We start from the raw sequence: 132,437 nt of genomic DNA on the forward strand, positions 1-132,437 counted from the left end.
ATTGGACCTTAAAATGCACCAGATTTATCACTGATTGGTAAATCTGTCAAATTTTTATACTGTCTAGTCTACATTTAAACCTATTAGTTGGCTTAGCTTATGCCAAAATTTTTTGCCAATCTTTTGGGGAAATTCACAACAATTTGGTGTAATTTTTGGTGCAATTAAAGCCACATCCCTGTTCCAACAAGACGGATGAACTGTTCAAAGTGTCTTAAAACACATGATAAGTCTGGCACAAACATATAGAACAGTTTTCTGGTGCAGTTTTTGCAGAAACTGTTGTATTTTGAATAGTAAATAAGTCCCATTATTTTTTCCTTCAAACCATCTAAAGGCAACATATTATTGGCAACTTATGCCCCATTTACACGGGTTGAGCTGTCAGGCAAGCAATGCCCATCAGCTTGTCCCACTGATGTTCACTCCTGAGCTGTCCTAAGGCTCCTGGGCCAGGGTGCAACCGCATCCTCTGCATCCCCTATAGTTATGCCAATGCTTATGAGTATTTCAAAACTATTCTAGTGTGTGCTGTCCGAACTATGTGCTTTTGTTTTGGAAGAGTCCTAGGAGACAGGAAGACCATGAGGAGCAGCACATGGCAATACTTTTTAAATAGTTCTGCATGCCTAAATCTTATTTTCTAGATCAAGAGGGTAAGAGAGAAAGTCTAATTGTAGCTCACAAAAATAAATTGAAGTGACTCTTGAAATAGTAGGAAAGGAAATGCTATTTTTCTTACCAATTACGATACCTATAAAACAAGTACATAATAAAATGCCCAGAAAACAATGGAATCATTTAGAAAAGAAGCATTTCTGCTCCCCAATGGTATCACATAATCTGCAGTGCAGCATGAGAGATAATAGCAACATTGTGCCCAAGGCAACATGTGTTTTGAATTATATTTTTTAAGACAGTTAAATTCCCTGCTGGAGTTTTCATTGTCCTTTCGCCCAATGTATATTAGATTATATATGAAACTCAATTCAAACAAGAATCCATGGCATTTACATCCTTCACCTCTAAAATATGCATGCAGTGAACTGGAAATGTAGGTTTTGAAATTGAATGAGGCAAAAAGAGCTCCATTCATATAAAAGTTGACATCATCTACCCTTCCCTTTCTCTCCTTTGGTCCACACTATGCTGATTATGTCGCTAGCATTGCACTATAATATATAGATACTCTGCGCAAGACATGCTCAGTATCATCCAGTTGAGATACTTTAGGTACTGCTGTTTATTTGAGTATTTTAGATACTTTCCAACAGATATAGCATTGAGATAAGCCTCCAAAGTATAGCAAGTAACCTGTGTAATAAAATATGCAGCAAATAAGATATTCAGTGGCCTAAATGTGCCCAGTAAAGAGGCAAAATACAACTAAGTAAATATTTGAAATTCATTAGAGACAAGACTGGCTGGAAAACATTGTATTACCTGGCGCCTTGCTTTGTTCCCTTACAGCTACTCATCTGCTATAGCCCTGCTCCACTGATTCAAGATAGCTTCTTAGATCATAGTACACGCACTGACATTAGTAGTGCATCGGCTCTCAAATAGACTACATGCGTTGTGTCAGTTTGACTTTGCTGGTTGTTAGGGATTTCTTTTCATTCGTCTCCTCTAACACTGGTGGGAGTTGTGATAGGTGTGTTTTGCTGTTGGAGTACATCTGAGGGCAATTAAGAAGGGTTTTTATTTCAACATTGCCTTGGTTCTGTGCTAATCAATTCATGCATTCTCCTTCTGTAGGTGTAGGAAAACATTGCTGTGCTCTGCTGCTCATCCAGCAACTGAGATTCTCCCAGCAACTCTTTAAAATAAGTACAGTGGTTTGTTTTGTGGTAGAGTTTATTTATTTCTGCAGTGGTTATCTTTAGTTAAAGGTTGCAAGGATAGTCAGTACCCCAGGAACATGGGTGAGTGCGTCCTTATCAGGACGGGTAGGGACTGCCACCTGCTGGATCCCCATAGGGAAAGTTTTCCTTGTTTTAGGTTACTACTTATAGCTTTTTTCCTGGTACTTTGATTTGAACAGTGCCAGAGTGATTATTTTTGGCTTACAGTTATATCTCATTTTAAGCGGACGTGACAACATGCTTTCCAAAGATTAGTCCAATGCAAAGATTATTGCTGACACTGCTTCAATCTCAGCCTCTTCTCTGGAGTCCAAGGTCTGTACCATCAGTACAGATCCATAAACATCCAGTATGTAAAAAAAAGAAATGTTTGCAGCACTCACTGGAATGATAAAAACATGCAGTTTCTTTATTCCATATAAAAGATATTAGAATAGAGACAGACTAATGCAAACAGATTACAGAGATTTTGCGTGGGTTCCCATTTAGTAATAGTGCTCCCTATATGGTCCTAAGTAGTAATAGCTCTCTCTTTGTGGCCCTAATTATTAATAGTGCCTCCTTTGTGGTCCCATTTAGTTAGTTAGTGTCCCCTATATGACCCTAATCAGTTATAGTTCTCCCTGTATGGCTCTAATTATTAATAGTGCCCCCTCTCTGGCCCTATTTAGTATACGATTTCACAATGTGGCCCCAATCAATCTTGGTGCCCTCTCCATCATTTTAAATAATAACACACTCTCTGTGGCCCAATATAGTAATAGTGCCCCTAATTAGTAATACTTTCCCCCCTAGAGCCCTTATTATTAATAATGCCCCCTCTGTAGCCCCAATCAATAATAGTGCCCGTTGCTCACTTTAAGTAATAGTGCTCTTATGTAGTGTGTGTCTGCTACCTGGCTGGATATTAAGGGACAGGAGGCAAACATTTGACAAGTATCATCCTCCATCACACTCACTGTCCTGCTTAATGTTCTAACTGTTGTATGCACCCCTTTTTCACCCCACTTACATTAATGGTGTCCCCTTATGTGTCCTCACACATACTAAGAGTGCCTCTTTGTATCCCCACATTTAGTAGTAAAGCTTCCCTGTGCTCTCATGTTCAGTAATAGTGCCCCCTCTTTGCTTCAGCAATAGATCAGAATTCTACTTTCCTGGTCCATTCGGTGAGCAGAAAAGGGGAATACCTGTGGCTGAACCGTTCAGTCTCTGGACGGAACTGACTAGCGCCAGGTGGACCCCACTGACTATAATGAAGACAGTCCACTTTCTGCCCAGCTGGCAGACTATTTGGATGGAAGAAAAAGCACTACATGTGACAGACGTTCTGAGACAGATGGGAATTTATTTCTTATACTCACTCAACTTCACTAATATCCATGAACTAAAATTTTATAGCTTGCTAAAATCAATTTCCTGAGTAAATTAGATTTACATATTATGGTGCATCTTCATCAAGAATCTTTTAAATTAGGTCCCTGATAATTACCCTTTAAAGTTTTGACAAAATTAATGCAAACATGACATTTGTATTTTAGAAAAAAATAATAATTCTCATAAATGAACATATAAACACCTCAATAGTTCATTGGGAATGAGAAAGTTAAGGTAGAGCTACAGTATGATGACAGAGCAGATATATTCCTTAAACCCATCAGATATATATAATGTGCAACATTTTTAGACAGGTCTAAAAAATGCTGCAAAGTAAGAACATAACAGAATGTAAAGTGAATAAACAAAATAGAAATCTAAATCAAATCAATAATTAGTGTGACTGCCTTTTGCCTTCAAAAAAGCATCACTTGTAGATACACTCACACTAAGTCAGGGTTTGTAGCAGTTCAGGCACTAGGGAGGAGCCTCAGGTGTAGCAGCCGCAGGTCTGGAGAATAGTCAGATGGAAAGACGAGAGTCAGCAACTGGAAGTCTGGTATGCAGTACAATGGATGAGGCGGGTAATGTAGTCAGGAGGAAGCCAAAAGTCAGTAACAGGAAGTCTTGGTATGCAGTACTATGGATGAGCCAGGTAACTTAGTCAGGAGGGAAGCCAGAAGTCAGTAACAGGTAATCAAGAGTTGCAGGAGAGGAGCAGGTTTAGAAGATGACACTTGAGTAAGGCAATAGAGCACAATAAGGATGTAGGGATCAGGCCCAGCTTTATATAGCAAGTGCAATCAAGAACAGAGGCGGAGTCAGGACCAGGAGGCAGGGATTAGATAACTGGGATCAGGGAACAAGGCTGAGTGTAATGCAAGGGAAACTGTCCAAAGGCTGGATAGCTCAACAGGGAGAGCTGCCGGCTAGAGTATGGGAGGTCCCAGGTTTGATTCCTGATAGGAATTTTGTAGGATTATAGTCAGGTGTGTAATTAACTAATTATACCAAAGGTGATAATTAGAGATGAGTGAGCACACTCGTCCGAGCTTGATGCTCGTTCCAGTATTAGGGTACTCGAGATGCTCGTTACTCGAGACAAACACCACGCGGTACTCGAGTCAATTGCATTTCCTTCCCCACATGTTCAGCGCCATTTTTTAGCCAATAAACATGCAGGGAAGGCGTTACCACTTCCTGCTGTGACGTGCCAGCTCTCTCCCCCCCACAGTAGTGAGTGGCTGGGCTGATGAGGTGACCGCCGAGTACTTAAACTGGTCCCGCCCGTGGCTTGCCTCAGACGCATGCTGGCAGAGGTTAGGGAAAGTGCTGCTGCTTATGCAGGGATAGTGTTAGCATAGGATCCTGTCTTCAAGAACCCCAGCGGTCCTTCTTAGGGCTACTCCTCATCGTGTGCCTTACTGTTGTGGCTAGCTGGGAGCAGTAGTGCACCATTTATTTTTTTTAAGCATCTCGGGCTGTGCAGGCCATTTCAGCTATAGCGTTCTCAGTCTGCAGTGTATTACGCAGAGATTAGGGACAGAGCTGCCTATATAGGGAAAGTTTTACAGGACTCTTGATCCTCTGTGCAAGAACTCAAACGGTCCTTCTTAGGGCTACATCTGACCATGTGCTTTACAGTTGTGGCTGGCTGGGAACAGTAGTGCACCAACTTTTGTATTACGCATCTAGGCCTGTTCCCAGCCTTGCAGTTATAGCGTTCTCAGGTTGCAGTGCCATACAACGAGCTCTCACCATGAAACTGCACTTTAAAACTTCCTAGCCTACTGCAAAGTAGTTCAGTTATATCGTTCTGTGTGTCCAGTGCATTAGAAAGAGGTCTCACCGCGAAACAGTACTGTAATATTTCCTGGGCCACTGCAAAGTATTTTAGCTCTGCACTATGCAGAGCGTCTCACAATACCCTTTCCTTGGTGGGGTTGAGATAGCCACAGTTACCAGCACTATCCACTGGCTTTAGAGTCTTCTCCCACTCCATACAGCCTCTCTTATCTACAAGTCTCTGTGAGCGGTATATTACCCCTAGGTATCAGCGCAAGACAACGTGTTAATTTTTTCAAGTCACAGCATAGAGCCTCCGCTATCTATAAGTCTCTGTGTGCGGTGAATTAGCCACTATTGTCAGCGCTGTACAGTGGAGTAATTTAATTGGGCCCTGCTCTATTCTTAATTCGCCATGATGAGGAGTAGGGGTAAGGGTCGAGGACGTGGAAGCGGGCGTCTAAGTGAGGGTGTGGGCACAGGCCAAGTTCCCGGGCGTGGTGAATCACAGCCGGCTGCTGCGGGATTAGGAGAGAGCCAAGTTTCTGGGCTCCCCAGATTCATATCACAATTTGCGGGTCCCTGTGGTAGACCTTTATTACAAACAGAGCAGTGCGAGCAGGTCCTGTCGTGGATGGCAGAAAACGCATCCAGCAATTTATCAACCACCCAGTCTTCTACGCAGTCCACTACTCCCGGCCTAGGGACTGCAACTCTGAATTCTCTGGCTGCTCCTCCTTCCTCCCAGCCTCCTCACTCTATGAAAATGACATATTCTGAGCAGGCAGACTCCCAGGAACTGCTCTTGGGTCCCTGCCATCAGTGGGTTCCTCTCTCACCTGAGGAGTTTGTCGTGACCGATGCCCAACCTTTGGAAAGTTCCCGGAGTCTGGGTGATGAGGCTGGAGACTTCTGGCAACTGTCTCAAGAGCTTTTTGTGGATGAGGATGATGAAACACAGTTGTCTGTCAGTGAGGTAGTAGTAAGGGCAGTAAGTCTGAGGGAGGAGTGCACAGAGGATTCGGAGGAAGAGCTGCTGGAGCATGAGGGGACTGACCCCACCTGGTTTGCTAAGCCTACTGAGGACAGGGCTTTAGAGGGGGAGGCAAGTGCAGCAGCAGGACAGGTTGGAGGAGGCAGTGGAGTGGCCAGGGGTAGAGTCAGGGCCAGAGCGAAGAATCCCCCAACTGTTTCCCAAGGCACCCCCTCGCGGCAAGCCTCCGTGCAGAGGGCTAGGTGTTCAAAGGTGTGGATGTTTTTTAGTGAGAGTGCGGACGACCGACGAACAGTGGTGTGCAACCTGTATCGCACCAAGATCAGCCGTGGAGCCACCACTACCAGCCTCACCACCACCAGCATGCGCAGGCATATGATGGCCAAGCACCCCACAAGGTGGGACAAAGGACATTCACCGCCTCCGGGTCAAACCGCTGCCTCTTCCCCTGTGCCCCAACCTGCCACACAGATCCAATCCCCCTCCCAGGATGCAGGCACAAGCGCCTCCCGGCCTGCACCCACACCCTCACCTCCACGGTCCTCCACTCCATCCAGCAATGTCTCTCAGCGCAGTGTTCAGCTGTCGCTAACACAAGCGTTGGAGCAAAAGCGTTGGAGAAATACGCCAACACCCACCCGCATGCACAAGTTTTAAATGTGCACATTGCCAAATTAATCAGCCTGCAGATGCTGCCGTACAGGCTTGTGGAAACGGAGGCTTTCAAAAACATGATGGTGGCAGTTGTCCCGCGCTACTCGGTCCCCAGTCGCCACTATTTTTCCCGGTGTGCTGTCCCTGCCCTACACCAGCACGTCTCCCGCAACATAAATTGTGCCCTCACCAACGCAGTTACTGGGAAGGTCCACTTAACCACAGACACGTGGACAAGTACTGGTGGGCAGGGCCACTATATCTCCCTGACGGCACATTGGGTGAACTTGGTGGAGGCTGGGACCGAGTCAGAGCCTGGGACTGCTCACGTCCTTCCCACACCCACAATAGCGGTTCCTACATCGGTGCTGGTATATGCAGCGTTTTATGCCACCTCCTCCAAACCCTCCCCCTCCTCCTCCTCCTCCGCCACGTCTACCTCTCAATAAAGAAGTGTGAGCACATTGCCAGCAGTCAGTAGCGCGTGGCACGGCAGCACGACGGTGGGCAAGCGTATGCTTAGGTGACAAGAGGCACACGGCCCCGAGCTGTGCAGGGTCTGACAAAGCAGACCGACCTCTGGCTTTCGCCGCTGAGCCTCCAACCAGGCATGGTCGTGTGTGACAATGACCGTAACCTGGTGGCGGCACTGCAGTTCGGCAGCCTCACACATGTGCCATGCCTGGCCCACATCTTCAATCTACTGGTTCAGCGGTTTCTGAAAAACTATCCCCACTTGTCTGACCTGCTTGGCAAGGTGCGCCGCATCTGCGCACATTTCTGAAAGTCCACCACGGACGCTGCCACCCTCAGGACACTGCAACATCGGTTTCAGCTGCCAGAGTACCGATTGCTGTGCGACGTGCCCACACGCTGGAATTCTACACTGCACATGTTGGCCAGGCTGTACAAGCAGCTTAGAGCAATAGTGGAATACCAGCTGCAACATGGGTGGCGGAGCGGTAATCAGCCTCCCCAATTCTTTACTGAGGAGTGGGCATGGATGGCAGATATCTGCCAGGTCCTCGGAAACTCTGAGGTGTCAACCCAGAGGGTGAGCAGCGATCATTAGCGTTACCATCCCGCTGCTTTGCCTGCTCAGAAGTTCGCTGCTAAGCATAAAGGCCGACGCTCTGCGGTTGGAACAGGAGATGAGGGATGACAGTATGTCGCTTGATAGCCTGACCACCCTCATGTCTATATCTCAGTGCGTTTTGGAGGAGGAGAAGGGGGGGGGGGGAGGGGGAAGAGACAGCTTGCCACACTGCAGAGGGCACCCATGCTGCTTGCCTCTCATCTGTTCAGCGTGTATGGGTTGAAGAGGAGGAGGAGGAGGATCCTGAAAGTCATTTTCCTAGTGAGGACAGCGATGTGTTGTGTACTGGCACCCTAGCACACATGGCTGACTTCATGTTAGGCTGCCTTTCCCGTGACCCTCATGTTAGACGCATTCTGGCCAACACGGATTACTGGGTGTAAACCCTTCTAGACCCACGGTATAAGGAGAACCTTTCCACTCTCATTCCCAAAGAGGAAAGATGTACGAGAGTGATGCAATACCACAGGGCCCTGGTGGAAAAAGTGATGCTAAAGTTCCCATCTGACAGCGCTAGTGGCAGAAGACACAGTTCAGAGGGCCAACTAGCAGGGGAGGCTCGGGGATCAGGCAGCTTGTCCAGCGCAGGCAGGGGAACACTCTCCAAGGCCTTTGGCAGCTTTATGGCTCCCCAGCAAGACTGTGTCACCACTCCCCAGTCAAGGCTAAGTGAAAGGAAGCAATGTAAAAAGATAGTGAGGGAGTACGTAGCCGATCGTACCACCATCCTCCGTGATGCCTCTGCTCCATACAACTATTTGGGCGTCATAGCTGGACACGTGGCACAAACTTGAGCTGTACGCCCTAGAGGTGCTGGCCTGCGCTACCGCTAGCGTCTTGTCAGAGAGGGTGTTTAGTGCAGCTGGGGGAATCATCACGGATAAGCGTACCCGCCTGTCAACTGACAGCGCCGACATGCTTACCCTCATAAAGATGAACAAAGGCTGGATTTCCCCAGACTTCTCTTCTCCACTGGTGGAAAGCAGCGGATCCTAAAGAATCTTTTCGCTGCAACAGGAGAAAAATGCACCCTCTATCACCCCAAAAAAGGGGAGAATTTGCTTTCTGTATCCCTCTTGTATATCATTACTCCTCCTCCTAAAACAGCATTTCATCACGCTAAACTGCCAATTTCTCTGCGGCCCAAAATGCCCGGTTTAAAACTTTTAAAAGTTTTATCAGTTTTTAAAGTTGTAAAAGTTAAACTTAAACCAATTTTTGTGGAGGACTGCCTCCAGGCTCTGTTACAAATTAACCAATAAAGAGCTGTATCTTCAAAAAATGTTAGTGGGTTTCACCTGCTCTCGTCGTTGAGCAATTTTTCAGGGGTACACTTTTACTCCTGGTACACCAATTTTTCAGGCCATTACCAATACTGTTAGCAAACTAATTTTTCCAGGCTTCGCGTATACTCATGGTATGCAAATTTTTTACAGATGTTCGCCTATACTATTGGTACACCAATGTTACTGGGGTTCGCCTATACTATTGCTACAGAAATGTTACTGGAGTTCGCCTATACTTTTGCTACAGAAATGTTACAGGGGTCAGCCTATACTCTTGCACCAGAAATGTTAGAGGTTTTCACCTATACTTTGGCTACAGAAATGTTACTGGGATCTGCCTATACCTTTTCTACTGAATGGTTTGAGGGGTTCGCCTATACTATTGCTACAGAAATGTTACTGGGATTCATCTATACTTTTGCTACAGAAATGTTATAGGGGTTCGCCTATACATTTGCTACAGAAATGTTACTGGGGTCCGCCTATACTCTTGCTACAGAAATGTTATAGGGGTTCGCGTATACTTTTGCTACAGAAATGTTACTGGGGTCCGCCTATACTTTGGCTGCAGAAATGATACAGGGATCTTCCTATACCTTTTCTACTAAATGGTTTGAGGGGTTCGCCTATACTCTTGCTACAGAAATGTTACAGGGGTTCCCCTATACTTTTGCTAAAGAAATGCTGCTGGGGGTATGCCTTTACAGTTTCTACTGAATGGTTTGAGGGGTTCGCCTATACTTTTGCTACAGAAATGTTACTGGGGTCCACCTATACTCTTGCTACAGAAATGTTACTGGGGTCTGCCTATACAGTTTCTACTGAATAGTTTGAGGGGTTCGCCTATACTCTTGCTACAGAAATGTTACAGGGGTTCGCCTATACGTTTGCTACAGAAATGTTACTGGGGTCTGCCTATACCTTTTCTACTGAATGGTTTGAGGGGTTCGCCTATACTCTTGCTACAGAAATGTTACAGGGGTTCACCTATACTTTTGCTACAGAAATGTTACAGAGGTCCGCCTATACTCTTGCTACAGAAATGTTAGAGGTGTTCGCCTATACTCTTGCTACAGAAATGTTACTGGGGTCTGCCTATACTTTGGCTGCAGAAACGTTACTGGGGTCTGCCTATACCTTTTCTACTAAATGGTTTGAGGGGTTCACCTATACTCTTGATACAGAAATGTTACAGGGGTTCGCCTTTACTTTTGCTACAGAAATGTTACAGGGGTTTGCCTATACTTTTGCTACAGAAATGTTACAGGGATCTGCCTATACAGTTTCTACTGATTGCTTTGAGGGGTTCGTCTATACTCTTGATACAGAACTGTTACAGGTGTTCGCCTATACTCTTGCTGCAGAAATGCTACAGGGGTCCATCTATACTCTTGCTACAGAAATGTTACTGGGGTTTACCTACACTCTTGCTATAGAAATGTTACTGGGGTCCGCCTATACTATTGCTACAGAAATGTTATATAGGGTTCACCTATATTTTTGCTACAGAAATGTTACAGGGGTCTGCCAATACTTTGGCTACAGAAACGTTACTGGGGTCTGCCTATACCTTTTCTACTAAATGGTTTGAGGGGTTCACCTATACTCTTTCTAAAGAAATGTTACAGGGGTTCGCCTATACTTTTGCTACAGAAACGTTACTGGGGTCTGCCTATACAGTTTCTACTAAATGGTTTTAGGAGTTCGCCTATACTCTTGCTACAGAAATGTTACAGGGGTTCGCCTATACTTTTCCTACAAAAATGTTACTGGGGTCTGCCTATACTTTGGCTACAGAAATGCGACTGGGGTCTGCCTATACCTTTTCTACTGAATAGTTTGATGGGTTCGCCTATATTCTTGCTACAGAAATGTTACAGGGGTTCGCCTATACTTTTGCTATAGAAATGTTACTGGGGTCTACCTATACTTTGGCTACAGAAATGTTACTGGGGTCTGCCTATACTTTGGCTACAGAAATGTTACTGGGGTCTGCCTATACCTTTTCTACTGAATGGTTGAGAGGTTCGCCTATACTCTTGCTACAGAAATGTTACAGGGGTTCGCCTATACTTTTGCTACAGAAAGGTTACTAGGGTCTGCCTATACTTTGGCTACAGAAATGTTACTGGGGTTCGCCTATACAGTTTCTGCTGAATGGTTTGAGGGGTTCGCCTATACTTTTGCTACAGAAATGTTACTGGGCTCCGCCTATACTCTTGCTACAGAAGAGTTATTGGGGTCTGGCTATACAGTTTCTACTGAATGGTTTGAGGGGTTCGCCTACACTTTTGCTACAGAAATGTTACAGGGGTTCGTCTATACTTTTGCTAAAGAACTGTTACTGGGGTCTGCCATACCTTTTCTACTGAATGGTTTGAGGGGTTTGCCTATACTCTTGCTACAGAAATGTTACTGGGGTCTGCCTATACTTTTTCTTCTGAATGGTTTGAGGGGTTCGCCTATACTTTTGCTGCAGAAATGTTTCAGGGGTCTAACTGTACCTTTTTTACTGAATGGTTTGAGCGGTTCGCCTATACTCTTGCTATAGAAATGTCACAGGGGTTCGCCTATACTTTTGCTAAAGAACTGTTACTGGGGTCTGTCTATACCTTTTCTACTGAATGGTTTGAGGGGTTCGCCTATACTCTTGCTACAAAAATGTTACAGGGGTTCGCCTATACTTTTGCTACAGAAATGTTACTGGTCTCCGCCTATACTCTTGCTACAGAAGAGTTATTGGGGTCTGGCTATACAGTTTCTACTGAATGGTTTGAGGGGTTCGCCTACACTTTTGCTACAGAAATGTTACAGGGGTTCGCCTATACTTTAGCTACAGAAATGTTACTGGGGTCTGCCTATACTTTTTCTTCTGAATGGTTTGAGGGGTTCACCTATACCTTTGCTGCAGAAATGTTTCAGGGGTCTACCTATACCTTTTTTACTGAATGGTTTGAGCAGTTCGCCTATACTCTTGCTATAGAAATGTTACAGGGGTTCACCTATACTTTTGCCAAAGAACTGTTACTGGGGTCTGTCTATACCTTTTCTACTGAATGGTTTGAGGGGTTTGCCTATACTCTTGCTACAAAAATGTTACAGGTGTTCGCCTATACTTTTGCTACAGAAATGTTACTGGGGTCTGCCTATACTTTGGATACAGAAATGTTACTGCGGTCCACCTATACAGTTTCTACTGAATGGTTTGAGAGGTTTGCCTATACTTTTGTACAGAAATGTTACAGGGGTCTGCCTATACACTTTCTACTGAATGGTATGATGGGTTCACCTATACTCTTGCTACAGAAATGTTGCAGGGGTCCGCCTATACTCTTGCTATAGAAATGTTACTGGGGTCCGCCTATACAGTTGCTACTAAATGGTTTGAGGGGTTCGCCTATACTCTTGCTACAGAAATGTTACAGGGGTTCACCTATACTTTTGCTACAGAAATGTTACAGGGGTTTGCCTATACTTTTGCTACAGAAATGTAACAAGGGTTCGCCTATGCTGTGGGTGCACAAAGACTTCCCATTGCAGTGTTTTAGCTATCTGGCAAAAATACACTGACTGACTTGGGCAGAAATGTGGGCCAAGGCCGAGGTCCTTGGCGGGGTGAAACTTTGCCATGCTTGGGCACTCTGATTTCTTCCTGTGTAATACCATCTTTGTGTACCGACAGCATAAGCAAGCCCAAGGAACTCAAAGACTTCCCATTGTGGTGTTGAGTTATCTGACACCTACACAGAATGAATTGTGTGGGGACACATGGATTTCCCATTGCTATGTAACTTGTGGCACATTGGGTTACACAAGGTGGAGGCTAGGACCGAGCCTGACCCTGGGCCCGCTCACGTACTTCCCACACAGAGTACTGCGGGTCCTTTCTTGGTCATGGTTTCTCAGCCTTATTATGCCACCTCCTCCTCCTGCTTGGGGTCTGGGGATCAGTGGTGGGCAGCATGTATTTTCTCTCGTGTTACCACAGTTATCTGAGACACTGGTTTGGGCCAAAGAAAAGGAGCATTACTGCATTAATGAGACATTCACAGTTGCACTAGCATCCGAGTCCGCTTTATGCCCATGATTACTGAGGGTGTGAGCCGAGGTTAAGGTCCTTGGCAGGGTGAAACTGCCTTGTTTGGGTGCTCTGTTTTCTTTATGTGTAATACTTTCCTTGGGTTCCAGGGGCTCGCCAATGCTGTGGGTGCACAAAGACTTCCCATTGCATTGTTTTACCTCTCTAGCACAAATACACTGACTGACTAGGGCAGAAATGTGGGCCGAGGCCAAGGCTCTTGGCAGGGTGAAACTCTGCCATGTTTGGGCACTCTGATTTCCTCATGTGTAATACCATGTTTGAGTTCCTTGGGCTCGCCTATGTTGTAGGTGCACAAAGACTTCCCATTGTGTTGTTTTACCTGTCTGGCACTAATACACTGACTGACTAGGGCAGAAATGTAGGCCAAGCCCCTTAGCAGGGTGAAACTCTGCCATGTTTGGGCACTCTGATTTCCTCATGTGTAATACCATGTTTGAGTTCCTTGGGCTCGCCTATGTTGTAGGTGCACAAAGACTTCCCATTGTGTTGTTTTACCTGTCTGGCACTAATACACTGACTTACTAGGGCAGAAATGTTAGCCAAGGCCCTTAGCAGGGTGAAACTCTGCCATGTTTGGGAACTCTGATTTCCTCATGTGTGATACTATGTTTGAGTTCCTTGGGCTCGCTTATGCTGTGGGTGCACAAAGACTTCCCATCGCAGTGTTTTACCTCTCTGGCACAAATACACTGACTGACTTGGGCAGAAATTTGGCCCGAGGCCGAGTTCCTTGGTGGAGTGAAACTCTGCCATGTTTCGGCACTCTGATTTCTTCCTGTGTAATCCCATCTTTGTGAACCGACAGCATAGCCGAGCCCAAGGAACTCAAAGACTTTCCATTGCAATGTTGAGCTATCTGCCACCTACACAGATTGGATTGTGTGGGGACACATGGATTTCCCATTGCTATGTAACTCGCGACGCCTTGGGTCACACAAGGTGGAGGCTGGGACCGAGCCTGACCCAGGGCCCGCTCACGTGCTTCCCACACAGAGTATTGCTGCATTGTGGAGATGTGTAGAAGTGCTGGCACCTGAGTTCCCTTTATGCCCACATTTGCGGCTCCTGACAATTTTGTGACGGAGGTGGCACGGGATTGGATTGATGATCGTACTTCAATTTATCATCAATTCTCAACAGCATTGTAGGCTATTGCCCACACTTTCAAAGAGGATCGCTGCCTAGCCCTGCCAACCCTCTGCAGTGTTTGCCTACAGTTCCTCCTCATCCATTATGCACCTATAAATAGACATGAGGGTGGTGTGGCTATGAAGCGAGTGTGTGGCATGAAGCCAGCTGAACGCTCTGCAGGGAAAATTTTGTGTGCGCTGTGGATGCAGGGTCATGCGAGGAGGAGGGGGGGGTGTTGGACAGCAGTGCCAGCATGTAACCCAGGAGAAGAGGCAGCGGTGTCAACCGCAGGCAGTGATTGTCCTTGGTTGCAGGTAGTGTGGTGCTTAGCTAAGATGTGCCAGCGCGTGTGCCTTGCTTATGAGGGTTTGTCGCAAGTAAATTGTTAGGGGGGGTGATGCCAGACTCTTGCCCCTATTTTGGCTTAATACTGGGACCTGGGAGCCTCGGATGCAGCCATGCATGCTGCCCCAGCCCTTCCCTATCTGTTTCTGTGGTGTATCCATGACTTTCTGATGTTTTCTAGTGTTTGACAAGTCATCACCTATGCGGAGCATCGGTCCCATACAAAAATGCTCGAGTCGCCCATTGACTTCAATGGGCTTCGTTACTCGAAACGAGCTCTCGAGCATTATGAAAGGTTCGACTCGAGCAACGAGCACCCGAGCATTTTGGTGCTCGCTCATCTCTAGTGATAATCATTTTCATAAGTAAGTTGAAACATAGTCATTAACTGAAACAGTTATGTAGGAGGCTTAAAACAGGTTGCCAAAGTCTGCAACAAAGTTGAGGTTGTAGAAGAGAGTTTCATATCACAGGTCACACCACAATGGCAAGAGTGAGCACAGCAGCAAGACACAAGGTAGTTATACTGTATCAGAAAAGTCTCTCCCAGGCAAAGATTTCAAAGCAGACTGCAGTTTCAATGTTAAAGGAGATGTCCCGAGGCAGCAAGTGGGTCTATACACTTCTGTATGGCCATAATAATGCACTTTGTAATGTACATTGTGCATTAATTATGAGCCATACAGAAGTTATAAAAAGTTTTATACTTACCTGCTCCGTTGCTGGCGTCCTCGTCTCCATGGTGCCGACTAATTTTCGCCCTCCGATGGCCAAATTAGCCGCGCTTGCGCAGTCCGGGTCTTCTCCTCTTCTCTATGGGGCTCCGTGTAGCTCCGTGTAGCTCCGCCCCGTCACGTGCCGATTCCAGCCAATCAGGAGGCTGGAATCGGCAATGGACCGCACAGAAGCCCTGCGGTCCATGAAGACAGAGGATCCCGGCGGCCATCTTCAGCAGGTGAGTATGAAGACGCCGGACCGCCGGCATTCAGGTAAGCGCTGTGCGGGTGGTTTTTTTAACCCCTGCATCGGGGTTGTCTCGCGCCGAACAGGGGGGGGGGTTTAAAAAAAAAAAAACCCGTTTCGGCGCGGGACATCTCCTTTAAGTTCAAGCTCTTTTGAAGCAGCACAAAGAAACTGGCAACATTGAGGACCGTAGACTTAGTGGTCAGCTAAGGAAACTTAGTGCAGCAGATGAAAGACATCATTTTTACTTTTTTTTAAAATCAGAAGGTGTTCAGCAGAGCCATCAGTTCAGACCTGCCAGAAACCAGTGGGACCCAGGTTTACCCATCTACTGTTCAAAGACATCTGGCCAGAAGTGGTCTTAATGGAAGAAATGCAGCCAAAAAGCCAAGAAACTAGGCTAAGTGACTCAGCTATGCACATAAACACGGAAACTGGGGAGCAGAAAAATAGCATTGGTGCCCTGGATAGATGAGTCTAGATTTGAAATATTTGGCTGTAACTAGAGATGCGCGAACGTACTCGTCCGAGCTTGATACTCGTTCGAGTATTAGCGTGTTCGAGATGCTCGTTACTAGAGGCGAGCACCACGCGATGTTCGAGTTACTTTCACTTTCATCTCTGAGACGTTAGCGCGCTTTTCTGGCCAATAGAAAGACAGGGAAGGCATTACAACTTCCCCCTGCGACATTCAAGCCCAATACCACCCCCCTGCAGTGAGTGGCTGGTGAGATCAGGTGTCACCCGAGTATATAAATCGGCCCCTCCCGCGGCTCGCCACAGATGCATTCTGACAGAGATCAGGGAAAGTGCTGCTGATTGATTTTAGGCTTCAAGAACCCCAATGGTCCTTCTTAGGGCCACATCTGACCGTGTGCAGTACTGTTGAGGCTGCTTTTTGCAGTGTTGCACTTTTTTTTTTTTTTTTTTGTATATCGTGCCGTGCAGAGCATTGCGTCCTGCAGTAATTTTACATAGTCCACGGCCAGTAGTGGTGGTGAGGCAGGCACAGTGAAAGACATATCCAGTCTATATAGGCAGTGGGCTTTTCCAAAAAAATTTGGGAAAAAAAATTTATTTGGGCTGCCTGTGACCGTCCTGACTGTACTGCGTCTCTGCTGGGGGTAGTTGTCCTAATTCATACACAGCCAGCAAAGTGTTACAGCAGGCTTGCACAAAATTCTTTCCTGCCTCTGCATTGCCTCTTACATCACTGCTGTCATCCTGTCCAGAGTGAAACAGTCTGCAGTAATTTTTCATAGTCCACGGCCAGTAGTGGGGGTGAGGCAGGGACAGTTAAAGACATATCCAGTCTATATAGGCAGTGGGCTTTTCCAAAAAAATTTGGGGAAAAAAATCCATTTGGGCTGCCTGTGACCGTCCTGACTGTACTGCGTATCTGCTGGGGGTAGTTGTCCTAATTCATATGCAGCCAGCTAACTGTTACAGCAGGCTTGCGCAAAATTCTTTCCTGCCTCTGCTGTGCGTTCCGTAAGCGAAGTCAGCCTCCAACCACAGGCCAATAAGCGGCACATTTAATTACAGTGTTCTGTTTCTGCACTACTGGTAATACAGCATGCTGAGGGTTAGGGGTAGGCCTAGAGGACGTGGACGCGGGCGAGGATGCGGAGGCCCAAGTCAGGGTGTGGGCACAGGCCGAGCTCCTGATCCAGGTGTATTGCAGCCGACTGCTGCGGGATTAGGAGAGAGGCACGTTTCTGGCGTCCCCACATTCATCTCACAATTAATGGGTCCACGCGGTAGACCTTTATTAGAAAATGAGCAATGTGAGCAGGTCTTGTCGTGGATGGCAGAAAGTGCATCCAGCAATCTATCGACCACCCAGAATTCTGCGCCGTCAACTGCTGCAACTCTGAATCCTCTGGCTGCTGCTCCTCCTTCCTCCCAGCCTCCTCACTCCATTACAATGACACATTCTGAGGAGTAGGCAGACTCCCAGGAACTGTTCTCGGGCCCCTGCCCAGAATGGGCAGCAATGGTTCCGATTCCTCTCCCACTGGAGGAGTTTGTCGTGACCGATGCCCAACCTTTGTAAAGTTCCCGGGGTCCGGGGGATGAGGCTGGGGACTTCCGGCAACTGTCTCAAGAGCTTTCAGTGGGTGAGGAGGACAATGACGATGAGACACAGTTGTCTATCACTCAGGTAGTAGTAATTGCAGTAAGTCCGAGGGAGGAGCGCACAGAGGATTCGGAGGAAGAGCAGCAGGACGATGAGGTGACTGACCCCACCTGGTTTGCTACGCCTACTGAGGACAGGTCTTCAGAGGGGAAGGCAAGTGCAGCAGCAGGGCAAGTTGAAAGAGGCAGTGCGGTGGCCAGGGGTAGAGGCAGGGCCAGACTGAATAATCCACCAACTGTTTCCCAAAGCGCCCCCTCGCGCCATGCCACCCTGCAGAGGCTGAGGTGCTCAAAGGTCTGCCAGTTTTTCACTGAGAGTGCAGACGACCGACGAACAGTGGTGTGCAACCTTTGTCGCGCCAAGATCAGCCGGGGAGCCACCACCACCAGCCTCACCACCACCAGCATGCGCAGACATATGATGGCCAAGCACCCCACAAGGTGGGACAAAGGCCGTTCACCGCCTCCGGTTTGCACCGCTGCCTCTCCCCCTGTGCCCCAACCTGCCACTGAGATCCAACCCCCCTCTCAGGACACAGGCACTACCGTCTCCTGGCCTGCACCCACACTCTCAACTCCGCTGACCTCGGCCCCATTCACCAATGTCTCTCAGCGCACCGTCCAGCCGTCGCTAGTGCAAGTTTATCAGCCTGAAGATGCTGCCGTATAGGGTTGTGGAAACGGAGGCTTTCAAAGGTATGATGGCGGCGGCGGCCCCGCGCTACTCAGTTCCCAGTCGCCACTACTTTTCCCGATGTGCCGTCCCAGCCCTGCACGACCACGTCTCCCGCAACATTGTACGCGCCCTCACCAACGCGGTTACTGCCAAGGTCCACTTAACAACGGACACGTGGACAAGCACAGGCGGGCAGGGCCACTATATCTCCCTGACGGCACATTGGGTGGAGGCTGGGACAGAGTCAGAGCCTGGGACCGCTCACGTCCTACCCACCCCCAGAATTGCGGGCCCCAGCTTGGTGCTGGTATCTGCGGCGGTGTATGCTTCCTCCACTAAACCACCCTCCTCCTCCTCAACCTCTGTCTCGCAATCAAGATGTGTCAGCAGCAGCACATCGCCAGCAGTCGGTGTCGCGCGGCAGGCAGCACAGCGGTGGGCAAGCGTCAGCAGGCCGTGCTGAAACTACTCAGCTTAGGAGAGAAGAGGCACACGGCCCACGAACTGCTGCAGGGTCTGACAGAGCAGACCGACCGCTGGCTTGCGCCGCTGAGCCTCCAACCGGGCATGGTTGTGTGTGACAACGGCCGTAACCTGGTGGCGGCTCTGCAGCTCGGCAGCCTCACGCATGTGCCATGCCTGGCCCACGTCTTTAATTTGGTGGTTCAGCGCTTTCTGAAAAGCTACCCACGCTTGTCAGACCTGCTCGGAAAGGTGCGCCGGCTCTGCACACATTTCCGCAAGTCCCACACGGACGCTGCCACCCTGCGCACCCTGCAACATCGGTTTCATCTGCCAGTGCACCGACTGCTGTGCGACGTGCCCACATGGTGGAACTCTACACTCCACATGTTGGCCAGGCTCTATGAGCAGCATAGAGCTATAGTGGAATACCAACTCCAACATGGGCGGCGCAGTGGGAGTCAGCCTCCTCAATTCTTTACAGAAGAGTGGGCCTGGTTGGCAGCCATCTGCCAGGTCCTTGGAAACTTTGAGGAGTCTACCCAGATGGTGAGCGGCGATTAATAGGTTTCACCTGCCCTCTTGGTTGGGCATGGGCAATTTTTCTAAGGTACATTAGTACTGTTGGTACATCAATTTTTTGGGGCCCTCGCCTACAGTGTAATCCAATAAATTTTTTGCCCACCTGCATTAAAGCTGACGTTACATCAGCTGTGCTGGGCACTGCAATGGGATATATTTATGTACCGCCGGTGGCTTCCTGGCACCCACCCATGCTGTCGGTCCACACGGAGTTGTAACTGCATGTGTCCACTTCTAAAGAACCCCAGTCTGACTGGGGCATGCAGTGTGGGCCGAAGCCCACCTGCATTAAACATGACATTACCTCAGCTGTGATGGGCAATGCAATGGGATATATTTATGTACCGCCGGTGGGTTCCAGGGAGCAACCAATGCTGTCGGTCCACACGGAGTTGTAACTGCATGTGTCCACTTCTAAAGAACCCCAGTCTGACTGGGGCATGCAGTGTGGGCCGAAGCCCACCTGCATTAAACATGATATTACCTCAGCTGTACTGGGCACTACAATGGGATATATTTATGTACCGTCGGTGGGTTCCAGGGAGCCACCCATGCTGTGGGTGCACACGGAATTCCCATTGCGGAGTTGTACCTGCCTGTGACTATTTATAAAAAACCGCGGTCTGACTGGGGCATGCAGACACCTTGACAGAATGAATAGTGTGTGGCACATAGGTTCCCCATTGCTATGCCCACGTGTGCAGCTCCTGATGGTGGTGGCACAGGATTATATTTCTCATTGCTTCTGTACAGCATTGTGGGTTATCACCCCGCCCCTTTTAAAGAGGGTCGCTGCCTAGCCGTGCCAACCCTCTGCAGTGTGTGCCTGCAGTTCCTCCTCATGGCAGACGCACTTATAAATAGACATGAGGGTGGTGTGGCATGAGGGCAGCTGAAGGCTGCGCAGGGACAGTTTGGTGTGCGCTGTGGACACTGGGTCGTGCGGGGGGATGGGGGGTTGGGCAGCATGTAACCCAGGAGAAGTGGCAGCAGAGTGTCATGCAGGCAGTGATTGTGCTTTGTTGGAGGTAGTGTGGTGCTTAGCTAAGGTATGCATTGCTAATGAGGGCTTTTCAGAAGTAAAAGTTGTTGGGAGGGGGGGGCCCACTCTTGCCGCTATTGTGGCTTAATAGTGGGACCTGGGAACTTGAGATGCAGCCCAACATGTAGCCCCTCGCCTGCCCTATCCGTTGCTGTGTCGTTCCCATCACTTTCTTGAATTGCCAAGATTTTCACAAATGGAAACCTTAGCGAGCATCGGCGATATACAAAAATGCTCGGGTCGCCCATTGACTTCAATGGGGTTCGTTACTCGAAACGAACCCTCGAGCATCGCGAAAATTTCGGCCCGAGTAACGAGCACCCGAGCATTTTGGTGCTCGCTCATCTCTAGCTGTAACAGAAGGTAGTTTGCTTGCCAAAGGGCTTGAGAGCAGTACATAAATGAGTGTCTGCAACAGTGAAGCATGGTGGAAACATCCTTGCAAGTTTGAGACTGCATTTCAGCAAAAGGAGTTGGGGAAGTGGTCAGGACTAATCGTACCCTCAATGCTGAGAAATACAAGCAGGTATTTATCCATCATGCAATACCATCAAGGAGGTGTCTGATGGACTCCAAATTTATTTTACTGTAGGACAATGACACCAAACATCCTGCCAATGTCATTAAGAACTATCTTCAGTGTAAAGAAGAACAAGGAGTCCTGGAAGTGATGATATTGCCCCCACAGAGCCCTGATCTCAACATCATAGAGTTTGTCTGCAATTACATGGAGAGACAGAAGAATTTGAGCAAACCCACATCCACAGAAGATCTGTGGTTATTTGTCCAAGATGTTTGGAACAACCTGCTGATTCCTTCAAGAACTGTGTACAAGTATACTTAGAATTGATACTGTTTTGAAGGCAAAGGACAGTCACATCAAATATTAATTTGATTTAGATTTCGCTGTTTTCATTTAATTAGCATTTTGTTAATTGCCAAAAATTAACTACACTTCTATCTTTGAAAGCATTCTTACTTTGCAGAATTTTTTCCACACCTGCCTAAATTTTTTGCACAATACTGATATCTATATATATATAAAGCTGAAAAAATTAGCGTCCAAATTTTACGTGCGGAATGTAATTTTCTCACTTTCCGGTGTCATAGAAACGTGAAATTTGGCACGAGCATTGATTATGTCATAAATAGGAAAAGCTAATGGGTCCCAACTCAATTATTAAATTCTATGCGCAAAAGAATTGGCGTTAAAATTTTACGTGCGGAATGTAATTTTTTCACTTTCCGGTGTCATAGAAACAGGAAATTTGGCACGACCATTGATTATGTCATAAATAGGAAAAGCTAATGGGTCCCAACTCCATTATTCAATTCTATGCGCAAAAGAATTGGCGTCCAAATTTTACGTACGGAATGTAATTTTTTCACTTTACGGTGTCATAGAAACGTGAAATTTGGCACAAGCATTGATTATGTCATAAATAGGAAACGCTAATGGGTCCCAACTCGATTATTCAATTCTAGCGCAAAAGAATTGGCGTCGAAATTTTACGTGTGGAATGTAATTTTTTCACTTCCCGGTGTCATAGAAACGGGAAATTTGGCACGACCATTGATTATGTCATAAATAGGAAAAGCTAATGGGTCCCAACTCGATTATTCAATTCTAAGCGCAAAAGAATTAGTGTCCAAATTTTACGTATGGAATCTAATTCTCTCACTTCCTGATGTCATTTTATATAAAGGAAACGTCGCATGGTTACCTCCACGTGGTGTTTCCTGGGTAACGCAGAGAACTATGCAAAATGGTGAACATATTTTTTTTCCTCAGTATCTCTAAAGTAACCACGACTTCATAAGCTTTTCCGTGTGAACACCAAATAAACACCAGTACCAAATTAACTCGGGCGAAGCCGGGTATATCAGCTAGTTATATTATATATATTAGGAGCTATGTTTACTAAGGGGCTGAATAATAAACCACAAGTATCTTAAGCGTAAAGCTCATCTGTGCATACAGTAAATGTTTTCTTACATTTCTACATTTCTTGTTAATGCACCTATTTATACACTCATTGCCAACAAAATTAAGCACCTAGAAAGAGTTGCCAGAATCGAATGAAACGTTATATTTGTGATTGTAACATTAATATAAGTAAGTGATTACAATATCAGAGCAAAAGGATCATTTATTGCATTGAACTGAACCCTTGAAGGGAGGCTCTATTACCATGTTGGGCTGTCTCTAGCTTGGATATAAGATGTGATACAGGCGGGCATGGAGGCATACGGATTCTATATGGTATCCTGCAGCATATCAGTCCACATTTGTTGCAACTGAGCCTCATGCAATCCCGTAGGCTGTCAAAGTTGGTGTCCCAGATGGTCCCATACATGTTCTATTGCTAATAAATCTGGTGACCGGACAGACACTGAAGAGTAGCAATGTTGCGTAGGCATTCCTGTGACACTCTTGCTGTGTGCAGCCAAGTATTCTCCTGCTGGAAAATGCATATTTGAAGCTGGGCCATGAAAGAAACACATGTGGCTACTGGATGTCTTGAACATTATTGCTGAGCTGTTTTTGTCCTTCATACCACTACTAGCAGTGACTGTCGTATGCGATGGCGCCTCCAAACCATCACATCAGCAGTGAAGACAGTGTGCCACTCCACAGCAAAAGCAGGATTGAAGCCCTCAACCCTAGGTCTCCAGACGCAAGCACAGCCATCGTCATTAACCTGAACTTAATCTGGATTCTTCACTGTAGACAACCAGGTTCCACTCTGCTGCAGTCCAATTTTATCATTCATTACACCATTGCAAACGGAGGTAATGGTGGGTGGGTGCCAAAGGCAGTGCATGTGATGAGCACTATAAGACTAAATGTCCTTTAGGCAAGCACCTGGAAATGATTCCAACAGACACAGGGCCAGTAACGATGGTGCCACCTGGCTCTAGATTGTGGACAATGAAACAGTTGGAGCTGCTTGCGCTTGTGGTTGATCAGACGATCCTTTCTGATGCTCGTCTATTGAGGTTGCCCTCACACATACACTGGCTCGTCCACCTCCTAACAGTCTAGTCAGAATGCCTAAGGAATGTGGCCAGTTCATCGATACCACCAACCAGCTTCTTGCATTCCAATAATGCGGCCCCTTCAAATTTTGTTAACTGGACGAAGTCTCTACAATTTAATTATAGAGGCATTTAATGGTCAACAAGCTCTACACAAGTGGAAAAAGAGGTCCGCTACACAAAAGTAGCCTCTGAGAACCTTTTTAAAAGCCAAGAAGGGAACCACTTTTAGGCCTTCAAGGCCTTGATCTAATCACACCACAACTCTAATCATTTCCATATATGCTTGTGATGTAACTGCATGCTGAGTTTTGCAGCAAAACAGCAACTCCTTCTAGGTGCTTGATTTTTTTTTTCTACAAAGAGTGTACATACGCAATTTTCTTGGCACTCAAGATCTCCTGTGTAATAGCTAAGATATGGAAGAATCCTTTCATCTCTGTTAAACTCTTTTTATACTTTGCATTGATTTTTTTTATATCCACACTGGTCTAAATTATGCAGAATAACCACTCTATATCCCCCAGAAGTCTCCATCTGTTGGTCTTCTGTAAACCATTGGAATAAACTAATATTCTTCTTGCTAAAGGGAATGTATCATTAGAAAATGTACATATTAAATTGCATATTATTTAACCCCTTCCCACTACGGGCCTTTTTCATTTTCTTGTTTTCATTTTTTCCTCTCCACTTTCACAAAATCATAGCTCTTTTATTTTCTGATGACATAGCTACATGAGGGCTTGTTTTTGAAAGACAAGTTGTATTTTTCTATGGTAACATTTGAATATCTTTAAATGGTGAGGAATGTAAAAAAATGTGAGTGTACAATTTTTTGGGAGGATGGATTGCTCTTACGACCGTCACAATGCATTAACAATTCTATTATTTTATTCTGCGGCTCAGTACAGTGTTCAAATAAGGTGCTCAGGGCCCACCAGTAAAATTCATCCTGGCTGTCCACTGTACAGCTACATACAAATACTACCTGATTACTTGATACTAGAGATGAGCGAGCACCAAAATGCTCGAGTGCTCGTTACTCGAGTCGAACTTTCAGTGATGCTCGAGGGTTCGTTTCGAGTAACGAACCCCATTGAAGTCAATGGGCGACTCGAGCATTTCTGTATACGACTGGTGCTCCACTAAGGTTTTCATTTGTGAAAACCTTAGCAAATCACCAAAGTCATGTAAAAAACACAGAAATGGATAGGGCAGGCGAGGAGCAACATGCAGGGCTGCATTTCGGACGCTGAGGTCTCACTATTAAGCCACAATAGTGGCAAGAGTGAGACCCCCCCCCCCCCCACTGTCAGCATAACGATCGTTCTCCTCTGTCACAGCTGTAACAGCTGTGGCAGAGAAGAACGATGTTAGCCCATTGAATTCAATGGAGCCGGCAATACAGCCGGCTCCATTGAAAGCAATGGGCTGCCGGCGAGCGCCGGATGAATTTTCGGGAAGGGCTTAAAAATATAAGCCTTTACCTGAAAAAGAAAGATTTTAGTGTAAAAAAGAATAAAAATGCAGGCATTCTCTTCAATTGAGCCGCTGCTGCTGCCGGCGACTCTATTGAAGACAATGGTCCACTGGCACATCTGAATTCTTTTTCAGGGAAGGACTTTACATATAAGCCATTCCCTGGAAATGAATTAAAAGTGATTTAAAAAACAAAAAAAATAGATACTCACCTCCCTTCAGCTGCCGGGGCACACCCGCGTGTTCTCCTGCTGTCCCCTGCACTGTGGTGCTGAACTGCTGTAATTCCGCTGAGAGCTGCGCTGAGCCAATCAGAGGCAACACTCACTCACCCATTCATGAATTCATGAATGGGTGTGAGTGAGATCTGCCTCTGATTGGCTCAGCTGAGCCAATCAGGAGCATGTCTGACTCACACCCCCTTCACACCCACTGCAGGCCAGCCGCGCTGAACTCCGTCTGCCGGGAAAAGGTGAGTATATATATATTTTTTATTTTTACACATTTCTGGATGAATTGCAGGGAAGGGCTTATATATTTAAGCCCTTCCCGACAATTCATCCCGCGATCGCCGGCAGCCCATTGCTTTCAATGGAGCCGGCTGTATTGCCGGCTCCATTGAATTCAATGGGCTAACATCGTTCTGCCGGGACAAGGTGAGTATTTTTAAATTTTTTTTACACATTTCTGGATGAATTGCAGGGAAGGGCTTATATATTTAAGCCCTTCCCGACAATTCATCCTGCGATCGCCCGCAGCCCATTGCTTTCAATGGAGCCGGCTGTATTGCCGGCTCCATTGAATTCAATGGTCAGTGCTCGTTTAATCGAGACGAGTACCGCGTGGTGCTCGTCTCGAGTAACGAGCATCTCGAGCACCCTAATACTCGAACGAGCATCAAGCTCGGACGAGTATGCTCGCTCATCTCTACTTGATACCCATTTACAAATTCCTTGCTGCGGCATTTTCCATATGCTTCAATAGGAAGGGGGCTTAATTTGCATGTAGCCCTGTTTTCATTGAAGTTTACTGAGAATTTAGTGGCTAGGAATTGATAAACTCCCATTTACACAGTATGTGCAGGTTCTGTGTGCAGCTGGTGAGCGGCTGGAAGCCCACCCTGGCTCAGGACCCACCGGCGAATTCACCTGTTACCATGTGGGCCCACCCAAGCCTGAGTCACTAGGATTACAGCAATAACTAATTTGCATAGTTGTTTTTTAATGTAGTACTACTTTAAAAATTAAAATACCTTTAAAAAAAAAAAAGTATTACTTTCTGCCACCATCTTTTGACCCGCATAATTTTCTTATTTTTCCATCAATGGGGTTGTGTGAGGGCTTGTTTTTGCGAGGTAACCTGTAATTTTTGTTAATACCATTTTGGCGTACATATAACTTTTTGATCATTAGTTATTCAAATTTTTCTTGCAGTCGAATTAACCTAAGAAGCGCATTTCAAGCATTGCGTACAGTGTTTTTTTCTGACGGTGTTTGCCATTATGAATTAATAATGTGATGTTTTAATGGATTGGAATTTTACGGACAAAGAGATACCAATTTTTTAATGAAATGACTGGGAAAAGGAGGGTTTAAACTTTTAATATATTTTATTTTTTAACAGTAATTTAAAAAAAACGTTCTATTTAGCCTCTATAGGGGACTTGAACTTGTGATCATCTGATCACTTATGCAGTATAATTCTGGTGTTTGGGTTTGTACTGTATCACTTCATTGAGACTATCACATTGTCAACTTACTCATTCAGTTACCATGCTGCCTGTACAGACAATACAGGAAGGGTGTACCTTCAATATGGCTGCTACCTAGGGAAGATTCTAGAAAAAAATAGCTACAACATTTAGATTAAAATATTTCTCTTATAGTCTTACATCTAATAAACATAAAAAATTACATACATGAGAAAGAACTTATAAGAAAGATCTAAAAAGATCAACATGCCTTAGCCAAGAGTTCTACAGTGTGATAACACTCTTTAAATATTAATTGCATCTAATGTTAAATTGTTGAATGTAATCTTGGGATGGGATGTTTATGTACACATGCGCACATTGAAAAATGATGATAGATAGACAGTAAGAGTGCAGTTATTGAAGTGGCCACTAGAGAACCAAATTATAGAGGGTTGCAAGAAGTTGAGTCTAAAAACCGAGGAAAAAAAAGGTGTTGGCTTGTCTAATGAGCTTAAGTATGAGACACCTGAGAAGGCTCAATAAAAAGAAGCTGTGCCTCTCAGAAAGGGCTCCCAGTTATGAGTCCAGACAGAGAGACAGGTAATATAAGAAGGCCTGTGGAACCATGTGGTACTAACTATAAGGCATAACAGGGTAGGAGATGCACCCTGTGCTGGTATCTGGTGCATTTCTATAAAGCTTTGGGTGCTAGGCCGGAGAGAAATGTAAAAGCTGAAAAAAGAGAATGATGGATCAACCCTGTGGTGGTGTTTTCGGTTGGCTGGGGACAACTGTCTATCATTAATTTGTGGTGGACGTGCATGTGCGGAGGTGCTGCCAGGCAGTCTAAATCTGTGAATAACAGGTCATGCAACATATAGGAAATAAAGGGAAGTATTAATAAAAGTTTGAATGATATTCTTAATTACATAAAATTTAAGAACCAGCAGAAAAATGCGTTTCGAGACACAGCCTCTTTTTCAGTTAAAGGGGTTGTCCCGCGGCAGCAAGTGGGGTTGTACACTTCTGTATGGCCATATTAATGCACTTTGTAATATACATCGTGCATTAAATATGAGCCATACAGAAGTTATTCACTTACCTGCTCCGTTGCTAGCGTCCCCGTCGCCATGGTGCCGTCTAATTTCAGCGTCTAATCTCCCGATTAGACGCACTTGCGCAGAAGGGTCTTCTCCCTTCTCTTCGGTCTCCGCACGAGCGGCGTTCTGGCTCCGCCCCTTCTACGCGTCATCGCGTAGCTCCGCCCTGTCACGTGTGCCGATTTCAGCCAATCAGGAGGCTGGAATCGGCAATGGACCGCACAGAGCCCACGGTGCACCATGGGAGAAGATCCCGGCGGCCATCTTGGCTGCAAAGAAGAAAGAAGCTGCAGAGACGGGATTCGGGTAAGTAAAATTATTTTTTTTTTTTTTATCACGTCCCTTGGGTTTGTCCCGCGATGAAAAAAAAAACGTTTCGGCGCGGGACAACCCCTTTAAGCTGGGGGTAAGACACTATAATGGACGATGTAGTGAAAAAGAGGCGGGATACAAAGCAAAAAAAAATAAAGGAAACAAAGAATAAAATATAATGGAAGAGCAAGAGTTAAAATAAAAGTATGGTATACATTATGAATATAAGCATAAAGCACAAAATGCGGCAGTAGGAAGCAAAACGATAAATATGTGTTACATGAGAGTAAAATAAATTACATTGATCTATATAATTTCAAAGCATAAGAGAACCCAAAATTCTAATAATGGGGTGGAGGACCATGTAGACAGGTTATATCAGAGGAAGAAATAATATGTCACCATCAGAGGTTAGACATGGAGAGACACTTGGAAGGGCAATATAAGGGAATTTAAACTAAGGTATATGCAATATGCAGATATGTACGTATTGACCCCTATTGGTGTATTCATACATATGTCCGTTATGTATGGCTGTATATTGGGTAATGTGGATGGATTGTATATATGGAATGTATGGATCAGTGGGCATGAGGGGGGAATATCAATGACTAGAATAAAGCAGGGTTGATATAAGGTAGTACTGGTGAGAGATAAAAACGATAGGCCACCAAGAGTTTAAAACTGGACAACCCCTTTAATGTCTAGTGAAGCCCAGATGGCAGGGATTTGTTTTATGCACTATGTTGGTATAAAGTGCTCTTTGAAGTATTTTTGTGTGAAGAAACAATAAAGCAGGCAGAAGTTAGATTAAAGAGAAAATGTCAGTGTTGTAGTGAGTTTCTCTGTGTGTTGCAACTGTCTTTACAGAAAGATGGAGGTCCCAAGACGTGACTAACCCCCAAGATCATCACTAAATCTATCAATTAACATTTGCAGAGTTTTGGCTTATCTACAGCTAATATTAACAATGTAGCTGCTGTCTCCTGAGCCGGTTCTCCACTAGATACTCTACTAGACATCAAAGGTGCAACAACTTTATCATGGCGCCCTAGAAAAACTATACAGGCGCCACTTCCTATATGCTTGCACAGATTATTAGGGTGAAAGACTACATGAAGTAGCATCTTTAGACAAAATATAATATTGAAACTAATAATTATTAGAGATGAGCGAGCACCAAAATGCTCGAGTGCTCGTTACTCGAGTCGAACTTTCAGTGATGCTCGAGAGTTCGTTTCGAGTAACGAACCCCATTGAAGTCAATGGGCGACTCGAGCATTTTTGTATATGACTGGTGCTCCGCTAAGGTTTTCATTTGTGAAAATCTTAGCAAATCACCAAAGTCATGTAAAAAACACAGAAATGGATAGGGCAGGCGAGGAGCAACATGCAGGGCTGCATTTCGGGCTCCGAGGTCTCACTATTAAGCCACAATAGTGGCAAGAGTGAGACCCCCCCCCCCCCCGCACTGTCAGCATAAAGATCGTTCTCCTCTGCCACAGCTGTAACAGCTGTGGCAGAGAAGAACGATGTTAGGCCACTGAATTCAATGGAGCCGGCAATACAGCCGGCTCAATTGAAAGCAATGGACTGCCGGCGAGCGCGGGAGGAATTTTCGGAAAGGGCTTAAAAATATATATCCCTGCCTGCTGAATGAGCTGCCTCTGATTGGTCACAGCCTCACCAATCAGAGTCAGCTCTTACTCACCCATTCATGAATTCATGAATGGATGAGTGAGTGCTGCCTCTGATTGGCTCAGCGCAGGGACCAATCAGGGGCAACTCTCAGCTGTCATTCAGTTCAGGAGAACTGCCGGCCGGCCGTGGCTGAACTCCGTCTGCCGGGACAAGGTGAGTATATATTTTTTTTTTTTAATTTTTACACAGTTTTGGATGATTTTCCCGAAAATTCATCCTGAGATCGCCGGCAGCCCATTGCTTTCAATGGAGCCGGCTGAATTGCCGGCTCCATTGAATTCAATGGTCAGTGCTCGTTTAATCGAGACGAGTACCGCGTGGTGCTCGTCTTGAGTAACAAGCATCTCGAGAACCCTAATACTCGAACGAGCATCAAGCTCGGACGAGTATGCTCGCTCATCTCTAATAATTATGTCAAAATGTTCACATTCTGATCTCTTCAAGCCTATGGGAGCTTCATCACCATTTAGTGGACAGTGGGGTTAAGCATGCCCACCCGGTCTTTGTTTAATGCGGAAAAGTATGAATTTAGATTTCAGCAGTATATTTTCCGCGTTTTTGGAGAACTTCAGGCTGTGAAAGCAGATGAGGTAAACAGTTGTCAGACAGTCCCTTGAGATGTGGAGAAAATAACTGCCTGACTCATAAGGATATAAGAACTTATTTTACTGATTACATCCCGCATTGTGCCTGTGTTTGTTGTATATATGTGTGGGAAGCATCAAGCGGATTATGCTGGGAGTGAAATGAGGGAGAAATGAAGTGCTCTTTATTTCCACTTATATGTCCTGCTGTTTCTGAAAAAAAAGGGAAATACTTGCAGCATTCTGTAGCTCCTCACTACTGCTTGTCGCTGGAGCTGGATGCCAAAGCACATTAATATACTTCATGAATGCAAGTGTGAAGATGGCCCTGGTCATTTGTTATTGTCCTTATGTTTATTGTTTATGCTTTAACTACACTAATGTTTCCATTTACACGCATCATATTTAATGGGGTGATAAAACAGAATTCCCCACTGATTAGCAAAGGGTTACACTTTATACTGCAGAGCTGAGGTGTAGAAGAAAGCAGATAGCTCTAGTGGCTGTGTGCTTACCACCTTACGACATGTCTGCCTACAATGACTCTGAGTGGCGTGGTAACACGTTGCTTAGTTCCCGCGCCTTGCAACACTTGGCACAATTGGTAAATCCCAAATATTATTATTTTCTAGTTTTCTGTGTTCTTTGCAAATTTATGTGGATTTCCCAAATTCGCAGCGGCTTTTTAGCTCTAAACAGTCTAACTAATGTATAAAGTATAAGGCCTGGTACCTATAACACAGTTCCAAAGCACAAGATTTATTCTAGCACTCGTATATAATGAAAACCTGACTTTTATTATACTTTATTTAAAAGCATCTTTACGGGAGCAGAAAGATAAAAAAACAAGGAACACTTTCTTGTTCCTTGTTTTTCATCTTTCTGCTTCTGTAAAGATGCTTTTAAAGAAGGTATAATAAAAGTCAAGTTTTAATTATATATGAGTGCTGGAAGAAATTTTGTGTTTTGGAACTGGATCCACCTGTAACTGAAGTGTTTTCTTATTTCTTGTACAATGCTGTTCAGACTTCGAGATTATGTCCGTTTAAGGTAAGTTGGTTCTATTTTTCTTTTGGATGTATAATATAGTATTTTCAGTAGATGCCTAAGGATTAATGGGCCATTCCAGCCAAAACGCCTTTTTCTATCACTACACCACTCACCTAATTGCTTGTCACACTTCAGAGGTCTCCTCAGTGCATTGCACTAATTTCCATGCAGTGCAGCCTCCTGTCTGATGCTTATCAGGTATTATTTTGATTTCTAGATTTCTTCCCCCTCCATTAACACAGCATCACATAACCAACCAGAGCCAGTACCATCTCTGCCTGCTAAGAGGACTATGTGATTATCATTACCATTGATATTCTCCTAAATAAAGACCATAAGTATTCAGTCAGGGAGGATAAATTGACATCTTCTTTATTATAAAGCCAGTTTCACATGAGCGTATTACGGCCACATTTATATGTCCGTAACATGGATGAAAATCCCATGCTGACATAGAATATCCTAACCTAAACTTCAAGCATCATAGGAAGCTGTGATGCTTGACGTTCAGCTCAGCATACCTGCCATTAGGATGGGATACTTGTCGATAATACAGATGCATAAATGCAGCCATAATATGCTTATGTGAAACCAGCTTTAATGTGTGTAGGAGTCTCTAATCACTTTTGGTAACTGTGATAGGGATTTCTGACACCCTCTGTGAAGAGCCTGTGTAATATGGTCCATGCAGCTTTATCATACAGGAAGTTCCAGTGACTGAGACAGTGACTTCTGGAGAGAACAAAGAGACAAGTAATATTCAAGTTGTCACAATGGGATCATACAACACACTTGAAGAGAAGGGTTCCAGGAATTTTCAGATAGAAAGGAGTAATGCAACTATCTGACATATCTACTGGTTCCTTTAAAGTCCCTTTGTCTAATGTTACATGCCCTTTACAAAATAAACATTGAAGGGTATAGATCTGTCACCTGTCTTGAGCTGGCAGCATGTAATAGAGAACAAGTTATCCCTTTTTAAAAAGAAAACCTACTCAGAAGTATGTTACTCACTCTTTGGTATTAGGCTTATGAGTTCGGTTTTCCTTGCTTTATTCATGCTCATTTGGGAAGGTTGTCTCACTCAATGACTGAGAGAATTTTCTGGATGACATTTATACATAGAAGGCTATCAATCACAAGCTGAAGTAGGGGTAAGTGAGACCTCCACTCTCATCTCGCAGCAGAAACAAGCATATAAAATACTTTTTACACACTATTCTTTTGAATCACTTTGTGAAATGGGATATTTCATTCCTCTTCAGAGCTCTATCATATATTATCCTCAGGTAGTTCAGCAGGCATTGAATGGCACAGTGGATTCACTTTAATGAGAACCTGTCACTATGACAGACTTATTGAAATAACACATCAGTATGATACCCTACCTAATACATCTACCATATACTACTGGGTACAGCAATACCCCACTAAACAGGTATATAAAGTGACAGAAAGGGGGCTGCAAAGAAAGAACTTGTTGGTTCTGTCAACTTATATTTCTCCAACAAATGAACCTTCCCATTTAGTGCATCACATTTTCAGAACTGTATGAGAAAAAGAAAAAAGCAACACAATATGCAAAAATTGCGCACCCAAAATAAGAAAACAAATGTATACTTTATTAACCTCTTAGTGACTACCCATACGTGTTTTCCCATCATGGGTGTCTGGGCTTTATTCTACAGGGCCATGAAGACACGTTGACCTTGTAGAATAAAGCTAGTTAGGGAGTGTGACAGTTGCCTCCTATCAGTTTATTTATTGTGTCATGGATGGGAAAGAGGAGACTCCAACTGATCCCGCCTCTATCACTGATTTGTCACAGATTGACTGTTATGAGCGCCTCGCCACTATGACTAAGTGTTACGGCAGAGTCTTGATCAATCACTCTAGCGAGATTGCGATTATAGAGTTGCAAGACTACAGGTGGATTTGTAACCAGCTTTCACAGGGTCCTATCACATGCAGACCAAAAGCACAAATCACCCCCTAATCCGGCCTAACGCACTTTAGCACACAACAACACCGCTCGAAGCTGTGCAGGGAAGCTGGGACCCAGACTATAAATTCTGAACACAATCTTAAGAGTTTATGATTCGTTTTAAAACAGACAAGGCTTAACTAATAAATTGCATATTTATTCTAAAAAAAAAAGCAGTGCAGATATATTTAAATATATATTTGTATATACACAAAGGATATATAAAAATGTTGTTACATGGGAATATAAGGGTATATAATTATACACAATACAGTATTTTAAAATAAAACAGAAAAATAAACAAAAGATACCAGATTTGGGATTCTGATCTGTGCAAAGCCACTGAAGCAATGGGAAGGTCTGACAACAGGGCTTTGTGGAGCCCTAATTATAAGGATCCCTCAGGATTATTAAGGATCCCTCAGAACACTCCTTCCCCCACCCCCTCCGATGTCATTCAGGAGGGTTGGGCCCATGCATTCCTTATGGAAAAATCATAATTCCCCCTTTTCCCCATATCTCAGCAGGAGGCCTTTTGATCGGGAATATAGGCCCGGCATATTCCCAGTCATTATTTTATCTATTCAGCAACATCGAGCATGACACGTAAATTATAAATAGGTACGCAAATACGTGGTTTGGGGGGAATACTAAGCTAATATCACAACATGGGTAGGTGCGTTTTATTCAGCTGGCCTGCCCGATTCCAAAAATATAACTCATATTAGGATAGGACCTTTGCATAACTAATAACCCTTATTAAAAGATTCTCACATTAATCTGGCTTTCGGTGACCGTGAGTCTGCAGGAACTATCCAAGGTGTTAAGCCTCATTGGCAGGGGGGGTCAATTAGCATTTACCCATCACTGGCTATTTTTATTGCCATCATGATCAAAAGACTTCCTGTGGAAGAACGCACATCAGGATTGTGAGGGGAGGAAGGAGAGATTAAAACATTGAATTCATCTTAACCCGGATCCTAAGCGGCAAGTTGGATAGTTGGGAGATAATTTATTAATATCTCTATACCGCATAACAGATAACAGCGATCATGTGAAAGTCAAAAAACAAAGTTTAAATAGTTAAAGATTTGTCTGCCCTCACAGACTCGATCTAAATTTGCATGTAAATCAACAGAAAAAAACTATGGCAGAAAGCTGCAGTTTTTAGAGGCAGAATTCGCACATATGATAATTTCGCTGTATGAACATTCCCTTAGGTTTCACATAATTAATTCTCACCTGAGACAAAGAGGCAGACAACACTGAACTAATGTCTTCTAAATTAATGCAGTTGAGGTGGCTGATCTGGCTCGTCTGCTAACTGCTGTCTGCACTGGACTGCCCGCTCATTAACTCAGACTCACAGTAATGCTGCCTGCCATTGGGTAGCTGACCTAGCTACAGCCTGAGAGAGAGGCTCAGATTAGAGAGAGGGTAGAATGAGGTGGAGTTAATGACAGCACCAGGTGGCTCACCTCTGCTCCACTGAGCACATCCTGACGCCTCCAGGACCGCAGTATGTCACTGGAACAACGCGGCCTAGGGGCAGGCCTACTAAATGCTGGACCACTGAGGGGGCTCGCTAGTTTAGACTCAGCCAGCACAGTTTCCTATTGGCTCTCCTCTCCACAGTGACTCTCCTACAACCCCTTTAAAGTTGATGACCAATAACTTCACATAAAGTACCTGTTTTATTCAAAAAAGTATTAGACCCTTAAGAAATGAATAATTTTCTAAATCCATGTAATTAAAAAGTGTCAAATACATCTGTATAACACATTTATCCGGCATGCAAATGATCGGACTCCATAAATGATGCATACATGCTGCAGTGTAGGGTTGGAAGCCACTGAGCAATCACCAAATCAGGGAGTTCAGATGGGACTCCTATAGGGAGTCAAGTCATTTTCATGATGGACCCACATGATATACAGATTTATTTTAATTTTTTATTTAACCCCTGGGCTTGTATGGACCGGGCTCAAGAGCCAAACCTGCTCCATCTGCAGCAGGTATCGTCTGTCTTTGATAACTGACAGTCACAATGGCCAAGCTCGGAGATAATGCTGATCCTGGTCATTTACCCTTTAGTGCTGACTGCAGCATTTAAATGGCATCACAGAGGGACCTTCCTCTGTTGTCCAAAAGGTCCCCCTGGTGACAAGATCATGATGTGCCATTTACTTGCCATGGCGACAAAAAAATAATTCTGTTAACATTTCCTACAAATAGATTAAATAGACCAGTATAAATCATGGCTGCAACAATACAATAATAGCAAAAATATGTGTCTTGGCACTCACGCAGATTTAGCCTATTAGAGGCCACAATACGCCTTTTTATTGACCTCACTAATAAGCTTTAAACTTGAACATACATCCTTTAAAGGCAGCTGCGTAACTGACGACTGACAGCCAGGGTCCTGCTCTAACAGTCAGTAGCAGAGGAACCTCAGCTCCTGGTAGTTTAACTCCTTATATGCCACAATCAATAGTTTTTGCAGCATGTAAACAGATGACAGAGGGAGGAGCTCCTCCTGTTTCCCATCAGTATCCAGCAAAGTTCATCATAAAGTTCCAATAAGTTCCCACAACTGCCAGAAGCCTGACAAATGCCTCCATGTCTACCATATAACTCAGCCTATTAGGCTCCGCCTACTGAGTCTAATAGCTGCTGTCATAGGCTTAGTAGAATGCACTACATAAGTAATGCAGTGTACTATCCTAGCAATTGAACAATCGGATCTTCAAGTCTCCTTCAGGGAAAGAAAATAGTGTCAAAAATTCAATAAAATATAATTTAAAGAAAAAAAATATACATTATCCCCACAAAAAACATATTAAATGGATAAACACTAGAGATGAGCGAACGTACTCGTCCGAGCTTGATATTCGTGCGAATATTAGGGTGTTCGGGATGCTCGTTACTCTTAACGAGCACCACGCGGTGTTCCGGTTACTTTCAGTTTAATCTCTGAGACGTTAGCGCGCTTTTCTGGCCAATTGAAAGACAGGGAAGGCATTACAACTTCCCCCTGTGACGTTCAAGCCCTATACCACCCCCCTGCTGTGAGTGGCTGGGAAGATCAGGTGTCACCCGAGTATAAAAATCGGCCCCTCCCGCAGCTCGCCACACATGCCTTGTGAGTTAGCTGAGGGAAAGTACTATCGTGCTGGTGCTGCTGTAGGGAGAGCGTTAGGAGTCAGTGTAGGCTTCAAGAACCCCAAAGGTCCTTCTTAGGGCCACATCTACCTGTGTGCAGGCTGCTGCTAGCAGTGTTTTTTGTTTTTTTTTCTCAAAATCGGCAGTGCAGAGCATTGCACCCGGTATTAGGGACAGAAGTGGTGCTTAGGCAGGGAGAGTGTTAGGAGTGAGTGTAGCCTTCAAGAACCTCAACGGTCCTTTCTAGGGCCAAATTTAAGCGTGTGCAGTACTGTGCTGGCTGCTGTTAGCAGTGTTGCATTTTTTTTTCTTTCTAAAAATCGTCTGTGCAGAGCATTGCACCCTCCATTGATACTACAGGGACAGAATTGTGTAGGCAGGGCCACAACACAGTTATTGTTCATTGAATATACGCAGTGGGTCCTTCCCTTTGCAAAAAAGGAAGAGAAATTATATTTGGCCTGCCTGTGTCAGTCCTAAGGTCTCCGTGTACGTGTGTGCTGCGTGGACAACGTACAAAAATCAGACGCAACCAGCTACGGTTTACTGCAGGCTTGCGCCATTGTCTTTTCTGACTGGCAAATACCTGCTCTGCCAGAGTTAATAACTCTGCTACACTAAAGTTGTGTGACACTTTTTCAGGGCCACACCACAGTTATTAAACGTATTGTTCATTGAATATCCGCAGTGGGGCCCTCCCTTTGCAAAAAAGCGAATTCAATTAATTATATTTGGCCTGCCTGTGTCAGTCCTAAGGTCTCCGTGTACGTGTGTGCTGCGTGGAGAACGTACAAAAATCAGACGCAACCAGCTACGGTTTACTGCAGGCTTGCGCCATTGTCTTTCCTGACTGGCAAATACCTGCTCTGCTAGAGTTAATAACTCTGCTACACTATAGTTGTGTGACACTTTTTGAGGGCCACACCACAGATATTAAACTTCTTGTTCATTGAATATACGCAGTGGGGTCTTCCCTTTGCTAAAAAGGACAAAAAATTATATTTGGCCTGCCTGTGTCAGTCCTAAGGTCTCCGTGTACGTGTGTGCTGCGTGGACAACGTACAAAAATCAGACGCAACCAGCTACGGTTTACTGCAGGCTTGCGCCATTGTCTTTCCTGACTGGCAAATACCTGCTCTGCTAGAGTTAATAACTCTGCTACACTATAGTTGTGTGACACTTTTTGAGGGCCACACCACAGATATTAAACTTCTTGTTCATTGAATATACGCAGTGGGGTCTTCCCTTTGCTAAAAAGGACAAAAAATTATATTTGGCCTGCCTGTGTCAGTCCTAAGGTCTCCGTGTACGTGTGTGCTGCGTGGAGAACGTACAAAAATCAGATGCAACCAGCTACGGTTTACTGCAGGCTTGCGCCATTGTCTTTTCTGACTGGCAAATACCTGCTCTGCTAGAGTTAATAACTCTGCTACACTATAGTTGTGTGACACTTTTTGAGGGCCACACCACAGATATTAAACTTCTTGTTCATTGAATATACGCAGTGGGGTCTTCCCTTTGCTAAAAAGGACAAAAAATTATATTTGGCCTGCCTGTGTCAGTCCTAAGGTCTCCGTGTACGTGTGTGCTGCGTGGAGAACGTACAAAAATCAGACGCAACCAGCTACGGTTTACTGCAGGCTTGCGCCATTGTCTTTCCTGACTGGCAAATACCTGCTCTGCTAGAGTTAATAACTCTGCTACACTATAGTTGTGTGACACTTTTTGAGGGCCACACCACAGATATTAAACTTCTTGTTCATTAAATATACGCAGTGGGGTCTTCCCTTTGCTAAAAAGGACAAAAAATTATATTTGGCCTGCCTGTGTCAGTCCTAAGGTCTCCGTGTACGTGTGTGCTGCGTGGACAACGTACAAAAATCAGACGCAACCAGCTACGGTTTACTGCAGGCTTGCGCCATTGTCTTTCCTGACTGGCAAATACCTGCTCTGCTAGAGTTAATAACTCTGCTACACTATAGTTGTGTGACACTTTTTGAGGGCCACACCACAGATATTAAACTTCTTGTTCATTGAATATACGCAGTGGGTCCTTCCCTTTGCAAAAAAGCGAAAACATTATATTTGGCCTGCAGGCTTGCGCCAATTTATTTCCTGCCTGGGAAATCAAATCACTGGTAATGCAGCATGCTGAGGGGTAGGGGTAAGCCTAGAGGACGTGGACGTGGCCGAGGACGCGTAGGCCCAAGTGAGGGTGTGGGCACAGGCCGAGCTCCTGATCCAGGTGTGTCGCAGCCGACTGCTGCGCGATTAGGAGAGAGGCACGTTTCTGGCGCCCCCACATTCATCGCCCAATTAATGGGTCCATGCGGGAGACCTTTATTAGAAAATGAGCAGTGTGAGCAGGTCCTGTCCTGGATGGCAGAAAGTGCTTCGAGCAACCTATCGTCCAGCCACAGTTCTGCGCCGTCCACTGCTGCAAATCCGAATCCTCTGTCTGCTGCTCCTCCTTCCTCCCAGCCTCCTCACTCCACTACAATGACACCTGCTCAGGAGCGGGAACACTCCCAGGAACTGTTCTCGGGCCCCTGCTTAGATTGGGCAGCAGTGGTTCCTCTCCCACCAGTTTATCGTCACTGATGCCCAACCATTCGAAAGTTCCCGGGGTCCAGGGGAAGAGGCTGGGGACTTCCGCCAACTGTCTCAAGAAGTTTCTGTGGGTGAGGAGGACGATGACGATGAGACACAGTTGTCTTGCAGTGAGGTAGTAGTAAGGGCAGTAAGTCCAAGGGAGCAGCACACAGAGGATTCGGAGGAAGAGCAGCAGGACGATGAGGTGACTGACCCCACCTGGTGTGCAACGCCTACTCAGGACAGGTCTTCAGAGGGGGAGGCAAGGGCAGCAGCAGGGCAGGTTGGAAGAGGCAGTGCAGTGGCCAGGGGTAGAGGCAGGGCCAGACAGAATAATCCACCAACTGTTTCCCAAAGCGCCCCCTCGCGCCATGCCACCCTGCAGAGGCCAAGGTGCTCTAAGGTCTGGCAGTTTTTCACAGAGACGCCTGACGACCGACGAACAGTGGTGTGCAACCTTTGTCGCGCCAAGATCAGCCGGGGAGCCACCACCAACAGCCTCACCACCACCAGCATGCGCAGACATATGATGGCCAAGCACCCCACAAGGTGGGACGAAGGCCGTTCACCGCCTCCGGTTTGCACCGCTGCCTCTCCCCCTGTGCCCCAACCTGCCACTGAGATCCAACCTCCCTCTCAGGACACAGGCACAACCGTCTCATGGCCTGCACCCACACCCTCACCTCCGCTGTCCTCGGCCCCATCCAGCAATGTCTCGCACCGCACAGTCCAGCCGTCGCTAGCGCAAGTGTTGGAGCGCAAGCGCAAGTACGCCACCACGCACCCGCACGCTCAATCGTTAACCGTCCACATAGCCAAATTTATCAGCCTTGAGATGCTGCCGTATAGGGTTGTGGAAACGGAGTCCTTCAAAGCTATGATGGCGGCGGCGGCCCCGCGCTACTCAGTTCCCAGTCGCCACTACTTTTCCCGATGTGCCGTCCCAGCCCTGCACGACCACGTCTCCCGCAACATTGTACGCGCCCTCACCAATGCGGTTAGTGGCAAGGTCCACTTAACTACGGACACGTGGACAAGCACAGGCGGGCAGGGCCACTACATCTCCCTGACGGCACATTGGGTGAATTTAGTGGAGGCTGGGACAGAGTCAGAGCCTGGGACGGCTCACGTCCTACCCACCCCCAGAATTGCGGGCCCCAGCTCGGTGGTGGTATCTGCGGCGGTGTATGCTTCTTCCACTAAAGCACCCTCCTCCTCCTCCTCCTCAACCTCTGTCTCGCAATCTAGATGTGTCAGCAGCAGCAGGACGTCGCCAGCAGTCGGTGTCGCGCGGCGTGGCAGCACAGCGGTGGGCAAGCGTCAGCAGGCCGTGCTGAAACTACTCAGCTTAGGAGATAGGAGGCACACGGCCCACGAACTGCTGCAGGGTCTGACAGAGCAGACCGACCGTTGGCTTGCGCCGCTGAGCCTCCAACCGGGCATGGTCGTGTGTGACAACGGCCGTAACCTGGTGGCGGCTCTGCAGCTCGGCAGCCTCACGCACGTGCCATGCCTGGCCCACGTCTTTAATTTGGTGGTTCAGCGCTTTCTGAAAAGCTACCCACGCTTGTCAGACCTGCTCGTAAAGGTGCGCCGGCTCTGCGCACATTTCCGCAAGTCCCACACGGACGCTGCCACCCTGCGCACCCTGCAACATCGCTTTAATCTGCCAGTGCACCGACTGCTGTGTGACGTGCCCACACGGTGGAACTCTACGCTCCACATGTTGGCCAGGCTCTATGAGCAGCGTAGAGCTATAGTGGAATACCAACTCCAACATGGGCGGCGTAGTGGGAGTCAGCCTCCTCAATTTTTTACAGAAGAGTGGGCCTGGTTGGCAGACATCTGCCAGGTCCTTGGAAACTTTGAGGAGTCTACCCAGATGGTGAGCGGCGATGCTGCAATCATTAGCGTCACCATTCCTCTGCTATGCCTCTTGAGAAGTTCCCTGCAAAGCATAAAGGCAGACGCTTTGCGCTCGGAAACGGAGGCGGGGGAAGACAGTATGGCGCTGGATAGTCAGAGCACCCTCCTGTCTATATCTCAGCACGTTGAGGAGGAGGAGGAGGTGGAGGAGCATGAGAAGGAGGGGGAAGAGACAGCTTGGCCCACTGCTGAGGGTACCCATGCTGCTTGCCTGTCATCCTTTCAGCGTGTATGGCCTGAGGAGGAGGAGGATCCTGAAAGTGATCTTCCTAGTGTTGCGTACAGGTACCCTGGCACACATGGCTGACTTCATGTTAGGATGCCTTTCTCATGACCCTCGCGTTACACGTATTCTGGCCACTACGGATTACTGGGTGTACACACTGCTCGACCCACGGTATAAGGAGAACCTTTCCACTCTCATACCCGAAGAGGAAAGGGGTTCGAGAGTGATGCTATACCACAGGACCCTGGCGGACAAACTGATTTTGGTAAAATTCCCATCCGACAGCGCTAGTGCCAGAAGACGCAGTTCCGAGGGCCAGGTAGCAGGGGAGGCGCGGAGATCAGGCAGCATGTACAGCACAGGCAGGGGAACACTGTCCAAGGCCTTTGACAGCTTTATGGCTCCCCAGCAAGACTGTGTCACCGCTCCCCAGTCAAGGCTGAGTCGGCGGGAGCACTGTAAAAGGATGGTGAGGGAGTACGTAGCCGATCGCACGACCGTCCTCCGTGACGCCTCTGCCCCCTACAACTACTGGGTGTCGAAGCTGGACACGTGGCCTGAACTCGCGCTGTATGCCCTGGAGGTGCTTGCTTGTCCTGCGGCTAGCGTCTTGTCAGAGAGGGTGTTTAGTGCGGCTGGGGGAATCATCACAGATAAGCGTACCCGCCTGTCAACCGACAGTGCCGACAGGCTTACAATCATAAAGATGAACAAAGCCTAGATTTCCCCAGACTTCTCTTCTCCACCAGCGGACAGCAGCGGTACCTAAACAATACGTAGGCTGCACCCGCGGATGGAAGCGTCATTCTCTATCACCATAAAAAACGGGGGCCTTTTAGCTTAATCAATCTGTGTATTATATTCATCCTCCTCCTCCTGCTCCTCCTCCTGAAACCTCACGTAATCACGCCGAACGGGCAATTTTTCTGAGGCCCACAAGGCTCAGTCATATTACTTTATTAAATAATGTTTATACATTTCAATTCTCATTAAAGCGTTGAAACTTGCACCTGAACCAATTTTTATTTTAACTGGGCTGCCTACAGGCCTAGTTACAAATTAAGCCACAGTAAGCTAAGCGATTAATGGGTTTCACCTGCCCTCTTGGTTGGGCATGGGCAATTTTTCTGAGGTACATTAGTACTGTTGGTACACCAATGTTTTTGGGCCCTCGCCTACAGTGTAATCCTAGTAATTTTTATGGGCTTCACCTGCACTCATGGTACAGCAAGGTGTGTGGGGTTGGCCTACACTTTTGCTACATAAATGTAACTGGGGCCTTGTCTATACTGCAACTACTGAAATGTGCAAGAGACTGTTATCTCCCTAAACTGCTGCAACAGGAATGTTACTGTGGCCTGTCTTGACTGCTACTACTACTGAAATGGAACTAATACTGTGCTCCCCCTATACTGCTTCTTCAGAATTGTTACTGGGGCCTGTCTTGACTGCTACTATTACTGAAATGGAACTAAGACTGTGCTCCCCCTATACTGCTGCTTCGGAATTGTTACTGGGGCCTGTCTTGAGTGCTACTACTACTGAAATGGAACTTATACTGTGCTCCCCCTATACTGCTGCTAGTGATATGTTACTGTGGCCTGTCTTGACTGCTACTACTACTGAAATGGAGCTAAGACTGTGCTCCTCCTATACTGCTGCTTCGGAATTGTTACTGGGCCTGTCTGGACTGCTGCTACTACTGAAATGTAACTAATACTGTGCTCCCCCTATAATGCTGCTAGTGATATGTTACTGGGGCCTGTCCCTAATGCTACCACTGAAATGTTACTAATTCTGGGCTCTACCTATACCGCTGCTAATGCTATGTCACTGGGGTGTGGAAATGGAGGCTTCCCAAAGACATGATGGTGGCGAGGCCATTTCCCACCAACGCGGTTACTGTTAAGGTGCATATAACCACGGACACGTGGAGAAGACAAGTAGTGCCTCAAAAACATCCCCCTCCTCCTCCAACAATGAAAACATTCTTGGCAAATACCTTTGCATAGGTCCGTCTGGTGGCAGTCCAAGAATTTCACCTTTACCGACACAAGAGAGCCCCCCCCAACCATCCCCCCGCCATGGCCCACTTAATCCTGGCCAGATTCCGAAAACCAAATAAATAAAACCGTGCTACTAGGTCTGCAGTCGCTACCACATTCCCACCAATGCGGTTACTGTTAAGGTACATATTACCACTCTGACTGGGGCATGCACTGTGGGCCGAAGCACACCTGTATTGTATGTGACGTTAGCTCTGCTGAGCAGGGCACTGCAATGGGATACATTAATGTACCGCCGAAGCCCACCTGCATTTAATCTGACGTTAGCTTTGCTGTCCAGGGCACTGCAATAGGATATATTTATGTACCGCCGGTGGCTTCCTGGGACCCACCCATGCTGTCGGTCCACACGGACTTCACAATAGGGAGTTGTACCTGCCTGTGTCTACTTATAAAAAACCCCAGTCTGACTGGGGCATGCAGTGTGGGCCGAAGCCCACCTGCATTAAACATGACGTTACCTCAGCTGTGCTGGGCACTGCAATGGGATTTATTTATGTACCGCCGATGGCTTCCTGGAATCCACCCATGCTGTCGGTCCACACGGAGTTGTAACTGCATGTGTCCACTTCTAAAGAACCCCAGTCTGACTGGGGCATGCAGTGTGGGCCGAAGCCCACCTGCATTAAACCTGACGTTACCTCAGCTGTGATGGGCAATGCATTGGGATATATTTATATACCGCCGGTGGGTTCCAGGGAACCACCCATGCCGTGGGTCCACAGGGACTTCACATTAGGGAGTTGTACCTGCCAGTGTCTATGTATGAAAAACCCCGGTCAGACTGGGGCATGCAGTGTGGGCCGAAGACCACCTGCATTAAACCTGACGTTACCTCAGCTGTGATGGGCAATGCAATGGGATATATTTATGTACCGCCGGTGGGTTCCAGGGAGCCACCCATACTGTGGGTGCACACGGAATTCCCATTGCGGACTTGTACCTGCCTGTGACTATTTATAAAAAACCCCGGTCTGACTGGGGCATGCAGACACCTTGACAGAATGAATAGTGTGTGGCACATGGGTTCCCCATTGCTATGCCCACGTGTGCAGCTCCTGATGGAGATAGCACAGGATTGAATTTCTCATTGCTTCTGTACAGCATTGTGGGCTATCGCCCCGCCCCTTTAAAAGAGGGTTGCTGCCTGGCCGTGCCAACCCTCTGCAGTGTGTGCCTGCAGTTCCTCCTCATGGCAGACGCACTTATAAATAGACATGAGGATGGTGTGGCTATGAGGCCAGCGTGTGGCATGAGTGCAGCTGAAGGCTGCGCAGGGACACTTTGGTGTGCGCTGTGGACACTGGGTCGTGCGGGGGGGTTGGCCAGCATGTTACCCAGGAGAAGTGGCAGCGGAGTGTCATGCAGTCAGTGATTGTGCTTTGTTGGAGGTAGTGGGGTGCTTAGCTAAGGTATGCCTTGCTAATGAGGGTTTTTCAGAAGTAAAAATTGTTGGGAGGGGGGGGCCCACTCTTGCCGCTATTGTGGCTTAATAGTGGGACCTGGGAACTTGAGATGCAGCCCAACATGTAGCCCCTCGCCTGCCCTATCCGTTTCTGTGTCGTTCCCATCACTTTCTTGAATTGCCCAGATTTTCACAAATTAAAACCTTAGCGAGCATCGGCGATATACAAAAATGCTCGGGTCGCCCATTGACTTCAATGGGGTTCGTTACTCGAAACGAACCCTCGAGCATCGCGAAAAGTTCGTCTAGAGTAACAAGCACCCGAGCATTTTGGTGCTCCCTCATCTCTAAATATTAAGCATTATTCGCCTAAAAGCAGAAACCCTTTTAGCATATAGAAATGGAATTAACATTGATTATAAGGAACTTTAAAGGGAATGTATTGCCTGTTTTATTTTTACTAATTAAAACCAGATATTGAAACATTTTTCCATTTTCTGTTCTGTTTTTATTTTATGATTCTAGCCTTTTATTCCTTTTTTGTACATAAATATGGGACTGCCATCCTGCCTAAAAGCCCTTTTACACGCAACAAGTATCGCTCAAAATTCGTTCAAACGGCTGAAATTGAGTGATGATCGTTACATGTAAACACAGGCAGTGTAGCCTTTACAGTCGTGCACTTTTCATTTGAACTATGGATTTCAGTCCGCACAAAATCCATCGCTTAAGCCACTGAAAGATTGAGCACATTCCATTTCAATGAATTTCGCTCATCTTTCAAAAGACTACATGATACACAGTGTACTGATTGTGTTTGCTTTGCATATATAGTGAGTACACTGTGTACTCTGCCAAGAGAACAATGGAATCTGCGGACAGATGTTTACACAGCTGGGCATGTGTTTAACACAAGCCCAGCTGAGCAAACAACTGGTGGAGAAAAAAGAAGGTGATTAAAGGTCCTTTTACATGCAAAAGAAGATGATTAAAGCCATTAACACTTTAGGAAAATACATAGCTAAATCTTTCAATCTTTTGGCCATTTGAAAGATTATCTTTTCATGTAAAAAGATATTTAGTTAAGTTGCAGATAACAGCATTTAGATACATGCTTTATAGCAGAACTCATTGCCATTTAGACAATGGACAAGGGCTGACCCATACAGCCATTCTATGGAAGAGTACTTTAAGGTTGGGTTTCCATGGTACAGAAATCCCATGGAAATCTAGCGGTTTGGCTGCACTGAAAAACCACAAGACTTCTGTGGGATAAGCGCAGCTTCAAAATACGCGGCAATTTGCCGTGGGTTTTGGAGCAGTTTGGCCCCCGGCATTCCGCTGCGGCTTTCTCTCCCCATATAGAGGAGAGAGACCGCAGCGAAAAAAAAAAATTACATGCTGCACTGCATCGCCGGTTCCACCCCAGCTTTGTTGCGACGGATTGGCCACCCTGTGTGGATAAGATTTTTGCAAAATCTCATCCACATGGCTGGCTAATCCCAGGATTAGGAGCCGTGGGTGGATTTGCCGCACAGAAATTCTGCACAGAATTTCCGCGGCAAATCCATCCCGTGTGAACCCAGCCTAAGCATTCTCCGTGACATTTACAGATGTCATTGTGCAGGGTAAGGAGTGCAGCTATGATCATCACCTACTGTAAGTGGTGGATCTTGTGTTATCTGTATACAGTTGGTATTTTAATTTGTAATTCGGCCTGTGATGATAATAAGATGACTGCTGAAAAGTTTTCTCCACAGAACAGGAAATATCAAATTATTAACAGGGCTATTGGTCAGTGTGTAAACTGCAGGATATTGGAATTTTTTTTTAAGTATAAAATTGTGACATTGAAAATAAAAAAAAAAATCAACAAAAGTTATTTTAATGTAAAAACTTGATTTATACAATATGCCATTTTCTGGTGACACACTCCCTTTGAAGGACTTTCCTAATACTTAACACTAAAAGAAAAAGTTCCTTAACATTTGGCTCATTTGTTTTTGTAAAGACAACATCGAAAATTGATGGAACAATATGGAATTTATGGAGCAGGGTCCCAGAAAGGAGAGTTGGGCTGTTGCCATTCTTCCCCCATAATCCATTTAAGGTTAAATTCTTTGAAATATTCCAGAAGATGACTGTAGAAGTAAACACACTGATTAGCAAATATGTGAATAGAAACATAGAATAATAATTGTGAAAGCCTAACTGCACTTGTGAAGCCCCTTTTCTACAGATCCCCTTTTGCATATGTTCTCATATCTTCTTCTCTCAAGCATTTAACCCCTTCAGTGGCAGGTTTATTATTACCATGTCATGCCTCACAGGGAAGGTTTTTTAAATCAGTCAACAAGGCAATTAAAACCCCAGGAAATTTCAGATGACAGCTCAGTGCTCTGCCCATTTCAGCACTAGAGCTGTCCACGGAAATCTTTCGGGGTTTAACTGCATGGTCAGTGCAGCAAGCCCCGGAGATTTTCCGGGCGTGCCACTAAAGGGGTTAATGGATTCCTCTAACAGTGATCACACAATTTCTGCATATAATCAACTTTATAATTCTAGTTACTTATAATTATAATAATAATAATAATAATCTTTATTTGTATAGCGCCAACTTATTCCACAGCGCTTTCAGGCATGGATAAATGCAAAACAATACAACAATTACAATATAAGGTACATTGGGTTAGACACAAATGGGTTGAGGGTGGTACAGGAGGTGCAGGGGATGGGGAACACAGGCAATAGGAAATTTTATGTACAGATCATTTATCAGAAGGCAAAATAATTATACATCATGGTGGGAAGTGGAAGGGCAGTTACCGAAGATAAGGCAAAGAGTCAAATGCACAAAACAAGGCTTCATACACATGATCACAATAAGACATCTATACAAGTGTGTGGGGCATTTATCGTACCTCTGTACAGTATGCCTGTGATTTAGGTTTAAAATTTAAAAGATGAAAGTTTCCTAACTTTATTTTGAACAGGCTTTATATCCAGTGTAGTAAATCAGAATCTAAAGCAATATCCAGAGATTTTGACATATCAGACCTTCAGTTTTGTTTTGTTTTTTGCTATGGAGGTCATTTTTGCAAAAGTAAAAACCCAAAGTTCAGCCATATCAATTGCCACTTTTGAAGGATTTTCTCAGCAAGCACTGGTACAGTTTCAATTTGTTAATGATTTAACATGCTGAGAAAATGACAAGTAATCATCAGTTTCCATAGTATTTTATAAAAGCTCTTTGCTGTGCATTAAAGATGCAAAGACTTACTACTTCATTCTTTTGTACAGGTATAATTGAGAGAAGTTGCAGGCCTATTGCCTACTGCTTCTGGGCTCCATTTTCCTAATTACCTCATCAATGTGCAGTTACTACTGGCTTAAATACTGTTAGTTAGTAGGACTGATATTAATTTAATGTTTCTATGTAAAGTTAAAAAATAAGCAACTTTCTAATTTATGTCCTTTTTATTGCATTTTTCAGCAAAGAAAAGAATGATTGCTGCTACACAATGCAAGTAGGTTCCCTCAAAAATAACCTAATCACAAAGTCTACAACTACCCTGAGCAGTTAGGTGTATTATGTCGGAGGCAATTTGAAGCAATTGTTCAATTCCCTTGTAGCACTATTATAGATGAAAATAAGCATTATATAGTGTCCACTAAAGTGAGGGACACTCATCGGAGATACCATCATCCCCAGCCAATAAATAGACTCCCCTCTACAGGGTGATTCAACAAGAACGGTACAAAAGTAAAGCTGATTTATTCATACATGAATTAACATACAAGAACAAGAAGCACATAACTAGATAGAGCTCTGTAAGTTTTTAATGCACTTTACCTTATGTTCGATGTGGGCGCCGTTGGTGGCATGGCAAATGTCAAGTCAATAGTCTAGTTCTGCCGAGACGTATCCCAGCATATCCTTTGTTATCATTGCATTGCTTTAACCTCTTAGTGACCGCTGATACGCCTTTTGACAGCCTCACTAAGTGGGTCTTATTCCACACGGCCATGAAAAGATGGCTGCCCTGTGGAGTAAGGCCCCCGGTTCTATGCGGGTGATAGCTCCCTGCTTTCGGAGATAGCCGAAAGCCTATTGCTGCCATCGGGAGTTGCAGGAGCAAAACCTGATCATGTGATCACCGTTACCCGCCAGATAACGGCGGTCACATAAAAGTGTAGAAAAAGTTTTAAAAAGTTAAAGTTTCAGCTCCCCTCATGGATGCGCTTCATGAGGGGAGCTGAATGTACTCACTTCCATCCTTCGCAATGTCTCGCGACGTTCTGGTTCTTCCAGGGCCTGACACCACCTTCTGTGCATGTACGCCAGACAGAAAACGTCAGGCCAATGCACAGAAGGCCGGGAGGACGGGGAAATTTAAAATCTCCCTGCTCTCGGCTAGTATGAGTAGCCGAGAGCAGGCAGCTATCACCGGAGACCGTTGTTTGTGGTTCCTGGTCACATGATCACTGTTATCCAATGGATAATGGTGATCATGTAAACTAAAAAAAAGTGTAAAGAAAAGTTTAAAAAGTTTATTTTTCATCTCCACTTATAGATCATATCTGTGAGGAGAAATGAAATTACGTACCTGAGGCCTCCGCATTTATCTGCAGACCTTACTCTGGTTTCTGCACACGCACCTGTCCCCAAAATGGCGAACGTATGTGCAAAAGCCACGGATTGCCAGGATCATTTAAAATCTCTCTGCTCCAGGCTACCAAATGTAACTAAGCGCCTGGAGATTTCACAGGGGGCTACGGTAAGTGCTCCCTGGTCATGTGATCACTGTTATCCATTGGATGTGCAGTTTGCAAAGCCTCAGAGAGCGCCACTTTTTACACCCCATCCCTGCCACTGAGGTCAAGAAATACCCACAAAAAAAGTGTTGGGTTTGCAGCAAGCATGGGAGGAGAGGGGATACCCGGTTTTATTGCCACATGTGCCAATCCCAACCAGTCCTCAGTAATTACCCCTGTTTTCAGACATAGTTTACATTATTACTTTTATTTAAGATTTAGGGAACGTCAAAAAGGAAGGGGGGTTTATTTTAAGGGAGCCACATTTTTCTCTGCACAAGTGAGCAATGGGGCGTGGAATTCAGTTGTGCCCTGAACTCCAATGGGTGTTCCCTCCATTACAGGACTAGCCATGTGTCCAGTAAGCAGATCGGGGCTACAATGGGTATGTTTCTGAACATTTTGGGGTGCAAGTCTTCATTTATACATGTGCTGTACAAAAAAACAGTTTTTAAAATGACACAATTACCCAAAAAATGAAAATTGTATTTTTTTTCCTTCTGCTTTGCTTAAATTGTCAGCTCACTGGTTGGACCGACAGACTAATAGTACTAAAATTTAACTTTTATTAAATAATTTTTTTTCATGCTGTCAGCCCACCATCAGGACTGACATGCTATCTGTATGTTATTTTGATCTATACATTTAAACCTTCTCTACCATAGGGCACTATCATAGCAATTATGTTTGAGGCATCATCAGCATAGCTACCCTTTGGTAGTATTAATATAGGCTAGAGCTAGTACTACCTGTTAGACAGGGCTATTTGTACAAGTCCTGGTCTACTTTAGGTTACATTAGCAATTAAGTTGAAAGCATCCCTAGCATAGCTATCCTTTGGTAGCAAAATCACAGCTTGGTAGACTAGAGTTAGCATTATCTGGTTGACAGAGCTATTCACATAGTCCCGGCCTACTCTAGTTTACATTTACACTCTTTGAGACATCAGTTCAGAAGGCAAGCCCAATTATTTGACCATCTTGTCTTACTGACTAAAGGTCATTTTGTTACATAGAACAATCACGAACGTTTGTTTTTACTACACGTAAAGAGAAAGACTAGATTATCAATGCTCTAACTATGAGATAGACGAGTCATCTAATATTCTTTAGTCACCTGTAGATTATTCAATACAGTTCAAATACAAGCATTTCAGCCACCCTCCAGTGCACTTTATATATGCATTTATCCTGCAGAGCATTTTGGCCCCTGATGAGCCCACTCCAGGGCAAAACGCGTTGGGAAATTGTTTTGGAAGCTCAAGGGCTCTACAAGTGTGCAATGGGGCCTAAAACACCTTCAAGCAAAATGTCAGTTCTGAAAGCCACCAGCTGCTCTTTTCGGTTTGGGCCTCATTGTGCTTACAGACTCAGGGCCGGAAGAAAGAACACGTGGCCGGTCATGTGTTCTTTCTTCGGCTCTTCGGGGAGTTGTCCGTCCTGAAGTGCGTCCGACTTCTTATGTGCCTGTGTGACTAAGCCCATAAGGTTAGGGCCACAATGCATATGTTTCTGAGCACAGGACAAACAGGGGTATCCATTTTTGGGTACAAATCCTCATTTTCATATGCACTATAGAAAAACAAACTGCCTTTAAAATGACATATTTGCAAAAATATGAAATTTTATTTTTTTTCCTCTAAATTGCATTAACTCCTTAAAAGAAACTGTGGGGTCGAAATACTAATGATAGCACTCAGTGAATACATTAAGATGTGTAATTTTTAAAATAGAGTCATTTATGGCAGTATCTATCATTCCCATACTAACGAGCCTTTGCAATCTTAGCTTAGTGTAGAAAACAAAATGTTCCTCAAAACATTAATAATTAATGTAAAATTTGTACATCTCCTAAATGGTTTTTAAAAAACTAAAGTTTTTCAAATGTGCTTCCAGAAAAAAGTAAACAGATGGAAATATATATCTCATCAAAAATTTGTACAGTATGTTATGTTTGCACATATTTAGCATATTGCAGTTGCAAATGTGAAAAAAATGACAATTTTTCCAAAATTTTCCCAATTTTTGCGCTTTTAATAAATATACACAAATTCTATTAGTCTATTTTTACCACCTAAATGAAGTACAATATGTGGCAAAAAAAAACAATGTCAGAATCACTTGGATATGTAAAACCTTTATGGAGTTATTCTATGTCAAAGTGACACGTTGGATTTCCAAAATTTGGCCTGGTTATTAAGGGACAAACAAGCTTCGTCACTAAGGGGTTAAGGCCCATGTAAATGAAATGATTATCGTTCAGAGTTGTTCAAATACCCGTGCTCCCGCGGGTAATTGAGCGATAGTCGGGCTATGTAAAGGCATGCAGGGACTAAATTACTGGAGGAGAGTCATTCAGTTGTTCAGATTCTTCACTCAGAAATCTGAATAATAAGCCTTTCAGTGTAAACAGCAGTGATTCAATTCTGAACGACTGTCTGCTTACAGTGAATTGAGGCAGGTGGGGAGAGAACTCTCCCCTCAGCTGCCCCGCCTCTATGTAACAGCACAGGAGCAGGCTTCATTGGGACGTGCTGTCGGAAATCATTTGCCCTACATTTCGTCCAATGTAGATGGGCCTTTAGGTTGTCTATTGTCACCAATGGCGCCCACATTGAAAATCTGTAAAGTGCATTAAAAACTTGGAAGAGTCCTATCTTTTTATATTATTCTGGCTATTGTATGTCAATTCGTGTATGAATAAATCAGCTTTACTTTTGCCCCATTGTTTTTTAATCATTCTGAATTAACGATGAATCCTCTAAAAGGCTATTTGAAAATTAATTTCCTAAATCATGTCTCTTTTATACTCATGTTATAACATTCAGTAATCTACTGTTCTGTTGATTCTTCATCTGTATTTGCACAGTAGCCATCTGGATTGCTAGTTTACATAGTTTTATGTGGCCTTCATACACACAGCAAGAACTTCTATTTTTGTATGTATTTAATATTTAGTGCTTTATTATGTTCACATTATTTTTTTGTCATTGTATAGAATGGAGTGCATAAGGAGAAACTAAACAATAAGAAGAAAATAGAAAAGAGGATGATAGTGTTTCATAAGTAGAAGACAAATGAAAAGGAGATCAACCAGGTAAAGACATGCTGCACCACAATGTTCTGCTTTATTTTGCAACAGCAGACAAACATTTTAAAGCCATACATATCTATTCTCCTTAGAGCTCCTAGATGGTGAGTGAGGAGACTCAGAAGTTGTTCATGCTCCTCTGGGTAATATGCAAATAAGGGAGATAGAATAATACCTCCACAGTGCCTCCTATTGGAAGGCAGCATTCCTTCAAGCCAAAGTTAGACACTTTATACAAGCTTTGTAACAACGACTGGGAATTAAAAGTATATTACCCAGAAGAGCATGTATGGTCTTTTGAGTCTCCTCACTCACCGTCTAGGTGCTCTCCCTAAGGAGAAAAGATAGCATTTCTGACCACCGTCCCAGGCCTCTCGCTAGCAAAGCCAGACTCCTGCTGCACACTGATGAAAGGCAAATACCCTGAAACAAATGTCTGCATGGAGTCTGGCTTTACTTTTAAATCCTAGTCATTGTTACAAGGCTTGTATAAAGAGTCTAACTTTGGTTTGAAGGAATGCTGCCTTCCAATGGGTGGCACTGTGGAGGTATTATTCCATCTCCCTTACTTGCATATTACCCAGAGGAGCATGTATGGTCTTGTGAGTCACCTCACTCACCATCTAGGTGCTCTCCCTAATGAGAAAATATAGCGTTTCGGACCCCCGTCCCAGGCCTCTCGCTAGCAAAGCCAGACTCCTTCTGCACACTGATGAAGGGTAAATACCCTGAAACAGCTGTCTGTGCATGGAGTCTGGTTTTGCTTTTAATTGCCAGTCATTGTTACAAGGCTTGTATAAACAGTCTAAGGGCTCAGTCACACGGGCGTTTATTGCCGCGATTTGCGCATGCGCATGCGTCCGGCGATTTTTTAAAACCATTGCTTTGCAATGGTATCGGACACATGAGCGCTTTTTATGCGCTCGTCCGATAAATTAGAGAACAGAAATCGCAGATCGCACCTATCTGCGATCTGCGATTCCTGTTCTCTTCTCTATATGCGCTCAATGGGGCCGGCGGCAGCAGCGCCGACCCCAATGAGAACATATAGAAGATAAATCATTCTTCTCTGCCACAGCTGGAACAGCTGTGGCAGAGAAGAACGATGTTTGCCCATTGAATTCAATGGAGCGGCAATACAGCCGCTCCATTGAAAGCAATGGGCTGCCGACGTGCGCGGGGTTAATTGTCGGGAAGGGGTTAAATATATAACCCCTTTCCTGCAATGCATCCTGAAAAGTGAAAAAATAAAAAAAAAGGATGTACTCACCTGCTCCCGGCAGCCTGAGATCCCCGCGGCGGTCCTGCAGTGGGTGTGAAGGGGGTGTGACTCAGGCTTGCCCCTGATTGGCTCAGCCTGAGCCAATCAGAGGCTGATCTCAGTCACACCCATTCATGAATTCATGAATGGGTGTGACTGAGACTTGCTTCTGATTGGCTCAGCGCTGAGCCAATCAGGGGCAAGCCTGAGTCACACCCCCTTCACACCCACTGCAGGCCGGCCGCCGGGATCTCCAGCTGCCGGGAGCAGGTAAGTACATACATTTTTTTTATTTTTTCACTTTTCAGGATGCATTGCAGGAAAGGGGTTATATATTTAACCCCTTCCCGACAATTCATCCCACTCTCGCCCGCAGCGCTTGCATTCAATGGAGCCGCTGTATTGCCGTCTCCATTGAATGCAATGCGCTGGACAGCTCCGGCCCGTTTCTAATGAAACGCGGCTAGGAGCAGATTTTCGGGCGATTTTTGGGCCGATTTTTCGGCGTCGGTCACACGATTTGCGCATGCGCATCCGTCATGCGATGCGCAAATCGCGTGAAAAAACGCCCGTGTGACTAAGGCCTAACTTTGGCTTGAAACAATGCTGCCTTCCAATAGGTGGCGCTGTGGAGGTATTATTCCACCTCCCTTATTTGCATAAAGCCATGACACAAAATAATTAAAATATGACCTTTATTCTATCTTTAGCTTCTTTATCAAGATAGAATAAAGTTCATGTTTTAATTCACTTGAGAGTGCTAGTCGATTTCGTGGTTGTGATTCTCAGTGCCAGGTGTTGGACCAGTTTTCAGCTGCCCTACACTTCCCTTACTCAGATGCTGACTAATTGGATCTGGTGGTGGTGATCTAGTTATTGGCTCTTTGACCTAACAATTTTGGCCTATAATTTCCTGAGATTTCAATCCAGAACTGCTTGTGTATATTGTCAATCTTCTTTGAAATAACCACTCCTACAGAGGAATATCTTTAGCTGCAATTTTGGGTGTTCATCTCCAAGATGTTTCACTATATGTGGATAAGTTTGTTAAGGAAAGCAGTAGTACCTCATAAAGTGTGCATACGCCAAAAAGCTATTGTTGTAGATATCTACTTTCTCTGCATACAAATTAAATGTTACTCAGTATTCAATACTAAATGCCATCTATTACAGTTCACTCTGAAATTATAATGAAGAGAGACATAATTAGACTTACAAATTGGGGCCTTGTCCTTCAGTAATGTCCTGTGGAGGAACTGGATATAACGACTCATAAACTCTGCCAATCCCAGAGCCATGAATAGCATAGGAATTCATCATGTTAACACCAGGAGGAAAATAGGACCAGGGGATCAGAGCAGTGCCATGCCATTTGCCCCATTCTGATGTGGTGTCTGCGGCAAATTCCAGTGGTAGCTCAGTCTAATAAATATTAGAATACAACAGTTAAGGTAATGATTATGCCTGAAAAAATATCATACCTATGTACTGGTGACTTTATTCTAGAGGTCATTTACTTGAGAAGATGTTTCCTAATGCATATTTATTATACTAATTACAATATGTACTCTGATAAGATGCCCTAACAATGGGGGGGGGGGTTGTTTCTGTAATGGATAGTAGAAGCAGATTAATGTGGCGAACACAAGATAGCTAGCAACTGGTTTAAAGGTTAACAAAATGTGCCATAAAACATTTGGGAACGGTAATTAGGGGCAGTGTTTAGGGATAAAGAAATGTCTGGAAATAAACGAAAGGGACTCACCGGGGACCTATGGCTATACATGGTAGTTGCAAGCCACAAGTTAAAGGAAACATCCCCAAGGTGCCATCAATATGATGGAATCTTATGTTTCAAGTATATCCACAAAGTGGAGAGTCGACAGGAATCAACTCCAGATTACAGTGGCAATCCAGGAAAGAAACAGCATATATCAGGAAAAAAAAAGATTCTGAGTAGAGATGAGCGAGCACGCTCGGTAAGGTCAGTTACTCGAGCAAGCCTCGCTCATCTCAAGTAACTGCCTTTTTTTCTGAGCGTGTTCGGGGGGCGGCGGGGCTGAGCGGTGGGGAGAGTGATCTCTCTCACTCTCCCACCCACTCCCCTCCGCTCTCCCCTGCCACCCCCTGCTGCCCCCCTGAGCATGCTTGGAGGAGAAGGCAGTTACTCGAGATGAGTGAGGCTCGCTCGAGTAACTGACCTTACCGAGCGTGCTCGCTCATCTCTAGTACTGAGCTCATAGGAATCTATAGCATATATAATTGTTGAAAGAGACTTACTTCCAGCTGAGGTCCCAGTCCTTGAGGCCTCCCTGAAACGTCAGGTGGCAGAAGAGAAATAGAAGATTCCACAAGTCTTCCAAAAAAGGGATTTATTTTCTCCAAAAAATGACACAAATTTCCAATCTGCAAGCAATACAAATAAGATACCAGAGTCCAAGTAGTACAGATACTGCAACGCGTTTCGGGGCAACAAACAGGGCCTCTTTATCAAGCTTGTCACTCACCAAAGTCATAAAAGTTTTATAGTGATGGTTCATTTTTGCATATTTGACATTTCTATCATTTTTTGGAGAAAATAAATCCCTTTGTTGGAAGACCTGGGGAATCTCCTATTTCTCTCATGACGCCTGACGTTTCAGGGAGGTTTCAAGGACTGGGACATTCCCTGGAAGTAAGTCTATTTCAACAATTTTATATGCTATAGATTCCTATGAGCGCAGGATCTATCTTTTTCCTGATATAGGCTATAAAACATTTGGGGTCATGCATGAGCTGTAGCAGACAATTAATGTGGATATCTTACTTTGTAATTTATTGGGAATATCATTGGTGCATCACCGACATGTAAACTAAATAGACTTAACATCCAACAAAGAGATAAGCCATTCTGTTTATTAAAGGAGATGTCTCGAGGAAGCAGTTAATTTTTTTTTTTGCCCAGTCCCCCCCATTAAACACACATTACTAAGCCCCCCTGTAAATGACATTTCTAGCTGGTTCGTACTTACCGTTCCAGCGTTTCAGCAAGTTATAAAAGTTTCCTCAAGATGGCCGCCGGCTCTTTCCCCGTCGCTCGCTGCAGCCCGACGTGCGCGCTCCCGAGACGCCGCCAGCTGTGTCTCCATGGCAACCGGACGCATCGCAGCCGCCGACCAGACGCCCCGCAGCCGCCGACCAGACAGCAGGTAACCGGCGCTAGCCCCCGGCTCCCCAGCGCTAGCTCCCCCGGCGCAGCGACAGCCCCCCCCCATCGCAGCGACAGCCCCCCCGGCCTAGCGCTAGCTCCCCCGGCGCAGCGACAGCCCCCCCGGCCTAGCGCTAGCCCCCCCGGCCTAGCGCTAGCTCCCCCGGCCTAGCGCTAGCTCCCCCGGCGCAGCGACAGCCCCCCCGGCCTAGCGCTAGCTCCCCCGGCCTAGCGCTAGCTCCCCCGGCGCAGCGACAGCCCCCCCGGCGCAGCGACAGCCCCCCCGGCCTAGCGACAGCCCCCCCATCGCAGCGACAGCCCCCCCGGCCTAGCGACAGCCCCCCCCGGCCTAGCGCTAGCTCCCCCGGCCTAGCGCTAGCTCCCCCGGCGCAGCGACAGCCCCCCCGGCCTAGCGCTAGCTCCCCCGGCCTAGCGACAGCTCCCCCGGCCTAGCGACAGCCCCCCCGGCCTAGCGCTAGCTCCCCCGGCGCAGCGACAGCCCCCCCGGCCTAGCGACAGCCCCCCCCATCGCAGCGACAGCCCCCCCGGCCTAGCGACAGCCCCCCCGGCCTAGCGCTAGCTCCCCCGGCGCAGCGGCAGCCCCCCCGGCCTAGCGACAGCCCCCCCGGCCTAGCGCTAGCTCCCCCGGCGCAGCGGCAGCCCCCCCCCCCCCCCCCCGGCGCAGCCCGGCGCAGCGGCAGCCCCCCCCGACCCATCACTTACCTGGGAGGCTTCTCGGGGCTGCTGGGCTGGGCTGGTCTTCTCCGCTGGGCAGCTCCAGTTTCTGCACCTTCCTCTAACAGAGGATGGTGCAGAATGGCCGCTTCAGCGCGCTCCCAAGCAGTGACAGCTCGTCTGCGCATGCGCAGAAGAGCTGTAGCGGGGAGCACACTGAAGCGGCTCGTGCTGAATGGAGAAGACCGGACTGCGCAAGCGCGTCTAAAAAAGCAAGCTGCCAGCGAATTTAGACGGAACCATGGAGACGAGGACGCTAGCAACGGAGCAGGTAAGTGGAATAACTTCTGTATGGCTCATATTTAATGCACAATGTACATTACAAAGTGCATTAATATGGCCATACGGAAGTGTATAACCCCACTTGGTTTCGCGAGACCACCCCTTTAATGAATGAATGTATAGAATTTTTATGGAATGGTGGTTATAAATTGCTGTGATTTCCATAGATATGACTCAAAGCTAATAACACACATTAGGCTGCAACTTCTAATGTATTGAATTAACATATCTATCTATTTGAACTATAAGCGGGTTATCCACCTGCAGCTGATCCAATAATAAACATGCATGGCTGAAGACGAACCAGTCCTCCACCACTGCTCTGAAGTTACCATCAACAAAATAGGTGCTCGTTATTACACCCTGTATTCCTGTACACTCTGAAAAGACCACCCATACTGCCTGTATTTAGTGTAAGATGTTCTGTCCTAATTGGAAAGGGACCCATTGCAATTATAGTTACAAGAAAAGTAACTGAACTCTTTGGAATTTCCCTGATTGCTGCATTGCTTGCTAATAAAAGGTGATCTGAAACACTAACTAAACTAATAACAGACTAGCCGTTGTACTATTCATGCCTTTTATTGAGCACACTGTGTAAACATCTACAGTGCAGGGAGAATGAGTAAGGCTGAGACCCTGCGGAAATCTCGCGGTTTGGCCGCACCGAAAAACCGCAAGATTTCCGCGGGATAAGTGCTGTTTTTAAACCTGTTGCAGTTTGCCACAGGTTTTGGAGTGGTTCAGCCGCCATAATTCCGTTGCGGCTTTCTCTCCCCATAGAGAGGAGAGAGGCCACACCAAAAAAAAAGAACTGATATGCTGCGGCTGTCAATTCCGTGCCACAGCTCGGCTTTGCCACAACAGATTGGCCAGTCTGTGTGGACGTGATTTCTGCAAAATCTCTTCCACATGGCTAACTAATCCTGGGATTAGGAGCAGCACGGAATTTCCGCAACAAATCCGCCCTGTGTGAACCCAGCCTAAGTGAACCCATTAGTATTATAACATGTAGATAGCCCTTTGGCAGCAAACACTCCCACCAAATTTTTCTTGTAGCTGCAAATTTGCATAACATAGAGGAGGAATTTTAGACCATTCCTCCCTACAAATGTTTTTCAGCTCATCAATATTTCTGGGATGTCTTTGTAACATTAATTTCTTTTATTGAGCACATTGAATTAATATCCACAGTGCAGAGATAAAGAGTAAGCACATGTCTGTGTTTATGACTTTTTAAAAAAGGAGATGAGTTGTTTCACATGTGCATAAAATAAAGGCATACAATGCCTGATTACTGCCAACTATTCTTTTCAATAAACATTATACAGTGCGACCCATACCTTAATGCAAACAACTTTCAAAAGACTTCAAAGAATTTGTTATAAAGACACAAAGCTAGAAAAATCTAGAAAAGCATTCATAAAAACTTTGGTTGAACTCATTAGACAACGATAAGACAAATTAATTAAACATGGAGAAAACTCAGAACTGTTGTCTCTCAGTTTATCCTAAAAAAGAGGTGATGGAGAACCCAAGAATAACAGCATCTACCTACAGAAGACTCTGCAAATGGCAAAAACCTTTGTTCATGTATCCTCTATTAGATTGACTAATTAGATCCACTATTGACATTGGTACCATGTCTGATGAAAAGACTTCAGTAGTCTCGAAAGTTTGTGCTTTTAACATCATTTCTTTTTGTTAGCCATTAAATGGTGTCATACCCACAAGATTATTTTGTTCCACTAGCTAATCTGAAAGTATTAAGATGATCTCCGTCTTACTCTTGCTATTCAGGGGTTAATATAGATTAGTCTGAAGCTCATCAAGCAATGTAAGCTGGACTGAAATGTCATTTATGCTCGAAAAAGGAGGGGGTTTGAGTGTTACCTTGAGTCATTGTATCGACATTCACTCTTATCAGTGCAAGATAATGTAAGCACATGTCACATTATTTGTCAGCACTAAGACTCTGTAATGATTTGTTACTTCTAGGGAGTTGTCCACCGTGATTAGACACTATATCTTTCTTTGTTCTAGTGTGTACTATTAATAAAGCTAACACTGAGCTGATCCTCTCAGATACAGTACAGTGGTGACTTCCCACAGTTGATGTCTCTTGTTCTTTCTCTGATGATCATCGTAAAGTAATTTGGACACATGGGAGAGCTCAGATCCCAGTAGCCTTATTTTTGAGCCTAAATTTAAATACTCTAGTACTCTAACACTATCATGGCGCCAAACATTTTCCACTATTAGAAAAACATTCTGGAAGTATATTGTATTTAGGAGGATATGGCAAAAGAATATGCTGCTCTCTCAAAAAATATTGTGGGTCAACTCAAGTTTGCTCAAGATTACCCAGATATTTCACAATGCTTTTGGATATATGATGCAAAATTTGAACTTTTCAGCACAACTGCACAATACCATGTTTGGATGTAAAAGAACACTGCATTCCAACACCAAAACCTCGTCTCAACTATGAAGCATAGTGAAGGATGCATCACACTTTAGAGCTGCCTTGGGGCTGGATACTATGAAATCATTGAGCAAACCATGAATTCTAAAGTGTATTATATTTAACAGGAGAATATAAAGCAGCAGTCTATGATCTCAAGGTAAAGATATGATGAATGATGGAACAAGACAATGACCCTTAAAAGAGCTGTACCAAGATACAAAGTTGTTCTCTATCCACATGAACTTGCAGCTCTATATACTAGAGAATTACTCATAAGACAATTCTATAATTTAGTCATTAAAGTGCCTCAGAATTACAGTCATCACACAGAAACCTACCAGTTAACCAATAATTATCCTAATATACCTTCAGTATGAGGGTCACACTTAAAGTAATGGAAAAGAGGTCAGAATTTGTGTAATTCGGGAATATAACTATTGTAGTGAATTCCAGATTGGTGTGGCCCAGTCATACTGTTACATTAAGACTCCGACAGAAAAGTATTGACTCACTCAGCCATTGCATTATATCTTTCTTCATACCTGTCACTCGTAGTAAGTACATAAAGTTCTATAGAAAACTTTGCAAGCACAGATGATAATTTTCATCATAGCAGCCGAAATAATATAATACGCCTAGGTCTGTATTCAAAGTCCAATCATCAATACAAGATACAGCGCGGGTCAAAAAGTGACTGCAGCTCCAGTTTTGCATTAAGAACGAAAGATTTCAATTGGGCTTTCAGAATGCGCCTCTTCGGGAGTTGATGACAGTCGTACTACTAAGCTCATAATAAAAGATACAGTGGTCGGACATTATTTCTCAAAATGCAGATCACTTTAAAATTATATCAGCAGTCAGATCCTCAAAGGAATGTTGAAATCTGCTCAAGAACACAAAAATGATAATGTATTTTGGCCCCAGATGATAAGAACTTATAAAAGTGATTGGATTTTTAAGAAACCGAAGGAAAAGCTCTGCTCTTGAAAACTTGTATTTAAAATATATTCTATTAGCAGGGAAATTTATCATCTGCTATTGAAGTGCATGCCTTCATTGTTTCATCCAGGTTATTGGTCTGAAATGTCTACACTAACAGATCGTATTTTGTGACACTTCCATTTTCCTTGCATTATGCTCGGAACATATTATTTTTATTATTAATACCTTTCTGCTATCTACATGGGAATATTTTCTGTCTAACTTTTTTTGCACCTAAATCCAGCTCATATTTTATTAATAAACTTTGCTCGCCCTAAAGCTGGTTTTGTTAAGCTATCAGAACACAGGCTCACAGCTCCCAAAATGGTTTGCATTCATGCAGGACTTTGTTGATATTGGCAGGTTTTCTTTCGTGTCTGCCATGAATCATAACACAGGTTAAATATTCCATACTGAAATAAAGCGATTCATAGCTTAACATTATTCAGAGGGGATTAAAATTACCGCCCAATTCCAATTATAATGTAGAGCATAAGGTATAAAAATGATAGTCTCCTGACTTTCATGTACATTCTATGTACTCGTATCAATATTTATTGACAGCTATAGACTTTAGCAGAGAATTCTAGTTTCCAGGACGTGAGTATATTTTATATTACATTAAGCATGAAGAACATTGCTCTACAAAAAAAAGGAGAAAAAAAAAAAATCATTACTAACTTGGCAAAATGACAAGTGTCCCCTGAACTGTGTGGTTGGAAAGATGTCGATCAATGACATCACCAAGCATCTTCTCCATTGTGGCAGGTTTTGGTGACATCTAATATAGCACAGACTATGGAGGTGATTTCAAGCAACCACTTTACTCTAGTATCTTTGGTGGAGGAGGCGGGCAATAGTTACACGTTACATTGACATCCATTGTCATGATTAGTGATACAGTTGTGATGGTGACTTTTTGCAGCTATCATAAATTGAATATAAGTTAAATGTACAGCTTTTCAGCCTATGTCATTTTTAAGAAGATTGACTCTATGACTTTAAAAAAATATATCTCACATATGTATGGCATATCCAATGGAGATGCCTTAAATGTCTAATAGGTGCAGATAATAACTCTAAGATCCTTATATACTTGGAAATTAGGAGTTTAAGTTGCCCCATTCACTGATTTTTAGGTGTCACATTTACCATACATCTCAAATGGAGTTAAGAAACAAGACTGGTGCATTCTGTTCTTGTTCCATAGAAGATAATTATGGAATTTGATTATAGAGGTACAATAAAGCCCCATACACTTATATATGCAAAGCAAAGTGAAAGGCCATGTCCATGAGCCCTAATTGAGTAAGTACTGAAGCTCAGAACCACAGATTAAGAGTAATGGGAAAAAATCTTTCAATACCTTGCAAGTCAGTCCGTGCTGTTAGCCAATAGTCTTGGGGTTTTTCTAAGGGGATTGTTGACCTTTTTATAAAGGCTCCATCTATTTCCATTTATCAATTATTCAAGATTTAGTTAGAATTCCATATAAACTAAATAAGATAATTGCACAATTTTCAGCTCTTTTTCAACAATTTTCACTTTCATAAAGATGAAAAAATTACCTTGTCTTACAGATTAATAGTAAAAAAAATAGTTGTGTTTTAAAGGAGATGTCCCGCGCCGAAACGGGTTTTTTTTTTTTTAAACCCCCCCCCCCCGTTCGGCGCGAGACAACCCCGATGCAGGGGTTAAAAAAACCACCCGCACAGCGCTTACCTGAATCCCGGCGGTCCGGCGTCTTCATACTTACCTGTGAAGATGGCCGCCGGGATCCTCTGCCTCCGTGGACCGCAGGGCTTCTGTGCGGTCCACTGCCGATTCCAGCCTCCTGATTGGCTGGAATCGGCACGTGACGGGGCGGAGCTACACGGAGCTACACGGAGCCCCATAGAGAACAGGAGAAGACCTGGACTGCGCAAGCGCGGCTAATTTGGCCATCGGAGGGCGAAAATTAGTCGGCACCATGGAGACGAGGAGGCCAGCAACGGAGCAGGTAAGTATAAAACTTTTTATAACTTCTGTATGGCTCATAATTAATGCACAATGTACATTACAAAGTGCATTATTATGGCCATACAGAAGTGTATAGACCCACTTGCTGCCTCGGGACATCTCCTTTAAGAGGTTTTTTTCTCTTTTTTTCAGCTTAGTTAAAACAGAAAACACACCTGCAAAAAGTCACATAAAGGAAAGTGACATTGATTGCTTGAAGTCATTCAGAGCAGGGCGCCTGCTTCCCTTCCTGAAGCCATAATATCAATGAGACACTTGGGATGAATTCAATGCCTCTGATAGGGAAATCTAATTCTACTGATCTAATCCTTTAACACTGCAATCAATCCTGAGGTTTGGTGGCCCTTATGTATTGAGGAATGACGACAGCTTCAAATGAAAGTTTATTCATTTTTTAATATCAAAGAAGACTCCTGTGATGGCTGCAATATGTCACCACACTTTCAATATAAACCTCATCACTGCATAAAATCTTTGACATAAAAAATAGATGTTAAGAAGGCAGGCTGGCGTGGAAGGAAAACGTGAGCCTGTTTGCCAGTTCATTTCCTATTTTACTTTGCTTTTCAGGGCAAAAATTACTAATTCATACATACATTGGGAAAGAAAACCAAAGAAAGCAGAAGAGCCTCCTTATTATCTGTTAATATCCAGTGGAAAGTTGAGTCAGATTTTTTATACAGTTATTTAAAGCAGTAGTGTCATTTATATCTGTATACATACATTTTATGTTCTAATCTAGGGGGAATTGTGATAAGCTCCCACCTTCTAGCTATGTTGACTAAAGGTGCATTTACACACACAGATGATGTTCAAAATTCGTCAGAAACTGACAGTTTTGAGTGATTATTTTGCATAGGTACTAATGGGCTAAATTAGCCCTTTAGTAATTCATTGCACGTAGTTAGAGAACAGCGGGTGGTCTGTTCTCTAAATACATCGCTATTGTTCTACAGAGGCTGTTAACAGTGTTGCCCGCAGAGAACACAGCGTGCGGTCCATCTTATCTTATCGTCCTGAGGGACGAGGATTTCATGCGCACCTAAAGTCAGTGACGGACGAAAAGTACACGATAAGTGCACGATGGGCACACATTTACACACAACGATTATCACTCAAAAGATGGCTTTTGAGCGAATTTTGAGTGATAATCATTGTATGTAAAAGGGCCTTAAGCCCCATCTACATATTAGAGAAGTGGTGAGAGCACCGATAAAAGGCTAAAAGTTACATATTTTTGCTTAAGTACAGTTTACACAAAAATATGCATAATCTGAAACCTGCTGGGGGAAGATGCACTGAATGTATCAAGAGGGCTTTCTGTGAGCCACAAACTGAAATCTACACCAGCTATTAGCAACCATAGACTTCTATTACAATTTTTGTCAATTTCTCAGCTATGCTGAGTAAGCCCCACCTAATTTTTTGAGAACTGGTGAGTGTGTTGGAAAAAGGCTATAAAGTCTCATACCCATTTTTGCTCAGGTTCAGCTTACACAAAACTATGCGACTTTTTATGTCACAATAGTGGTGTGCAGCCCTTTATAAATTTCCCCTAGTATTGTAAATACTGTAACACTTCTTTGAGAAGACCATGGAAAATCTGGTCTCAAAGAAGTGGTCTATTGGGGAGATTTCTCTGAACTCAGTATATATGCAAATTATTGAACTAATTTTAAATTAGCTGCAATAGTGAAATGTATATGGGAACCTTCGAGACATTTCCATTTTTTGGGAAGAGCAGAAGTAGACAATTTCAGTGCTATGCAAAATGCTAATGGGATTAAATAGATGGCTAAAACTAGTGTATGGGAAAAACTAAAGCAGTTATTAATAACAGGTACAATCAATTTCCATTGTTAACAAAAAGCTGTGATCTGGGCTCAATGGGTGACAACTCTGATTTTCCTAATGACTAAATTTGTATCTATCTCCCTCCTGTGTTCTTTAAGATTTGTTCTCCCTTCCCTTCTAGACCTGTAAAATTCCAGACTTTGGCACAGTCCCAGCTTACTTTTTGGCATAGGACTATTTTGCCTGGATGCTAAGTTGGTTAATCAAGAGCGGGTCTAGTTAATTTTACTGATAACACTGGTCAACAGGGAAAATCTTTCTGACTTGAAAATAGGTATTTCTTAATCATTTAATCATGGAAGAAATGAAAAGGACATTGTAAACTTTGAGTTAGCTCTTGGCTCGGAGATGTAGACCATTTAGGTTAAATATATGTACCTTTATTCAGATCCACAAGGTTAGATGAGTGACAGTGGGACAATCGGGATAGGTCTTCTCACTACAAGATAAAAGTCTGGCCTCCAAAGGAAAATCTCTGCCCCAGAGAGAAAAATGGCCAGCATGATCCTCTGGTAAAAAGAAACAAAATTCTTTTGCCCCCTCTACACATAAAACTTGGACTCATGAAGAACTTTAAAAAGAAGATGAACGAGGCTGGAGACACTTTTCAGTACCTCAAAAGACAAGCTCCATAGCTCAGTGATGCTAAATTAAAGAAATTATCTTCATTGGCCCGCAGATTTGTCATCTTCCTAAAGATAAAAACTTCTTCAGGGTAACGAGAAAGCAGCATGGGAGGCATTTAAAGATGTTGTGCATGGCTTCCCAGGAAATCGAAGAGTTAACAACTAATTTGAGATTGTGAATAAACTTCTAGAAAAGTACCATCTATTAGGGCGCAACAAGGCACTCAAAATCCATTTCCTACATTCTCACCCGGACTTCTTCCCTGACAACTGCTGTGCCGTGAGGGACGAACATGGAGAGCGATTCCATCAGGACATATCAAAAATGGAATGAAGGTATCAGGGAAAATAGAAAAATACTTCTCTGCTGTGACAAGAGACGCCCCAGAAAGGAGTACAAGTGACAAGTGTCACATTCATTTTCCCTGACCCAAAATTAGAGTAGTTAAGTTATTTTAGGAACTTCAAAGCGTATTTTTGGTATTTTGATTTGAGATTAGTATATCCTAAAGTAAGAGTTGATAAACAAAATCGAATGTCATATTTGTGTTTCTCGGCCCCAAATTATGGTAGTTTAATAGAGATGAGCGAGCGTACTCGGAAAAGCACTACTCGCTTGAGTAATTTGCTTTATCCGAGTATCGCTGTGCCTGTCCCTGAAGATTCGGGTGCCGCTGCGGCTGACAGGTGAGTCGCAGCGGGGAGCGGGGGGGGGGGAGCGGGCAGGAAAGAGGGAGAGAAAGATCTCCCCTCCGTTCCTCCCCGCTCTCCCCTGCAGCTCCCCGCTCCGTGCCGGCACCCGAATCTTCAGGGACGAGCACAGCGATACTCGGATAAAGCAAATTACTCGAGCGAGTAGTGCTTTTCCGAGTACGCTCGCTCATCTCTATAGTTTAACTATTTTGAGAAAGTTGTTCAGTGTAATTTGACAACTCAATGAAATGATGTACATGTTAGGAAATGAATTGAGAAATAACCATGTACACATAGCCAATATGGTGGAGCCCTCTCATTCCATAGTGTTGAAGCAATCCTTCTGGGGAGAATTTCCTGTAATACGGTATTGGATGGAAGACAGCAAAATTATTTTTTTCTGTCACATTTCATATGAATCTAAGAGAAAAAAACCCTATAACAGTACACTAGGGGCCCACAGACTTTTATTGGTGCCGTATTGCAGATCCATAGAGCTCTGAACTTATACAGGGCTATAATACGGCCTTGAACATTTTTCTGTTTTCTTAATATCTTGAAGTCAAGAAAAATATCACTGATCTTACTGGTTATAGTTCCCGCTATTAAACTGAGGAACATAAAATCTCTGACATAGAGATGGTTGTAGCATGCAATATGTGCATCTATAGACACTCAAGAAAAAGTTCTTGGTAAAAAGAAGGCATTACCATCTGTTCTACATAGGATCCACCTTACATTACGTAGACACTAGAGATGAGCGAGTATACTCGCTAAGGCACATTACTCGAGCTAGTAGTGCCTTAGCCGAGTATCTCCCCGCTCGTCTCTAAAGATTCGGGGGCCGGCGGGGGGCAGTGAGTGGCGGGGGAGAGCAGGGAGGAACAGAAGGGAGATCTCTCTCTCCCCCTTCCCCCCTGCTCCCCCCCGCAACTCACCTGTCACCTGCGCCGGCTCCCAAATCTTTAGAGACGAGCGGGGAGATACTCGGCTAAGGCACTACTCGCTCGAGTAATGTGCCTTAGCGAGCATACTCGCTCATCTCTAGTAGAAACCAATGTAGCCCATTTGAGACATTTTAATGCTAAAAGACCATTACAAAATTAACTTTCGACTTTAATTCATAGTTTCATCCACAAATACCCTAAGGCTGTTTTTATTCCATTTTTTTTCAATTGAACTACTTCGACCGGATATTCAACTGCGCCACATTTTTGGCTTCAGATCTTGAAAAAAAAATAGAAAGTGTTTCTCTTTGGAAAGTTATTTCATCTTTAGTTTACTGAAAAATAACATTACCACAACTGTAGCATTCCCCCTGCTCGGAATCAAAACTGAACTGTAAAAACTGTAGGACTATTCAAAGCATAGCTCCTGGAGCATGTCTGTTGCGCGGTTCTGAGGAAAGTCTGTACTACAATATTAAAGACTTACCGTGGTTATTTTAACACCAGTCAAACCCAATAGTAGTTTTTGTTAACCAGTGTGACATTTTAAGTGATTTCAGAAACTCTCAACTAGTGTCATTTTTTTTTTTTAGCAAACAGATGCCAGTCCAATTTCTGTCTTTGATTGCTTGACTGCATGCTAGGAGCTAAATTCATCTTACTGCCAACACTAAACAATCGCATCTACACTAATGCTAAGCGTTGGATGTTTGTCAGCATCTGCAATGCATATTGATCAGATATTTGCCCTAACCCTTATGTCTAATCAAAAAGTGAAGAATTAATATTCTTCTGGGCAACGGGAAACGTTATTGCCATATATTAAAGGAATGCTTTAGTTTGAGACAAGCTCCATTACATATTCTATAATATCGTATGCAGAATAAATTACTCCATTATTCAAAACATGATGTGGCCTGGGGGGAGTAATGGGGAGTTCAGATACTTAAAAGAGGTCCTTGCTCTATGGAAGAAAATCTATATGACGTGTCTGGGGTTTGCTATTCAGGTGGCTTGTTGATTAATTTGATTGAAGAAAATCTGTGAAACCAATTTACAAGGGATTTGAAGACTTTGTGGCGTTATTCTAACAAATGGTCCACTATTAACAAGATATATGTTTCAGGCAGTGGCATAAATGATCAGAGAAATTTACTATCCTCGGCAGCAAACAAAATGAGAATAAAGAGCTGATATGCAATACGCCAACTGCCAGCAGTACGCAAACGACAGGAAGCGATAATGAAAATTACTCTGAGTAATGTTATCAACGCAATTAAAATGATGACCTTGAGAAATTATATAACACATCAATGATATCACCTTCCCCATTAGTTTTTTTTTCCCTGACAATCCTCCACTGTAGACTCGCCTGTTCTGTATCAAGAAGCCCCAAAGCTGAATAACATTGTCTTAATATCTATTTCACTCTGCTACCTTTAGCTGTAAGGCAGAAAAGATAGCTCTTCTGCGTTTAATTGGCTTTGAGAAACATTAAGCAGTGTCTCCGAAAAAATAATAATTATACTGGAGAATAAGATGATTTGCAAATGATTGTTATTACGTTTTTATGCTGGAAGATTCTTCATTCTTTATGACGACTGCATTTACTACATTAGTTGGAGATTTCCATTAACATAAATTAAAATAATTACAAAATGATCATGAAATTGCTCACGTCCTGATGTCCAGATTCAAAAACTTAGTAGCCACGAGGGGTTGTCTCTTGTCATTTTTTTGGGGGGGGAATGGGGGATGGGGAGAAGAGTGGAGAACACTGAATATCAATGTAAGGATATTCATATAAAACATGCAATATTTGAAGAATGATGCAACACTTCTATAAAACAAGCAAATATACAACATAAAACAAATGAGGGTTTATTAATAAATCTTAGCCGTATACATCTCCCCCATCTCAGGCCAGCTGCACATAAGCGGAGTTTGCTGTGTGACAGTTGTGCGGCACACAGCAAGAACGCGATGACATTGCGCACTTGTTGCTTGCCGGCAATTGCCATACACTATCTTGGTGTGTATGGGCGTGTAATAGGTGCCAAAATGCTACGATGTTTATTGCGTGCTTATTTAGTGCGATATGTGTGATCGGCAGCATTGGAGCCTATGGCAGATTCATACAATGTATTCTCCGCACAAAAAAACGCACATGGAATATACCCTAACAATACAGTTCTGTAAAAGGAGCCCTTATGTTGCAGCAGCATTAATAATAAAATTAATGATTTCAAGAAAAAAAAGACTATTCCCTAAAATATTAGCTTCTTTTTTCACAAATATGTTAGAGGCTCCATTCTGAAGCCCCATTGGCAAGTCCATCAGATTTGATGGCAATAATACCACATCATGCAGTTTAATTTTTACTGTGCAAGTGTTAGAAACCATGACGAAACCCTGATGGACTCCATTATAAGTCAGTGGAGTCCATTGGGTGACATTGTGATCCATGTGCCACGGATTCACCACAGCATTGCAGCTTCTATTATGAAGATAGCCATGAGGCATATCTGAGCAGAACCTTAAGAGTAGCTTCAAACCAAAAGGTAGCGTACCTGTTGTTTCAGATGACTTTTGAAAATCAGTTGTGTGTTGACCTCCAGTCCAGCTGTGTGGCAGCCAAGGATCAACCAAAATTCCACATTCACTCTATGAAGTTAAGAAAGAGTGTAGCCTGCTTCTACATGACATTACTATCTCCCATCATTACCTACCACTGTATTGCAGCCATATTGGTCAATATAGAATACCCTTAAATTCTATCACAGCCCTTAAATGAAGATAAGTCATACAACCCTCATAAAATAGTACTCACACAGCACCCCATCATATGAACTAGAAAAGACACACTCAGACTCTCCATACAAAAGCTACCTCTCCTCACTAAACTACCTCTCAACTCCCTCTCATCTTCATCCTCTTCTAAATTGCTTCCTCTCATAATACTACTCATTCCATATCACCTATTTTACCACAAAATAACTGATCCTTCAGTACCATAATAATCAATCAGTCAAGAATAAATAGCCCTAAATAATAACTACCCCCCTATCCCTCAGCCAAAACCAAGTAATTCCCGACACTTTCTGACAATTTTTTTCTAATAAGATAAATTACCAAGTTCTTCAATTCCCAAAGTCTATATTTTGCAAAAGTTTGTTGAAAGTACAGTGCCAAGCTACATTTTCACACACTTATTTGTGGGCCCACACTAGCTCATCAACCTGTTGCTGCAGATCTCTTGGCTGCAAACTCGTGCTGTAAATTTTCTATCCCGAAGGTATAGTAAGTTGAAATAAAGGCATAAGTTCATCTACAGTGTAGTTGAATCTATTATCCTGCAGTCTTGATTCCAGGGAAGGCACAATACACCAAATAAGGCAAAAGATTTCCCTCACCTTTGGAAGAAAGAAATTCCTTTTTGATTCTAACTATTGCAATCGATCAACAAACCAACTCAAATAATCTAGTACTTGACTTATAAAGGACAGAAAGGCCTTTAATTTTAGTGTAGAAACTTTCCTCTAGAGGTAGTGGATGTCCCCTTGTTATGGTAAAAGTACTGGTTCGAAATAGATCTCCACAGAGATCTCTAACCTTGGATATATTTATACAGTACATAGTTATTAGTTCTCCACTTAGCCATTGTTTTCAAATTAAATATCCTCAATTTTGACAAATCTATCCAAGTACTGTAGTTCACCCTTTCCATGTTATGTAGTTGTCCACCTCTGAACCCTTCCCAGCTTTGTTGTCTTTCTTGTACTCTGGTGCCTATAACTGTGCACAATATACACCATTTTCTCACAATGGGCATTTTTGTTACTCTTGCATGGATTCCATGTTTGCCTTGCAGGCGTAAACTAGTTGCTGCAGTTCAGTTTACTGTCCATTTATTTGCTTAGGTCATTGCCCATGTCAGTCTTACCCAATGTTCTCCCATTGAATATATAATATGAAATGTTCTCTATTGAAGTGAAATCCAGTGCCCTATGTTCTGGCATTTCAATTTATGCTCCTGGAATTATTCAATAGAACACAGGCAGGCTACAGCCATAAAGTTCTGCTTATGGTCAGCAGCAATACTCATGTAGGTTGTGGCATTTAAACAGTGTACAGATGGTATTTAGAGGCCTAATACGTGCCAAGAAAACATTCTATACACCATCATTCCACCAACTGTCTCAACCACTGCCACAAGGCAGGAAGCATGCATGACTTAATGTAGTTTACATCTAATTCTCACTATATCATCTATATGAGACTATCTACAAACTTCAATTATGCTGTAGCAGTGTCCACTGGTCTTTGGTGACAAGTGTGGAAACTGGCAGGTCCTTTAGTTACTACAGTCTATCCAATGTGTGTTCAGATAAGTTCCTCTGTACTACCATGATGGTTTGAGTTACTATTGCCTTCTAGTCAACCTGAACCTGCTTCTCCTCTGATCTTTGCAATTAATCGCTGCACAGTCAACCTCAGAAGAGTTGTCTTTCCAATTTTCATGTTTGATCTGAGCAATGACTGAACCATTTGCCACATATTTAATGATAAATTAGATTTTTACACTAGTTCTCATTAAAACCTAAAAGTGGTCATATTGTAGGAAATTAGATTTACCTAAGTCACAGATTTAGCATACAATAGGTGCCCTTGTTATTCTTTTTGTATTTGCCCTATGCAATCTAATAAAACTTGTGAATCACAAACCAATTCACAAAATTTCCCAGGTGCAGTTGCCATATATGAATCAGATTCCCAGCAACTGATGACCCATTGTCACATTGTTATTAGCAATACAAGATGAGAAAAAGGACATTTTGGAGAAGATAATCAAAAAGTGACAACCAATGAAGCCCCTGATTTTAAAGGGGTTATCAAGCAACTTAAATTTCCTACCAGAACGCTTGGACATGACACTACCGGTTGCAGTTCGACAAGAAGACCTATGGCCTTCATTGTCGGTGAAGTCATAGGAGAGCGATGGGCTGTCGTCTCATTGCAATAATTAGGCATGGCCCTTTTTCTATCACTGCCGATGCAATGATAGAAAGAGACCCTTGCCTAATTATTTTAATGAGGCAACAGCCCATCGTTCTATGATATTACCAATAATGGAGGCCGCAATACCACATGACCTCTTGTCGGAATGCAACCGGAAATGGCCGGTCCAGCTGGGTATATTCTTGTTTTGGGGTGGAAATCCTCTTTAACTCTACTTATGTCTAAATAGCACATCACAGTTTGTGGGTCATCCCACACAAGCTTTATCTGTGCCATGACTATTGGGTTTCAGTTGAAACATACAGATCACATCACGCTGTAACTGTCGGGATCTGGAATAATTCTTGCCTCTGGTGTTTAAAAAAATCCAGAAAAAAAACATCAGATTTGCTGTCTCTTCAATCACTGTACTCAAAACAATTGATAAAAGTTAATTAATAACTTCTATGTAACCCAAATGGTACCCTCTAAGCTGTGTGCTGTGGAAAAGAAAGAGTTAAAATAACTAATGAGGCTTAATTAGCCCAATAACAGCTCTGAAAAAAGCAGAGTTTGGTGTTTATAACTCTTTCAATTCTGTAGAGCGCAGCTTAAAAGGAGCAGTACCCAAAAAACAACCTCCCCCAACAAACTACATTAACTGAAAAGTAAAAACGGTATGGGGATGCTGCCACACAAGACATGCTGTTATGCAAAAGTGGCATCACCAAAATCATAACAACTTACATAATGAAGGTGATGTGTTTTTCATACCTCTCCACATAAAAATGAACTAAATTAAGATTTAGGCCTCATGTCCACGGGTGGATCGGATTCCGCATACAGGAGCCCGCAGCGGAATCTGACCCTGCCCATGGCCGAGGATACTGGGGGACTTCCACTTACCGGTCCAGGACTTTTGCGGGTCTTCTCTTTTCTTCACTGCAGAAGTGCCATTGCAGTTGCGCAGTGGAGTTTTTTTTTTATTTAAACTCTTGCTTTCCTGCGGAATCAGGCAACTTCCATTGACTTCAATGGAAGCCATTCATGCGGGATCCACAGTGAAATGGTGCATGTTGCGATTTTTTTCCAGGACCGAAAGGTCTGCAAATCAAATCCACATGCATTATTTCACTTGCAGACACCCATGTATCCCTATAGGCATCCTGAAGGTCCACACTAAACCACGTCCTTAGGGCTCATGTCCACGGGGAAAAGAAGAATTAAAATCCGCAGCGGATTTTAACTCTTCTCCCGCGCGCGGATCCGCACCCCATAGGGATGCATTGACCACCCGCGGGTAGATAAATACCCGCGGATCGTCAATAAAAGTGATTTTTTTAAAAATGGAGCATGAAAAAATCCGGACCATGCTCCATTTTCATGCGGGTCTCCCGCGGGGACGGCTTCCGCGGGCTTCTATTGAAGCCTATGAAAGCCGTCCGGATCCGCGGGACACAAAAATCATATTTTACTTACACGCTCCGGTTCTTCTCTTCGGCGCCGCGCCATCTTCTCTCAGCCGCGGCCGGATCATTTTGCTTCGGCCCGGCGCATGCGCGGGGCACGTCACCGACGTCATCGTGCACATCCGCCGAGCCGAAGAATGAAGATCCGGCCGCGACGAGAAAAGATGACGCCGCCACGAAGAGAAGAAACGGAGCGGTTCGGAGGTAAGTTTATTCTCATTTATTTGTATTTTCAGCGCTCATGTCCGCGGGGCAGGAGGGACCCGCTGCAGATTCTACATGTAGAATCCGTAGCGGGCCCGATTTTCCCCGTGGACATGAGGCCTTAAAGTGTTAAAACGCAAGCATATACGTGTGCCTAGTAAAGGGGCCACTAAGCACAACAGTTTTGGAATAATACCCTTGTGCATGTTTCTAGGCTGAATGGAATGTTACCCTAAACTGAACAAAAGTCAGACATTCAACCCACAGGCCAAAGCAGCTGCCAACGTCTGGCAACATTGATGCCTGCAAATGTCCACACAAAGAATATAAGGTGATTCTGGCAATCGGTATAAAAATTAGATTTATCACTACTAGAACATGTATGGGGCCATCTGGGATGTCAATTTCAATAGCCTATGAGTTTGCATAATCTAGAGGACCAATGTGCCACAGGATACCATATAGAACCTGTATGCCTCCATTCTTGCCATTATCACATCTTGCATCCAAGCTAGAGGCAGTATAACAGGGTACTAGAGCCTCCATGCCCGCCTGTATCACATCTTGTGGCCAAGCTAGAGGCGGTACAACAGGATACTAGAGCCTCCATGCCCACCCGTATCACATCTCGTATACAAGCTAGAGGCAGTACAACAGGGTACTAGAGCCTCCAGTCTTGCCAGTATCACATCTTGCATCCAAGCTAAAGGCAGTACAACATCTTACTAGAGCCTCCATGCTAGTCTGTATCACATCTTGTATCCAAGCTAAAAGCAGTACAACAGGATACTAGAGCCTCCATGCCCATCCATATCACATCTTGTCTACAAGCTAGAGGCGGTACAACAGGATACTAGAGCCTCCATGCCCATCCGTATCACATTTTGTATGCAAGCTAGAGGCAGTACAACAGGGTACTAGAGCCTCCATGCCTGCCCGTATGACATTTTGTATCCAAGCTAGAGGCAGTACAACAGGGTACTAGAGCTTCCCTAGAAGTGTTCAGTTTTCAGCAATAAATTATCTTTTTGCTCTGATATCGTAATCACTGATTATTGTTGTTGTTACTAGCTGTTTAATCGTTCACGACCCTTGGCGACCCTAAAGGCGAGCTCCCTCCCTATCACTGATCTGTCCAAGCATTATAGATTTTTCTAGTGACTCTGCTCGGATTACATGGCCAAAATACTTGAGCCCGAGCCCGGCCATCTTCCCCTCCAATGATATATCAGGTCTTATACGATTCAGGACTTCTCTGCTTGTTACTCTTGCTGTCTAGGGTATACGCAGCAGCTTTCACCAGCACCGCAGCTCCAGTGCACTAAAGTCAACATTAAATCACATACAGAAAGTTTCATTTGATTCCGACAACTCCTTCTAGGTGCTTGATTTTTTTTATCACTGTTAGTGAATTAGTTTATCACTCACAGACTTCCCCAAAGTATGGGTATGTTTGGAGATTCTTAAGTAACATTTTTACTTTACGAGATTGAAAAATGAGAAGTTTGGAGGAGGGGGTTAACTTTGGACCCTACAAAACTCTGTGATAATCATTTATTTGCATCCAGTGGTTAAAACAAACCCAGACCTTTCCCTGCCAAAGGTGGCAGCTAATATTACACCTATGGTAGCTGAGACATTTTTCACGCTTCTGACTTGGGCAAGATATTATTCAATGAAAGATTCATCAAACACTCTTAAAACCAGATATTTTTGAAAACAGAAATTCTCTGGAGAGGGTATAAGCTGATATTCCATTTTGTACTTGTATAAAAATGTGATTTAATAAAAATAAAATCTAAGCAAAGCAAATATTTTAGATCCATTTAGACACATAGCCCAATTCTACAGAAATATGTCATGCAGCACACTATTTCTGAGTTAACTAAGAAGGAAAGGATATATGTCTTAATGGTCACCATCTCACTCCAGGAATTTGTACAGTAGTTCCTTCTCTCCCTTTTAAAATGCTCTCAATTAGGGTATTTTACATACTTTGAGGGGTTGCCTATTAAATATTCACACCCACTGCTCAGTTTACACTTTTTACCCATCTGACATCTACTTTTGACTAAGTGCATTTCTCATCGGTACTTTTCAAGCATCTTAAAAATTTGCAAGCCCATAAACATGTACTTAGCGAAACACAATAGTGATGCACAGTAAAAGGACACTAAAACAACATATAAATAAAAATGTAGTCCGTATATCTTCATATACACTTTATAAGAGACACTAAGGGCTCATTCACGAGGGTGTTTCAGTTTCGGTCCATGATTAGAGATGAGCGAGCACGCTCGAATAAGTTAGTTACTCAAGCGAGCCTCGTTCTTCTCGAGTAACTGCATTCACTGCATATTTGTGCAATTTTATTGATTTCAATAAGGTATTTCAGTCTGTAATGCAGTACAAGAATATGACATGCAAGTAAATTTATAGATATAAAAAACGCAAGTCTGAATACCCTAATGCAGACCATGGGGATTCAGTTCTCCATATTACATGCATACTATTGAGCACAAAACGCCCGTGGGAATGAGACCTTACGTTTTCACAATTGAAATGTTTTTGTATAAAAAAATTGGACAAATGACCCCAAAGTGCAAAATAAAATAAAGTCAGCAAGTGTAGTAGCCCAGAGTTAATGGGGCATCTCCACAATTAATTTGTCTTGTGCATATGTGTTGTCCGTGTCTTCTATGTTGCATGAATTTGAGGTGTATTGCACCTCTGCAGCACTGAATGGGTTACTGTCTGGGTTATGTCTGGAAAATGTATCTTGCTGTGTGTCATGTGACCATGTTATTTTTATATATATATATATATATATATATATATATATATATGTGTGTGTGTGTGTGTGATTGCAAGGTGTATGCAAGTTAGTCTAAGGGAGTCTTCCTGCAGAAGTAAGGGAGTTTTCCTGCAGAAGTGAGTCCAAGGGAGTCTGAGAGAGCCTAGGAGTGGAAGCAAGGAACTTCTGTTGAGTGGGAGAGACTGTGCCTTCTCGTGTATGGAGCCCCAGGATGGAAGAGGCTGAGATATTGCCTTGTGTGTGCCCTGGGCCCAATTCACCCAGGTCTTCCTGCTATTGACCTAGAGGACTGAGAGAGGGAGAGTAGCTGCCATGTAGCACTGAGTGCCCTTTCCTAAATGTGAGTGTTGAGCGGTAGAGAGCTAGAGAGAGAGAAGGAGAGTGGCTAAGAACAGAACCCCACAGATAACTTGGACTGTGGACTCGTCTGTCATCCTGTGATTCCTCCGTGACACCACTAATTTGTTTGCACCAGTGTCCTGATGGCTTGTATAAATTGTTTGGACTGTTACCCGTTGGTACAAGTAAACGAGCTTAACCAACCGTTCCCGATTCTGCTTTGAAACATTATCCCAGTGTGTGGACTCTTTCTCAACAACTGGATTCACCGCAGAGGATGGAACAGTGGCATCACGAGTGACATCTCCTTTAAGGTAAACCGCTACTTGGGTTACCCTGTGAAACGCCCCCAGCAGTAGATTGGATGGGTCCCGTGCTACCCCTAGGGGGGGAGATGGTAGACCCCTGTGACAAGGACTCAATGTACCCTGCTATCTCCTTGGCTGTGGACCCGCTCCTTGGACGCTGCACAAGTATTCTGTGGACCAGTTTCAGTGTGAATTTACATTAGAATGCAAAAATCAAGTGACACAAGCAATATCAAACAAGATATTAAAAGACATCAGGACAGTATCTAGCTAGAAGACATTGTCATCAGTGCTAGACCACATCACACGTACATGCATAATTTACTTAACATTTTTAATTATTATATAAAGTCACAGTTTAAGAGTGAAAGCTGTATGCATCTTGCCATAAACAGCCTAATTCCACTTAGAACAAATTTTAAGATCTTTGTTCATGTTTGATGTTTTTTTTTGCACCTTCATTCTAACGATAAATATTACGTTCCAACTCAGGTCGCCCCAACCAATGCCATCTACTAATGATGTGACATCTTATCATAATTAATAGAAGAAATTTGGGTACCTAAAGGTCCCTTTACACAGGAAAACTGCCTGTCGGATAAGCGCCTGATAGCCAATAGTCATTCAAGTAATTGGAGGCAGAGTGGGCTGAGATCGCTTCGGCCCACCTGCCTCCATTCATAATGGAGAGGAGTCACTCAAACATTGACTGTTTACACGAGCTGATAGTCGCTTGGTTTTACGTTTTGCTAAAAACCAAGGGACTCTGACAAGTAATTTATCACTCAGTGCCCTATCGGTGGCTGCATTTACATGGGACGATTATCACCAAAATTTGCTGTTTTCAGCCAGAATCAAGGTGATAATCGCCTTGTGTAAAGTACCCTTTACCCTAGTATCACATCAGCTGTTCCAAGCTTACGGATTCTCACAGATGTTATCTTCTAACATGTCTCATTTGCATTTAAGTCCTGTGACAGTGCTGATCTGTAGAAAGAATTGTGTCTTCCCAGCAACGTGCCTTCAGTTTTATCTCCCAGTTTGATATCTTTCAACCAAACTGACCAACTATCGCACAGTTTGAGTCCTATTTGATGTGATCAAAAACTGTTTGATCAAGCTGGATTTCGTTGGCTAAGCTTCAGAATGTTCTACATACTGAAACTATTTGTGAATGTAACTTTTGGCTCTTTCATCTAAAACAACTGCAATTTTAGGCTTAGCAGTCTTTTAAAAGGCTCTCGGTGAGCCATTTGTATACATTAACGGTTCAGACATCCTTATCTATTTTTTAAGTCCAAGAGGGATGGCAGCAATGTAAAATTGACCACGGTGTAAAGCACATCTAACGCAGGAAGAAAAAGAACACTATAATATAGAAGCACAATATATTACAATTATTTTACTCCTGAATGATTCTTTGACAATAATATTTAATTATCAATTATTATTCAATTATTGGCAAAAGTGGAAGTTTACAATTCTTAACAAAATTGTCCTACATTTTTGAAAATTACGGTATCTTCAATTTAAAAATACCCACTATGCAGTGATTCTGCTTTTGCTTGTCACAGTTTAATTTCTAGACTTTACACAACCAATAAGTGAGTAAACGTGTCATCATTATAAATTCACAATCTCTACACCTTATATGGACAATAAGTGAGTAAACATGTAATCATTGTAACTTCACAATCTCTACACCTTATATGAACAAGTGAGTAAACGTGTCATCATTGTAACTTCACAAACTCTACACCTTATATGAACAAGTGAGTAAACGTGTCATCATTGTAACTTCACAATCTCTACACTTTATATGATCAATAAGCGAGTAAACGTGTCATCATTGTCACTTCACAACTATCACATAACCACCTGACAACATCATTCCTGCATCACTTATTTACATTGTATGCACAAATGTTACCAATGAGGGATAAGGAGTGCATCACAAGGACAATGATTGTTTTCATGGCGCCAGACACTTAGGCCACTCTCACACAAATGCGTTCACAAAACGCTGTGTCCAAAACAGTGTTGCTTTAGCGAATTTTCACGCTGCATTTTCGAGCGCATGTTACAACATTTGACAGCGTTTTTTTATGCACCACATGATTGTAATGAGTAATGAGGTGTGTTAAAAAACACGGGTCTGTGAAGCCCCATTGAAATCAACGGGAGCATTTTAACGCAGGTTGGCGCAGCATTTGAAATGCCGCATTAATCACAGTATAAAGTTGGCTGTGTGAGAGCAGCCTAAGGCCACTCTCACACATGCGTTCAGAAAACACTGCTTGAAATCGCAGGATTTTACCACAATTTTCAGCTGTGTTTTTGAACGTATGTCACGAAGTTTGACATTACTTTTTAGCATACCCCATCATTGTGATGTGTGATGAGGTATGTTAAAGGTGCTGAAACGTGTTAAAATAGAACAGACAGTTCTTGAAAATCGCGGCGTTACAAAAAAATGTCACATTCGAGCGCAGGTCTGAGAAGCCCCATTAAAATCAATGGCAGCATTGTACCGTGGGTAGCGCGGTGCACGGGACGCCGCACTAATCACAGTGAAAATTGGTATGTATGAGAGTGGCCAAATGGAACAGTAAAGTTATGATAAAAGAAGTATTTTTTTTCCCTTTTAACCTCTTAGTGACGGCAGTATAGTGTTGTTTTATGGCTTGCAAGGGCTATCGCGGGCCTATCTCCCTCCATACATCTCGGGTGTCAGCTGTTTCTTACAGCTGACACCCGCGGGCAACAGCCCCGACAAGCTGCGCGGCCTTTTAATTCTGACAGCGGCATTTAAATCCCCCCAACGATGTTTGGGGGGTTTCGTACAGCACCCCCACATTGAGATCACAGGAAGCCTTGTGGGTGTTATAAATCCGGGGGCTTTCTGAAAGGCCCCAGGGCTGTCTTAGCAGTATGCCTATCAAGCCGTCTCCGTGGGGTGGCATGATAGGCTGCCTGTCAGATCGCAGTATGATGTAATGCTATGGCAGTACATCACACTGCAGGAGCGATCAAAGCATCGCATGTTGTGGTTTCCTAGGAGTACTAAAAGAAAATGTAGAAATAAGAGCAATAAAGTTTTACTAATTATTAGGGATGAGCGAGTATACTCGCTAAAGCACTACTCGCTCGAGTAATGTGCTTTAGCCGAGTATCTCCCTGCTCGTCCCTGAAGATTCGGGGGCCGGCGCGGGTGGGGAGCTGCGGGGGAGAGCAGGGAGGAACGGAGGGGAGATCACTCTTTCCCTCTCTCCCGCCCGCTCTCCCCTGCTCCCCGCTGCGACTCACCTGTCAGCTGCGGCGGCCCACAAATCTTCAGGGATGAGCAGGGAGATACTCGGCTAAGGCACATTACTCGAGCGAGTAGTGCTTTAGCGAGTATACTCGCTCATCCCTACTAATTATTTTAAAAAGTAATAAAAGTTTTAAAAAAACAACTTTTGTCACATTAACAATAAGAGAATCTAAATAATAAAACAAAAATACACGTTTGGTATCACTGCTTCCATAAAAGTCCGCTCTATCAAAGTAATACAGTAAAAAAAAAACTGTATAAGTTTGATATGTAGTAATCATACTGAACCATAGAATAAAGTTATCAGGTCATTTTTCTTACAGTTTGTGCACCGTAGAAACAAGACCACAGAAAGATGGCGGAATGTCGTTTTTTTTCCATTTCTCTCCACTTAGAATTTTGTAAAAGTTTTTCAGTACATTATATGGTACATTAAATAGTACCATTGAAAAATACAAGCCCTCATACAGCTAGATCAAAGGATAAACAAACGAGTTACGATTTTTTTTTAAAGGGGGGGGAACGAAAATAGAAAAAAACAATCAAGCTCCATCACTAAGGGGTTAAGATCACTTCTGTAAAAATATAGAGATGATAATAAAGTATCCACCTAATAATATGAATACACATTTTGTGTTGTACTATTTATATCTGCCCTTTTAGCTCTGGGGATTGGTATATTTAAAACGTATATACCTAACATTGACTGTTCTATGAATTGCATGAGTTTTCCAGTTTATAAATATGTGTGACCTGAATACATCTCATGTTTTTTGCCAGGGGGAAGGAGGTGTTAAAAGTGAATGTGGCTGATCATTGTTTCACCCCATGAAGGAGCAGTGCACGGTGCTAACGTCCTTTTGAATTACCTCCCTCCAAGCAACGCTTATTCGGAGATGGCAGATTCCAGTTTTAGGGAACTGGTAATTCATAAGCAATTATGAATCAGACTCTCCTATGACATTCGCAGTGTGATAATGCCAGGTTGAGATGTCAGTGCCAATGCACGCCTTTGTTTACTAAACATGATTCCTTCTGAGAGGGGTTTTTTCATCTGTAATCATTACAAATAGTTGCATCGTTCTGCATTGTCATACTCACTTTAAAAGCATTTCCAACTCCAGAGAGTAGTAGAACCAGATGCTGCCCGTGCCTAGGAAAACATAAATGAACAACAGTGAATGAAAGATTAAAAATAGCTGGAAATGTTTGAATGAAAATCGACTCGAATGCCACTGTCTTTAAAGTCTGTCCTAAAATTACAAAAAAACACTCCAAACTGAATCCATCCAGGGAGAACTCAAGAAGGGGCAGCCATTAGTGAACGCACACTATTCCGACCTCTTAATCGTAAGATCATACGAGTCCTTATTAAGGTCATATTTAGGGTATCTTCATTGATGCCCCATGACATCTATCATTTGTGAAGCACTATACTTGTTATGACCAAGGCAACCCTGGATTCAAAACTATCATCAGTTCTACACAAAGAAAAATGTTATACTAAGATCATGTCTGACCATCAATTTAAAGATCAAACCATTTAAAATTCATCTTTCGACATGATATGTGTCAAAGGATAACATCAATGTAATCCGTGAGCTTGGACCACTACCAATTTTCAGAGTGAAGAGGCTGTAGCCCTAAATTTCAGTTACTAGAGATATTGTGATGGCACGGCTACTGCCGACAGGCGGACACAACTTCGGCCCTAGTCTATGTGATGTGCCCGGTAGCATATGCTCAGTATTATTCGGTTATGGATGCTGAAAAATCAACTTCTCCCTTCCAGCAGTGGATTGATTGACCAACTGGGGTTAGGGGCAGTCCAGCTCATCAAGCAGTAACTTTGTTTGGATATGTAGACCAGCTGCTGGATGCCAGTTATATTATCCTGTTTCTCTGTATTTCTGGTCATGTTTAGTAGTGGTGTGGAGGTGTTACTTTTGGGTCAGTGTTTTCTTCAGTCTCTTGTTCCGAATCAAGTGGTACCCTTATCTCCTTGTGTGGTTTGCTCCTATTTTGTATCTGTTGTCAGGTGTGTCCTGTGTGTTTACTGGGTTTATCCCTTTAGTCCATCCCTAGTGCCTGTAACTCTTCCTTACTCCCTCTAGGGTCATTTCAGGAAAGCCTCAGGTTCCTGCTGTGGGATCACCCTTTTCAAGGCAGGTGCACCACCCGTTAGGGCAGTTTGGCCAATTTAAGATAAGGGATAGGTCCCAACACCTTCTAGTCCTATGCCCAGGTGTGTATCCTGTCTCCTTGTCCTATCCAGTCATTGTGGTATCTGTGTCAACCATGTTGGCTGTGAAAGATACAAGCTTATAGTGTGATCAACTGACATATAAAAAATACTAATTGCCCATTTTTAAATTAGCCTCTACAAATGTGTCTTAATGGTGTGTTTATGTTACTTATTAATACAGCCGAACATGAGATGGCGTCATCATGCGATCGTTGGTTCACCATCACACGTCATCATGCCTCCTCCATTAAAACACACTGTGTTTGGCAACTGCATTAATGTAGATACTGGATGTCAGAAGCAAACATTGGTAGAACAGAAAACTTCATGCAGATATTGCCTTGATCAGACTTAAAGGGGTTGTCTCACGCCGAAACGGTTTTTTTTTTTTCAATAGGCCCCCCGTTCGGCGCGAGACAAACCCAAGGGATGGGTTAAAAAAATATATATATATATATTACTTACCCGAATCCCCGCTCTGCGACGACTTCTTTCTTCCTTCTCCAAGATGGCCACCGGGATCTTCACCCACGATGCACCGCGGGTCTTCTCCCATGGTGCACCGTGGGCTCTGTGCGGTCCATTGCCGATTCCAGCCTCCTGATCGGCTGGAATCGGTACACGTGACGGGGCGGAGCTACGATGACGACGCGGGACCAGCTCTCCCGCACGAGCGGCCCCATTCACCAGGCAGAAGACCGGTCTGCGCAAGCGAGTCTAAAAACGCCAGAAGACAGCGAATTTAGACGGATCCATGGTGACGGGGATGCTAGCAACGGAGCAGGTAAGTGAATAACTTCTGTATGGCTCATATTTAATGCATGATGTACATTACAAAGTGCATTAATATGGCCATACAGAAGTGTATAACCCCACTTGCTGCCGCGAGACAACCCCTTTAAACCTAGGACCCCAGTGCTGCAAGGCAACAGTGCTAATCACTGAGCCATCTTGCTGCTTAAAAGTGCCAACAACTTTAACATTGGGTCAATTTACCCCTTTAATTATTTTATAAGGAACACTCTGAACAGAATGGTATGAGTACATAAGTTCTGCCAGTCCGTCCTTTTAAACTATAAGACATTGTTGACTTTTCTGTATAGCAAACTGACCATTAAACAAACATCCATGATAAATAATTCATCATCAACTAGGATTCATTACAAATTGGCTCTTTGGTGGCTTGATGGATTGTTGTAATATCCTTCTAGTGCCGGTAGACATACTTATAGGATAACTTTGTCCACATTGTAATTTGTCTCTAGTTTACCCATGCAGCCATTTTATACTTTGACTGACACATTTTGTAATGGAATTGCAAATATTCCATTTTCAATGGTGACTGAAAACCAATCTCTCGTCCATTAGAGATCAGAGTCCTATGCATGTCACTATATATGTTACCCTGTAATTGGGGAAATAAATTGAGTAATATTTGGTTATTATGGCCATTTGGTTACACTTTTCGCTTGCAGTCTTTTAGTATTTTTAAACAGTAATTATGGTATCATACAACATTCCCTTATTTTCAAGTACGGTAATAGTACTGCGTGTTTTCAAATGATCTAAAATGAAGAAAAGGGCCATTAAAATAAATACTAAAGCCCAAATTATATAATGACTAGAGATGAGTGAGTATACTCACTAAGGGCAATTAATCGATCGAGCATTGCCCTTATCGAGTACCTGCCCGCTCGGAAGAAAAGATTCGGCTGCTGGCGGCGGGCAGAGAGCGGGGAGGAACGGGGAGGAGCTTCCGCCTGCTCACTGCCGCAACTCAACTCTCACCGGCGCCGGCAGCCGAACCTTTTCTTCCGAGCGGGGAGATACTTGCTAAGGACAATGTTCGATCAAGTAATTGTCCATAGCGAGTATGCTCACTCATCTCTAATAATAACCCCTGGTGTGTACAGCTGGGGTAGCCAACTATCAGTAAGTGCTGCAACAAAATACCAAGGCTGGTTGTAATTCACTTCAAATATATCAACTACATCAACCAGACAACTAAATCAAAGGCAGGTTCCCAACCACTGGCCAAGGTAAAGTAATCATTCAGCACAGGGCTAAAGATACTATAAAGTACACTATCTGTATAACCACCATTTCAGGTTGGAGACATGGATTCACGAAGCTTACTAACAGCTATTGCAGTCATTAAATATTGTAAAATCAGTTGTCAGTTCATAAAGCCTACGGGACTCCATCGTGATCTGACCCACAAAGGTGACGGCTCATACAACATTACATAAAACAGTTGCGTGTTATTTTAGAAGTGCTCTTGGATTGAGCAAGGTGAGATATTCCCATCACAAGTTATCCCCTATTCACAGGATAGGGGATAACCTGTTGATCAGTAAGGGTCCTTGTATATATTTGTATTAGTATATAGATAAATATGGCTGCTGGCAGTGATATTTGAGTTGTTTTTTCTCTTCGCAGTGCTATGCTAGATTTAGTATTAAACAAGATATTAATGTAAATCTTACAATTTAGCTAAAATTCCTGATGCCATCCATTGTCATTATGATAATAAATGATACATGAAGCAAGTCCTGAAACTTGTACAAGTGTCACTGGGGGAAAATGTGCCGACAATGAGAGCGGCTAGGCCATGACATTATTTAGACAAGTAAATATGCGGTTGGGTGTCGGTAAAAGTGATAACTGTCCAGTGACAGATTGCCAAACATGTTTAGCTAAGTCTCCAGAGCCTAAAATGTCTCTTTATGCTTTAGGTTTTGTTATGCATATGAGCCTGGAGATTTGCCAGAGGCTGCTGTTAAATAAATGAACAGAAGCCAACCTTTTCATACCACGTATCCCACATTGCACATGCACCAGAAAACTGATATAAATGGACTGAGTGTTAACAATAAAAAGCATAGAAACCAAAAATGTTCTCTGGGGTCATAACTGAGTGTGGGAAGCTGCCGTATAACAATGTATACAAAAAGAAAGTAAATAAAATACATGTTACATCAAGAGAACAGCAGTAAGTAGTATATTGTACAAAATTTAAAGGGATATGTCAGCTGAACATGCTGTCCAATATAAGGGTCATAGCCAAAACGGCACAAAGAAAATGTCTACCATTTACGTAACAGAAGCAATGAAAGAGTACAGTGGATTCATAGTCATGAAGACTCTGAAGAAGACTCTGGCTTTAGTTTATATGCTCAGTCATTGCTACCAGGCTTGTTAAAAGGTCTGACCTTCACTTGCAGGAATGCTGCCTGGTAGGTGGCACCGCCACGGTATTGTTCCATCTTCTCATTTGCATAAATTTCCCAGAGGAGCACGCATGGCCTTATATTTTCTAGGTGCTCTCCCTAAGGAAAAACTAAACCCTTCCTGACCTACGTTATAGGTCACTCATCCAGACAAGCCAGCAATCTACTGGCTTGCAGGAATGTTTCCTTCTAATAAATGGAGCTGTAGAGGCATTGTTTCATCTTCCCATTTGCATGAGTCTGGTGTATTCATGACCCCTCATCCCTCATAGTTGTGAGTGACGGGCTACTATAGAAATGGTTGGAAATGTTTCCCTTCCTCTTTGTATTACAATATGTTCCAACTTTACTGCTGCTTCAGTATGATTGGCTTAGGGCTTAGTCAGACGGGCGTTTTTTGCCGCGATTTGCGGATCGCATGACGGATGCGCATTCGCAAATCGCGTGACCGGTGCGCGCAAGTCGCCCGCAAATCGCCCGAAAATCTGCTCCTAGCCGCGTTTCATTAGAAACGGGCCGGAGCTGTCCAGCGCAGTGCATTCAATGGAGACGGCAATACAGCCGTCTCCATTGAAAGCAATGCGCTGCGGGCGAGCCCGGGATGAATTGTCGGTAAGGGCTTAAATATATAAGCCCTTACCTGCAATTCATCCTAAAATGTGTTAAAATAAAAAAAAATTGCATTCTCACCTTCTGCCGGCAGCTCCGAGCGGCCGTCCTGCAGTGGGTGTGAAGGGGGTGTGAGTCAGACCTGCCCCCTGATTGGCTCAGCGCTGAGCCAATCAGAGGCATGCCTCACTCACACCCATTCATGAATTCATGAATGGATGTGAGTCAGACCTGCCCCTGATTGGCTCAGCGCTGAGAGGCAGCAGTCACTCACCCATTCATGAATTCATGAATGGGTGTGTGAGTGAAACCGGCCTCTGATTAGTCAGGCTGTGACCAATCAGAGGCAGATCATTCAGCAGGCGGGGATTTTAAAGCCCCGCCGGCTGAATAGTGCCGAGAAGCAGTTCAGGAGAACTGACAGCGGCCGCGGCTGGACTCTGGCTGCAGCGGAAAGGTGAGTATACAATTTTTTTTTATTTTAACACATTTTAGCATGAATTGCAGGGAAGGGTTTATATATTTAACCCCTTCCCGACAATTCACCCCGCGCACGCCGGCAGCCCATTGCTTTCAATTGCCGCTCCATTGAATTCAATGGGCAAACATCGTTCTTCTCTGCCACAGCTGTTACAGCTGTGGCAGAGAAGAATGATTTGTCTTCTATATGTTCTCAATGGGGTCGGCGCTGCTGCCGCCGGCCCCATTGAGCGCATATACAGAAGCGAACAGAAATCGCAGATCGCAGATAGGTGCGATCTGCGATTTTTTGTTCTATAATTTTTCGGACGAGCGCATAAAAAGCGCTCATGTGTCCGATACCATTGCGAAGCAATGGTTTTAAAAAATCGCTGGACGCATGCGCATGCGCAAATCACGGCAAAAAACGCCCGTCTGACTAAGCCCTTAAACAGCACAAGAGACAAGGGAGCAGTGAGGGTGGAAGAAGCAAAGAAAGTTGTGTACACTTCTTGAGATTTAAAGGGAAAGCATGACGAAGTATACCAGTAGAGCTGTGGTAATAATGATGTCATAGAGATGACATCCACAGCTCTATAGACTACTATCTTGGTCTACAAAGGAAAAAGAAAATCTAATAAAATGATACAACTAACAAAAATAAAGAGAAACGGCTAGAAAGGCACAGAGGACAATGTTTTTATTAATCAAGGTCATAGTGAAATTATATAATAGGGAAGTAGTTATCCTTTGAAATCACAGCCTTAACGGTACGAGTGAATGGACACTTTATTACAGATACCTGCCTTTCACAACCGGAGCTTCCCTATATGGAAATTCGACATGTGACCTCAAAATGCAGCATATAATCAAGTGAGCAATTGTTCCATAGATCAGGTTAAGCGTGAGCACACATTAGAATGGGAAAATTGAGTGACCCAAGAAACTTTGAACGAGGCATAGTCATCAGTGCTAGACTTTGAACAAGGCATAGTCATCAGTACTGTGCGCAGTATTTCAAGATCTGTTAACCTTGAGTAGTTTTCACTTGCAACAGTTTCGAGAGTCTACCAAGAATAGTGTGGTCGGAGAAAAACGCCCATCAAGAGGGAATCTTTTAAACATAAACAACTTGGTAACAAAAGGAGTGAGTGGAGGATGTCAAGAATCGTTCTGACGAACAGGTGGTGCAGTTCAAGAAAATTACTGGCAAATACAATGCTGATGTTCCAACTAACATTTACAGTATGACTACAGAACTCGTTGTATCTTAGCATGAATGGGTTATAACAAGAGATGACCAGTTGGAGTGCCACTGCTATCTAAGAGAAACAGCAAGGCAAGACTCCATTGGGCAAAAGAGTAAAAAAAAATGGATCATAGAACAGCAGAAAAACATTGCCTGGTCAGATGAATCAAGATTTCTGTTGCACCATGCTGATGGAAATACATCAAAGAAGGGAAAATAAAAAATTCAAAACTATCACAGAAAATGGCCGTTACTTACTGACTGAGGAATGCATATAGATGCATCCTCCTCTCACCATGCAGGTAGCTGACTACCAAATGGAGGAGCCAGTAACACCTGTGAGGGCACCGATAAAACACCCACTCACATTGCCTCCTGATAATGAGGGGGGTGGATGCTTGGCGTATACTCCCATACATAGTGGATACAGGGTGCCAGACCATTCTGATATATGTAGTTCACCATGCAGACCAGCAACCTATTAATGACGCCATGATAATTTGGCGGGTTGCCCTGCATATCCAACAGTGAACCACATTGGTAGTGCCACCCTGGGCTCCCCCTGGAGTCTTAATGCCACACTGCATGTGAATGATAAATAATAAATGCAAGGCATTGGTTGAATGTTGGCCAAGGTACATGAGCCCACTAACCACTTCACGGTTCCTTGCGTTGTAGTGGGTCCCTACACTAATATAAATGCATCACAGAAGGGGAAATCAAGAATTAAAAACAATCACAGAAAATGGCCGTTACTTACTGACTGAGGAATGCATATAGATGCATCCTCCTCTCACCATGCAGGTAGCTGACTACCAAATGGAGGAGCCAGTAACACCTGTGAGGGCACCGATAAAACACCCACTCACATTGCCTCCTGATAATGAGGGGGGGGGATGCTTGGCGTATACTCCCATACATAGTGGATACAGGGTGCCAGACCATTCTGATATATGTAGTTCACCATGCAGACCAGCAACCTATTAATGACGCCATGATAATTTGGCGGGTTGCCCTGCATATCCAACAGTGAACCACATTGGTAGTGCCACCCTGGGCTCCCCCTGGAGTCTTAATGCCACACTGCATGTGAATGATAAATAATAAATGCAAGGCATTGGTTGAATGTTGGCCAAGGTACATGAGCCCACTAACCACTTCACGGTTCCTTGCGTTGTAGTGGGTCCCTACACTAATATAAATGCATCACAGAAGGGGAAATCAAGAATTAAAAACAATCACAGAAAATGGCCGTTACTTACTGACTGAGGAGTGCATATAGATGCATCCTCCTCTCACCATGCAGGTAGCTGACTACCAAATGGAGGAGCCAATAACACCTGTGAGGGCACCGATAAAACACCCACTCACACTGCCTCTTGATAATAAGGGGGGTGGATGCTTGGTGTACACCTGTAGATGGATGCCATAACTAATTACCGCAGTTTTGAAGGTCAAAGGATGTCCAACACACTACCAGATTGATGTATCAAATAAAATGGTTTTTCAGGGTAGTATTCATTATGGCTTGCGGGGCATATCAAAGCAGGTGAAGGTAGACAGGTAAGACTGTGTGGACACTGCGTTCAAGTCTCCGTCAGAGGTATATGTTGTTAAGATTTCCAAGCCTATACCTTCTGCAGAAGGCTACAATGTAGGCATACAGTAACATGTGTTTTTCATTAATTCCAATTGTAAAAGAAAATATACCCTGCAGTATATGCTTTTGCGATGGCCCACTGTAACAGTCTATTGCACTTTCCTATATTGTAGAAAGAAAGTAAATCAACACTTTTTTGGCGTTCATTGGGTGAATGGAACCCAGTGGATATGTTTGACATACTTGTCAGGAGATTTTTCTGGTATGTACTGTATGTCAAACATAGCACTGATAAGAGGTGTGCACAAAGTCTAAGTGTTAAAACACAATGCTTTAGTTTACATAGACAGATAGACAGAAAAATAGCTAGGAAGCTGTTTTATAGAAGGTGAAGAAGGACAAATGTGAGCGATGTAGCAAATAGAAAGCAGCCAAGTATATACATACATTAGACGAAAAGAAAGAACCTACAAAAGGGGGGGAACAGTAAGGATACTAGAGAGACACAAGGGATAGTATGTTTTACTCATATTCTTCATCCTATTTCCTAAAACATCAACATTTACAACGGTTGGCTGCCAAAGACATTGCTGCGTGTGGATAAAGAAGTGTGTATATGTCATTCAGAGTCTTTCTCAGTAGCAAGATTTAAAGACTTCACGCTCGCTTGTACATCAGCCAACTAAAACATGTCTTAATCCAAAATGCTTCCCTCTTGGCTGGGTTTCACTGACAGTGTAAAATAGAGCCATTTTTTCTGACTTACATTGACAAAGGGTCAGGGCTGTCAAAGCTTAACAGTTTATAGAAACTCTGTACATTTACAGTCAATGTTGTACCTGCTCCATTGCTAAATGTCTATAGCATTCACAGTTCAGTGCTGTCGGCTTTAAGTCATTGTTTTCATCACTTAAAAATGATTTTATACAAAGGCAGAAATGTACTTACGGGCACAGCTCTACTTCCAGATATTGAGTGGTCTTGCTGTTCAGAAAAAAAGATTCAACCACTGCAAGTAAAAGGAAGAAAAATGAAGATTTATTAGTTTGTTGGAGCTTAAGTGACACATAGGAAGAAGCCATTTTTGTAAAAATCCTTTGTTTTCAAAGCATGAAGAAGAAGTAATGTCTCACAGAGATGCCCACAGTTCTTGGACTGATACATTCTCAGCCTGCTGTTCTTTCGATATTTTCCTTATGAAGATAAAGGGATATTATGCTCCACCACTGAGCCATGATCCAGACAGTAAAGGTGACATCTTAGGCCATTGCAGTTATTGACTTTCTCATCAGTCTTTGCAAGTGTCATCCATCAATAATGTCTACAAGATACTGTAATTATGTCCCTAAGCAAGACATGGCTACTAAATGATGCCTTTAAAATCACACAGTAAGGCCTCATGTCCACGGGATAATTGTTATTTAAAATCTGCAGCGTTTTTCCTGCACGCGGATCCGCGCCCCATAGGGAGGCATTGGACACCCGCAGGTAGTTAAATACCTGCGGATGTCATTTTCCCTTCAGACGCGGATTGCGTGTGCGGGAAAAAAAACGCGGCATGCTCCGAACCTGAATTAAACTTACCTGTCCGGATGCTGCGTATCTTCCCTCCGTCGCGGCCGGATCTTCTTTCTTTGGCCCGGCGCATGCGCGCGGCACGCTGCCGGTGTGCCGAGCACATTGGCCGGGCCGAAGAAAGAAAATCCGGCTGCAACGGAGAGAAGATCCGCAGCGTCCGGACAGGTGAGTTTAATCTTATTTTTAGACCTATGTTCCCGGGAAAGGAGGGACCCGCTGCGGGATTCTGCATGAAGAATCCACGGCGGGCCTGATTTTCCCCGTGGACATGAGGCCTAAAGCTTAGGCATGATTCTAAAAAGTGTGGTCAACCACAAGTCCAATGCATTCACTGTATGGCACACCGGAACTACTAGACAAAAGATCATAATCAGGTAGGTGATCTGATCACATGTGATACAACGATAACCATACATCACAGATTCGCAATTCCCGATTGTCTGCATTGTAATCTACTGAGTTGATATTAGAAAAAAACACCTACAGATGATGATCTGACAAGGGAATAATTTAAATGAAAAAAAAGCAGCCTAAGCCTCTACTTGCAAACACAAATGTATTCAGTGTCTTGTGTTCAAGTAAATGAGTCAGTTTACAAGCATGCAGATCTTCTGTTACTAAACACTAGATGATCTACAGAATAAATGCATATAAGGCCTCCCCCACACAGGCATTGGCAAAAACGCTGCATTTTTCAACTGTCTGCTCCTGTGTGAGCGGTCCCATTGAAAACAATGGAAGTTGTACTGCAATTAGCGCAGTGCTGAAAGCACCGCGCTAATCATGGTAAGAAAACGCCTGTGTGAGGTCTAAAGTATACAGCGGAAATGCCGCTGACCCCCAGGAGCAGGAAAACCCATAGCAAATTCCACAGCACCCCTGCAAAAGAAATAGGTGCAGATCCTGACCTGAAACTAGCCACGTATGCGCAACCGACACAATGCCTTTCACCCATCATCCCTCTAGTGCACATGTGTCAAACACAATCCCGCGGGCCGAATCCGGCCCGCTGCCTCATTTTATGTGGCCCGCGGCGTGCCGATGGCCACTCACCACTGAAGCGATTACCCACTGGTAATCACTGTTAGCGCTGATCCCGGCGCGTACTCTGATGTCAGTGTGCAGCCGGCATCCTCCTCCCCTGAGTCCCAAGCGCTTCAGTTCCGCAGGAGAGGACTCAGGGAGGAAGTGTTCACTGACGTCAGTGTGCACCCGTGCTCAGCACGAGCAAAGGGGGAGCGGCGCTGACAGCAAGGAGGAGGTAAGTATATGGGTTGGGGCGGGACTATTATTACTGAGGGGTTGGTATTAGTGAAGGAGGTTAATATTGCTGATGGGGATAATATTGTTACTGAGGGGGTTTAATGTTACTGAGGGGGTTTAATGTTACTGAGGGGGGTTAATGTTGCTGAGGGGGGGTTAATGTTGCTGAGGGGGGTTAATGTTGCTGAGGGGAGGGGGGGTTAATGTTGCTGAGAGGGTTAATGTTGCTGAGGGAGGGGGGTTAATGCTGCTGGAGGGGGGGTTATATTATTGCTGGGGCCACTGTGGGGTACCATGTTACTACTGGGAACACAATGAGAGTCACTATGACTAATTGGCCCACTGTGGGTGTCAATATTATTACTGGGGCCATTATGAGAGTCACTATGACTACTACGACCACTATAGGGGACACTATGACTATTGCGACAACTATAGGGGGACACTATTAGGGCTCGTTCACATGGGCGTAATCGTATTTCAGTCGCACAAATACGCTGTGTATTTGCGCAATCGAAAATCACTTATGCCTGCATATTTGGGCACGCAAAAAAGAACGCAGATGGGCCCACTGAAATGCAGTGAATACATAGGTTTCCTGCCATTCACCACGTATTTGCCCGGCCTATTCACTTCAATGGCCTATTGGGGTGCGTAGTATGCAACAAAATAGGTCATACTGTGTGCAAATATACATCATGTGAATGAACTTATTGAAATCAATGGCTTCTATTCACTGCATACTATGTACGCAAATATGCTGGTGTGAACAGCCCCTTACTATACAGTCTTACCATCAGCCCTTTGAAGGTCACCATAAGCCTGATGTGGCCGTCAGTGAAAATGAGTTTGATACCCCTGCTCTAGTGCATCCCCTCCCTTTCCCTGGCAAATGCCACGGACCTCCAGCAGCGGAAAACCAGCTGCGTGCACGCACCCAAGCTATGCAGTCACAGCACCACCAACCCTCCACACGCACCTCCTAGCACACAGCAGCCTCCAGCAAACACCATGCTGCTAGCCAGGTGACAAGAAAATAGAATCACCTGACTAGCAGTATGGCACCTGTCAAAGGCCTCCAGGCACCAGGAGAAAGGCCGCAATGAAAGTATGAAGAACTGGGAGGTGATGGGAGCACTGCCCCCCCCCCCCCCTATCCACAGCACCTCCTCCACAGACTCTAAACTTATTGTCTAAGATCCAAGAATTAAATATTTCAGTAAAAAATTGAGTTAGCTAAGATAGGATATAATGGTGATGGTGTTGATGAGATATCTGCCATAGGAAATACTCTAGATACTACCTTCAATGTTGGGTCTATGGTACTTTTGCCTCTTAGGTTGTATAGTCCAAAACACGTAGTACTGATTTTAGAGGAATAGTAAGATATGATTGTTTGATGTACAGTACTGCTCTCTACCTGTGCTGAATGTAGAGTGCAGCTGTCTATATGTACTACATGCACAGTACTGCTCTCTATCTGTGATGTATGTGCTGCTCTCTATATGTACTACATGTATAGTACTGCTGTCTATCTGTACTGTATGTAGAGTACTGCTCTCTATTTGTACTATATGCACAGTACTGCTGTCTACCTGTGTTGTATGTACTGATTTGCTCTCTATATGTATTGCTTCTTCAGCACTGCTCTCGACTTGTGCTGTATGTATGGTACTGCTTTCTACCCATGCTGTATGTACTACTCTCTACCTATCCTGCATGTACAGTACTGCTCTCTACCTGCACTGTATGTACTACTCTCTATGCATCATGTACTGTGCTGCTGCCTATATGTACTACATGCAATTTACTGCTCCCCCATATGCTATATCTACCATACAGTGCTATCATTGTACGGTACTTACTGATCACTGTGTGTATCACACAAACTGAACTGCTTTCTACCTGCACTACATGTACTATTCTGCTCTCTACCTATGCTACCTCTAGTGTACAGCTCTTTTCCTGTACTATATGTATGTTACTGCTTTCTACCTGTTCTACATAAACTGCGCTGCTCTCTACCTGTGCTACAAGTACAGTTCTCATATCTGTGCTAGTATGAGACCTTCCTTTAGACCTGACTTGAGGGGCAAACACCGTGAAACACCCGGTCTACGATGGGTGTATTTTCCTTCTAGAGAAAACTCTGGTTTGGCTTATATCTTTAGTCATGTTGTCAAGGCCTGTTGAAAGGTCAAACATTGACTTTAAGGGAAGTCACCTTCCTTCCTTTGTTAGGTCAGGTTCACACAAGTGGGTTGGATTATGCGTGCGGATATCCGCAGCAGAAGATCTGCGAATGATAATGGAAACAAATTGCGCATGGTCACGTATGCATGCGGTTTTCCGCAGTAAAAGCTCAAAAGCAGGGAATGACATCAGAAAGTAGACTTATATTCTCCAGGTAACATTCTCTCTCTGTTTCCTCTTTCTGAGATCAATGGAGTCCACGCACTCGAAATCTGCAGTAAAATAGAGCGTGCTGCGATTCTTCTTCTGTTCACGGATTCCACAACTCCTACCTCCAAGTGCGAGTGAACAGGTGAAAGTCCATGCATTTCAATGCCTGTGTATTATCGCTTATCGTCTGCGGGAATAGCGGAATCCACAATTCAAATCTGCATGTGTGAAAACCCCCTTAGGCTTACATTTTGGAACTAAAGAAACATTTGCTAGTATTCTACAGTTGAACCGTTTATAGTATTCTAGAGTAATCATCTGAGTAACATTTTACAACAGTCATCCTGGGACAAATTAAAAGGGTTTTCCAGTTGTAAACTTATCCTCAAGTTAGGCCATTAATAATAGATCTATGCAGATTGGTCACACAGGACACCGCCACCTCCGCCATTTAGCTGTTAGCCAGGTTGGTGTGTCCATGCATTGAGCTGATTTCTGCAGGAAGTAAACAGCTCCATTCCCACTACAGTGGTCAGGCTTAGTATTACAGGCATCGATGTTCCCATTGAAGTGCATGAGTGCAATACCAAGCCTGGCCTCTATTGTGGGAATGGAGCGGTTTGCTTCCTGCAGAAATCAGCTCAGTGCACTGATCTAGCATGAGCTGATCAGCAGGGTTCTTGGGTGACTCACCTGTGCCAATCTACTATTTGATGGCCTAACCTTAGGTTAGGCCATCAATAGTTTACAACTGGACAACCCCTCTAATACTGTAAGTTGAGGGTCTACTGTAAAAGAATTCAAAGAAAAAATAGTTTATTACAAGAGTTAGTAAAGACCATAAAGAGGGTGATTAATACAATACAAAATGCAGCTTACCTTCATAATCCCAAAGACCATTGAAGGGTTCCCCAGGTTTCCCATGTGGTGCTTTTGGGTCATCAAAGAATGGAGCATAAACTTCTATTAGCAGCCCATCTTGATGTGGCTTGAAAGTGAAGGTCACTGGATCATGTAATACTGGTAGGCTATCCCATGTTGTAGTTATTCTATAGGTTAACTATATGAAAACATTGCTCAGCTCATTGTTTTAAGGAAATATGAATTATGTAGCTAAAAAGTTGGTAATACAAAACACACAATTCATACTACATAAGAATTAAACAGATCTCAACACAAAGGTCCATAGATGCCACCTTAAAAGACACTGAAATATAATGAAATGCCTGTGTGCATGTATGTAATATAATCGTTTTAGAACACACTTAGATCACTAATTTAATAGCTCATTAATTTCAATACACCACAAATAAGTCAAATAAACATGCTTTGTATTTCTCTTTCATCAAGATATCTACCTTTAGCAGCGATCACAGTATTAAAGGGGTGGTCTCGCGAAATCAAGTGGGGTTATACACTTCTGTATGGCCATATTAATGCACTTTGTAATATACATCGTGCATTAAATATGAGCCATACAGAAGTTATTCCACTTACCTGCTCCGTTGCTAGCGTCCTCGTCTCCATGGTTCCGTCTAAATTCGCTGGCAGCTTGCTTTTTTAGACGCGCTTGCGCAGTCCGGTCTTCTCTATTCAGCACGAGCCGCTTCAGTGTGCTCCCCGCTACAGCTCTTCTGCGCATGCGCAGACGAGCTGTCACTGCTCGGGAGCGCGCTGCAGCGGCCATTCTGCACCTTCCTCTGTTAGAGGAAGGTGCAGAAACTGGAGCTGCCCAGCGGAGAAGCCCAGCCCAGCCCAGCAGCCCCGAGAAGCGTCCCAGGTAAGTGATGGGTCGGGGGGGAACTAGCGCTGCGCCGGGGGAACTAGCGCTGCGCCGGGGGGGGGGGCTGTCGCTGCGCCGGGGGGGGGGGCTGCCGCTGCGCCGGGGGGGGCTGTCGCTAGGCCGGGGGGGGCTGTCGCTAGGCCGGGGGGGGCTGCCGCTGCGATGGGGGGGCTGTCGCTAGGCCGGGGGAGGCTGCCGCTAGGCCGGGGGTGCTGTCGCTAGGCCGGGGGAGGCTGCCGCTAGGCCGGGGGAGGCTGCCGCTAGGCCGGGGGTGCTGTCGCTAGGCCGGGGGGGGCTGTCGCTAGGCCGGGGGGGGCTGCCGCTAGGCCGGGGGGGGCTGTCGCTAGGCCGGGGGGGCTGTCGCTAGGCCGGGGGGGGGCTGCCGCTAGGCCGGGGGGGGCTGCCGCTAGGCCGGGGGAACTAGCGCTGGGCTCCGGAACCTAGCGCTGGGCTCCGGGGCCTTCACCTGGGCTGAGGGTCTAGCGCTGGGGAGCCGGGGGCTAGCGCCGGTTACCTGCTGCCTGGCGGTGGGCGTCTGGTCGGCGGCTGCGGGGCGTCTGGTCGGCGGCTGCGATGCGTCCGGTTGCCATGGAGACACAGCTGGCGGCGTCTCGGGAGCGCGCACGTCGGGCTGCAGCGAGCGACGGGGAAAGAGCCGGCGGCCATCTTGAGAAAACTTTTATAAGTTGCTGAAACGCTGGAACGGTAAGTACAAACCAGCTAGAAATGTCATTTACAGGGGGGCTTAGTAATGTGTACTTAATGGGGGGGACTGGGCAAAAAAAAAATTTAACTGCTTCCTCGAGACATCTCCTTTAATTTGCCTAAATAAATTCACATTCCTCATAAGCTAGCCTTTCTTGTTTATTTCCAAAAGTCGACGATTTGGACGGTGCATTGAAATTAACATAGGGTGTCCCTTCAATACTGGTTTTCCATGCTCTTTTTTAAAATCCAAATTGAATTATGGTGGCAATACATATTATGTTGTCTCTAAAGATGTCAATAATCACACAATTGCTAAAAAGCCACAATGGCCATCAGGAGAATCAAATAAAATAATGGAGGCACGCTTGACTTTTGAGCAATCCAAGACCAGTGATGTGTTGTTGGAATTTGAGAGCGTCTGGATATTAATGGTGACCACTTTGAGCACCTAATGTGATTGCAGAAGTCAAACATGTCTTACAGCTCTCCTTTCATGTCTATAGAAATCTAGTAGTAAAGCTTTTATGCTGATATTTTTCATGTTGAAGTGTGTATACATATTTTGGGACACCCTGTATGTATACACATTCATGCATACCCCTCTTGCTGCCAAAACAGCTGTGAGCTGCCAAGACATGGACTCCACATATCCTTTGCAATGTGTCCTGTTGAATTTGTCACCAAGGAGTTGAAAGCAGATCATTTACGTCTGGATTGTTTTTCCATCAATCCCTCAAATGCTTGATTGACAACCGGATTGGGATCTGGAGACTTTACAATGCTTAGATAGGGGATACATGTCAAAGTAACAGCACATGATTGCCAGGACCTAAGGTTTTCTAGCAAAGCATTCCAGTGCCTTGGATGGCTTTTCTTCTTCCCATAGTGTATCCTGGTGTCATCTGTTCCCCAGGACAAGTGACTCACATGTACCTAGCCTTCCACATGATGTAAAAGGAAATATGATTTATCAGGCCAGGTCACATTTTCCATTGCTCCATGGTCCAGTTTTAATGTTCATGTGCCTATTGTGAGCGCTTTCAAGAGTGGACACAAATCAGTGATGGCACTTTTGCAGCTTTAAAAGCTCATACCCAGCAAGCTGTAATGTACTGTTTGTGTTCTGACACCTTTATATATATATATATATATATATATATATATATATATATATATATATATATATATATATATATTATATTATATTATATTATAATAGCCAGTCTTAACTTTTTCAGTAATTATTGCTACAGTAGCTCTTCTGTAACATCAGACCGGACAGGCTGGCCTTCATTCCCCACATACATCAATGAGCCTTCAGCACCTGGGAGCCCTGTCACCGGATCACTGTCCGGTCTCTTTTCCTTGGACCACTTTTGGTAGGTACAAACCACTGCATTCTGGGAACACCCTACAAGACCTGTCATTTTGGAGACACTCTGAATGCCCACTTAATGAAATAGTCGCCCATTTAGTAGCGTATTGGACCTCCTTTGGCCTTCAGAACTGCACCAATTAATGGTGGCAAAGATTCCAATAGGTGTCAAAATAATCCTACAGGAATATTGACCCATGTGGACAGGAAGCTTCTTGAAGTTGCCACAAATTAGATGGAGGTACTCACTAGCCCTGAACAGCTGACAGGAAGGGCTCAGTGATTCATGCTACTTGCACCAAATTCTGACCTACCATCAGCATGATGCAATAGAATCTGGATTCATCTGACCAGGCAATGTTCTTTGACTGCTCAGTTATGCAATTTTTGCACTCTCCCCAGTGGAGTCTTACCTTTCTGTATCTCTTATATAGCAACTGTACCTTGAACTGGTGATCTGCTGGTATAGCCCATCCATGATAAGAAATGAAGAATTGTTCTTTCGGACACGTTAGTTCGAGCATCAGTATTGAAGTTGGCTGCAAGTTGCTTGACTGTACACCACTTGTTCGTCAGAACAATACTTGACATTGTCCTATAAACCATTTTCTCAAGGAGTGGTGTATGTCCACAGGATCTCCATTCACTAAATGTTTTTCCTAAATCACACAGTTCTCAGTATACCCTTGACACTGATGCATGAGAAAAATTGGACAACATTGGTAGTTTTTGAAAAACTGGTCCCAGCTAGTTTAGCATCAATGACTATGCTTCGTTTGAAATTGCTCGATTTTCCCATTTTACTGTAGATGTATACTGAAGCGGATCCACGGAGAACTCGCTCACTTGATATTATGCTGCACTCCAGGGTCACGTACGCACATACAGGACCCAGCAGACATCCTGTACCTTTACTTCATATTTTCTTTCCTTTAGCAATGCAGACATTTCTCACTTTTTGGCTTAGGGCATTGTGCCAGGCAAAAAAACGGTTTCAGTTACGTCTTTGGGTAAATATCTTTCCACAGACTGCTTCTATATTGTATTCAGTTGCAAATTAATATTTATGAAGATGCAGATGGTATTTCTTAAAAATCAGACAAGTTGGGAGGCTGAATGATACAATTCAAAACTAGAAGCAAATATTTTGAAAACTGTTCCATGCAGTGAGATTTAGGTGTAAATACTTTCTACAAAACTAGTCAAAGATGGCTGTTATACTATATTTTGTGCAAATTAAATTAAATTGTGCATCCTACAATGCAGCATGTGACATTTTCCCCTTTAGCAAACCTCTTGTACCAGGTTTGGCCTTAACTAATAGACAGTTTTTCTGAAGTAAATACAGTAGTTACAGTACATAGGTTGAAAAAAGACATCAAGTACAACCTATAGTCATGTTGTAGTGATCCAACGGAAGGAAATTAACAACCCACTATGAGATTACTGCTAATTGCCCCGATTATTGGATAAAAATTACTTTCTGACTGCAAATATGGCAATTTTTCCAACATTGCAGTCCTTCATTTTGCTAATGTTTGTGGATACTGCAGACTAGTTTGTCCCTTAACCTTTTAAGGGCCAAGCGAGGTAAATTTACGACGCTTGGTCCTGAGCTTTAATTCCGGTTGATGGCAAAAATCCAGTGCAGGATTAAAGGTCTTGCTCCTACAAGATAGCAGGAGCAGGTCAGGTCCTGTGCTGTAAGAACTAGCCAAGGACCCAGAGGAGAAGGCAGAAGTGGATTTTAACTGCTTCTGTCTTCTCCTTTACAGTCTACATAGCGCTCAATGAGCACTATGTAGTGCAGAGAGATAGTGGAAGTGTTACTTCCACTATTCAACCCAGCAATCACATGATCGTCGGGTGCCCCCTATCACAGCAGAGCTGCAGGGTCATAGCAGACCAAGATCAGCTCTGTTAGTGACGATCGTAACTGCAGGGGGATGTTTCCCCTGTAAGAGTGTGGGGTAAGAAAAAAAACACATCATGAATGACCACCAAAGGGGTTAAATGACATCATAGGGGACATAGATGTTAAAAAAATGGTTATAAAAATTAGTTTTAAAAAAATACAGAATAAAATAAAAAAGAAAACAAGCCACCACCGATGCCAACCAAAACTGGCCATACGCGCTCTGTAATCCAAGACTATACAAATTATATATCAAAATGTCTAAAGAAAATGAGGAAACCATTCCTGTACTTCATACTAATTTTAAAAATAAACAACTATGCATTTTAAAAATATATTTTTTATTTTTTAGCCCCACTAAAACTAAAAAAACAAACAAAAAAAAGATACAAAAAATAGCCCTATATGTCACGGGAAAAAAAGGCAGCAAAAATAATTTTGGTAGTTAAAGAGAAAAAATAGGGCAGTAAAACCACCACATGGGTAAAATCCCTAAAAAGTGTCCGGTTCTTTAGAACCAAAACACCCTGGTCCTTAAGGGCTTAGTCACTTTGGCTGCTTTTCTTTACACTCGCTCCAGCTTTGCTATTATACACAGGAACTTAAAATGATTCTATGTGCGGTACAACTAGTGATTTCTATAAAGGTAAAACTGTGTTTTCATCATGTGCATCTATACTGCTTTTGATGTCTCCTGTGATGTTATTTGCCGTTACTACAGTTCAGTTTTCAGTACACTAATAGCCCCAAGTCCTTTTCAGTGTTAGTTTTTACCTGGTGTTTACCATGCTATGTGTAGTGATTAAATTTGTTCTCCTATAACCTTACATTATCTATATCACACCTAATTTGTTCTCTAGCCAAGTTTCCAACTTCTCCAAGAGCCTCCTTATAGAACATTGACCTCGATGGAGCCAATTATCCTACACAGCTTATACAACAAACGATTAGCTTTTGAAAGAGCGAATGCAGCCTATTTATACAGCAGACACATCGTTGGCACGTTCAAATGAGAAATCCTTCAGTCATTCACATTTGCTGTATAAGGGAATGAGAACGACTAAACGAGCGCCATTTAGACCAAACGATAAGTGAACGAGTCAGTGATGGTTTAAATGCTTGCAGCCCATACGCAATTAACAACCCACGTCATCCTTAAGCAACCACACTGGAAATACAAACAAACAAACATAAAAACTGTACAGCACATGACCACCTGCAAGCCTCCGCGGTCATACGTAATACAGAAGTGCCGTTTGTAGGGTCACCGGCCGGGCTCACAGACGGAATCTGCTGCAGGTCTCCCGCATGCGGAATCCAATTTGGTCGTGTGAGCTCAGCCTTAGCCAGAGCAGATATATACAGCTATTATCTCGTATTTGGTGCACAATAAATCAAAGGTTTCAAAATCTTGCACAATACAAGGTCTTTCACTTGAAGCCCGACCCAGTAATTTTGCAATATTTGTGTTCAAGACACTGATATCTCACAAGACTGAATACAGACGCCAAGCTTGGTTCTTGGTAAGCTCACAGACATCACAGAAAATTTTGGAAGTGGCCACCACTGACCTCCAAGGCCTTCTGAACCCAGAGCTCCATGCTGTCGAAAGTACGCTGCAACATGCCCACATCAATTGCATTTAATGTTATTCAGCACAATGGTGTTGAGTTTATTGGTGAGCGCTTTGCCTTTTAAATTGAATCACTGGAAAAAATCTGCCTGTTAAGTCTGGTGATCTCGGTGGCCACAAACCCTACAAGATGATCTTGTCCCCGAAGAAAAAATGAATTTCTGCTATGCTCTGGTTGAACATGTGACAGGTTGCCTCATCTTTCTGTAAGTAACCATTTAGCAGCTTCTCATCATGCAGCTGGTTCACAAATTCTGTGAATATCGTCACGTAACGTTCAGCATTGACGGTATCATTGAAGAAGATAGAACAAATGGTGTGTTGGCACATACACCAATATTTATGGGATATGGTGTTTTTTCATAGATTTCATGTGGGTTAGTTGTAGCCCGAGTGTTTTAGCTATTGATGTGGGCACACAGATGGAACCACATTTCGTCTGTGAATCTCGTGAGGTCCAGCAGTTCTTGATGTTGGTCTACATTTCGCTGGAACCGCTTCCCATACTCCATGTGATTCCCCACATCAGGCAGCTGCAATTCCTGAACATCTGTGATGCGGTAGGGAGTCAACATCGCTTGCTTTGCTGCTCACTGACATGTTGCCAAGGACTTACCAGTTTCTTGAGATAAACAACAAAACATTTTTGCGTGGAATGGAGCAAATGTACCCTCACATCCTGGATTGTGATGGCTGACATCTTTGACCACCCTCCATTGTGTGCATTCAACAAAGTTCCTGTCATTTAAGCAGTGAGAAAACCTCACAGATGATGCAAGGCCTCATTTATCAAAACTGTCCAACAGTAATACTGTCCTTGTGGCCCAGAGCAACTAATCAGAGTTCAGCTGTCATTTCTGAAACTTGGTAAAATAAAAGCTGAGATTTGATTGGCTACTATGGGAAAAAAATGAGCCCCACCTTCTCTAGAAATGTGAACAAAAGGCCAGCGGGTGCTGCCCCGACAAACAATACATCTATAGAATCATAGAATGGTAGAGTTGGAAGGGACCTCCAGGGTCATCGGGTCCAACCCCCTGCTCAATGCAGGATTTACTCATCCCAAACAGATATTTGTCCAGCCTCTGTTTGAACACTTCCATTGAAGGAGAACTCACCACCTCCCGTGGTAACCTGTTCCACTCATTGATCCCCCTCACTGTCTAATATCTAATCTGTGTCTCCTTCTTTTCAGTTTCATCCCATTGCTTCTAGTCTTTCCTTGTGCAAAGGAGAATAGGGCTGATCCCTCTGCACTGTGACAGCCCTTCAGATATTTGTATACCTTCCCTTGGTGGGAAGCAGGACATAAACATTAGACACCTGAAAATGAGTACAGTTCTACACAAATTACTAGCCGAAATAAGAATTGCACTTTCAGTGAAACACTCTGTACTATGTAACTAAGACGATGATTAAGACTAAATTCATACATCGAGGATTTGACATTGATGTCCACACCGAATTCCGCATCAAATCCATGTGAAATGTGCCACCCATGCAAGTAAATGGTTTTCCACATCCATATTCAGGAAACTTGACACATAGATCTTTATGACCACAAGTATGTGTGTAAAATAAAGAGGCTTATATTTATCTTTACCCAGGAAGTGGTTATTAGAGGACCCAGGAGGAAATGCAGGGTTGTCCGAGATAGGCACCACTTCACAGAGGCAGTAAGGTCCCAATTACTTAATCAAGCTCACTTTTAGGACCCAAAAATATAAATTCATAAAAATTAACTTTTAATAAATATTGCTTAAAAACCTTATGGACACACAAACAAAAAAAAAATCCACTATCCGATAGGGAATGTGAAATTGTATCATACAGTAACACTTCAAGATCAGTATCGATCTTGGACGTTTTCTTTATTAGGTCTTTTACGTCCAAAAGATAGCTCTTTTTTGGGGGGGTTTCTTGGTTTTAATGTTCCAAAAAACCTATGCATTTTTTCCGAACCTGAACATGATGTCGTAATCAGCCGGAATCTACATGCAACTCATATAGTCCAATGTATAATAGACATGAGATGTTTTTATGTACAGAATAGACCTTGTAATTGCCCAGATGTTTTTATGTACAAAATAGACCTTGTAATTTCCCTACGCGTTTCGCCAACTGCGTGGGCTCCTCAGGGGCTCAAGTATCTCCTGGGATGATTCCCTGGAGAAAGATTATCAGTCATGAACTGAGTATAGAAAATTGTTTATAGATTAGGACTATAATCCATTAGAGGCAATGAGTAAGTATAGGTAAGGTACTGTATTGAATTAGCACCCCACTATGAGGAGTGATCGCTGCAGTAATTCCTCCTAAGCTAATATGCGGTACTTGATAGCCTAATAATATTTCCTAGAGGAACAGTGCCCAGTTATCACTTAGAGTGATGTCTTGGTCAATACCCAGATAGTCTGCGCACTAAAAAAAGTTCCCCAGGTAATGCATCGCTGTCTATTAGATCCTTTTAGTAGGTGAGTTTTGATATACTCAAAAGCTATCAATAGTATAGCTCCCACTAAATAGGGTTTTTCTGCAGTCAGGCAAATTCTCAGCCTAGTGAATCTTACAACCCTTCAGGGGTCAAAGGGCTGATGAAGTCGTTAAAGGAGTAATTACAATTAAGATGTTTAAATGCCAAGATAGTGTTAAATCTGTGGAATGCCTGGTACTGAAAGAAATATCTGATGAAGTATGGCTCCATGGAAGAGCAGTGAGGGCCTTTGGGCTAATGGCCTGAGCTATCTGAACCCAAAGCTTGTATGAGAGGCCGCAATTAAACGTTAGAATCACTTGTCACTAACTATGGCCAACTAGATCCTAAAAATAATACTTTGTGCACAATAGGAAATAATTTTGGGAGAAGAATATCACTGACACTCGACTATTATCAGCAAGTTTCACATCATGTTCGGCCCTCTTTCTCTTGGCTGCAGATACCAGGAACTCTCCGGTCGCCGTCCTTTCTCAACAGCTCATTAGCTTTCCCGTACAGGCAGCAGCTCGTCAGCTCTCAGGCTCAGCTTCAGCAGCAACTCCAGCTCACTCTGCTCAGCACTGACTCTCCACTGTGACGGAGCACAAAAGGGTTCCTTTTATAACCAAAGCTTCAGTCTCTAGAAAGTTCCTACTGAGCATGCTTAGTTCCAGTGTGCTGACATTTGGGATAAATTTTGGTGTATACGGAGATTTTTGAGCAATTTTTGGCTTAAGTCACGATCCATCTCATGGCAACATTCTAACCCTTTAGAGGTAACCCGCCATTTACACACACAAAAGAATAGAAGCAGCAGTAGCACCACTCTCCTTTCTTCCCGTTTACTTACTCCATTTCTAAAAATGGATCTTTTGAGGACTGAGTTGGTTTCTGAACAATTTCAGAAAGTCTTCAGGCAAGAAATGGGTGGCTACATGCAGGTAGAAGGTGAGAAAGATGCAACTTTTCCCTACTAAATACTTATGGTACTGAAGAAAATTATCATGATAGGCATGTTTTAGAATCTATACAGTCCTACCCCTTCTTTCACATAGCTGTAGATACAGTGTATCAGTGTAGATGTAAATTATTAGCCTGGAATCCAAGTCATGATGAAGATGTTTGCACTTGATACATTGCATTAAACTGTAGTTCTAAGACGATAAGCCAGGATAGACGTTTTTAGCCTGTGATTAGGAAAGCAGAGATCTTGAATATGGTTCAAGTGACCCTGCGGGCCTGGACAAACAGAGATGGACGCCTCTCTGATTACCTAATAGACTAATGATGCATGCTAATGCATAGAGTGTAAGCCACTGCACCTGCTTTGATTGACCAGCACTGCCCATATAAGCATTGCTGTCCAGCCAAAGCAGCATGTAGTGTCTTAGACTACCGATATATACTAATATAGAATGTGCATAAGGTAGGCAAAAAAGCAGTGCAGCCATCTTTGTTTGTCGAGGCCTATGCACAGGATAGAGGATAATTTACTGATTGGTGGGGGTCTCACCTTTGAGATCCCCAAGGATCCTGAGACTTGACCAGAGAGGTGAATAGATCACTGGCCAAGCATGTGCAGCTGACACTCCATTCATTTCAATGCGGATGAATGCTGCCCTGCTATCTCCAGCAGTCCCATTGAAAATGAGTGCAGTGGGAGCGTGCTTGCACAACTGGCACTGCATTCATTTTCCTCCTCACTGCATGGGGTGCACCAAGTCGGTCCTGAGGAGGATCAGGGGACACAGAAGCCCAGTTTTTGGAATTTGTGAGGATCCCCCCTGATCAGCAAGTTATCTACTACCCTGTGGATATCGTACAACCTCTTTAAGACTATATTTACATCTGTCTCTAAGGCTCCATTGAGATCCTCTCTGTTAAATTCTGCATGTGGCTCTACATTTCCCCTTAAAGCAGTGGATATGTGGCACAGCACCAAGGGTCAACAGCCCTACTGGGATCCAGTAGGAGGCAGTCCTCTCGAAAAGCTAAAGAGATTGGTTGAAAATGACCAGTACTATACTGATAAAGGATTACAGGAGGAAAAAGGTGACAGCGGGAGGCCATAAAAATAAACAGAGTGTAAAAAATGGTTTGATTTGTACTAGTGTGCCGCATTATTCTTTATGATGAATGTAAGAATCAATGAACATTCACCTGTTTTTCATCTTCATTGTGTAGGCTGGTCTTGAGTTCATGTTCCCTTTGATATAAAACAGAGAAACACAGGTAAGTGCAATGCATAGATGGGTCCTTTCTTACCTTTCCACTTGGCTTTATATATCCTGAGATGTATAGCACCAGATGGACAGCTTTGAACAAAGCAAAACATGATTTTGCGATACTCTGTCAGGAGATATGTATCGTATGTGCAACCATGTGACTTGCAGCCCGTCAAGAGTTTTCCTAGCATAATGCGGTAAAGTATTAAAATTATACCAGGAGAAATTGGAGTCCTTAAAGAAAAATCAATGAAAGGTGAGTGCAGACATATCTGTACTAGGAAAATGCTATCCAAGGGATGATGTGGTGTGCTGTGTACAGATACGGTATGCATGAGAATAAATATCCTACAGCAAAGCCTTCTGGGATCAGCCTCATATCTTTGTTAAAGATGGATGCTTCCTTGGAGCTGTCACATTACACAGATTTTATTGCAGCAAGTGGATTAGGGAGGCTTAGAATTGTAAAATCCGTTTAAAAGATCTCTTAAAGGGCCATAATTACTCAGCATGTTAAATGAGATATTGCTCAGTTTTAAATGCATTTCATGAAAGATTAATAAACTATCATAAAATCTGGCTTGTCGGATATTAAATGTAAACTATTCACGGCTGCAGATTAAAATGCTGCGGCTGCAAATGAGCCCCAAGGATGGTAGCTAGCCAGTGGTTCATGTTTGTTTTTTTTCAGAAATGTATCAGGTTGGTACATGTAAGAGAAAATGGCTGATGATAAAAAAAGAATATATCCAGACTTCTTTATTAAAAAGGGGAAAAAAGCCAATAGCCTGGTTGACTTGACAGTTCTGTGACATATACAAGTGATTTCTGTATTACTTCAGAAATTGCATTAATATGCAGCTGTTATAGGAAGTAATTTTTAAAAAGCACAAATAAGAGGCATTCATTTTTTGAGCTGCTTCTCCCATCTAGTGGCAGAAAGTAGTATTACATGTCAGGAGAATTGGTTAGAGTGCTGCAATATTCTTACATACAAAAGATCCTCTAAACATCTTAATTTAAGTAAAAGGCCCATCAATGTGAACAGTATATATCCTGCTTCAACTCAGAAAGGTGAAAATGTTAATATACATAATCCTTTATCTAAAAATATACAAATACTCTTAATAGGTTAATTCTTTGTTAGGAAAAATGAGTTGGCTCTACAGGACTCAGAAGCTGTGGAATATGATGCAAATAAACAGGTGTTGCCTCTCCAGAGATCAGTAGCATTCATAAGACCCAAGGGATTCCAGCTCTTCCTATTACATAGTAAGCAGGCTAGTGTATGATCGCTCTCTTGGCTTCTTATCACACTAATAGAATTGTCATACAAGACCTTTCCATTCATTTATTCATGCAGCTCAAGGTATGTGCAGCTGGCATTGGAGTGTGCAGGGACGAATTCAACAGAAGACGACTCATAGTTTAATATGTAATGTTCTTGCAATCTGCTTGCTTCAATCTTCTATTGATTTACAATACTTACTAAGACTAGCAATAAGATCCAACCAATGCGCCACACTCTAACAGTAGAGCACCATACTGTATATTCTTCAGCAATGTACACAGAAGAAAGTGTTAAAGCTGCGATCACACATTGCGGATATGCTACGTAACATTGGCAGCGGAAATATTAATATGAATTACATGTAGAGGAAAAAATGCTACAGATTTTCTACTGTAACTGTACTGTAACTCTAACCTGCGGATTTGCTGCAGATCTGCTGGGGAAATTCTGCTTTAATTCTGCTACATATCCAAAACATGTGAACCTAAGCTGTTCATGAACTGCCCTCATGATAGGACATCAATATCAGATCGTATGGGGCTAATGCTCTGCTTCTTTGCCGATCAGTTTAAAGGGGCCATAATGCTCTGGCAAGAACTGCAGCCTCTCCTCTGACCTGAAAAGTCATGTCACATGGCCTATGTGTAGCTCAGTCCTATTTAAGTCAATGGGATTCAGCTGCAATACCATGCTCTGCCACTATGAAATGCACAGCACTGTGCCTGGTACACAGTAAAGAGGGCACAGAGCTCACGTGAACTCAGTAGCCTCTTCAAAAATCTGATCTGAGGGGGTGGCAGGTGTTGGACCTCTACTAATCTGGTATTTTATTTCAATTATATCTTTATAAATAAATACACTTAAATGTACAGGTTAAAATGTGGCATATATATATATATATATATATATATATATATATATATAAATTATATAATTTTCATTATTCAATTCACCGAATGACTTGTAGAATAGGTTGATCTAAAATGTGTGGTTTCCAAGACCAAGAGCCAGCAATAATCTGATAAGCAGCAACATGTTGAGACTATATATATATATCCACTCTATTAAGAGGAGGCATATAGACATTGTTGAAGGAAGCATACAGATGTAGCAAACATTAACTTGTCACTTAACACATTATGATAACTGCTTCGCTACAATGTACTGCCTTGTGTTCTCACGATGTGCACGTCATGTTAATGGTTGCTACATCTGTATGCAACAGGTCATTTCTCCTCTCTGACATACCAATAGGATTGCAGCCACTAAATGAGCATTATCAAGTCATCTATATATAATTAAGAAAAAGCTGGAGCCAGTCATCCAATATTCAATGTCAATATGATCATCTGGCTAATGGTAAAGTTCAGCTGCTACCTTAAAATGACAGGATACAATGAATGAACTCCCATTTTTCACTATGAGGAATAGAAAGTGGTTAACGGTGAGGATGGGGCTGACGTGTTGATGTTCCAGATAACAGAACCATTAGCAGACGCGGCCTAGTCCTTGTATACAAATGTAAAGAGTGATTCATCTGAGATGGTAGCGAGAGACTAGGAAATAAACACACAATCCTGTTTGTGCAGCTACAGTACATTAATTAGCAGTATCTCCGCTTCAGGCAGAGTTTGTACAGGACAATGCTGTGATTCCTCTCTTAACTGAGTGATATGAAGTTCATGAATCCCAAGTAGCACAGATATGAGCTAGAGAGATGCACAGAGCTAGAAAGTACTGATAACGCGGTGAAGCACATGCATACTGATGTAGACACGCTAGTTGGACTTCTCACTGGGAAAGATGGCTGAATGCGATACATAAATAATTAGTCATCTTGAAAAATTAGAGGAAAATATTCTGTTTACTGAGGTTGACCGTAATATATGTGCTTCATGGCTCATCTGCAATACAAAGTCAGCAGCGGCACACTGAAAAGGTCGCTCAGGTGGTGCAAATCCCAGGGGGCCAGACTGTCCTTGGCCACAGAGTATAGTAGATCCAACAGAAGATTGGGACAGCAAATACAAAATAGGATTAGCAAAGCGAACAAGTCTTACTGATGCTTCAGTGGCACAGACAATACTTCAGGCTACATGCCCTTTATGAAGTCAAAGAGGAGGGCAATGGCCGCCAGGCTACGCAAATCAATGATTCGTTTTCTGGCGCACGGACAGCCGATGTGCCAAATTTATTAAAAGTGGTGCACCTTGTAATAAATTTAGTGCAACTTACTCCACCGGTTGTGAGGCTCCTAATCCACTGGGCACTTTAGTAGTTGTATGGAGTGCTTCTCTGGCAGGTAGGTAGGTATACTACATACAGTGTTAATTACTATAGGAAGAGACATATTGATTGGGTCATATGTCTTTACCTGCTTCAAGGGAATTATAGTAAAACCTCTACTAGCATTGACATCTACTAAGGTTGATTTCGATTAAGGCCATTTTTTTAGCCAAAATTTTGTCTCTAGTAACATTGGTTGCCTCTAATAACACTGCCGTGTGCCGGCCCACGTGACCTTGCTGCTAAACTCACATGATCTATGCTCGGCGTCTCCCACTACTGCTCGTAAAGCAACCCACCCTTCTCCATCAGGTAATAAACTAGTACACTACTGTACAATTGCACTCCAATGTAACAGCACAGAGAACACAGTGATAACGCTGAGGACGGATAATGATGTCACCTGCAGTCCTATGTAATGGCACAGAGAACACAGTGATAACGCTGAAGACAGATGATGTACTGTAGTACAGCAAATATCACCTGCAGTCCTATGTAACAGCACAGAGAACACAGTGATAACGCTGAGGACAGATAATCTAGTAGATATGACCTGCAGTCCTATGTAACACCACAGATAGCACTCAGTAACATGTTCATTTATTCTTTACCATAGTCTTTTTGATTAATTTATTATTGTTTTTGGTATTAAAGACCATATTTATTCTCCATTAAATGTGGCTGGGTGTTTTTTTGGAATGTCTAGAATGATTTTATTGGATTTACATTGATTCCTAGGGAAATAATTACCTCGAGAAGCAACGGTTTCAGGTAAAGCCGATTGCTTTCAGACGGATTACCAATGTTAGTAGACGTTCAGTGTGAATGTGAAGAAATTGCTCACTTGTCGTTCGCGGTTTGTTAAGCTGACTTTCTAGTCAGCTTGAAAAACCTTGTTGGCTTGCTGGCTTTTCGCCCTGTGTATAAGCTCCCCGCTCAGCCGTCCCATAGGAGATGAAGCGCTGATGAGAAGCCTGCGAGTTGATGGCAAGTCTTTCTGTGTAAACGCTCTTCACGAGCGCCGATGACCTTAGCGGTGACGTCAGTGCCTTTGCAGACATTTGAAAGACTTCTGCCCGTGTAAAAAGGCCTTTGCAGTATAATTAATATTATTTTTGCATTAGCATATATATTCTGGTCAGTTGTGATCAGATACATGCTCTGAATCCCTGCATGACATAAAAAGGTTATTCTGTGATGCCTGCCTCATGAGCATGTCTGTAAGAGCTATACGAAGTCACAAATGTTAATGTAATCTATTTCACTCTAATGCTAGCGTCTAATTGCTTGTTCTTTAACCTTTGCATGCTTTTACCTTTATATTTAATATGGTCAGTGTCTTTATACAGGGTAGTAGGTTTTTGCTAAGTTTTCAAGGCAAAATGTATCCATCATACAGTGGGAATGAAAGGTACTCCACTCGAGTTTATCATGATAAGACTTCATATATCGATGAGAATATTAGCATATGACTTCAAAATGTAGACCCCTTTCAACACCACAACTTAAGTAAAATGTTGAGACTTTAAAAGTTTTGTCTTACTTGTTTCGAGCATTAGAACAAGTACTATTTAACCCAGAAGTACATTTAGTATTCTGCTGTTTGGTACTGTAATCAGTCAACACATTGTCAAGGATTCTAAATGGGATTGAGCTATATAATACGATACAATGCAAATCAGTATATTATCACTACAATATAAGTATAATTATAAGCATTGCTGATTGGAGAGTCACTCACTGACAGGACTCTCCCTAAAAATACAGCAAGTCCATCCAATTAAAGATGATGGCTGAAGCTCTTCTCAGAAAATGCTGTCAATCAACCCGGTTCAGCAGAAGGGCAGAAGCAACAAATACGAGCATTAAACTATGTTTGGCTGCAAGCTTATCATTGTTAAGGTCACACTAGGACTTGTAGTTTCACATGGTAAAACTACTATAGCACACTTTGGGTTGCCAATAATGCTTTGGTGAACTAAGTATTAAGCATTATTGGCAACCTAAGTACACGATGCAACTTGACCACACTTTCATTCTCACCACTTCCTCACAATCTCTTACGCTTGTGCTATCTCTGGCTCTCATTGCATTTCCTGATAGACTCATAGACTGGTAGAGTTGGAAGGGACCTCCATAGTCATTTGGTCCAACCCCCTGCTCAGTGCAGGATTCACTAAATCATCCCAGTCAGATATTTGTCCAGCCTTTGTTTGAACATTTCCATTGAAGGAGAACTCACCACCTCCCGTGGTAACCTGTTCCACTCATTGATCACCATCACTGTCAGAAACTTTTTTTCTAATATCTAATCTGTGTCTCCTTCCTTTCAGTTTCATCCCATTGCTTCTAGTCTTTCCTTGTGCAAATGAGAATAGGGCTGATCCCTCTGCACTGTGGCAGCCCTTCAGATATTTGTAAACCACTATTAAGTCTCCTCTCAGCCTTCTTTTTTGCAAGCTACACATTCCCAGATCCTTTAACCGTTCTTCATAGGACATGATTTGCAGACCTCTCACCATCTTGGTAACTCTTCTCTGAACTTGCTCCAGTTTGTCTATGTCTTTTTTAAAGTGGGGTGCCCAGAACTGAACACGGTATTCCAGAGGAGGTCTGACTAAGGAAGAGTAGAGGGGGATAATTACCTCGCGCGATCTAGACTCTATGCTTCTCTTAATACATCCCAGAATTGTGTTTGCCGTTTTGGGTGCTGCATCACATTGTTGACTCATGTTCAGTCTATGATCTATTAGTATACCCAAGTTTTTTTCACAAGTGCTGCTGCTTAGCCCAATTCCTCCCATTCTGTATGTGCTTTCTTCATTTTTCTTGCCCATATGTAGGACTCTCCTTGTTAAATACCATGTTGTTTGTGGCTGCCCACTGTGCAAGCGTTTCTAGATCTTTTTGAATGCACTCTCTCTTTCTCTTACCTAGTGTTAGCTATCCCTCCTAGCTTTCTGTCGTCGGTAAATTTGATCAGTTTCCCATCAATTCCCTCCTCTCGATCATTTATAAAAATGTTGAACAACACTGGGCCTAGGACAGAGCCTTGTGGTACCCGACTTGATACATTATTCCACTTGGATGTGCAGCCATTTATGACCACTCTTTGAGTACAATCACTCAGCCAGTTGTGAATCCACCTAACATTTGCCTTGTCAATCCCATATTTGGTCATTTTTTTAATAAGTATAATGTGAGATACTTTGTCAAATGCTTAACTAAGGTCCAGATAAACTATATCCACCGCATTTCTCTGATCAACCCAGTTGGTGATTCTGTCATAGAAGGAAATCAGATTCCTCTGCCATTGCTTGTTTGTTACAAACCCATGCTGGCTCTGGTTAATTTCTCCATTTTTATCCAAGTACTCGCATACAAGCTGAATAATAATTTGTTCAAAGATCTTTCCCGGTATAGAAGTCAGGCTCACAGGCCTGTAGTTTCCTAGATCCCCCCTCTTCCCTTTTTTGATGATAGGGACAACATTTGCCCTTTTCCAATCTTCTGGGGCTTCTCCTGTTCTCCAAAAATTTTCAAGATTATGGCGAGTGGTTCAGCAATTATCTCCGCTGCTTCCTTTAGTATCCTAGGATGTAATTAATCTGGACCTTGAGACTTGAATTCATTTAAGTTAATTAAGTGTTCCCTCACCATCTCTCTGCTTACAGATAGCCTGCATTCTTTTATTCCCCTAATAGCACAGGGAAGATCAGTTGATGTTGCTTTATTCACCCTGTCTTATAAGCACTGCGGAATATGTTGGCGTTATATAAATAAAGATTATTATTATAGGATATTGTTTTACACACTCACTTTTTATGTATGTTCCTGAGGAAAATGGAGTCTGAAGATAAGACTTGCTCTGAAGTTACCCAAAAGTCTGGAGCCAAACAATTGTCTGGAAAGGACTATAACTGACCAAAATAGAGGTATAACAGCCATTCATGTTAATTGCGTAATGATCAGATATATTTTAGTGATATTTATGAGAGTGAGAAGAAACCTCTTTGTTGTTGGTGTGCCTTTATTTATGTGTGATGTTCAAATACATTTTTATGTGCAAAACAAATTTCTTTGTTAGGTGGTGATAGTTTAAACCAGGGTAAAGTATGGCCTATTTGCCAGAGGAACACCAAATTGGAAGAGCAATGTGATGTTACACCTTGTGACAGAGATGTAGAATCCAGAAGCATGAAGAGTGCTGGACTCCAGTGGAGCAAGGCTAAGGAGTGTCTGAGTAAAGTGGCAGATACATATCAAGTCTATAAGCTGTAGTGAAGTATAGGGCAGAGAAGAAAGTGTAATGATCTGAAGAGTGAAGTCATCAGATGGCTCAAGGAAGCAAATGTCCATACAACTGGCACCTCCATTTATAGGCTGGAAGGCCAATGTACAAAAAGACTCGCTGCTGTTGTTGCCTACCATCAAAGAACTGATTCTATATAAAAACCCATGTTTTCCCAATTTCGTTGAGTGACACCCTACGATCTAGCTAGAGAATCACTTGGCCACATTACATGTCACACCATATATATCACATGAAGTCCTCTTAGGTTAGTACTTGCCCCAAGTTCTAAAACCTATAAAACGCTATCTAGTTCCACATTGGAAAGGTCTGTAACATACAGCAACCCAATTTACCATCTACACATAGTTCTGCTGTGCTCTTCATCTCTAAAGGAAGCTCATTTGCCCATCTCGTTAACCTTTGTTTCTTGTTTTAATCTGTAAGTAACACAAATTACATATTTATAGTATCTCCACTATTTAAGGAGTGATACCAGCAGAAAAGTCACAGCCTAATGTTTCTAATCATCACTCTCCAGGAGGTGTGCCATTTCACCTATCAAAGTGAGACTCCTGGCAATGTCAAGTGATGCTGGATGATAAATCGGGTAAGCAGTTATTTACTTCTGGATCATAAACAACTCATCCTCCTACTCTTTAAGCAAACGAGATTCACTCCAACTAGTTTATAATTACAATTTTGTGTCAAGAGACAAAATGGAAGTAAAAGGACTATTAAATCCATGTAAGTGACAACATTAAGGAGGCTGGTCGCCTGAATTGTACATGGCAGAAGAACATATTAATATCCAGATCTCATTTCATGCACTACATGAGACTGCTGACAGGGACCTAGATGTTATTGGTACCACAGACTTTTTTGGCATGTCCATTTTTCACTGCCTACAAAAATTAATCTGTTTATACTCGAGTCTATTCCTTGGTATAACAATGATGAATTAGGCAACGAAAGTAGATGACTTTCAAAATGCTATTTATCTTGACAAAATAACAATAAATTCAATTAGATGCAGGTAGTGATACTGAATGCGACTAATTGCTTGGCAACTGATTAAAGATGCTAGTGGCTCTTTTGACAATTATAATGAAGAAATTTATAGCCACTGATTAATACTGCACTAAGAAGATGTTCAGGAGCAATTTGCAGTCAAATATTTTTGATTTAGGATGCACTGCGGTGACAGAAGGTCCTTCAGAGTAGTCTTTTTTTATTACTATAAATTTGGAGGCATTTAGGCGGCTGGTTAATATTTAATCTAGGTATTTCAGAAAGAACAGTCTTGGAAAAATGCAGGCCGGCTGAGGAAGCATTTAGTATGCTGAAAATATTTCAATTCTATTGCTCTGCACAGAGTCACAGTTACTATGGGTAAATAAATAAATTAAAAAGCGGAATAAAATGTGTCACTTTTACTGAAGCAGCCAATGTCCGACAGTTGGCGGCAAAGGAAGAGAAACTCATTTTCTTCATTATTTTGGCTGATAATAGTAGCAATAGACTAGATGATCATTAAAACTATTACCACTACAATCATTTCGAAATGGTGAAAGGAAAGTGACAGGACCCAATGTGCAGGTGTGAATTTAATGCTTAGACATTCCGCATTCCAAGTAATGTGCCTTTTATAACTTCCATTTGTCATCTCGAATCTCTTAGTTGCATTTAGCATTGATCTCATTACCTATGCAGGTACGGTGCTGAGAATGTATGAATCGGGGTATTAACTAAGATTCCTGACACAAATTTATTAGCCAAGAAGGTTTCTCCTACCTCATCCGTGACAGATGTTTTGACCTGTTTAAAATGGTGAACGTGGAAAGTGAATGATTAAACTTCTTAAAACCTATGGAGATGCTAAGTAAACTCATTTATATTCACATTTCTAGAATTCTGAAAGAAGAAAATCCTACTTTACGCTGCACTTTACTTGTTTTGGAATAAAACAAATTGGTCACTTAGTAAATTCACCCAAATCTATCTATTATTATCTATATTCTGCCGATGTCAGCTCTGTCTCTTCTCTGTATTCTGTCTACTGTATATTCTATTTATTGAGCTTCCTCATCTATAATCTAGTCTATCTACCGTCTATATTCTTTCTTTCTAATTACAAGTCATGGTGATAGTTTAAAGATAAATACAATATTGTATTGCTGGATGAGTTATACTTTCCTAGAGCAGTTGCTTTTGGAAGAAATAATAGATAAATTGCACACTTCATGGACTTTTTAAGGCCCATTTACATGCAACGATTATCTCTCAAAATTTGTTCCAACGATGGCATATGAGCGATGATTGTTGCGTGTAAACGCTGCCATCGTTCCCTCTTCGGCTGATGGATGATTTTAAGGTGAGCTTGAAATCCATTATTCAGCCGGAGAGAAAATAATACAGACCGCACAGGAGTCGGAGATTACATTGTATTCTGCTGATAGCCCGTGCGAGATTAGTGGAGCTGTGTGCAGAGCTCAGTCCACATGCTGTGCTTTAAAAACAGCTTCCAGAGGCCCTCTAACACACAAATGAAGCTGATAAAGTGTTAATGGACATTAGTATCCATTAACACTTAGTGCAAAACAATCGCTAAAACGGTCAATCTTTCAATCCTTTGAAAGATTGTCTTTGTGTGTAAATGGGCCTTTACATGGAATGATTATCAATCAGTTAATCACTGATTATGCGAAACTGAATGACAATCATTCAGTGTAAACACAGCCACCCACAGAACGACAAATGATAATTATAATTCATTTGCCTATTATTCATCATTCAGCTTATGCAGAAATAAAAATCAAATGCCGATCATCCCATGTGAACAGGCAGTCATCTGTGAACGACTGCCTGTTTACTGTGAATAGAGGCAAAGTGCTGAAAGCAATCTCTAGCCCACTCCACCTCCATTCACTGAATGATTAGCGCTTGGACGACAATTGTGCTGTGTAAAACACACTTAGAGCTCCTGCACATTGGCGGTAGCAATATTGAGTTGTGATTCACAGTCCGATATCGTGTTTGCAATCCTTCTGAAAACCCCTGGATGCGAGGTGTTTTCACATGGAAACAGTTTCGCATCACGGCGGTGGTTCCCTTCATCTCTGCTACAGCTGCCACAGCCATTTCAGGAGATTGCGATGTTCTCCCACTGCTTTCAATGGGGCTTCTGCCGCCAGCCCCATTGTAAACAATGGATGATATTACAAAAAGAAAGGAGATGTTGCGATTTTTTATCGCAGCATCGCAGAAGTGAAAATATTGCCAATAAGAATGAAACTATTGAAAATCATTGGTTTTATAGTCATGTGTTTAAACTCACTCTCACATCGCAAGAAAATCACACAATTTTCTCAGCAGTGTGAAGGAGCCCTTAGGCTCCTTTTACATGGAACGATAAAGCATTAGCTCAAGCAAACAATGACAGAGTTCACTCGTGCAGCCACTTTATACAGGCAGGTTAATTATTTGCAAATGTGTTCACAATTGCATTTGCATAACGTTTACTTGTTTATATTCACTGTACCGATCAATGTGTGCAACTAAACGATCGCTGTTCACACACAACGATGTTCAAACGAGCGAACGATTATTTTTATGCCTGCATAAAATGATAGACGAATGAGAAGCGAACAAATTCTTGTTTGTCATTCAATCGCTGGACGTGTTTACACTGAATGATCATCGTTCAAATTCACATGATCCAACGATTTTTTGAACGATAATCTTTGTGCATAAAACCGTCCTTAGGCCACTTCTTCTCGCAAAGCTACAAAGTAAACAACCTGTTCACCCTTGGATGCATCCTAGCTGTAAGATTGCATGCTTGACAGCCAGGAGAATTGTGAAAGCAGATCTGAATAAGGCTGGAGGAAACTACAAAAACAGCTCAAAAATTGGCACAAACACAACAAACCAAATTACATTATTTATACTCAAAAAGTTGCTCAAGTTTTTATGAAGTTTTGGGGGGAACTTATCACTTTTGTAGTCACACCAGGGGCGTAACGATAGAGGATGCAGGGGATGCGGTTGCACCCGGGCCCAGGAGCCTTAAGGGGCCCATAAGGCCTCTCTTCTCCATATAGGGAGCCCAGTATTATGAATAAAGCATTATAGTTGGGGGCCCTGTTACAGATTTTGCATTGGGGCCCAGGAGCTTCAAGTTACGCCTCTGAGTCACACATTTTGTCGCACAATATTGGCACTTGAATTTTGCAACTTTTCACTGGCTTTGCCACTTTTGAAAAGTGGAGAGAAAAGTAGGCAGAGTTATCCCTGAGGGCAGTACCACTAGTGGTCCTGCAGAATTTTATTATATGGATTTTGTCACCAGGTTCATGAAGTGTGATTCGGAGCCAAGCTGCACCAGCCCCTCCCTACCCGCAGCATACAGCTCGCTCCCTATACACAAATATATACTGCATGATGCGGGCACAGAGAAGCTAGCATAGCCTGCCTCCATGACTTGCAGCTTAGTTCCAAGTCAAACTTCATGAACCTAGTAACAGAATCCCTTTAAGACAGACATAGATCTCAATTTCTGTCATTAGAGCTGCCCTTCAAGCGTCAAATTTATTAAGAGGTGTGCACCTCCTAAAGAATGTAGTGCATCTTACTTCAAAGCATATTAGTTAAAGACTGGAGTATTAAATGCTAGTCTTAATAAATCTCCCTATTAAACTGTAAATTATGGATAGAAGCAGAATTGCTCTTTAATGTTATTGGAAATAATTTGATTGTGGACAAGTTAAAGGGGACAATAAAGATAAATGAGAAAATATACCAGTACTAAGTCTAGCTAAAATAATATAGTACAAACGAATATCCATTCACTTCCAATGGTTGTAGATCTCAATGACTGGGAAAGAGAACAAGACATATAAGTGCTTGCCTAAACAGTGTGTAGCAGTGATTTCTAATAAACATGGCGGATAATTAAAACGTGCCTCTTCCCTTGGGAAACTACCATTCGTACCATAAAGAAACTTGATATAGGGACAGATATGGCTATGTATAATTCTTGTCTAGCGCACTATAATGGCTGCAATGTATCCACTTTACCAACCGCGTATGAGGTAGGCTGAGCTTGCCTTCCCTATTGTAAATGTGATAGCACTCGTTAATGCTGTGTTCTGGGAAAACCCTGGCTTAGTTCGAAGAAACCCTATTTTTGAAAACCATACAGATCTTAAATCAATTGGTCAAAAAGAATGTACTTGTATACATACAAAAAAAATCTATGGTAAAAAATATACAAATTGTCCTAATATGATGAATTTAGAGTTCAGAGGAATTGGTTGAAACTGTTCCAAATTTATCAAAATGATGCATGTGATATAACAACTTTAGCTTAATTCGCCATCCATGGTAGATATATATGTTTCTTATGCCTTTTTGCTTGACCCTTTTTAAGATGTCGCTGTGTGAAAAAAATACATTAAAAAAAGTGTCACAGATTTTTACACAATTTTCAATTCCAGCTTAGTAAATCTCCGCAAACAGGTGGAAAAAATTGAGCAGGGTCTTTCAAGGAATCTGTTTTAAAAATTGCTAAGTATCCCGAACTAGTGTTAAAATGAGAACAAAAACTAAAATGATCATTTCCTATACAGCTTAAATGGTGAAATACCTGACAGACAGAAGATGATGAGTGTAGCACTCAATGATAAGACTTAAGATCAGCACAGCCTTCATTTTCAAACCTTCTGCAGAATTTTTAGGCTCAGTAAATGTGATTCGTATATTTATACTCAATGTGCTTTGTAATAGCCAAGTAACTGTTAAAATATTCAGCTCCTTCCAACAAAAGAAATGATTAATGGCACCTATACCCTTGAGTACTTTCAGAATTGATAGCTGTAGCAATGGCCAGGCCAATCATAAGGGTTCAAATATTAAAGCCTTTTGGCAACAGACCCTTAGCAAATGTAGCATGAAAATATAACTCCTCGGTTGTGTGCGTGATCCTGTCTTATTTTCACTTGCATGGTCACTGATATTAAGTTATTGTGAGTGGCCTAAATATTGACTTATATATGTTGGATAATTAAAAGGTATCTAGCCTTCACATTCATAAAGCCTTTATGGTTGTAATGTGCTAGCGATGCGAATTTAAGAAGCTACATGCTCCTTTAGCAAGCATTTTTAGCTAGCTGCTTTAGCACACGGCAGATATGTAGTTTTCCCCAGTGATATCAACAGATCTCCAGAAAAGCTTCATTATGTTTCCATCTTATCTTCATCATATGTTGGGAAAAAAATTATTTGAGATATATATATTTTTTTTTTTTACAGAAAATGGGGGTTCGGTGCCATATTAACTCTTTAACTCGTTCTGGAACGGCATCACGCTAGTTATATCACACTGACAATAAATGTAATTGTATATTTTTTAGCGGGTACTTTTCAATTAATCTGACTGACAGGAACGAGAGCGGTAATATCCTTAAAGGTGTTTTTACTGCATCAAATTGTTGTATTCTGCTTGAAGTCCCAAAGCAAAATCTAGCCAGGATAAGTGAAAAAAAAATCTCACTGCGCTCGTGTTGTGGTCCTACAGAATCGTCACCAACACAATCTAATGGAACTCAATGCAAGGCTCCAACCATAGCCAAAGTCCATCTGTGTTCCATAGCGATGTCCATGAGGCACATGCGTGCTCATTCCTGAGTGCGCAATGGGGTGCGCTCTGATGACATCACAGTAGTGCCGGAAAGTGCCCAGCATCTGAGAAGCAGCCACCTACTTGCATCACACATCTAGACCAGGTATACTCTACTATTTCTAGGAGTATTGTTAACTTATTTATTATGCTTGATAAGGGTGTTATACACACACCCAAACACATTGCATTTATCCACCTGTTTTATAACTGGACTTTGGCTATTGCTTAATAAATGAATGGTTGGAGCCTTGTATTGAGTTCCATTAGATTGTCTTGGTGACGAATATGAAGGACCACAACACAAGCGCAGTGGGATTTTTTCTTCACCGATCCTGGCTGTTTCTTCCCCATTTGGTAATTCCTTACGGGTAGAGATGAGCAAGCATACTCGGAAAAGCACTACTCGCTCGAGTAATGTGCTTTATCCGAGTATCGCTGTGCTCGGGTCTGAAGATTCGGGTGCCGCTGCGGCTGACAGGTGAGTCACAGCGGGGAGCAGGGGAGAGCAGGCGGGAGAGAGGGAGAGAGAGATCTCCCCTCCGTTCCTCCCCGCTCTCCCCTGCAGCTCCCCGCTCTGTGCCGGCACCCGAATCTTCATACCCGAGCACAGCGATACTCGGATAAAGCAAATTACTCGAGCGAGTAGTGCTTTTCCGAGTACGCTCGCTCATCCCTACTTACGGGGCATCTCTGACTGCTGCTCTCCATGTCATGTGGATCGTTGAAGGACACCATTGCTGAGCCTACCAGGATCTCTGGTGCAAGCGGGTACCTCGCTTACTGGGGGATCCCGCTGAGCACCAGGTGAGTTTAATCGGTTTCATATTTATCATTTATATCTATATATCAAAGCGCTGTTCTCTATAATTTGTCCAAAGCAAGATCTAATGACTCGACCTTTTAAGGCCTTTTTATACACAACGATTATGGCTCCAAATTTATTCAAAATGGCTAAAAGTGAGCGATAAACGTTACATGTAAACGCAGGCAGTCGTGCACTATTTGTTCTATTGTCGTTCAGTGCTGGTTCTTAGCAGGCGTAAACACCATCGGCAAGCCGCTCAGAATCTGTTCCATTTGAAGGCAGTTTGTTCAGTCTTTTCAGCGGCTTTATGATGGTTTTGTTTGCCTTGCATACACAATGAGTACAGTGTTTAGTCACAGCAGGAGAGGACTATGCAAGGGAGAAAGAAAATTGGAATCTGCAGGCCAGATAATCTCTCACACAAACACACGCCCAGCTGAGCCAAAAACAGCTACTGAGTTTACTTTAGCTAATGAGGAAAAATAGAGATGATTAGGTGCGAGTTATTTTATGCAAAAATGTCGTCAATTCGTTCAATCGTTCGGCCATTTAAGAAATAATTGTTGCATGTAAAAAAAGAGGCTTTAGCCGTTTGTACTGTATAGAGGTATGAGATAAAGTTAATCACTCTTCCTGGAGGTTGGTCCTACTGGTCAAACACGGTTCGTTAATCCTTTGCAATCCAATTTTGGATACAGGGTTTCCTAGGGGGCTTTCTCTTTCTGCCTTTATACAATGGCGCCATCTGCTGGCTAGAGCCAGTACTGTGGTATGTGACATGCTGGAGAGGCCCCCGACAACAAAGCGGCCAGTAATCTACAGTAAGAATACCTTGCCGGACGTTTACCGACATGGGGGCTGTACAGCCTTCAATCGGAATGCCTTTAGACGTCAGACAGTGGATTGGAAAGGGTTAAAGCAGTTCTACAAGAAAAGTGTAGTATGTACTGTATGCAGATGAGACTTTTCTTTATGAAGATAATCCTGGAGATACACGACAGTGTTCTCCAAGCAATGGCTCTGCTGGCAGCTCCAAATATTATCGTTCACTACTGACCCCAATCTTGTCATGGTATTACTGAGACTTGGTAGCAAAGTCCACACTAAGTCACTAGCAGTTAGACGAGGCGTAAAAATATACCACTTGTTCCTATCTGGTTCCATGTAGCCAAACACCTGTCATGGGTAAAAGTGGCTACCGCTACCATTACTGGTTTGGAGACTTAAAGGGGTTGTCCCGCGCCGAAACGGTTTTCTTTTTTTTTCAATAGGCCCCCCCATTCGGCGCGAGACAAACCAGATGCAGGGGTAAAAAAAAACAAACGGATAGTACTTACCCGAATCCCCGCGCTGCGGCGACTTCTTACTTACCTTGCTAAGATGGCCGCCGGGATCTTCACCCACGGTGGACCGCAGGTCTTCTCCCATGGTGCACCGTGGGCTCTGTGCGTTCCATTGCCGATTCCAGCCTCCTGATTGGCTGGAATCGGCACACGTGACGGGGCGGAGCTACGAGGAGCAGCTCTCCAGCACGAGCGGCCCCATTCAGAAGGGAGAAGACCGGACTGCGCAAGCGCGTCTAATCGGGAGATTAGACGCTGAAATTAGACGGCACCATGGAGACGAGGACGCTAGCAACGGAACAGGTAAGTGAATAACTTCTGTTTGGCTCATATTTAATGCACGATGTATATTACAAAGTGCATTAACATGGCCATACAGAAGTGTATACCACCACTTGCTTTCGCGGGACAACCCCTTTAAGACATCTGTCAACTGCATATCATCAAACTTGTCAAAGTATCCAAAGAGGCATCTGTCTGTCCCCTTCTTAAATGACCCAAGTTCATCACTTACTAGAGGTGAAAATATCCAGATTAGTTTAAACTTTGAATATCTCAATATTATTCTTTCAATTGAAGCATATGCCAGTGCTAGGATATGCTATCACTTTGTGTTTGTGGGAGTCCAACCTGCAAGACCTCCATCGATCCTGAGAATAAGGAGATTGCATAGTGGTGCTCTCAATCACTTTAATTGAGCTGTGGTGGACTTCCCTGGCTAGAAATGCTACTGTGTAGGAAAAATGCGCTAAAGATGGAAATAACCATCTAAAGAAGCTGGCAACACAGCCGTATACATCTATTACCGACTTTAATTATAAAAAATCTGAATCCAGAGGTCAACCTGCCAGATGTGTGCTCCAGTATGCCAAAAGGGCACTCTTTTGTTACAGTATATGCTTGACCCATAGAATTGGTATTTCGCAAGATACCTATAAGCACTTTTTCCCTAACCAGATGTATCTTTCTGACACAGCCAATAAAAATGGAATGAATAAAATCTTATTGGGATTGGTTGATAGATTTTTTATTATCCCTATAAATGTCATATTAACACATCCTATTATTTTGTACACGATCACTCCATTCACTGTTTGTTAGAGTTAATAAATCATACAGTCCTTCTTTTATATAGTGAAATCTCCTGTTCGTGGGCTATAATAGTGTGATGTTCAGTGGTGCACCTGATCGGAATCCTAACACCAGTGACCATGTGAACAAATCAATTTAACTCCTTGCACCTCAGGCAATGACATTTTACTGTGAAGGATTGTGACAGCAAAATGTATATCATAGAGCACACATTCAATGTCATACAAGGACAAAAGTATATAATAATGTGAACTGGATATGCCGTTCCAGCCTGAAATGAACAATAAAACGTTAGTACACAACAAGTTGGCATTTATAGTGCCTTTTACAGTCCATTTGCCGAACTTCCAATCTGTAAAGCTCATAAACCTATACAGTATTTGGAGTTCTTGCTGTGTTTCTCTTCTACTTTACTTGAATGCATCTTGCTAAGGCAATACATAAATGGTAATACAGCGTGTGTGTTATATTACAATGTGTCTGATTAAAAGGAAAATACAAATCAATATTCCTAGGAATACACATACTCTACAAGGAATGTACATTAAATATTAGGCCAAATACACAGTACCGCTAAAAAGACATGCACTGGAACTGAAAAATAACATATCCGATGCATTCTATTCATCAATTAAAGGGGTTCTGACATCAAAAAAAAAAAAATTGTACTCACCTTGCCTGGCCTGGCACGATCGCCAGGCATGTCCCCTCCAGCCGGCATCTTCTTCTGTGCCTTTAAAGCAGAGCAGGAGCGGTCAAAAAGACCGCTTCCTGCTCTGGTCCGTCCGTCAGGCACTTCCGAGGTCAACGGACGGACCACCACAGCAAGCATGTCACAAGCAGTGCTTGCTGTGGGCGGCCCGTCCATTCGGCTGAACTCCGGAGTGCTGCGCATGCGCAGTGGAGACGCAGCCCGTCCTGACTCCTGTCAGAGGGCACCTCTCCACTGCGCATGCGCGCGATCCCGGAGCGGCGCGGCTCGTGCAGACAGAAGAGGAGGAGCAGCGCCTGCCGGGAGCTAACCCCCCCCCGATGTCAACAACAACAGAAGACAAGGTAAGTATTATGTTTTTATGCTTTAGCAGCCATTAAACCATTGGTTCCCTGTGTCCATTAGGCAGACCAGGGAACAATGGCTGCTAAAGCATAAAAACATTATTCATGTCAGAACCCCTTTAAGCATTAAGCTCCCCACCCTATAGCCCCATGTAAAAAATATTCTAAATACTAAGTAAAGTTAGCATCTGTTATATTTAGTTAAAATAGTTTGAGCATAGCCTAGCTATCAATCTTTCTCACACTTCCCTCTCCCTTCTCCTCCATAGACTACTAAGGCCAGCAACTGTAACCTGATCTATCAGTGTATGGACTCCTGTGTAGATTTTACAAGTGAATTAAGTGTGAATGATCAGTGATCTTTAACCCCTTATTGATGGCCCCATAGTGTTTTTACATCCTAGCTAACTGGACTTTAATCCTAGAGGACGAAAAAACATGTTTCCTCTTAGGATTAAAGCCCAGGCTATGGACGGGACATCTCCATGCTGTCGTTGCCTAGAGGTAGCCGGCAATGTGGAGCTGTTATCCCGGGCTGCGGGGAGCCCGCCACCACCCTCCAGTGGATAGCGCCGATCGCAATAAAGTAAATAAAATTTTTTAAAAAGTTAAGAATTCAGCTACCCTGATGGATCAGATCCATCATGGCAGATGAGATTACTCAACCCGGTCCTTCTTGATGTCTGGTGGTGAACTGGTCCTCCGGAACTCGACGCTGCTCTTCTGCGCATGCACGCCAGACTATGACATCACGCGCATGCACAGAAGGCCGAGAGCCCTGGCAAATTTGAAATCTCGTGGCTCCAGGTTACTGAAGGTGGCCAGGAAGCAGATGTCACCAGGGACCGGTCCCCGAGCCCGTGATTGCCCGGTATCCATTGGATCCTCACTGAAAAATGAAGAAAAGTTTAAAAAAGTTGAAGTTTCAGCTGCCCCCATGGATTGGATCCATGGGGGCAGCAAAAAATACTCACCCTGGTCCTCCGTGATGTCCCACAGTGATTGGGACGTCCTGAGGGTGCATGCGCCGATGTGGCGCACAGGCGCAAAAGGCCGGAGAGCCTGGCAAATTTAAAATCTGCCTGCACTCGGCTGTCAAAGATAACCGAGTGCAGGGAGATGTGACCAGGGACCGCTGTCTGCGGTTCCCGTCATATAATCACTGTTATCAGTTTCATCTCCCCTTACGGATCATAAGTACACAGTTATGTGCAGTACATCACGTGGCCATACGCAGTGCCACGGCCGGATCACAGTGGGATCCGCTGTGGGCCTCCGCAAGCAGATTCCATGTGAGCCCAGCATTATTTGTAATCCGTAATTATATGTAACTAGCTTACCCGTCGCGCGTTGCTGCAAAGACAGACAGACATACATTCATTCGTTTTTATATATCTAGATAACAACCAATCACAGCGCAGCTTTCATGTTACCTCAGTGGTATAATATATAACAACCAATCACAGCGCAGCTTTCATGTTACCTCAGTGGTATGATATATAACAACCAATCACAGCGCAGCTTTCATGTTACCTTAGCAGTATAAAATATAACAACCAATCACAGCGCAGCTTTCATGTTACCTCAGCAGTAAGAGAAATAACAACCAATCACAGCGCAACTTTTATTCTGCCTCAGCAATATAAAAAATAGCAACCAATCACAGCGCAGCTTTCATGTTACCTCAGTGGTATAATATATAACAACGAATCGCAGCACAGCTTTCATGCAACCTCAGTAGTATAAGAAGTAGCCACCAATCACAGCACAGCTTTCATGTTACCTCAGCAGTATAAGAAATAGCAACCAATCACAGCACAGCTTTCATTTTACCTCAGCATTCTCAATATCCAGCAATTGTCTTGTGATATGTTCGGCGGATGCATCATTTTCTGGTTGAACACTCATCCCGTTGCTCGTAATGCCTTTTGCTTTCGTGCTTGAGATGGAAATCAAACGATCTTTGTCTGGGGGGCATAACTGTCGACGATGCTCGCACGTGTGCCACCTATCGTAGGATAGTTGTACTATGCCAGTAACCTTCCCAGGAGTGTACTCAGCAACTTCCCAAAGTCTCATGGCAATTGGATGGATGGTGTAGTAATGCATAAAGGACAGACAGACAGACATACATTCATTTATATATATCAGGAAGTGAGAGAATTAGATTCCGTACGTAAAATTTGGACGCTAATTGTTTTGCGCTTAGAATTGAATAATCGAGTTGGGACCCATTAGCGTTTCCTATTTATGACATATTCAATGCCCGTGCCAAATTTCAAGTTTCTATGTGAGAAAATTAGATTCCGTACGTAAAATTTGGACGCTAATTCTTTGGCGCTTAGAATTGAATAATCGAGTTGGGACCCATTAGCGTTTCCTATTTATGACATAATCAATGCCCGTGCCAAATTTCAAGTTTCTATGTGAGAAAACTACATTCCGTACGTAAAATTTGGACGCTAATTCTTTGGCGCATAGAATTGAATAATCGAGTTGGGACCCATTAGCTTTTCCTATTTATGACATAATCAATGCTCGTGCCAAATTTCATGTTTCTACAACATCGGGAAGTGAGAGAATTAGTGGCAATGATGGAAATCGAACGATCTATGATCTACGCGCCATTTATCATAGAATATTTGTACTATGCCTATAATCTTCCCAGGAGTGTACTCAACAACTTCCCAAAGTTTCATGGCGATCGGATGAATGGTGTAGTAGTGCATAAAGGACAAACACACAGACAGACATACATTCAATTTTAGTTGCTGCGAAGACAGACATACATACATACTTCGTTTTTATATATCTAGATGACGGCAGCAGCGACCACTGAGGTTTTGTAGGCCGCTGCTTCCCCCTTCCAGGCTGAATAAAATAGCCATTGTGTGAGAATCGCTGGGGGGGGGGGAGACATTCTGACTGCTGGGAGAATTGCTGGGGGGGGAGGGGGAGACATTCTTACTGCTGGGATAATCGCTGGGGGGGGGATGGGAGACATTCTGACTGCTGGGATAATCGCTGGGGGGGATGGGAGACATTCTGACTTCTGGGAGAATCGCTGGGGGGGGGATGGGAGACATTCTGACTGCTGGGAGAATCGCTGGGGGGGGGGGATGGGAGACATTCTGACTGCTGGGAGAATCACTGGGGGGGGGGATGGGAGACATTCTGACTGCTGGGAGAATCGCTGGGGGGGGATGGGAGACATTCTGACTGCTGGGAGAATCGCTGGGGGGGGATGGGAGACATTCTGACTGCTGGGAGAATCGCTGGGGGGGATGGGAGACATTCTGACTGCTGGGAGAATCGCTGGCGGGGGAGCGGAGGCATGACTGCTGGGAGAATCGTTGGGGGGAGGGGGGCATGGTGACTGCCAAGAAAATCTCTGTGGGGGAAGGGGGGCATGATGACTGCCAGGAGAACCGCTGGGGGGGAGCCATTATGACTGCTGGGGGAACCACTTGGGGGGAGGGGGGCATTATTATTGCTGGCGGACAGCTGGGGGTGGCATTGTGACTGCTGATGGACCACTGGGGGGGGGGGTATTATGACTGCTGGGGGAACCGCTGGGGGGGGGGAGCGGGCATTATTACTGCTGGGGGACCGCTGGGGTATGTCACTCTTATTACTAATGGGGGGAGTGTCACTATTATTACTGCTGTGGGATGTCACTATTATCGCTGGGGTGAAGGTGTCACTATTACCGCTGGGGTATGTGTACATGTGGCAGAAATGGGCAGGGCTCTTTCAGAATAGACCGGGTGCAGATTTTGACTGCTTTTTAGATGCGGAAATGCTGCAGAATTTTCCACAGAAATCTCCGCTGAGGACATTCTGCAGTATTTCCGCGTCCAAAAAGCAGTCAGAATCTGCACCCGGTCTATTCTGAAACAGCCTTGTCCTTTTTAGAACGACGGGGGTAAAATCATACGTTGTGATAAGCCCCGCCCCCTGACGTGTTGGCACTTTGCGATACATAAGTGGGTTTTGGGTTGTAGTTTGGGCACTCGGTCCCTAAAAGGTTCGCCATCACTGGCCGAGTACATGTTTGCCCACTTCCAACTCCAATGGAGACTCACTGTAAATGGCTGGCGTGCTCTAGTATTTATGGTTTCAAGCTGTACGTGTCATTGCATACAGTCTATCTATCTATCTATCTATCAGGGTTATTGCATACAGTCTATCTATCTATCTATCTATCTATCTGGGTTATTGCATACAGTCTATCTATCTATCTATCTATCTATCTATCTATCTATCTGGGTTATTGCATACAGTCTATCTATCTATCTATCTATCTATCTATCTATGACATCAGGAAATGAGAGAATTAGATTTTGTAGGCCGCTGCTTCCCCCTTGCGGGCTGAATAAAATAGCCGTTGGGTGGAACATACAATTTATCCGGCTGCTGTGGCTTCTTAGGAAGATATCCTAGTACTTGTTTACCCACTTCCAACTCCAATGGTAATTGGCTGGCGTGCTCTAGTGGTTCCAAGCTGTACGTGTCATAATAGAGCCTTAATGACATCACAATGCAGCTTTATAGAACATGTTGGGGCATGTTCAAGGGCGTCCGATGTTGATGACATCAGTGATGACATCACAATAGCAGGTGGCTTACTTATTCGATCTACGTGGGGGGGGGGGCGTAACTTTCGACGACGCTCGCGCGCCATTTATCGTAGGATATTTGTACTATGCCTATAATCTTCCCAGGAGTGTACTCAACAACTTCCCAAAGTTTCATGGCGATCGGATGAATGGTGTAGTAGCGCATAAGGGACAAACATACACGCACACAGACATACATTCAATTTTATATATATAGATTTACCAGAAGCCCCGGGAACGCTCGCCTTCCTGCAATTCCAGGAGTAGCTTGTTGAGCGCCTTCTGTTTGAGACCGCCGCACCTCAGCAAGCTTATGAAGCCTCACATAGCGCCACTTTGTACACCCCATCCCTGCTGCTGAGGTCAAGAAATACTCCAAAAAAGCATGGAAGGAGGAGGGATACCGAGTTTAATTGCCCCATGTGCTCATCCCAACCAGACCCCCGTAATTAGCCCTGTCTTTGGACATACCACACAGTTTACATTATTATTTTTATCTAAGATTAAGGGAATGACAAAAAGTGCGCGGAGGGGAAGGGGGGAGGGATTATTTTAGGGAGTCAATTTTGTTTCCACACAAAATGAGTGAGCAATGGGGCTTGGTATTTATTCAGTTGTGCCCTGAAATCCAACACGTAGTCCCTCCATCATAGGCCTAGCCATGTGTCCTGTAAGTAGATTAAGGCCACAAAGAGTGTTTCTGAAAACGGAACAAACAGTGGGATTCATTATGGTGTGCAAGTCTTCATTCCTATGTATGCTGTACAAAAAAAAGTGACACAATTACAAAATCATAATTTTTTCCTTCTGCTTTGCTTAGATTAATTCAAATACTGTGGGGTCAAAATAAGCAGTGCACCCCTAGATAAATTTGTTTAGGGGTCTAGTTTTCATAATGGGGTCATTTGTGGGGGCTCTCTGTCGTTTTGGCCACTTAATTGCTCTACAAGTGGGCAGTGGGGCCTGGAATTTATTCAGTTGTACCCTGAAATCCAAC

The 132,437-nt window shown here is 43.5% G+C and overlaps 1 protein-coding gene across 1 annotated transcript; it reads right to left on the reverse strand.

Moving 5' to 3' along the window:
- Nucleotides 1-46,865: 46,865 nt before the first annotated feature.
- Nucleotides 46,866-121,561, reverse strand: LOC136573542 (UPF0462 protein C4orf33 homolog). The gene is made up of 7 exons (XM_066574819.1): nt 121,491-121,561; nt 107,911-107,956; nt 96,740-96,920; nt 91,565-91,625; nt 82,326-82,377; nt 55,204-55,409; nt 46,866-46,962 (listed from the first exon to the last, which is right to left on the reverse strand). Exons 1-7 carry the CDS (start codon nt 121,553-121,555, stop codon nt 46,866-46,868), a joined length of 708 nt encoding a protein of 235 aa, XP_066430916.1. The 5' UTR covers nt 121,556-121,561.
- Between the last annotated feature and the right edge of the window lie 10,876 nt (nt 121,562-132,437).

This window comes from Eleutherodactylus coqui, chromosome 7, assembly GCF_035609145.1.
Source record: "Eleutherodactylus coqui strain aEleCoq1 chromosome 7, aEleCoq1.hap1, whole genome shotgun sequence".
NCBI lineage: Eukaryota > Metazoa > Chordata > Amphibia > Anura > Eleutherodactylidae > Eleutherodactylus > Eleutherodactylus coqui.

Bases quoted from the DNA above. Each gene is read 5' to 3' on its own strand.
- LOC136573542 (XM_066574819.1), bottom strand. From the start codon at position 121,555: ATGAAGGCTGTGCTGATCTTAAGTCTTATCATTGAGTGCTACACTCAT. The intron at 107,957-121,490 runs GTATTTCACCAT...TTTATATCAAAG, and splicing joins CATCATCTTCTGTCTGTCAG to GGAACATGAACTCAAGACCA. The intron at 96,921-107,910 runs GTGAATGTTCAT...GTTTTCATATAG, and splicing joins ACAATGAAGATGAAAAACAG to TTAACCTATAGAATAACTAC.